General features: G+C 44.3%; 3 protein-coding genes and 1 long non-coding RNA gene across 6 annotated transcripts in view; 2 read left to right on the top strand and 2 right to left on the bottom strand.

Annotated features, from left to right (window-relative positions):
- Positions 1–33,648: 33,648 nt before the first annotated feature.
- Positions 33,649–81,986, bottom strand: PRDM2 (PR/SET domain 2). Of its 2 annotated transcripts, XM_083628402.1 has the most exons (9): positions 81,836–81,986; positions 75,768–75,841; positions 67,802–67,919; positions 66,633–66,736; positions 65,580–65,732; positions 59,131–59,257; positions 41,833–41,940; positions 35,974–40,375; positions 33,649–34,947 (listed from the first exon to the last, which is right to left on the bottom strand). In XM_083628402.1, the coding sequence occupies exons 2-9, from the start codon at positions 75,807–75,809 to the stop codon at positions 34,935–34,937; spliced, it is 5,067 nt and encodes a 1,688-aa protein (XP_083484528.1). In that variant the 5' UTR covers positions 75,810–75,841; positions 81,836–81,986; the 3' UTR covers positions 33,649–34,934. The 2 variants fall into 2 exon arrangements, with proteins under 2 accessions (XP_083484528.1, XP_083484529.1); XM_083628403.1 differs by lacking the exons at positions 59,131–59,257; positions 65,580–65,732; positions 66,633–66,736; ... (1 more) ...; positions 75,768–75,841; positions 81,836–81,986 and adding an exon at positions 48,283–48,344.
- Positions 81,987–82,009: 23 nt separating this feature from the next.
- Positions 82,010–93,109, top strand: LOC310769586. 2 transcript variants are annotated; one of them, XR_014551707.1, is made up of 2 exons: positions 82,010–82,126; positions 89,931–93,109. It is a non-coding gene; the product is annotated as an uncharacterized lncRNA (long non-coding RNA). The 2 variants fall into 2 exon arrangements; XR_014551708.1 differs by lacking the exon at positions 89,931–93,109 and adding an exon at positions 85,575–86,185.
- Positions 93,110–94,000: 891 nt separating this feature from the next.
- Positions 94,001–115,133, bottom strand: PDPN (podoplanin). The gene is made up of 5 exons (XM_083629043.1): positions 114,787–115,133; positions 102,213–102,286; positions 99,514–99,628; positions 95,742–95,850; positions 94,001–94,954 (listed from the first exon to the last, which is right to left on the bottom strand). The coding sequence occupies exons 1-5, from the start codon at positions 114,854–114,856 to the stop codon at positions 94,948–94,950; spliced, it is 375 nt and encodes a 124-aa protein (XP_083485169.1). The 5' UTR covers positions 114,857–115,133; the 3' UTR covers positions 94,001–94,947.
- Positions 115,134–134,215: 19,082 nt separating this feature from the next.
- LRRC38 (leucine rich repeat containing 38) overlaps positions 134,216–144,179 on the top strand; it is a 24,586-nt gene continuing 14,622 nt past the window's right edge. The window contains exon 1 of the mRNA XM_083628955.1: positions 134,216–135,639. Within this exon, the coding sequence (XP_083485081.1) occupies positions 135,012–135,639 (628 nt within the window). The 5' untranslated portion in view covers positions 134,216–135,011. The remainder of the gene's footprint in view (positions 135,640–144,179) is intronic.

Genomic DNA, 144,179 nt, shown 5'->3' with positions numbered 1-144,179 from the left:
TAGTTGTCCTGCATGTTGCATTTCTGTATTTTCTTTTCAGTGACAGGTGAAGTTGCCTTTTATTGGAAACGGCAAGCCACATTGCCGAAGTAGCTCCTTAAAAAAGCAGTGTGTATATTTTGAAATAAGCAAATAAATAAATAAATAAATAAATAAATAACCATTTTGCTACAGATTCTATAATATTAATGAAAGAACTCATGAATGTTAAAAAATGCATAGCAAAATTTTCTGTACATATTGGATGCCCTGTGAACATACATATATATATATATATATATATATATGAAATTAATATTGGACCACTTTGAGATCCAGCACTGATGCTTTAAAACCAGACATAGGCAAACTCTGGCCCTCCAGATGTTTGGGACTACAATTCCCATCATCCCTAGCTAACGGGACCAGTGGTCGGAGATGATGGGAATTGTAGTCCCAAACATCTGGAGGGCCGAAGTTTGCCTACGCCTGCCTTAAAACACACACACACACACACACCCCTCTACACCTGTCAGAGAGCTGTCAGATGTTTCAGAAACAGCAATCATAAAGTCAGGTACACTGCCCAATAAAATGAGGAAAAGCAAGCTGATTTTCAGTGCTCTCTCTCCTCTGCCCCCAGTGCTCCCCCCCCCATCGCTTTAAGTTATTTATATGGCTTTCCTCTGTACTTCCAGAGAGGAAAATGTCTCAGCTGGTGATAGATTGAAGCTGCTTCGGAGGTCACAGTCTGTCAGATTCTCCTTCTGCAAAAGTTGATCTGGCCTTTTGTGCAATGAACTTGGAGCAGCTTTTCCTATCTCCCTGCCACTTGGGCAGCAAAATTAATTTACTGGGAGGGAGGACGTGGAGAATCTGTCAGTGTTGCTGCGTCCTTCCTTCTCAGTGGGGTGTCTGGGGCTCTCTTCAACAGGTCTCCCAGACTTTTTTATGCAGCATTTGTCCTAATTTGCTTGCACAAAGCTTATGTGGCGATTGGAATATTATTGCCTTTTTAAAATGACAGTCAAGAGAATGGGGCAGCCCTCCCTCCCTCTGCCCTATTCTCTTGACTGGAGTTAAAAGCAATTAAAAGCAACAGAAATTATAGGAAGGCACCCATGGCAGGGAATGGGTGTTTATGGTGAATGTTCTGGTGTTTATGGTGAATGCTGTGCCTCTAAGTCTGAAGCAATAAATGTTCTGGATTCTCCATCCCCTTAGAAACATGTAGTTCATGTGCATTTTTTTCCTGCAATAGCCAGAGTCCATATGTTTTATAACACAAGGAGAAATGCAGAGTTTTCAAGGTTTTCCATTGCTGGGCTATTGGAATCCTAGCTGCAGCTGACATCAAAAGCTCATTAGAGCAACTAGCTTCCAAGTTGTCCATCCACTTACTCAGAAAAGACAGTTGTGGTTAAATCGGAACAGGTTATTTAATTATTTTAGACATTGATTCCCATATTTCCAATCTTAAGTTCACCATTCCTCATTACTACATCAGTTTGTGAATTATTTATTAAACAGTCCTTGTGAAAATTCAGCAGCATTTTAGTACAAACTCACATACACATTTTTAATGCAATCTTGCCCAATATAATGCATTTCTGCATATTGCTTTCACTTACATTTGCAATTTTTGCACATGCTTTAACCAGGCACGTACATTCTTGTACCTATTGCATGCCTGGAGAACTGCATGGCAAAATTCAGAGAAGGACGGCTGCATTTTGGGTTGCCTACTGATTCAGAAAGTGTGAATGGGGAAGGCTGAACCTCAAACGCACAAGTTAAATTGAATTTCTCTGGCCTTTCTACATGAGCCAGAAAAAAGTAACAGAATGAAACAAATGAAAATCCCTCCATCTCTGCTTTAGCTGCCCTTTCAATAAGTTTAAAAGGCAACGGATCTTAGATCAGCCTTGCATTTTCAGAGGATGGAGCTTGACTTATACCTCTAGAAATAGCTGTTATTCCTCTCGGTAATGCTCTACTTGGTTTCGGGCCCTGCTTCGCCACTGCTGCCGCCGCCACCGTGACCTAGCAGGATGCTGTCTTTATGTCTCTGACACTCTGCATTGCCCTTGGTTGTGCTTCAGCAAGCCTGTGCTGTATTGAACACAAAAGCCATTGAAGCAGGAACGAAAGACTTCTCAATATCAAGGAAATTTTGGGTGGTTGCACCACAAGCTGAGGCTTCTCTTCAATGGAATTTGCTTGCTGGATTTCTCTCTCTCTCTCTCTCTCTCTCTCTCTCTCTCTCTCTCTCTCTCTCTCTCTAAACACACACACACACACACACACACACACAGGGCTGCTACCTCTGTTCTCTCCATTCCTCAACCCCACCTCCCCCTTTGCCAACTGCCCTTCCATCATACCTGACCACCAATTCCCTTCCTTTCCCCCCTTAAATAGGGTTGAAATATTTCAAAAAGTAAAATCCAGGACAAAAGATTGCCGAAGATCCAGGACAAAGTGCCGCCTTTTGGAAATTCCTCCCCAGACTTCAATTCCGCCATTGAAATCTCAGTAACGTCTGGAAAAAGCCAGACGTATGACAGCCCTGTCTTAAAATAGTATTTTATTGAAGCAGCAAAATCAGACAAATCAATACAATAAGAATAATAGAAATAAGTAGGGTACTTAAAAGACAATTGGGAAAGTCATATTTCACACTGTACCACAGAGAAGGAGTCCTGTATGTCTGTATTTGTTGTATATAAAATCCCACCAAACACCATAGAATTTTTCAGGTTCCTCCAAGTCTTTGACAACATGTAACCCCACCCCCACCCCTGCTAAACTCCACATATTTTCATTCCAAAGCAAAAGTCACAAATCCTGTAAGGTGTTTCACTTTGGGGCAATTGATATTCTGGCAACCATATCTAGAGTCTCTGAGAGCTGGAACCCTTCAGCTGGTCATCCCACAGATTTAACAAACAAAGCTGTGGTGAAATTGGGGAGGAATATTTTGGTCATTTCTTGACAAACCATCATCCAGAATTTGAATACTTGTGGGAATTTGCTACCCATTTCCCTTACAGCTATTCAGAGTACAAGTTAGTGAGGCAGAACCCTCTGATTCAGCTATCCCTCTCCTTTTGTGAACTGCAGCATAACTCTCACACAGTGGCCCTTCCTTGGTGACTGGAGTCACTATTTCATTTCAGATCCCCACTGTTTGTGCATGATTGCCAGTTCAGGTGTTTAACAGTCTCTCACTGTGAATTCTCAGTGGCGATAAGAAGCTCTTGTTGTTTTGCCAGTTCTTCCTTTGGGAGACGAGTCCTCAAGTTTATATGGAAAGGCAAACATATAATTATGATCCTAATCAAATTTATGCAATATTATGAATAGGCAAACTTACACAGAGGCTCGATATTGTTTTTTTTTTTTTTAAAAAAAAGCTTCTATAATCAAATTCAGAGCTGAGGTAATATTTCTGCCCTTGTAATCTTCCTGTCATTGGAGCACCCCCCCACCTCGTTTTCCAAAAGAAGAGGAAAATGGTTTATGATCTGGGCATAATGGTATGTTGCTTTCATGATACATTTGCCCTCAGCTGTTTCAGGGGAAATCTGCCCTTGAATTCCAGGAGCCAAATTAGACAGTGCTTTAACTGCATAGCTAGAAACCTAGGAAGTTGCTTTATACTGAAGTGTATCATTTGTCCCTCTAGTGCATAATTGTCTATGCTGACTAATATTATCTCTCCAAGTTTCAGACAGGAGAAATGCCCAGCTATTCCCAGAAACAGAATAACAGAACCACAGAATTGTAGAGTTTGAAGGGAACCTAAGGGTCAGATAGATCAATCCCTTGAAATGCAGGAATCTCAACTGAAGTATACATGACAGATGACCATCCAATGTCTGCTTAAGAAACTTCCAGTCCACCATCTCTCATGGGAGTCCGGTCCACTGTTGAACAGCTCTTACTGTCAGAAAGTTCTTCCGGATGTTTAGTCAGAATCTCTTTTTCCGTCACTTGAATCCATTGGTTTGGATCCTAGCCCCCCGCCCCCCGAGAAAACAAGCTTGCTCCATTCACCTTGTGGCAGCCCTTTAGGTAGTTGAAGATGACTTATCATATCACCTCTCGGTCTTCTCTTCTCCAGGCTAAACATATCAAACTCCCTCTCCCGTTCCTTATGAGACTTGGTTTCCAGAACCTTTATCATCTAGGTTAAGGTTACCAGATTTTTTTCAAAGAATCTGGGAACACTTTTTTTCTTTTTTTGAAAAGAGGGGGGAAATATTTCAAAAAAATATTTTAATAAATAAATAAATAAGTAATATCTTCTCTTCTGTGGTCTCCTCTATCACACGGCCTTCCTCTGGGCCTCAGCCTGCTCTCTTGGAGCGCTATCTGCCATGGAGAAGGCTTGGGTCGGTCCTGGGCTCGGCCACGTGTCCTTGCCCTCCTGTGCTCACCTACCTCTCCTCCTCAGTGGCAGCGGCATGGCAAGGTCAGGGCTCCCCTCTTTTTTCTCCTTCCTCTTTCTCTCTCTTCCTTCTCCTTCTCCTCTCCTCCTCACTGGGTCAGCTCCGGGGTTTTTACTGGCCCTGGAGTGCCACTGGGCAGTTGGCCAGGTGGCCAGGCACTCTTGCTCCCAGCTTGATATGGGTTGTGGGGGGGGGGTCAGCGGTTCCCCCAGTTGATGTGCCGTGCGTCCCCAATTCCCCCTTGGCAGCAGCAGCGGCAGTCTCAGCAGTCCAGAGCCAGCCTGGTAGCGCAGTTGGCTCTGGCTGGTTTCAGGAGCTGCTCACTGCCGTGGCGCCCGCCATTTTGCCTCGCTGGAACTCCCCAAATGATGTGTCTTGTGCTGTTGAACCAATCACGCAACAATCATTCCCTACTAATAAATCTACAACACTTAAAATATAAATCTGAGGACATTAAATGAAATCCGGGGACATTCGGGGACGGATTTTGTCCGGGGACAGATTTGTAAATCCGGGGACTGTCCCCGGGAAATGGGGATGTCTGGTAATCATCATCTAGGTTACCCTCCTTTGCACACATCCCAGCATGTCAATAGCTTTAAATTGTGGTGCCAAAAACTGGTAGAACCAGAACACAGTAGGCCAAGTGTGGTCTGACCAAGGCTGGAGCAGCGACCATTACTTCCTTTGATCAGGGCACTATACATCTGTTGATGCAGCATAGAATAGCAATAGCATTTGTGGGGTTTTTTTGCATCACTCTGTTGACTCATGTTAATCTTGTGGTCTACTAAGACCTCTCAGTCATTTTCACATGTACTACAGGCAATCCCAGGTGCCCCCCCCATCTTATATTTGTGCAGCTGTTTCTTCCTTCTTAATTCTAGAACCTTACATTTGTCCCTTTTGAAATTCATTTCATTAGCTTTGACTCAGTTCTCCAAATCCCAGAGACTTGAAAACTGGGACCTTCTTCATGTCAGGCACATTCCAGATCACTGCACTACAGCCCTTCTCCGCCTCTTTTAGGTCTGGGTACAGGCCATTTTCATAAGGACTTCAGTGCATAAGGAAGGAAATGGTGCACAATTGGTGCAGAACAGTGAACAGAAAGCATAAAATAGATGTTCACCCCAGTCCTCTGGTTCAGAGAACCCAGGACTTAACTCCTATGGTTGAAGGTCTTTGTTAGCTGCCCTTTCCTATTTGTTTCCTCTTCCTGGTGCATCACTCAGTCTCCAAAGCTTGCTGTGGTCCACAACCTGGCTTTCCATCTTCTTCATATTCAAGACAAGTCTAATGTCCTTTAATATTTCCATTAAGTTCCCCAGCGCTGCTTAAGGACTTTGCTCCTCACAAGTGTTTTCTCACTGCTTGAGAGGAATTCAGACAAAGGCAGGATCAAGAAGTGGAAATTCCTAACTTTTGCTTATTTGTCCCATGTCTGGAACGTAGGGTCGGCACTCACTGCTGTTGTTACTTTCAATCTGTAAACGATACGCAATTTATTGCATTCCCATCCCTGCCCCTTTGCATTGCGTTTCTTTTGCACTGAAGTAAATGGGTTGGAATAATGCAATGGCACCTTTTGGAATTTTGCCTCAGTGGACAGTTGTTTTTGGCAGAAGGCGAATTGCAGAGGAAGGGAAACAGCGCGTCATGTGGCGAATTCAGGGTGGAACTGAAAATGATGCCTTCTTGCATTACTCCCATCCATCTTGTTAACCAAGGACAACCTATGAGTCAGGAGGGTGTAATAGCAATTGAGTGGAAGATGAGCTAAAGACAGAGGCATCTGAACTGTACCCATCCAAGTACAATCTCAGCCGGCCACATTCTTGAGAAGTCAGACACTATTTCATTAGGCCTTAAACATCCAGGGACAAGAGGGGCTTTGGGGAAGCAATTAGTTTGGACACGGATGATCTCCAACACGGGAGTAAAAATATATCTATTTCCAGCAGTGACTGGCATCCAGTTCTTTACAATATCAATGTGGGGGATGGAAGGATAGCGGAAAGAAACGAAGGAAAGCCAGCATATCTAGTTCCATGCACAAATTAATGAACATGACACAGCGCCATGTGTTAATTTAAAATGTGATTAATTTATGGCAAGGAAACAAGCCTAGCATTTAGATCGCAGGCTCATCAGCATCAACAGCTAGGGGTATATGTGAGTGTGAGTTACCATAGCAACCTGTTTGGTAGAAAACCTAAGAAGTAGTAGATCCACACATCCCTTTCTTCTTACTCAGAATTGCAGCATTAATGAGACATGGATCTGAGATATTTAAAATACTGGGGCAGGAGTGGAAGGCACAAGAGAATGGGAAGCAATTTTGGCTGCCATGTGAAGGAACTGGAGATGGTGGATAGTAACCACCATATCCAAGGCCCAGCCAGGTTCAAGCTACCAGGGCAGAGGAGAGGATGGAGAAGGAAGGACTTTTCATTTTGGTTCATCTTCAGTCCTCCTCCTTCTTTAACGCTTTTGCTACTGTTGGAAATATCAAGAGGCAAAGGAAAGGGATGGATTTAGGTACATGAGCAATAATGTGTTAGAAGGGCTAGCATTGCACCCTTAATGTTCCTTTCACACTGAGCTACCTGTTGCATTCTGGAACTGCGGCTTTATGGCCGATATACTGACATGTTGGCTAATTTTAATTTGTAGCAGTGTACGGGGCGCAACACAAGGAGGAACGTGTCAGCACATAACACTTGTGCTCGGAGATCTTCACTGCTTGCCGGACCAGACTCAAGGTGTTACTATTAGTAATCAAAGCTCTTAATAGCTTGGGGGGAGGACTTATCTCTGACTTACCCCATATATCCCCATATACTGACTGCTTCAATCCATGGAATTGGCACTGTTAAAGGTGCCACATGATACCTATTCCGCTTTTGTAAGAAATCAATCTTTCAGCGTGGCAGCACCTATACTTTGGAACCCCCTGCCTGCTGACTTCAGGCAAGTGCCCCCCCCCCCTGTATGCTTTCCAGTGCCCTCCCATCAGATGTCAAACAACTGTTTGACTGTTAGAAGACATCTGAAGGCAGCCTTGTTTGGGGAAGGTTTGAATGGCTGATGTCCTATTGTGTTTTTAATGTTTTGTTGGGAGCCGCCCAGAGTGGCTGGGGCAACCCATTTACATGGGTGACATATAAATATAACAACAACAACAACAACAACAACAACAACAACAACAACAACAACAACAACAGTATTTGCTTACAGAAGCCTTCTCAGACATGTAGAACATTGGTGTATGTTTTCATATATTTTTTAGTTTATTGCCGATTTTGACTTTCGAATGTTTTTACTGAAAATTCTATTGTTTTATTTTCTTTGTAATCCACTTTATATATTTTTTACAAACAAGTGGTGCATAAATTTTATAAATTGGGTGACATTGCTCCTCCCCCAACCTTTCTGCACACGTGTGCTTCTGTTTGGGAAGAAGAAGATGCAGGTGGTCACCATGGGGGTGATCTGTATACAAGAGGGTTCAGAAAAGGGGTGGGTAACAGGAGGAGGCATGAAGGTTAAGCTCTAGGCCAGTCATAGGCAAACGTGGCCCTCCAGATGTTTTGGGACTACAACTCCCATCATCCATAGCTAACAGGACCCGTGGTCAGGGATGATGGGAGTTGTAGTCCCAAAACATCTGGAGGGCCACGTTTGCCTATACCTGCTCTAGGGCATGGGAAAATGGCAAGGGGTTGTTGAGCTGAGAGAGGAGCACAGCCCTTAGTATGTCTATGCGGATGTAAGTTGAGCAATTTAAACATGCTGGTTTACCAAGCAAACTTTTAGAAAGGACTGTAGCTGCAAGCATAATCACTAGAGAAGCATGCTCCACCTTTGAAAGAAAGGGGTTAAGAGGAAGTCAGATTTATGACCTGGAATTGCAACTCTTTCTCTCCCCCCCCCCCCCGCATCCTTTTTCTTTTTTACAACATGATGATTCTCTTATTAAGATTTCTAGAGGGGATAATCTATAGGAGAATAATGTTTCTCCTTTGTGATTACATTACCATATGGAGCCATTTTTCTCGACACCAAGGTCATCCCGTTCTGATGAGCTTTTGAACAGAGCGGCAGGCTCTCTGCCTCTTCTGACAGCAAAGGGCAATATGAGTTATTAACAAGGCAAGGATTGTGATTTTTATTAGTCAATTCCTCATTTACTCCCTCGGAAGAGCAAGACATGAAAAGTCCCACGGGAGGAATTAGAGAGTGTTCGATTGAGTGGCTGTTATTCTGAGTGGGGGGAATCGTTGGCTGCATGGAAAGTTCCAGATCATCTTCTCCCCCACAATTATCTTTTATGAGGATTTGTTCGACCATAAAAATGGAATGGTGATGGGGAAAGGTCAGGGGGTCAAGGGTCCCTGCTGGGTCAGAGGAGAAGTCAGAAATTAAAGGAGGGGGGAATTGTAGGACTGGAAAAAGTGCAGAAAAGGACATCCAAAACAAAGCAGTCCCTTATAGGGAAAAGTGGCAACATTGGGACTTTTCCAGCTTAGGGCAAGCAAGGATAGAACGTGATCAAGGTGTATAACAGGGTAAAAGTAAAAAGGTAAGGACCCCTGGACGGTTAAGTCGAGTCACAGGTGACTATGGGGTTGTGGCACTCATCTTGCTTTCAGGCCAAGGGAGCCAGCATTTGTCCACAGACAGCTTTCCGGGTCATGTGGCCAGCATGACTAAACTGCTTCTGGCACAATGGGACACTGTGATGGAAGCCAGAGTGCACGGAAATGCCATTTACCTTCCCGCCTCAGTGGTACCTATTTATCTACTTGCAGGGGTGTGCTTTCGAACTGCTAGGTTGGCAGGAGCTGGGGCAGAGCAACGGGAGCTCACCCCATTGCAGGGATTTGAACCACCGACCTTCCAATCGGCAAGGCCAAGAGGCTCAGTGGTTTAGACCACAGCGGCATCGACAGCTCAGTGCACAAACACATGTTTTTAAGCCGGGAGGTCCAGAATAGGCAGAGGAAAGATTCTTGCCTGAAACCCCAGGGAGTTTGGCTGTTCTGTTTTCTAATGCTCCTTTTACATTGCAGGAACTATAGCTTTTTGACCAGCATGTCTTACTAAAGACCATCCACAGCAGTCGGCATGGTGTGACACAACACAACAACAGTTGTCAAGCAGGTGCCTTCAATGTACTCCTTTTGGCCCCTGCTAAAAACTTTCTTGTTTAGAGAAGTCTATCAAGACGTTTAAAGGGACGCGGGTGGCGCTGTGGGTTAAACCACAGAGCCTAGGACTTGCCGAGGTCAGTGGTTCAAATCAACGGGGTGAGCTCCCGTTGCTCGGTCCCTGCTCCTGCCCACCTAGCAGTTCGAAAGCACGTCAAAGTGCAAGTAGTTAAATAGGTACCGCTCCGGCGAGAACATAAACTGTGTTTCTGTGCACTGCTCTGGTTCGCCAGAAGCGTCTTAGTCATGCTGGCCACATGATCCGGAAGCTGTACGCCGGCTCCCTCGGCCAATAAAGCGAGATGAGCGCCGCAACCCCAGAGTCGGCCACGACTGGACCTAATGTTCAGGGGTCCCTTTACCTTTACCAAGGCGTTTAGAAGCCCTTAGGCCAGCCTTTCTCAACCTGTGTGTCCCCAGATGTTGTAGAACTACAACTCCCATCACCCCTAGCTAGCTCAGGGATGTTGGGAGTTGTAGTCCAACAACATCTGGGGACACATAGGTTGAGAACCACTGCCTTAGGCAATTGTAATCTGTTTTTGTATTTCAACTTTTGTATGTTTTAAAGTATGACCTTAATTTTTTTTTCTTGGTTTGGGTTTTTTTTTAATAGTCATGCAGTGTACAAATTTTATGAAATAAATAATTAGGACAACATTGCTATCTCCACCCCCACCTTTCTGTTCCCCCATGAAAAGGGCATGAGATTCCCTTGTCCTACTCTAAATTTTGTCACTTTACATCCATGCCATGAACTGGCAGGACAAGGGGAAAGAGGATCTTGGTGAGGGGTGTAGCCAGGGACTACGAAATACAGCAGGGGATGGAGAAGTAAGTACTCACAGGGTGATGGAGGATGGCAAGGGGATGGAGGTCAATGCACAGGAACCAGAGCAGCAGGACCCATCACCAGAGCCAGAGGGGCCCCTGTCTCCACAAACGCAGCAGAAGGGAAGCTCTAGGAGGCTAAGGCAGGAAAGGGCCCAGCTCCCTAGCTGGCCAAGTGGGGCTCACTAGCTCTGGGAGGAGGGGTGTGATTCCTCAGCTGGAGTAGGCTTGGAACAGGTGAGCGTCATCTGTCTCATCAAGCCCAGGTGCTGCAATCACAAGGGAAGCAGAGCTGAGGGGCTGTGTCTGCTCAACTGCCCCTGTTGATGGACCATGATTTGGATGCTCCTGGACCTCCATGGAATTGTGCTTTGGCGTTTCTCTTTGGACTTCAGACTTGGCTATTTGGATTGACCCTGGACCACATTTCCTGGACTTTGGACCGACTTGGCATTACTGACTTGCTGCCAGGTAAAGCCAAGGGTTCGGGACAGTCTGCGATTGTATATCTTGCGGCAGCTGCAAGCAGGTTCGCCACCCCCTCCTAGAATGAAATAACATGGAAACAGAGTGCTAAACTGGTAGTAGATTCCACCAGGTTTCCAGAAGGGGCTTTTACGTCACCTGAAAGCTCAGCTGTAATGTGGAAATTAACAGTAAGGGAAACATCAGGCAAATGTCAGGGAAACGGAATACACTTCCATACAAACGCAGCCTAGGTCTCCTTCTCTGTTCGGCCACTTGTGACATTAAATTCTATAGTTCAGGAACAGAGAGTATAATGAAAAATGAAAAATTCAATTTCAGTGGGGTTTCTTGGAAATGCATATGCATGAATTGGCTTTCAAAATGTTAAAGAATTCATCTGCTGCTTTTATCTATAGGAAATGTTCCCGAGCAGAAAGAAATGGAGGTGGGGGAAGAGTCAAAGCTCCTAACTCAGGACCGCAGTTTGACATTCAGGAATGGGGATATAACTGTTCCTCTATGTGGTGGTTAAAGATAAAGGCAGTTTAGAGGGAGGGGGATAATTCATCAGTGCCATAGCTTGGGGAACAGCCAGAGCGGCAGACTGCAGAGCATCCGTTTTGCATTAAGAAGTTCCCAGATTCAATCCCCAGCAACTTCAGGTAGGGCTTGGCATCTCCCTTGTCCCAAAATCTGGAGAGCAGCTGTCAGTCAATGTCAACAATATCATTGTAAGTTTGCGGGGTGGGGAAGCAAAGTCCTCAAAACTCCTGGGTGCCAGATCCTCCTCATAATTCTTAGATTTGGCAAATGTTATAATTTAACAAATACTTGGAGTATTAAGAGAAGGTGCCAGGTGTAGAATTTGGCAGGGTCAAAAATACAGGTCAAACCGGTTTCTCTGTGCCATCTTGGAGAACAGAAGAAAGGTAAGGGGTGACTGACAAAGCAGTTACTCTTTTTTTTTTGCTGAGGGCCAGACATGGTGTTTGGGGTCTCTTGCAAGGTGAGGAAGCAGCAATGAAAGGAACAGGAACTTCTTTTGGCCTTCATTCCAAGGAAAGTGAGCATGAGTAAGCAAGTTGGATTCTGTCACCGCTCAGATCATGGGTAGGCAAACTAAGGCCTGGGAGCCGGATCTGGCCCAATTACCTTCTAAATCTGGCCCATGGATGGTCCGGGAATCAGCGTGTTTTTACATGAGTAGAATGTGTGCTTTTATTTAAAATGCATCTCTGGGTTATTTGTGGGGCATAGGAATTCGTTCATTTTTCCCCCCAAAATATAGTGTGGCCCCCCACATGGTCTGAGGGACAGTGGACCGGCCCCCTGCTTCAAAAGTTTGCTGACCCCTGGCTCAGATATTGGGCTGCCACGTTAACACTGCTTTTCTAGACATGGGATTAGGTGGCCTTCCAAAATGCCTCACATCATTGAGGTTCAAAACCTTCCAAGGTCTCTTTTCTTCTCAGAAGAATGCAAGGAGGAGAATCTTCTCAAAAAGACAAGCTGTGGAGGTTTATTTTGGCTCCATGCTGCATTCGCCTGAGGTGCTGCTGTTCCGGTATGGAATATAGGAACGTTCAAGATGGTTCCTGAAGAAGGGGTCCTGTGCCCTTTGATAAATCTTATCAGCCAGAACTTCTGTGAATAGATTTGTCCCTTTTGTATATATTTTCTGGTTTCTGTGCCTTCCTCCTTGGTTACAGTGGTACCTCAGGTTACAGACGCTTCAGGTTACAGACTCCGCTAACATAGAAATAGTACCTCGGGTTAAGAACTTTGCTTCGGGATGAGAACAGAAATCATGTGGCTGTGGCGCAGTAGCAGTGGAAGGCCCCATTAGGTAAAGTGGTACCTCAGGTTAAGAACAGTTTCGGGTTAAGAACGGACCTCCAGAACGAATTAAGTTCTTAACCCGAGGTACCACTGTATTTTGTTTCCTTCTACATTTTTTTTTAATACATGAATCTGTTTCAGCCACTGGAGGTCACTATCACATTTGCTAAGCAGAAATGCTCGGTGTGAAAAAATTGTGCTTATCATCATCATTATTATCATTATCAAAAAGTGTAAGTACCTCATAAGTTTGCATGAGACAAAAATAATATAGAAAAAAATAAATTTACAACCAAGGAAAGGCTTTGTGTAGCTGTATGTTTTCCTGCTGACTTATAGGGAATCAGACCATTGGTCCACCTAGGTCAGTACTGCCTACACTGACTGGCAGCAGCTCTCTGGGGTTTCAGATGGGGGACATTCCCTGCCTTACTTGGAGATACAGTGGTACCTCAGGTTAAGTACTTAATTCGTTCCGGAGGTCCATTCTTAACCTGAAACTGTTCTTAACCTGAAGCACCTCTTTAGCTAATGGGACCTCCTGCTGCTGCTGCGCCGCCGGAGCATGATTTCTGTTCTCATCCTGAAGCAAAGTTCTTAACCTGAAGCACTATTTCTGGGTTAGCGGAGTCTGTAACCTGAAGCGTATGTAACCTGAGGTACCACTGTACTGGGTATTGAACCTAAGACCTTCTGCACTCAAAGCAGAAGCTGTGCTACTAAGCCATAACCCTTTCCCAAAACATGACAGTGCTCTGTGATGACATTTCCTGTCTCCCATAAGGACCCAAGACAAAAATAGATAGAAGTGAACAGAAGGACCTGAAAGAGTTGGTAAATCACTCACCTAAACAAAAATTCGTAAGCAGAACACCAGAGGACTCATAACTGCTTCTGTTTTGGAAATCAAAACTAGGTAATTCTGAACACCAAAATCCAGGGAGAAATTAATTCTGACGAGGAGGGCTTTATTTATTTTTCCAAATCTGTAGGCCACTCTTTTGAAAGTACCATAGATCTTTTTTAAAAAAATCATTTGGAAACACATAATCTAATGAATGTAGGACCAGGGCACTGACACTTAAGGGAATCTCTGCTAGGGAGAAATTCTGTCCAGTCACATTTTAATATCAACAACACACTTAATTTGCCTGCCTTGGACTAATACACAAACCAAATGACAGCTCTCTTCCTTAAATTCATACATTTGAATTTTGCAGTGTAGTTCTCCAACCAAAAGGAAAACTGCACAGAAAAGTGTTCATTAAGGGGAAATGTGCACAAAATGCTCTCAATAGTCAAAATAATGTACAAATAATAATGCATTATTAGGGGCCATTGCTTGCAAAAGTCCATATATATTGTGTACAAAATCTGCCCATGTTAGGAGACATGCATCCAACAATGTGTGTTTTCTCGCAACATTTTCTTTTTTTGCTGCAAGCTGATCCGGAAATGAAAAGAACTGAAATTAAAGCTGAAAAAGTGAGAAACATTGGCTGGTTTTGCTGCTTGTTTTTGAAGGGGAAAAAAAAGATTATTGTAATCACTTTCATTTTTATGCATTGTCCTCTGCCCTCCGATTTTAAGTAATCCTTGAAGCTTCTAAATTTTGTGCAGCGCTTAGAGACCTATGATGTGTCAAGCGACTAATTATTATTATTATTATTATTATTATTAATAATAATAATAATACAACCCCAGGATTAAGTAGTTGCTTTTTAAGTAGACTGAATAGGGATTCCACGGGGAATTTGTCCAGTCCTAAGACTGCACAGGGTGGAGGTAAGCACAACAAACCAACCCCCTGGTGAGAAACTGGCTGCTTCAATGAGTTCACAGTCATCCTCGTATGACAAGCGTCGCTTGCAAACAGCCATGAAAAATGCCATTCCTGACGCTGTTCTTGCGTATGACTTAATGCGATCTGTTGGTGTTGACTGGGGCAAAGAGGTTCTTGCTGGAGACGGGCTGTCACTTCTGCAAACAGAAGCGACTTGCTTGGGAATCGTCCCGGAGAGTCTTTGGGCATTATTTAAAGCATCGCTCTGAAGTCTCACAGTGGAAAGTGATTACCGCCCGACAACTGCTCGATAGGCACAAGTCAAATTTATTCAGCGCTACCCGTTTTTCTGCCCAAGGATGAGCTGGCTTCAGAAACCAGTTGGCAGACCATCTCTGTGCTTATAAAGATGTCGGTAGAGGTGACATGAATGCTGGAAGCCTGCTGTGCGGGAATCCCTTGCAGATGACTCCGGTGCCTGGAGACAGTCAAGTTGCGTATCCACAGCCCTGACCAGAGGGGAAATGACCACTGGGAGGAGTGCAAAGAGAAGAAACACCATCTACAACAGCGAAACCTGATGCCTTCATCTGCCCCAGTTGCAGCAGAATACGTCTCTCCCATATCAGTTTCTTTCTTCTTCTTTTTGAAATAATTTTTACAGTGGAACCTCGGGTTGCGAACGTGATCCGTGCGGGAGGCACGTTCGCAACCTGCAGTGTCGTGTCTACGCATGCACAGGTCACGATTTAGCGCTTCTGTGCATGCGCAAGCACTGAAACCCGGAAGTAACCTGTTCCGGTACTTCCGGGTTCGGCACGGCACACAACTTGAAATCGCGTAACCTGAAGCGTCTGTAACCCAAGGTACCACTGTATTTGATTTTAAAAGTATAAAATTATAACAATACAGTGGTACCTCTGGTTACGAATTTAATTCGTTCTGGAGGTCTGTTCTTAAGCTGAAACCGTTCTTATCCTGAGGCGCGCTTTTGCTAATGGGGCCTCCTGCTGCGCACACGCGCCTCTGGCGCGCAATTTCTGTTTGCATCCTGGGGCAAAGTTTGCAACCAGGAGCAGCTGCTTCCGGGTTAGTGGAGCTCATAACCTGAAGCGTTTGTAACCAGAAGCGTTTGTAAACAGAGGTACCACTGTACAACTATACACATCCACATTTGAAGATTCCTCTGAATCTCTGGACTTCCCACCTTCTCCTGTGTGGGTCCTATTATTAAACCGTTTCTTCTGCATCTTTTTCAACAATCCATATTTTATATAAATCCATTATCTACATTGTCTACATTATGAGTGATTGCAATCCTGCTGATGTTTTCATCTGTGTACAGTGATAAATTATAAAATTTCCCCCATTCTTTGTTAAAGTTTTGGTCTTCTTGGTTCCTGAGCTTTCTGGTCAGTTTTGCCATTTCGGCATAGTCCAACACTTTGATTTGCCATTCTTCCCTGGTAGGGAATTTTTCTTCTTTCCATCTCTGGGCTAGTAGCATCCATGCGGCTGTCATCGCATACAGAAGGCCTTCGGCGCTGGACCTCAGTGACCAGGCTGACGGTGGGAGTAGAGACGCTCCTTCAGTTATATAGGGCCGAGGCAGTTTAGGGCATTAAAGGTCAGCATCAACACTTGAATTGTGCTTCAAAATGTACTGGGAGCCAATGTAGGTCTTTAAGGACCGGTGTAATATGGTCGAGTGGCTGCTTCCAGCCACCACTCTTGTTGCCACATTCTGGATTAGTCATAGAGATGCTTATTCTTATAAGAGTCAACATCTTGGCTAAATGCTTATTAGGGCCAGTGGTCAACCAATGAAGCTGTTGGAAGATTCAGGATAGGCAACAGAAGGTACCATAACCACTCAGCCCATAGTTAAACTCTAGAATGTGCTACCATGGGCTGGGGTGATGACCCCCAATGTGGACTGCTTTTAAAGCATATTAGACAGATTCATGGAGGGGAAGATTGTCAATGGCTAGTAGCCCCAGTGGCTTTCAGATGAGCATCTGATTGGCTGCAAAGAATCAGGCCTTGAATCTGTTCCTCGGTTCCTAGAACTAATTAAGGTGTCGTTCATTAACAGGTGATCCCCACCTGAATTGGCAGTCTGCTCAGAGGACCCTGTACTCTGGGGTTGGCTTTTGTGCATTTACTGGAGGCAACAGGGCCTGGCTGCAATTCTTTCCACTGTATCTAAGCGTGGATATTGGATCCATGCTTGTCCTTGACTAATCTAATCAGCCTCACATGCTTGGCTTGTCTCTGCAGCATCATAAACATCAAATGCCTGCTTTCAATTTCCAGGAACGACGATGACCACTCAGGAACATTAATTGCCCAAATTAAATCCTTCCATCAGATAGGAAGATAAATGGCCCCCATTACTGTAGCTAGCGATGCATCCCATACACTTCGAAAGACGGCATTTGTATTGAGAACGTAAAGAGCCCTGCTGAATCAGACCAAAGGCTTATCTGGTCCATTAGTCTGTTTACTACGGTGGTCAAGCAGATGTTTCTTTGGTATCCTCAAGACTGGATTGCTACAACCTGTTGTTTGGGGAGCTACCCTTCAGCTTACTTTGGAAGTTGCAACTAGTACAAAATGCATCAGCTAAGTTCAGGCTTCCTCAACCTCGGCCCTCTAGATGTTTTTGGCCTACAACTCCCATGATCCCTAGCTAGCAGGACCAGTGGTCAGGGATGATGGGAATTGTAGTCTCAAAACATCTGGAGGGCCTAGGTTGAGGAAGCCTGGCTAAGTTGCTCTGTGGGGCAATGTCTCATGAACATGCATATCCTCCAGCATTTCTCTAATGAAAATAGGGATGTCCTAGTCCATCACCAGGGACGCGGGTGGCACTGTGGGTTAAACCACAGAGCCTAGGGCTTGCCGATCAGAAGGTCAGCAGTTCAAATCCCCGTGACGGAGTGAGCTCCCGTTGCCTGGTCCCTGCTCCTGCCAACCTAGCAGTTCGAAAGCACGTCAAAGTGTAAGTAGATAAATAGGTACCGCTCAGGCGGAAAGGTAAATGGCGTTTCCGTGTGCTGCTCTGGTTTGCCAGAAGCGGCTTTGTCATGCTGGCCACATGACCCGGAAGCTGTATGCCGGCTCCCTCAGCCAATAAAGTGAGATGAGCGCCGCAACCCCAGAGTCGTCCGCGACTGGACCTAATGGTCAGGGGTCCCTTTACCTTTAATCCATCATCATCATTTTATTATTTATATGTCGCTCATCTGACTGGGTTGCCCCAGCCACTCTGGGCAGCTTCTAACACATATAGAAAAATAATAAAACATCAAAAAAGTATTTTTTTAAAAAATCCCTATACAGGGCTGCCTTCAGATGTCTTCTAAAGGTTGTATAGTAACTTATCTCCTTGGCTCGGGGGTGGCATAACTCCATACCCTCCAAGAGTTCTCCGACTTGTTATCACGAAAGATTCACAACTGGAGCAAATGTGCTTGAGAAACTTTCATACACTCAGGAATAAGGAATGAGCTTCCAGGCATGGGCAACTAGGGTCACATTGAGACTGACACCGCCATTTATATGATTTTCAGTCACTGTGGGTATTTGGGAAGGGGAGCTGTCACTAAAGGTTTGTTTCGACAGATTCCTGCAAGCTCAGTTTTAATTCGTTTTTCTTTTTCTGCAGCAGAGGGAATGTGGAAACAAGAGCAAGTGGTCCACTTGCTCAGGTTTCCCAGTTATGGAACTTGCCTCTGGAAAATCGATGCCTAAATGTGACCCAGTTTTGCCTTTGGGGTAGGAGTGTTTTAAACAACAACAACAACAACAACAACAACAACAACAACAACAACAACAACAACAACAACTTATTCATAGCCAAATATGCAAGAGATCAACCTATTCCTGTTCCATGTTAGTTTTGTAAGCCCAGTTCCATTCTGATCCTTTTTTGCAGAGGTTTTTTTTCTAAGGACCCCAAAATATGCATTTAAATTGTATGTATGGGATGTGGGTGGCGCTGTGGGTTAAACCACAGAGCCTAGGGCTTGCCGATCAGAAGGTCGCGGTTCGAATCCCTGCGACGGGGTGAGCTCCCGTTGCTCGGTCCCTGCTCCTGCCAACCTAGCAGTTCGAAAGCACGCAGTGCAAGTAGATAAATAGGTACCACTCTGGTGGGAAGGTAAACGAAGTTTCTGTGCGCTGCTCTGGTTCGCCAGAAGTGGCTTAATCATGCTGGCCACATGACCCGGAAGCTGTACACTGGCTTCCTCAGCCAGTAAAGCAAGATGAGTGCCACAACCCCAGAGTCATCCGTGACTGGACCTAACGGTCGGGGGTCTCTTTAGCTTTACTTTGTATGCAGGTTATATACCAGAGGTCACCATCCTGGCACCTTCCTATGATGCTCACACAAGATCTCAGTATGTAAATGGAATCATAGAATGGTAGAGCTGGAAGGGAACCCAAGAGGGTCATCTATTCTAACTCCCCAAAATGCAGGAATCGCAGCTAAAGAATTCCTGACCGGTGGCCACCCAACCTCTGTTCAAAACATGTTCAATTTCTCTTCAAAAGACCTTTCTTATTTAGTTCACAAAGAACATAGATAACACCAGCTCACAGCCAGTCCTCTTATAATCAATGGTTTATCCCATGCAAGGAAATATAACAGTGTGGAAATATAACTGGGATGTGTAAACAAATATTGATTCATGGATTTTAAAAAGGAAAAGAAAGATGAGAGAAGAAACAAACCACAAGGAACCTTCTGTTCTGCCAAGGTTTTCTTCCCTTCTCCTTACGCACCCCTTAAATAATTTGTCCATGTTCTCTCCTGCATTGCAGGGAGTTTGACTAGATCAGGGGTCAGCAAACTTTTCCAGCAGGGGCCAGTCCACTGTCCCTCAGACCATGTGGGGGGCCAGACTATATTTTGGAAAAAAATAATAATGAATCAATTCCTATGCCCCACAAATAATCCAGAGAGGCATTTTAAATAAAAGCACACATTCTACTCATGTAAAAACACACTGATTCCCGGACCGTCTGCGGGCCAGATTGAGAAGGTGATTGGGCTGGATCCGGCCCCCAGGCCTTAGTTTGCCTATCCATGGACTAGATGATACCTTGGGGTATCTTCCAATCTACAGTTCTAGGGTTCTTTGCTCAGCCTTTTTCAGGGCCAAATGAAGGCTTCCATCCTGTCCCACTGGGTTTATTCATATTCAGAGGGCCTAGTGCCACCACTAGGCTTATTATCTTATTAAATGTTTCTGTTTGCTTTCATCAGACCTGTTTTGTAATATACATGGTAGATGATGTTATAAGAATTGCAGGGATGATCAATGTGATTTGGGCGCTTAGGAAAAGCAGTTTGAGATGTGGTGGGTTAATGTCTTTGACTTTAGGCAAGGGATGAGCCAGTCTTTTGGGGTGGGGTCTGAGCATGCAGCCAATGATGGATTCTACACCCACAGCACACCAACCAGGGCAGGGACCCACCCCCATTTGGCACCCTTGAAAGCACATGAAGGAAAATGCAATCCCATACATGAGAATTTCACCCAAATGTTCCCTCTCCTTAGATAATGCTCAAGGGCAGTTTCTTTTCCCATAAATTGGTGGAGAACATTGGAGGAAAACAGCAACACAGCACCAGAGATGAGGGAGGAATTTGCTTTTGTTTGCATTTTAATGGAATAGCACTTAATCTGCACTTCTTGAGCCAATCTGCAAACTGAAACACAGCTATCTTTCAACATTCACACCTTCAGATTTTGCAGTGCCTTTCTCCAACCAGCCAATGTGTACAGAAATATACATGTCTGGGGAAAGTCTGCATAAAAACGCAAATGTCAGTGAAAATAAGATACAAAAATGCATTATACTGGGGAAATTGCTTGGAAAAATGGGTATTAGTCAAAACTGCATACAAATGTGTTTATTGGGAGAAATTTGGACCAAAATGCTGATTAATTTTCATGAGGGTTAAAAAAAAATCTGAAATTGTTAGATAACTGAAGCTAAAAGTTTTAAAAATTGAGAAATAAAACTGAAATTGACAATTTTTTTTTTTTGAGTCAGAACTCTCCAGAACTCAGTTCCAGCACCTCTCAGGTGGACACCATTGCCATGATAAGAGAACAAGGTTCATGGTGAGTTTTGGCACCTCTTTTTCTAGAAAAATAGCACTGGTGAAACCTTATGGTTGCAAAGAGTTTTATGCTTCAAGATAAACACTAGTCAGACTCAGACTCAATAGTCTGAAGAACTTACCGCCCTTTCCACATCATAATCAACAATCTTGCTTGGAACCATGAAGGCAGCGGTTCCCAAACTTTGTTCTCCACAGACCACTTGAAAATTGCTGAGGGTCTTTGAAGTCCACTTAGTGAGGGTTTTTTCTGCCTGATTTAGCAATAGTAACACTCTGTGCTAGGCGTTGTATGATTTTAAATGATTCCCCACCCCCAATTCAAACTGTCATGCCGTAAAATACTAAGAAGCAATAAAAATACAATTAAATATGAACATTCAAGTGCCTCTTCCAGTCACTTCAGGTCCATCGCTCTCACCTTTGTTCCCATCTTTTCTCTCTCCCCTCCCCTTCTCCTTCCTCTTCCTCTCCCTTCCTCTCCTTCTGGCTGCTAATCCTCTCCACTCCATTCAAGTTGCCTCTTCTTTCTTCCTCTCTTCCAATGTCTTTCACATTGCTAATCCTCTCTGCAACTGCCTCCCCCAGTCACTTCCAGTACCAGGTTCTAAAAATGGCAAAGCAGCTTGCTGGCTCTGCCGTTCTTTACAGACACACCACACAGAATCAGAGAAGCATAGAGTTGGAAGAGGGACCCTAAGGGTTGAATAATCCAACCCCTGCGATGCAGGAACCACAGCTCTGACAGACGGCCACACAACCTCTGTTCAAATACCTGCAATGAAGGAGGGTTCACTGCCTCCCCCGGACAACCTGGATGAAGTTAATGGACCACTTATGTCCATGTACCATAGTTCAGGTCCTACTCTATATGAATGTATAATAATAGTACAGTGGTACCTCGGGTTAAGAACTTAATTCGTTCTGGAGGTCTGTTCTTAACCTGAGGTACCACTTTAGCTAATGGGACCTCCCACTGCCACCGTGCGATTTCTGTTCTCATCCTGAAGCAAAGTTCTTAACTTGAGGTACTATTTCTGGGTTAGCGGAGTCTGTAACCTGAAGCGTCTGTGACCCAAAGTACCACTGTATTGTTTTTAATATTTGGTTGGAAGCCTCCCAGAGTGGCTGGGAGTTAGACTCCACTAACCCAGAAATAGTGCTTCAGGTTAAGAACTTTGCTTCAGGATGAGAACAGAAATTGTGCTCCGGCAGCGCAGCAGCAGCAGCAGCAGGAGGCCCCATTAGCTAAAGTGGTGCTTCAGGTTAAGAACAGTTTCAGGTTAAGAATGGACCTCCGGAACGAATTAAGTACTTAACCTGAGGTACCACTGTACAGCAACAGACATTAAAAACTTCCCCTTCCGGTATACAGGACCGAGGCCATTTAGGGCTTTAAAGGTCAGCACCAACACTTTGAATTGTGCTTGGAAATGTACTGTATATGTTTAAACTAGTTTTGACGGTCTATTTTAATCTCTTTGGATGGTGGACTATGCTTACTGTTAATGAGAGCTGAGTCCCGCTTCCCCTCCCTTTTAATTTTCTTATAATTGCAATAACTTTAAAAGAGAGAGAGATCCCAGGGTAAGTTGGAACGAGAGGTTTCAGAAGTGTTAATACTGCCTACTGGAGAGCTCTCTTGTCTTTTCGGAGCCTCTGCATGTTAGCTACCTCTTTTCTGCTTACTGCTGACAGGAGACAAAGCACCCTTTGCCACAGGCAAGGGGATTTTTCTGTCTCTCTGAAAGCCCAAAATACTCTGCACTTCATTACGTCCATTCAGATCATGCTGTGCTGAGTGACTGGCTGGTCATTGCAAAGCAAATTTGTTTGGGTTGGTACTTTGAAGGCAGGCAGGGAATGGGGGAAGCAATGTATGGCTGCCAGACAGAGGCCATATTCACAACATAGATTTAACTTTAAGCAGTCATGGCTTCTCCCAAAGAATCCTGGGAGCTGTAGTTTGTTAAGGGTGCTGAGAGTTGTTAGGAGTCTCCTATTCTCCTCAAAAAAAAAAAAAAAAAAAAAGCAGAGACATCACCTTGCCAACAAAGGTCCGTATAGTTAAAGCTATGGTTTTCCCAGTAGTGATGTATGGAAGTGAGAGCTGGACCATAAAGAAGGCTGATCGCCGAAGAATTGATGCTTTTGAATTATGGTGCTGGAGGAGGCTCTTGAGAGTCCCATGGACTGCAAGAAGATCAAACCGATCCATTCTGAAGAAAATCAGCCCTGAGTGCTCACTGGAAGGGCAGATCCTGAAGCTGAGGCTCCATTACTTTGGCCACCTCATGAGAAGAGAAGTCTCCCTGGAAAAGACCCTGATGTTGGGAAAGATGGAGGGCACAAGGAGAAGGGGACGACAGAGGACGAGATGGTTGGACAGGGTTCTTGAAGCTACCAGCATGAGTTTGACCAAACTGCGGGAGGCAGTGGAAGACAGGAGTGCCTGGCGTGCTCTGGTCCATGGGGTCGAAAAGAGTCAGACACGACTACACGACTAAACAACAACAAATTCTCCTCAAAGAGCTATAATTCCAAGAGGGGTTTAACAATCAATCCCTCTTCACAGAGAGCTCTGGGTTTTATCTGAGATATTTTGTTTGTCCTGCATTTACATAGTTTTTTGGAAACTTGATTGAATGCTATTGTTTGTACTTTTATTTTTAATGTAAAACATTTAGAGATTTAAAATTATATAAGGTGATATAACAATGATATAAATGAACAAATAGCCATGAAGTCTACATGCTCTGTCCTAGGGATGGGCTGAACATATAATTTAGTCCCACTTGAGTCTTGCTGGTACTCAATCATAGGTCTGTACCCTTCTCCTTGTGTGTGGATTTCTTGGGTGGGGGGTGGGGATGCATAAAAAGCCAGCATTCAAACTATACGCACCAGATCCTATCAGTTTTCTAAATTCTGTAAAACCCATTTGCATTTCCTTTCCTCTTCAATCCTGATGACTAGAAACATACTGCTTTGAAAATTAAAGCCTCATGTTCTCAATATTCCATATTATGTCCTGAAGTGCGTTTAATTAGACCCCATTCTGGGTGTTAGTCTCATCCTTATAGACTTCCTGGTTCAGGCTTCTGCATAGCCTACAGCTGAATAGATGAATACAGACATTTGGAGGAGGGTAAAACTAATAATCTACCATTAGAGAAGTTGTTAAGATTCTCAACTGGCGTTTGGAGGCAGGAAAGGGTTGCATGAGAGCTAATAGATTTAATCCAGAATTGTTGGAGGGCAAGAGGGAGAACAGACTCTGGGATAGAAATTCAACCTCTTTTGGATGGCCCAGTAGCACCATTGAAGAATGAAGTTCATAGCTTGAGGATTCAACCTTATATCAGGGTGCACAGGTGGCAGTGGTAACCAGGAAAACCTTTCCCAGGAGAAGCCCGTATGCCAACTGCATCTGTTCCTGAGCTGGCCAGAGCTTCTAAATAGCCTCGGCCCAGTATACAGGAGCGTCCAGCTCCGAGGGCCATCTGGTGGCTCCCTCACTATGAGAAGTGAAGCTACAGGGAACCAGGCAGAGGGCCTTCTCGGTAGTGGCACCCCCCCTGTGGAATGCCCTCCCATCAGATGTCAAGGAAGATGTCAAGGAAACAACTATCGGATTTTTAGAAGACATCTGAAGGTAGCCCTGTTTAGGCGAATTTTTAATGTTTGATTACTTTATTATTATTATAATTAATATTCTGTTGGGAGCTGCCCAGAGTGGCTGAGGAAACACAGCCAGATGGGCGGGGGTATAAACAATAAATAATAATAATAATAATAATAATAATAATAATAATAATAATAATTACATGCCTTGGTTACTTCTAGGCTGGATCATCACAATGCATTATGCTTTTGAGCAATGTACAGAAATGCTGGCTGGGACAGAATGAGGCTTCAATGGTGCCGAGGGGAACGTGCCTTAGGAATCACATTGCAATGGGGTGGGGAAATGATTCAGCTTGAGGGCTGCATTGCCTCGTGGGAAACTAAACTTGGGGTGGGTGGGAGCAGAGGCAGAAGTGGGTAGAGAAATGTATGTGCCTCTTACCATAGCATTTCATGTATTGCAGGGATTCCACCCAAAGCAGAAATTTCACAGATCTCCCCAAGCAAGCCAGAGGACTTATTATTGCAGTTTAAGAGCACACTCCATCCAGGCATTCAAGGACGGCAAGGAGCATGGCTGGTAAGGGGTGTGACTTGTGGGAAAGGGGCCTGGTCTAGGAGGGTCTGTGTTTGGGAAGAGCCTGAGGTTACCTACTCCTGCATTACAGCATAAGGAACATATGAAGCAACCTTATGCAATCACACCATGGGGTCCATCTATCTCTGTACGGACTGTCAGCAGCTCTCTAGGGATCTCCCAGCCATATCTGGAGAGGTCAAAGAGTTGACTTCCTTTGGTGATGATCCTGGTGACAGCAACCCCACTGCCCAAGGGGAGTGTACCAGGCAGCAGCCAGGAGTTGGTTGGGTCAGGGAAACCAGCAACACAAGGCCCAGAAGTTCTGGGCTTAGGCACTGATAACACCCAGGGTGACCCTGTTGAGCATCCTCCAAGCCAGATCCTCACCTCCCCAAGGAATTATTCCACTTTATGCCAAGGGCCTCACACTCCCCCAGTCTCTGCATGAATAGTGTAGCACAAACAATGGGAGGGTAGGGGTGACCAATGAGAGTAGGAGCCAGGCTAGGGGACTGCCTCTTTAACCCTCACCACTCTTCAGGATGGGGCGGAGCCTGCCAAGGGCGGCCTGACACAAAAGGGAGAAAAGGCCTCTGTTGAGTAAGATACCATTGGAGCTATCCATGGTCCTGAAACGAAGGCTGCTGCAGCCACCATCACCCACACTATAAGCTGTCTTCTGGCATTTGTCCTTATCACAGCTAGGGCAGAGCAGCATCTATGAGCTTTTTCCCTCTTTGCTCCTGCAGCTTAAATTTATTTTGCTTTGCAAAAAGTGCTTCATCATCTGCCTCAGACCTACTAATATCCCTTAATGAGTTGGTAAGCAGCCACAGAGCCTAAATATTCCCTCCCCAAACTTCCCATCCTCACTAACATTTCTGAAGCCTTTGTCAGCAGACCTACCACCCCACATCCCACTCTCCTCTGAAACAAGTCCCTCAGTCCTTACATGTTAGCCTTTTCCTTGTTTTGGAGCACAACTCAGCCCAAACCAGACTGACATTCCCACCCAACCACCCTAATAGAGACCAGCATGCCTGTTTAATGTTGTCTCATATTAGAGCAATGAGATAACATCCGTGTAGTTTGTGGTGAGGCCTCCATACATTGTTGGAGGACAACTCTCATAGTCACTGATCATTGTCCATACTGGATGGCGCTCGTGGGAGTGAGATAGGCTCCTGGGATGGGTTTGCAACACAGGTAGTTGCCTTGCACTGATTCAAACCCTTGGTCCGTTTTTAGCTCAGTATTGGCTGCCCCAGCTGCCCCAGGCTTTCCAATGTTTTAGGCATGGGGCTACACAACCCTACCTGGAGAAAGCAGGGATTGGACCTGGGACCTCCTGCATGCAAAGCAGATGCAGAACTCCAGCAATATCTGGAGTGTTACAGGTGCCTTGATATAGTCGTGGCACCTTTTTGGTCTTTGCTATGAGCAAAAGAAGCATTTCCTATCATATCCCCGACAGGTGTCTACAACGTTCTACAACATGAAGAAGAAGAAGAAGTAGAAGAAGGGAAAATTAGGTTTCACATTCTTCACCAGGATTTCAAACCACTCCCTTCAATCCACCTCTCCAAGCGGCCACCTAACACAATGTGTCCCGCAAGGGATGCCATTTCTCAGTGACGTCACCAGTGCTCTGAAAACATTGCCACACCCCAAAACGACCATTTCAGATGCTTTGGCCCTCCTCTTACCTGCCTCCAGAAGTTGGCACTGATGCCCAAAGACTTGTGAAAAGGTGACTGGGCAAACCACAGGGCCAGAGGTCATAGCTGAAGTCTCCATAACTTTGACAGGGTCTCCTGGATTAGTCATATGCAGGAAGACACTTCAACCTTGGAAGTCTGTCTCCTCCTTTATCACACCCCGTTAAGTGAAGAACGCAGTGAGATGGGAGCAGGCTGAGCACTGAAGATCTGGCTCTGAGGCTGCTCCAAGGGAGCTAGGCTCCTTTTCAAAAGACACTTTCTGCAATTGGTAAAGCGCTCTCTTCTCTGGCGCAGCCCGTTCCAGAAAGTCTTCTTTTGAAGCCTGTCAAATCAAGTGCTTCCTTGCAGAGGATTCCAAACGTTTCGCGAAATGCACCATCGCACACACGCACACCCCTTCATACATGTGCTCAGGAAGATGTTAGCAAACATTGAGGCACCAAGCCTTCTAAGCTTGCAAATCTCAACTCTTTCCCCCGTTGTTTAAAGTCTCTGGTTTTTGGTTTCTGAAGAGGGCGACGCTCTTCCCAGCTCTCGCAAGGAACCAGGATCATCTATCACTCTGTCAGGCTCCCAATGCTCCGGGAATTGTTGACGAGGCAAAAATATTTCGGTAAGGTGTCCAGCGATTTGAGGCAGGCCTCGATCCAAAGCTGCTGGACACACACCTCTCTGACTGCCACTGCTACCACCACTGCTTGCCTCTTTGCTCCCACCAGCTCATCTTCTTTTCTGCCACCCCCCTCCTCGGCTGCAGTTGTGCCACTTGACAGCACGCAAGCGTCCACTGATGGCACAGTCCAGTCTGCTGCCTGGCATCGGTTTGTGGTTCGTGCCTCCACTCAAAATCTCCTCTCCCTCCCTCCCAATCTGAAACAGAGAAGCAGGAGGAGCTTCCGAGTGTTGCCTTTGCATCTGCTGCAGTCTTTTCTCCTCCTCCCCCCCCCCCACTTACATCCCACTCCAACTCGGCAATGAAAAAAAGAGAAAGCTCTTCTGGAAAAAGATAGAAACAGCAGGCTCAAGAGAAAGGGACCCATTTCAAGCGCCTGCCTCCCCCCACCTCTGTGTTCAGCAAGGATGAAATGATAATGAAGAGGAATGAAGAGGACCAGAGGATGTGTCTCCCCTAGAGTATAACCCTCAAGGAAATGATAGAGCCCTTCTTTTTAAAGAATTGGGGGATCATAGAATTGTAGAATTGGAAGGGACCTCTGATGGTCATCTAGTTCAACCCACTGCAATGCAGGAATCTCCAGCCTCTACAAGCCAGACAAAATTATGCACCTAATGGATGTTACTGCATATTCTAGACCCTGGCCATCTCCCTCCCTCTGTGCTGATTTTTAAAGTGTAAGCTCCATGCAGGCAGAGACCATTGTACAATAGAAGCAGCTCTTCATGCAATCCAAAATTAATGTGTAGAATGCTGTGTCACAAGTGAGTTTTCTACCCCTGAGCTATGGCCTTTTCCTACAGTATAATAACATTCCAGAGAGGCACTGTGCCTCAGCGTCGACAGTACTGCACTAGATGGGACTAATCATGGAATCGTACAATGGTAGAGTTGAAAGGGACCCCAAGGGTCATCTAGTCCAACCCCCAGAAATGTGTGAATCTCAACTAGATCATAGATGACAGATGGCCATCCAACCTTTGCTTAAATACCTCCATGCTCTGACTCCGTATAAGGCAAGTTTCCTATGCTCCTGCACACACTTCTGCTAATGATAAAACTTACTTCCCAAGTTTTCTTATGGTGAAACATCTTATACATTAAAATTCGATGCTGTATAGGTTTTCCTATTCTCCCACATCACATTGATCAGGAAGGCCTGATCCCCCTCTTCAGGCTTTTGTTTTATACACAAAAGTCAGGGGCCGGGACACACATAGGGTTGGCCTGCATCAGTACAGTGGTACCTCGGGTTACATACGCCTCAGGTTACAGACGCTTCAGGTTACAGACTCCGCTAACCCAGAAATAGTACCTCGGGTTAAGAACTTTGCTTCAGGATGAGAACAGAAATCGCGCAGCATCAGCGCGGCAGCAGTGGGAGGCCCCATTAGCTAAAGTGGTGCTTCAGGTTAAGAACGGACCTCCGGAACAAATTAAGTGCTTAACCCAAGGTACCACTGTATTACCCCGAACAGACGTTAGGCCCACAGGCCTGGGAGCCTAGGTATTTGAAGTTTCAAAAAACATTTGGGGGTGGCGCACTCTCTCCCCCTACGCACTTTGTGTCCACGCGCATGGATCAGCTTAGACCATGTGCATCTGTGTGTGTGCTTTTCAGCCAGAGGGGAGCATTCCCTTGAGGGATACTTTCCAGGGGCTACATGCAGGCAGCAAGCAATAGTGGGCAAAGCAATGGGCACAGCTCTTACCATTCCAACCACACACAAACCATCTCCCTCCCTCCAGGCAAACAAGAAGCATTTCCCCAGTTCAAGGATACATTCCAGCCAGGCAAAAGTACCCAACCAAGGTGCAGAGCGTAGAAGAAGAGAGTTTTGCCTTGAAAAGGGCTTGGTCTTAGGACAGCCCTGCTGGCCAGAGGTCTGCACTGAGTTTTCAGGTCTGAAATTTTCCATTTAGACAATGGCACCTGCAGATTATTATTCCCACCCCCTCTCAGCAAGGTCATTTCCATTACAGTACTACATACCTCTTGTCAGTCTAACTCTGGGGTGGAAAATAGGTGTGCCTTCCCCCATTTCAGTTCTAAAAATTCACCATGCACATATATGTTTTTCCAGCAACTTAGTTTTGTTTGCTACAAAAAAGGGAGTGTGATACATTTCCCACAAGGTGGTGCTGTTGCTTGGCTCCTCTCAGCTGAGAGGCAGTCATAGCCATCCCAGCTGCTCTGCTGGATCAGAGGAAGTAGCAAGGATCCATCTAGTTTACCAAGAAAACCACTTGCTTTCTTAAATCTCCATTGCAAATAATAAACATAAGCCTGCTGCATGCATGAAAACAGCCATCTTATAAATCTAGCATGGTGGAAAGTGAGATTGTAAAACTTTGGAGGGTTTTTATCCATTTGTCTTCCAAGCTGAAGCCAGATGCTCCCTTAATTATTGAACCACATGCAGAGATCTGAATTTTCTTTTGGGCAGAAAATGAGTTGTGGGTTTTTTTTATGGCTTAAGGAAATATTGTTGCAAAAGATGGTAAGAGAAAATGCTTTCTGCAGTTGCAAAGCTATGTCATTTGGAGAGTAGCTAACTTGGCATTCCCATGGCGTACTCCCCTTTCTGTCATCAGCCACAAGAGGGGAACGTGCTCACATTGCTCATAGTCCTCCCTCCTCCCCAGGCTACTGGAAAACTCTGGGGCTGGCTGCCCTTGGAAGTGGTAGGCTGGCTACAGGCTCGGCAGGAACTGCACCCTACTACTTTCTGCTTGCGAAGGAAGCGGTATTGGACGAAGGCCTGGAGCCCCATGATAGAAAATCTGCTTTGTAAGCAGATCTGATGGTCAATTCCTGGCATCTTGTGATAGGCATGGGAAGGAACGCTCCTTGAAGCCCTGGAGAGCTGCTGCCAGCCAATACTGAGCAAGATGAACCAATGATGACTTGGCAGAAGGGAGCTGCCTGCATCTTCGTTTCGTAACAGAGCAATGCCTTCCCATCATCTTCCTGCTCTCCCTCTAAGCTAGTCTTGCCTGCGGCTCATGGAGCATTGGGTGGCTGTCTAGCCTTGCACACAACCTCCTGCAGAATGCTAGAGGATTCAGGTATCGTCGAGGGATCCCTGGCATGTAATCAAATGCTTGCAAAAAGGATTCTGACAAAATGCACACACAGGAGTAGTCAAGACGGTGCCCTCCATAAGTGAGGGGCAGATGGGGCTCGCCAACCTGAGAAGGTAGCCCATCAAAGAGGACAACTCTGATCCGAAACATCTGCTGCCTTGCGGGGTGTCTTCCTGGAGAGGGCTAAGGAGCAAACCACAAAGTCAGAGTGGAGGCTGTTGGATGGCACCTTGTACGCCTCCTTCTGGCAACTTCTGCAGCTAAGCTGGTGCCAAATGTATTGCTCTGCTTTCCTTTGGACCACATTAGGCTGGCCGAGAAGGAAGTCTTGTCATCTGGGCAGCCCAGGATCTCCACACGCACTGCCCAGGCTTGCTGTTAGGAAAACATTCTTTAAGAAACAGATAAAAGTTCCTGGAAGCTTTAAAGAGGGTTCCAGAATTTTCTTTAGTGGCACTCTAGGCTTGATTGGTGTCAACTGGAGGTGCAAATAAAGGAAGTTGCAGATTGTAATTTCCACATGAGGAAAGCACACACACACACTGTCAGCACGCACGCTGACAAGGTTGGAAGTAAGACAACGTGTGCTGCTGATACTGTGAGTTTTGCTGTGTCAGGATTGATAACTACTGGACTGAGATTATACTGTGCCGGAGAGATAAAGCAGGAACGTAAACAGCTTGTATATAATAGTAACAGAAATGCTTGTGCAACCGATCAAGCAATAAAGAAGCTCTTGACTGTGAATTTGAGTATGACTCCTGTTCTTGTCCTCTGCTTCCGGGGAAAACTCTGCTACAAACATTAAGAAGCGGTTTTACCGAGGTGCCACCACACAAGCAGAAAAGCGCAGCTGAAGTGTGTGAGCGGTAACCTCAAATACTTGCACCCTAGGGAGGTCACTTTGGTGCTGCTAACACAGCAGTTTGACTTCAAACCCCCCCCCCCCCGAGTTGTATTCCATTCTTTTGAGACAGACGGATGCCAACAGTTCCCAAACGGCCATGGCTGGGACCTTTGGCTTGGAAGAGGACTTTTTCTGTGGCTGCTCCTTCCCTATGGAGCCCTCCCCACATTGACACACTGAGACCTTTTTGTTGTGTGTCTTCTGCTGTATGCTGAAACTACACCCCTTTATCCGGGCTTTCAATGCTGAAGATATTTTGCTTTGCGGGACCCACCTCTTTCGGCGACCTCCATTATTCATAATGGTCTCGCTTGTTTTTAGAATTGTCACCATTTCATTCATTTTTTTTTATTACTACACGGTTATTTCCATTTCTTTTATTTGTAAAAAAATATTTATATGCCGTTATTCATAAAAAAAAAATCAGAGCATTTTACAACAATAAAACCAAAAAGTATAAACCATGTGAAAAAGTTAAAATCAGCTAACCGATGTGGAAAGATGTGTATTCTTAATTGCCTGCATACAAGCCTAATAATAATAATAATAAATAATAAATTTTATTTATATCCCGCCCTCCCTAGCTGAAGCCGGGCTCAGGGCGGCTAACAACACTAAAATAGTGCAACATTTAGTCGGCCAGTTGGTGCCAAAGAAGGATAGAACTTTCTTCATGTATGCAACAACAGCAGCAAGAATACTCATTGCAAAGTATTGGAAGACACAAGAGTTACCCACCCTGGAAGAGTGGCAGATGAAGGTGATGGATTATATGGAATTGGCGGAAATGACTGGCAGAATCCGAGACCTGGGAGAAGAGTTGGTGGAAGAAGATTGGAAGAAATTTAAAGACTATCTTCAGAAACACTGTAAAATTAATGAATGTTAAAAATGATGTTGGATTGAAAATAAGAGGCACTAGCAACAAAGTTAATGAGAATATGCAAAAATGAGTTGATAATGGATGAAAATATAGAGCTATAATATATTAAGATATAGAGTTAAGATAAATGAAAGAGGGTAAGGATTTGCTGATTTGATTATTTAAATGGGAATACAAAAAGGGGAGGTGTGAGGAAGTCAAGGAAACAAGCTAATGAGTTTAAAGTTACAAAAAATGGGTTTGTTTTTAACTCTTTTGTATTTATTTGTTTTTTGTACTTTGTATTTTTATTTTTTGTATTTTGTATTTGTATTTTTGTATGTTTTTTCTTTTTTTTCTTTTTTGTGTATTTTGTAAATTTATGTTTTTGTAAAATTTCAATAAATATTTTATAAAAAAAATAAAATAGTGCAACATTCTAAAAACATTATAAAAATTAATTAAAATCAAATTGATGGCAAGCATAAGCTAAAGTTCTGTAAAGATTGCCAAAGGAGGAAGTCAGGCTGCGCCCTGACCAAAGGCCTGGTGGAACAGCTCTGTCTTGCAGGCCCTGCAGAAAGATGTCAAGTCCTGCAGGGCCCTAGTCTCTTGTGACAGAGCGTTCCACCAGATTGGAGCCACAGCCGAAAAAGCCCTGGCTCTAGTTCAGGCCAGCCTAACCTCTCTGTGGCCTGGGACCTTCAGAATGTTTTTATTTGAAGACCGTAAGTTCCTCTGTGGGACATACCAGGAGAGGCGGTCCCGTAGGTCCTAATGGAACAGATGAGTTTTCAGCAGACGTCTGAAAGTTGAAATAGAAAGCATTCGATGAATCTCTGCTGCCACAGCAGAATATTCCACAATACTGGGCCAATGATACTAAAAGCTTGGTTTCTTGTTGTCAAATGAGCCTCACCAACTCAGGGAACAGGCAGAAGCGCTTCTGCAGATGATCTCACTCATCAACTCGGGACAGAAGGGCTGAGGCAGTCCCTAAGGTACGCTGGAATTAAATTGTTCAGGAGTCTGCAAATTAATACAAATTATATCATTGCAAGCCATCCCAGGACCTTATGGTGAAGGGTTAGTAAGAAAGCATACTCCAACAACATATGGAATAGCTACAGCAAGAGATTTCAATTTCATTTGGAAAGTTCTCTCTCTCTCAAACACACACACTTTACCTATATTCTGTATTTTAAATATCTCCAAAGATGCCATGTTTAAAAGCAATGACAACCTCCCTTTTCTTGTATGGCAAATTGGAAATTTTAATGTTCTCATTAGAATAGCCTTTATATCTCTCTTCAAAAAAAAAAAAAAAAAAAAGTGAAAAAAGTGGAAAAAAAACCCCCTACAGAACAGCAAACTTTAATACAGGAACAGTCTCCAGATTAACAACACCCTTTCCTCCCTCTGCAACAAAATTAATGTAAAATATAAATCACATATAATACAGCTGAAGTGTCCAAAAAAGAATTTAAATAATTTTAAATATTTTATTTTTTTCCAAACTTGCTACAAATTCTTTATACAATAGTTTGATGCAGAAGTCCCCATAAAATGGAAAAAAAATGTAACAACAAAAAAGGGAATGATAGTGAAAGAGAAAGCGTTAAAGTGGCACAACTTCACCAAACAATATTAAAACTACAAATTTTAAGAGGTAGATTACTTTTGAAGTCAAGAACAAATAAGATTTTTTTTAAAAAACAAACGAACGGGGTGCACAAACAAAGCTAACTGCTCCCCTCCCCCCCAGTTGTGAAAAAACAAAACAAAAACAAAACAAAACTATATTTCCAGGAAATTAATAATAATAATCTTGATTTACAACTAGGAAAAATTTGTAGCTCTTGTTATTAGATACAGATAAGTCAGCCAATTGTGTATTTAGTTGTGCTATACAGTTTTGTATGGCGAACAAGTCATTCACGATAAAACTGGGTGACTTCCACGTTGGACGAGATTTCAGGTATGGATGCCAGTAGGGCTTGACAGGCAAAACCTCCCTTCCGCCCCTTCTAGAGATACCTCTCCTTTCCTCTTCCCATGTATAAAGAAGACTGGTGAAAGCAACATCAACGTCCAAACCTGTGCCCACCCGTTCAGAAACAAAAGAAAAGTCTTGGGAAGTGAGTGCAGGTGCCAAGAAGGAGGGGAAAGGCGTCTCCCTTCTCCCCGTAAAGTTTTTTCATCCTGGCTGATATAAAACAAAGGCTTTGAGATACTCGACGTGCAAGCAAAAAGGATTTTGAGTGCAGTTAACGTTTTGTCATCCCTGAATATATGGGGAGCTTCTGGTGAGGACCTGGCTTTGCATAAGTTTTGGCGGCACCACCTCTTATTATCGACCTTTATTTTTCCATGCTTTTCCATCGGATAAAAAGCGAAGTAGAAGCATGAGCTATGGACTCTGTGGCAGGACTGACTCCAGTTCAGTTCGATCCATGTCCTTTTTTGAAATGAAACCGAAGCTGGGGGGACAAGGACGAACCATGCACCCTACTGCTTTCCTTGCAGCTGATAACTCCTTGAGCCTGGTGGGTGCATACCGATTCTCAACCCCGGTGCGAGCACACTGGCAAGCCAATCGTCTACCCATTGGGGGTCAAAGTTGTCTCAGGTTGGACCTTTCAAGCTTGGAGAATTGGGGCCTCCACAGTTGTCCCTCTCTTAAGATGAGCATGCAACCGCTCAAGCTCTTCGGTAAGGAAATTTCATTTACAATTAAGAGATTCTTTGTGGTTGTCTGTTTCGTTGTGTCACAGGAGGTTCCTATGTGGCAAGAAACAGTGGGGAGAAAGGAAGATTAACAAAATGGAACAGGAGAGGAAGGATATACAGTGATACCTCGGGCTACATACGCTTCAGGTTACATACGCTTCAGGTTACAGGCTCCGCTAACTCAGAAATAGTACCTCGGGTTAAGAACTTTGCTTCAGGATGAGAACAGAAATCGTGCTCCAGTGGTGCGGCGGCAGCAGGAGGCCCCATTAGCTAAAGTGGTGCTTCAGGTTAAGAACAGTTTCAGGTTAAATACGGACCTCCGGAATGAATTAAGTACTTAACCCGAGGTACCACTGTATATATATATATATATATTAATTAGCTAGATCTGACATGTGACAGAGTTAAGAAAACCCACATAGGTGGTGGTGATGGAAGGAGAGAAATGGAATCAATGGAAACTACTTTAAGAAGTCATGTAGGAAAGCAAATTTGTGTGGTTAACTTGTTGACAGTGTATTCTTATTTCTCAGTCTGCTAGATAAAGATCTCGGGTAATCTCTTGAATGAATTCTGTGGCAGGGGCAGAGTTTGGGGTTAGTGTTATTTAGAACACCACGCTCTAACCAGCTGGTGGTGCTGATAACACCAAGGTTACAGGTTTGATCCTTGTTTGGGACAGCAGCATAGTTTGCAGGAGGTTAAACTAGATGATCCTCAGGGTCCCTTTCCAACTCTGCAATTCTGTGATTCTATGTCCCATAACAAGCCAGTTTCCCCAAAAGCATTTCAAAGCACCAGCTCCATGTGAAGCACGTTGCAGTACTACCAAGCTCATCTGTTGCTAGAGACTACAACTCCCATAATCCCTGGCCCCGCTGGCTGGAGCTGACGGGAACTGGAATCCAACAACAACCAGAGGGCTAGAGGTCTCCAACACTGTTTTAAAGCCCAAAGGGACTGCTTCATAGTGCAATCTAAAGCATTTCTTAAAGCATCCCTGGATTCAGCAGGGTTTACACCATCTCAAGTGTGCTTGACAACAGCAAGATCCGCCACAGCAGAGAAACTCACCTGAAATCTTTCAGCTCTTGCCGTGTGCTGGTTTCTTCCCTCTTGCTGCTCTCTGGGGCATCGGAGCTGCTTGCCTGCTGCACACTCCGGGTGACAGGGCCGCCAACCCTCTCTCTCGACTTCATGCTGAATCTGTCCGCCTTTTTCTTGTTTGTCACAGCTGACTTGCTGGCCAAGGCCACTTTGCTCCTCTGTATCCTGACATGCAACTTGCGGGACGCTTTGCTCGAGAGCCCAGGGGAGCTGCTCTTGGCCACCCCTTTCACTTTCTTGCCCTCTCCTGGAATCATCTTGGACATCCTTACGGGGCTGGCGTTCCTTGCTGCCGACAAGCTGCTCGGCTTTTTGGATTTCACGGGTGGCACAAATTTGATGTTTTGTTTCAGTTTGAAGGATGCAGATGGCAGCTGCAGTGGCAGGGGTCCAGAGCTCCGGGCTCGGGTCTTGCCTAGGTGAGCCTGAGTGCTTTGCATTTTGATCTCGGCGTCTGCTGTCCGCCGCCGATTGCTAGCTTTATCACCACTGGAAGAGGATGCCCCACTTTTCTTTTTAGAGTTCTTCTTAGAGGAAGGGGAAATAGGCTTTTTGGGACAGCTGTAGGAAGCATGCTTGTTCAGACTCCCAATGTAGGTGAATTCCCGGTTGCAATAAGGGCAGATGTGAGTGCTGGGCTCCGCTGTGCTGTTCCTCAACTCTGCCTTCTGCTGAGATTTCTTCTTTTGCAAAATGGCTTTCTGGACAAGCTGGTTTTTCTTCTTTAATGCACTGATTTTGAGCTTGTTAGAGGACATCCGGCCCACCTCGACGCTAAAGTTGAGCCTCTTAGGCTGGCCCACGCGCCTGAACGCGTTGCTCGTGGGGCTGGGGAGGATGACACCATTTTTAGGGCGAACGGTCTGTTTTAACGGCACGGGGTTCTTCTTCGGTGTATACCGCTTTTTGTCGCTGGCGGAAGCACAAGCCAAGATGTGCTTGTGCAATTCAGGCATGTTGTCTACACTCTTCCCACACTTTGTGCAGCGAATGGCAGTGGTGAAGGTCTGTGGGATATTGTGGGTTGTGAAATTTGTGGCAGTGGCTCCAATCCCGTTAGGATTGCGGTGGTGATACTGGAATGGAGGGGGCTTAAAACTTGGGTAGTGCTGATTGAGGCCCATGCGGACATCTGGATCTTTTGACTTGACTCCAGAAGCCATTATTTTGATAGTTGTATAAAGCTCTTCAGAGGAGTCATTCAGCTCTTCCTCTTCTTCCTCCTCCTTAGAAGGTTCGGAGGAGTCTTCAGGCAAGAGCTGCATGTGTTCAGTCTTAGCCTTATTGGGATCTGTGAAGTTCTGCGGCCGGAGAGTCCCGCTTTCAAACTCGTGGTGTGTGCACTCTTTGTCCGGGTGGAGGTCCCGCTGGTGCTGCTGCAAATTGCATAGAAAAGCAAATTCTTTCTTGCAGACGGAGCACACAAAGATGTTCTCAACGCCATGGAGCAAGAAGCGGTGTTCTGACAAATCCGTTTTCTCTCGGAAGAGTTGGACACAGAACTCACATTTGAAGGGCCATTCTTCAGCATGAACAGATGAATGTTTGGTGAGATCTTTAATGGAAAGAAAAGGGGACTCACAAACATTGCACACAAAGCTCTTATTAAACGTCTCCTGGATGGTATTAGCTTCGCTGGAACTGTGTGGGTCTTCCCTTGGCTTTTGACACTCACTCTCCACCTCTTCTTGCTTAAAAGAGATAATAGGGACTGAGTTTTCTAGGTTATCACCAGGGGAAAGGACAGAAGAGACCACTGAGAGTGGAGGTGGAGAAGGAGATGAGGATGACAGTGGCGAAGAAGAGGAGGAAGAAAAGGACGAGGAGGAGGAAGAGAGGTTGGGAGGTCCAGGGGAAGGACAACTAAGAGGTCCTACTGAAGGAACAGGAGACGTTGAGACCGTAGGGGAAAGGATTGGAAGAGGGGACTGAGCAGTGGTATTTGATAAGGGAGAAGGACATGAACTTGGAGTGATGCTTGTGGGCTCCTCTGGGAGCGGAGAGGGAACAGTAGGCAGGAGAGGTGGTGGTGGAGTGGGAACCTTTAACATAGGAGGGCAAGGTGGAGGGGAAGGAGAGTTTGTTGGAGTCAGGAGAGGCGGCACCTGACTTGAAGATGCAGTAGATGATGGCAGTAAAGGTGTCTCAGGAGAAGGGCACAGGGAACCTGACTCGACCACTGGAACAGGGAGGCTAGCCCTGGACTCTGGCTCTGGATGCTCTTCTGTTTTGCAGGCACCCAGGCTTGGGTTCGTTTCAGCTGCAGGGTTTTCAGACGACGAATCAGTCCCGTTATATTCATTCATAAGCACTTTCTGCAGCATGGATGTGGTTGGCTTCTTCTTGACACCACTACATGCTGGTGGCGCCGAGTTACTCTCCTTGGCTTCAGTGTCACTGCATGCCTTTTTATGGACACTGAGATCTAACACCGATTCCCAGGGAGCCTGAGTCCTGTTCTTGCAGTTGGACCTTTGCTTCATGCTACTGGATAAGTCCAAAGGCTGCTGGTTGCACACATTGCCAAATGGAGGACTTGGCGTCCAGTCCTTTGATACTTTATACTCTTCCAAGCAAAGAGGGCTCATTGTCTCTTTTTCTTCTCTCCCAGACAAACTCCATACAGGAGAATTGCTATGACTCTCTAGCTTGGCAATCTTTGAGCCCAGAGTCGCGTCATTCCAAACAGGTTTCGCCTCACCTGCTTTGCCAAAGTCTCGTAGAGCTGGGCTGTGTTGCGGTGAACTGGGAGGGGAACTGGTCCTTCGTTTGAACCTGCTGGAGGCGGCGGGCAGAAGAGGCGAAGATGTAGCTGCGAGTCCCAGTTTGGGGATTTCAGTTGAGGACGATGATGATGAGGGGGGAGACGGTGCTACCTTACTCCCATCCTGTGTCTGGAGAAGCTGTTTCAGCTTTGATGATAAATAAATATTTTTCTCTTTGGGGAAAGGCAAGTTATCGGCTGCTGATATAGTAAGAGGAATAGTCAAGGAACACAATGATGTGATTGGTTCTGGATCCATTTCGGTTTTTATCTTAGGCAGAAGAGGAGGACTTGCGGTCCTCCTCTTTTTGGGTTCGGTGCTTCCACTGACTGGTGACTCTTTCGGTACGTCAGTTAGGTGCACTGGTGTAGCCTTTACACTTGGGGATATTTCCACCGTCACTGGACTAAGTAAACAGTTTATTCCATACAGTTCTGTCGAGCTGGATTCCACCTCTATCACTTCACAATTGCTTGTGCTACTGTTGGACTGAATCTTCCCATCAATGTAATAATTGAGATTTTCAGATATATTGCTGGAAACATCCATAATGTACACATCATCTGCTTCTCCCTCCTCTTCGAGGTCTGTGCTTGCTACGTACACATTTGAGGACTGCTGGGTTTTCTCTGCTGGAAACTGGGGCTCCTCAGGTTTTCTCCTGACACCTTTAGGGATGAGATGGCGCTCATGGACCCTTCGCTGGTGCCTTCGCATATTGGTGTGGGTGCCAAAAACCTTCCTGCAATATTTGCACGGGTGCAGTTCTTTGGGTCCCTTGCTCTCTTCAAAGAGAACAGGATTTGGCATTTCGAGAGAAACTTTCTCAGTCTCCACAGCTACTAAGTCCTGCCTGCTGTTCGTTTCATCTTTAATACCATCTTCAGGAATTGTTTGGTTCTTGGCGCTGCCTTCCGACAGCTGGGCCGAAGCCAGCACTGGGAAGGGCTTCCTTTTCGGTCCGGCCTCATGGCGCCGCTCATGCCTCCGCCGGTTAATCTGGGTGCCAAAAGCTTTGCCGCAATAGCGGCATTTGAAAGCGTGACTGATTGCCGAGATGTGGATATGCATATGGCGTTCAAGACCCTGCTTTGTGGTAAATTTCCTTTCACAATGCTGACATGGAAACATGAACGTACCGTGGATATTCCCATTAGATTCATCTCTCGCTTTGGGGAATTTCGCCACAGCCTTTTTCTTGGGGGAGCTTTCTGGCGAGTCTTCAGATATGCTGCTCTGCTCTTCCACAGATTCCAGCTTGTCTTCACATCTGGGCATGGGTTCCATGTCAGGACTTCCTTTAGGGAAGCTGACATCTTCCTCTTCCTCCTCAGGTTCATCCTCTTCATCCTCCTCCTCCTCTTCTTCCTCCCCTGTATCCTCCTCAGGGTCCTCCCCATCCTCTTCTGGCTCCTCCTCTAAAACATTCGAGCCACACGTTACTGCTTCCGGTTTGTCTTCAGGCACCGGATGGGGACCACTGACCGGACTGGGGATAACCAAGTTTGGAAGCGTGTCTTGATTTACCATCTCCTGGATCACAGCTGTCTGCTCCAGGGACAGCACTGCTGAAACAGAGGGAGTTTCATCCTCCTGTTTATGGCCTATAAAAAAAAAAAAATGGGGAGGAGGAATTAAAATGTATAGAACCTTTCCAAATGCATTTTCAATTTATTTTCTCCTTTGACTTTCAAGTCTGGCTTTAAAATAGGTTCCATCTTATAAAACGGGCAGGGAATTTTTTTTTTCAGCCCAAGTGCCACACTCACTTCTATTATTATCTATTACTATTATTTATCACATTTCTATCATGTCCCCTTCTCCCAACGGAGCCGAGTGCGGCAAACATCAAACTTTAAAACACTAAATAATAAATAATAATAATAATAATAATTTAAAAAAGTATGAACCCAATGTGTTTTCAGATTTCCCCTGAAAGTCAGTAACAAGGGAGACAGACACACCTCAACAGGGAGGGCATTCCACCAATGGGGAACCCCAATGAGAAGGCCCTGCCATGGGCAGCAGCCAAAGGTAGAACAATCAAAAGGGCCTCCCCTGCTGATTGTAGGGCCAAAGACGGTTGATACTGGGGGAGTTGCTCCTTTAGGTTCTTTCTGTTTAATATGTCCTTGGGGGAGGGGCTTACCACCATCTCTTTCAAGGAAACAGGCATAACTCCCTCCTGTAACAAGGCACTAATGACTCCCTGGATCAATCCAGCCAATCCGCTACTGCTAGATTTTATCAGCCATGATGTGTTTACCGAGTAGGCTCAGTCCTTATTGAGCTGTTTTGTTCCTGCCCCTTTAGAATTTCAGAGATTTTTGTTTTCTGTGGCGCTTGGGCTTGCTGATCAGAAGGTTGGCAGTTCGAATCCGTGCGATGGGGTGAGCTCCTGCTGCTCTGTCCCAGCTCCTGCCAACCTAGCAGTTCAAAAGCACACCAGTGCAAGTAAATATAGTAAATAGGTACTGCTGTGGCGGGAAGGTACCGTATACGGCGTTTCCATGCGCTCTGGTTTCCATCACAGTGTTCCGTTGCACCAGAAGCGGTTTAGTCATGCTGACCACAAAAGCCAGAAAGCTGTCTGTGGACAAACGCTGGCTCCCTTGGCCTGAAAGCGAGATGAGCACCACAACCCCATAATCGCCTTTGACTGGACTTAACTGTCCAGGGGTCCTTTACCTTTACTGATTCTAAATGGCCCCACTTGGCTACAATCTTAGCGGCAATCACAAGAGGATTGCTGTTAGAAGGAGGGACTGAAATTAACTCTGGGCGCTTCCAGGCTTTTGGTATTTTTCAGTGTGATTCAATACCAGCAAATTCAGGCTGCATCATTAAAGTTGCTTTGGAACTCTTGTGCAACAAACCCCACTTCCCCTAAAGGTTGGACTTTTTGAGGAAAAATGACCTGGAAAGAGTGGAATAATACGTGGCTTTGATGCAACAGTTATCTAACCTCCCTACAAGCAAATTGGAATGAATGCTCAATAAACAGATAATCTGGAAGCACCTTCTCTCATTTTTATGTGCACACATACAGACGCACTCTTACCTTCCTTAGGCTCCTTCATGTCGGCAGAAGTTAAATCCAGAACAGTTTTCTGCTTTTTATCGGCTGCTTTCTTTCCTTTGTTTTTAGCCTCCTGGGATTTTTTCTTCCCTTTAACAAAAAAAAAAAAAAAGAGGGTGGAGAAGAAAAGAAAAAAGATGTGACAATTTGTTTTCATTGCTTTGACTTCTTTTAAAGGCAACATCTCCAAAAACAATTGAGAGGCAGTGTTTATCTCTATCTCTCTCTTTTCACTGCACATTTCATAAAGAAAAACAAAAGCACAGGAGAAGAAGGGGGGGGGGGGCAAACCAAAACCACCACAGCACAAAACCATCAGCTCAAATTCACAATACAATAAATACATACATCTTTCCATATTGGAAAAATGACAAACTTCCTTCCAGAGCTGAATGGTTACTCAAACTGTCAGAATACGTGGAATTAGCCTCTCTTCCAAAAAAATAAAATTAAATTTAAAAAAATCAGAGACAAGCCCAGATAAGAGTTCATTTTAGAATGGAATAATTTCAAAATTTATTTGAAAAGTAGTTGTAATCTAAGCACAGTAGTTGCCTTTGAATGATTTCTGTAAATAATGTATATGAAAGAAAATGAAATCGAAATAGAAAAGAGAATTTATACAAAATAATAACAATAAATTAAAGTAAGATGCTTATTATAAAAGAAATATGGAGAGGATGGGAAGTCATAGGTTTGTGTAGAAAACACATAATTGAACTTGTATGCATTTTTTGTGAACATAGACATTCTTATTGGACTGATTGAAATGAAGAAAAGTATGTGTTGTACATATATGGAAAATGAACAATACTGTAAAGCATTTAAAACTTAAAATACAATAAATACATCCATCTTGGTTATGTATGCCAGCCAAACAGGTATCCCAATGAAGTTGGTGTTTACAGAAAGTACATTCAAATGTAGCAAAAGCATTACAGTCTTCGGACCATTGCATGTTCCTCTCTTTTTAAACATTCTTTTAATTTCAATATTGGTTACTTTTAATTCTGAAACTAATATCAAGTACGTTAGAAATATTGTATCCATGCATACAGAAATGAACAAGAAAGTAATTTTACCAGAATCACAAGAGGGAGTCTTAAAGACTAACACATCTATTATGGCATAAGTATTCGTGTCATACATGTCAGCAGATGCTTGATCATGCACCTGATGAAGTGGCCTGCTGTCCACAAAATTTATTATGCTGCATTCAGTTTGGGGTTCTTCTTTTTTTTTGGTAAAAATGTGGTGCTGATAATCATCTCAATAAAAGCACTGACTGTGCCAGCACAAAATGGCTGCTAATGGGGATAAGAAAGAGGTGTTGTTACTCTGTACCATCACAAAAAGCTCTGTTTTTAATAGATTTGTTATTATTTAAAGTGCCAAAAGATTATTTGTTGTTTCTGCTGCAGCAAGAGAAATTGTTCCACTAGTACCACATTTACGAATATTATCTTATTCCAACAACACACTTCTTCTCAGCACAGAAACCTTCCCAAATCTCTCTAGATTAAATCTTTCCTTCACGAATATAAAAGAAAGCCAGTGAGTTTATATAATTTAAATAATTGTTATCTAGTCACCTTCTCTTAAACACATATACAGTGATACCTCAGGTTAAGTACTTAATTCGTTCCGGAGGTCCGTTCTTAACCTGAAACTGTACTTAACCTGAAGCACCACTTTAGCTAATGGGGCCTCCTGCTGCTGCCACGCTGCCGGAGCATGATTTCTGTTCTTATCCTGAAGCAAAGTTCTTAACCTGAGGTACTGTTTCTGGGTTAGTAGAGTCTGTAAGCTGAAGCGTATGTAATCCGAGGTACCACTGTACCTCCTTGACTTTTCTGCCAGTTTCCAAAATTTTGCCACCTCTTACAGTATTTTACTCGGAGCTCTGAAGACCCACACATTCTTCACACCCCCTTCCAACTACAGAACAGTTAATGAGCTGCACACTGCTTTGCTACCACTTGAGTTATCTTTCTCTATTATTATCACTTAACAAATTAACTAGGGCACAGCATGAGATCGAATTAAGGATCAATAGGTTAACTTAACAAATATCCCCCAAAATCTTTGGTCTGTGGGCACCCCCAATACTTGTTTAAAAAGTCAGCCGTGATGGTTGCACCTCCATCACCTAGCACTATTACTACTATAAATTTTGTTTAAGGAAATATGGTGCTAAGTACCCCATATAAATTATATGTTTAGGGTGACCAAATTGGTTTCCAAATTTCTGGAGATATTGCTTAACACACACACACACACACACACACACACACACACACACACACTCCAATAAAACACTGCGTAAAAGAAAAAAACACACTGTAAAAGCATAGTATAAGTGGAGCACAACAGCAGGCTACTCATGGATCCCAGCACGAACAGACATTTGTAGTGTCTAACATGGGAAAATAACCATCACCCACCTTACAGAACTAGTGTAAGGATTTACAATTTTGTGTGCAGATGAAATGCAAAATATTGGGGTTTTTCCCTTACAATTTTAGCTCCTTCCTATTATAGATCTTTTCATGTTCAACTGAAACAAGATCAGCAACAGACAAAAGCCCGTTTATAATTCTGACCTATCTTTTTTTTTTTTTTTAAAAAAAAAGACTGCATATTTTTCAACACTAATTTAGGATGCAACACAGCTAATGGCATGAACTTGATGTAAATTTCACCAACACACACACTTTCTGTTTGCAAGGGACAGTCACTTATTTTTGGTCCCTTTCCTTGGTAAATCATCTCCCCAGTTTTTGCTTTTATGGAATAAAGGTAGAGGGACCCCTGACCATTAGGTCCAGTCGTGGCTGATTCTGGGGTTGCGGCGCTCATCTCGCTTTATTGGCCGAGGGAGCCGGAGTACAGCTTCCGGGTTGTGTGGCCAGTATGACTAAGCCGCTTCTGGTGGAACCAGAGCAGTGCACGGAAACACCGTTTACCTTCCTGTCAGAGCAGTACCTATTTATCTACTTGCACTTTGGGGTGCTTTCGAACTGCTAGGTTGGCAGGAGCAGGGACTGAGCAACGGGAGCTCACCCCATCGCCACATCCCATTTATGGAATACTTTTGTGTGTGTGTGTGTGTGTGTGTGCATGCCCAGTGTCACATGCAGGTGAGCCTCTGCAGTTCTTCAGGGCCTGAAGAAAGGGGGCTGTGTCCTAGATACTGTGGTGAATTTTGGAGGCATGTGGAAGCACAAGCCCAGTGAAAAATGAGAAACTTAGCTCACCTTTTCCCCATGTCTGGAAAGAGCAGGGTTGGTGGTCCACTGCACAATTTTATTTAGCTACCCATGACCAACAAAAAACAAATTGGAGACTCGGCCACCAAAAGCAGGTTTGATAATCTCTATCCCTTCTGACTGTATACTTCTCATAGGTCAAATGTGGGCTAATACTGGGCATGCAACTAACTCCACGTAATTGCTACTCTGTTCCCTGTTTACTGATGGGAAGTCTCATTCTTCTCAGTGACTCTCACAAACCCATCCTGAACTTCCTCCGAGATGCTCTCTCATAGGCTTAGGTTGCTTTATAGTACTGATCACTGAGCTGCTTCCTTTCCTTCATCACCCTTCATTCTGCACTCCGTACTTTGCTGCTGGTCTGCGTTCCCAACTTTCTATATTTGATTTGCCTGTAATAGCCTCACGAACAAATCACTGCAGTGAAATCTAATGTGAAGACCAAGAGTGGAGCTGAGTTCATGTTCTTGGACCCATGAAGACTGCCCACTGGCCATGTTGGCTGAGGCTGATGGGAGCTGGATTCCAACAAGGTCTGGTTCTCCACATCCCCTGGGCTAGACCCGCCTCGCAGGACAGTTGTAAGGCTATAATAAGGGTGGGAAGGGAAATGGCACATGCAACTTGGGAGTTCCTTTGAGGAGCAGTTGGGTAAAAATTCTAGCAATAAATAGGCTTGGAAATGAAACAATACCAGAGATAAGTGGCTCACCTAAAAGTCTCCTAATGAGACTCCTAGCTGCAAACACTCGCTCTGGAATTAGACCTGAATGACCTTAACACGGAATTACCCTGGAAGAGGCGATTCAGCGTGCAGCTGCTCCCGCTTACTAAAAACAGCCAGGATGACAACTTGAGAGCAAATGTAATTTTAGATCCACTGGATCAGAGTCCTAGGAGCAAACGGAAACGTCCAAAGCTTTTCAGTGTCCACTGCTTCAGCAACTTCCATCACTTTTCAAACTGGTTTGCACAGGCTTTTTCTGTGTTTCGAAGAAGTAATATGAGACCTGCCAAATCTTTTTCTCCCAGCCAAAAATATCCCCTGATTTCTTTAGGATTATGCCCCTTTGGACCCTGATAGCCTGAAATACTCCACCCAAAAGGTTCTCCTAAGTCTCTGATCTGAAAGCAACAATACTGTAAAAATGTTGAAACTGCACAAGTCAGACTGATGGAATATGCCGAAATAGCAAGTTTAACTGGCAAAATTACGAGATCAAGACGAGGGAAATTTTTAAGGAGGATTGGAAATTGTTTGCAGATTGTTAAAAAAAAAAATGTAAACATGTGAAAAGGCAGGTAGCTTTAGAATAAGAACAGTAGTAAAATTTATATCTGAAAACAGTGTGGAGAAAATAAGGCATAGAATTACAACATGCAGCATTAATTGGAAAATTGAGGAAACCACCGGGGAGAGAGTCCAAAGTTATTTGGTTGTAATTTGGAAAGTGTTGCAATTTTTTTTGAAATATATAAATATTGTATTTTTTTAAGAAAAGAAATAAGCTGCACAAGTCAGAACATTCTGCACTCTGCTTTGGCAACTTACACTTAACAGAATTTGGATTATTTCTACTTCAACCTTTAGAGAGTCTGGAGGAAGGCGGCTGGAGTTTACAAACTACTGGAAAAGTGTGACAGGGCCAAGAACTGTGGAAAATGGACCGTGAGCTATGCTGAGAGTCTCCTGACTGCAGGCTTCCAGCAGCTGCATTTAGACCTCTCCTAGTAATTAATAAAATCACAGCATGCAGAAGAGCTGCTTCATCGGATGACCTCAGGTTCCTAGGATTATGAGGAAGAAACCCTTTCTCCAAACCCTGCAGTATTTTCTACATGTTTATCACCCTCCTCTTTGGCAAAAACTATGTTAACTTTATTCTCCCAGACCTTTTAGTTCATACTAGTTATATTATATTGGTTCTTTGTAAAATTCTTGCACTCCCCCAGCTCACTTGTTGGTTTGACACTGGTTTTGTATTGATTTTAATGCAGCTTGCATTTATGCTGGCCTAGTTTGTGTGTGCTGGTTTATGTAGTTGGGTTACTGAGTTCACACTACTTATTGTATTTTCTATTTGTAATGAGTCTGTAAACCACCCAGAGGAATTCATCGAAAGGTGGTATAAATACTGATGAATAAATCAGTAAAACTCTAAAGGACTATCTCATCCTGGGCAATATTACCTGGTTTCCCCCCAGATTTTCAATAGAGGCCCTACTTTATTTCCTACCCATTATAGCTACAGCTGAGTAAAACAACAAGAAGAAAAAGACAGTCTTCTCAACCAGGCGATCTCCCTTTATATTGGAAGTTTGTCTGCCCCCTCTCTGCTGGCATTCAGAACACCAGGTAAAAACTGCTATTCCAGCATGTTTTAGGAGCAGGTAGTATTCATATCTATGTGGCCGCCATTTTTACTTGCTGTGCAGCATTTATTTTAATTGCTTATTGGCATTCCATTTTAACTCTTGACTATCAGCAAACTTCCAAGTGCCGTTTTCATTTATTACTACTCGAGGTGGCAGGCATGGTTCCCCACCCCTTCCCAATTTTATCCTTGCAAAGTAGATTAGGCTGAAAGTGTGACTGGCCCAAGCTCGCCCAGTGAGCTTCAGGGCTGAGTGAGGGTTTATTTGTACCTTGGTCTATCAAGTTTCGTTCAGACATTCTAACAGCCGCACCAAATTGTCTCTCACATGTCACAGGAGAGGACAGAAAAGGTGGGGAATGAAGATTTAAATGACACAACAGGCAGAGAAATCAACATCCTTAGTTTGGCAATCTTGACAGCTGATAGAAAAGTTGGGGAGGAGAACCCCCTTTGCGTATTTACCAGAGGAGCTAGAAAGAGGCATTATTTTTTCAGCTTAACATGGAGAGTCACAAGCAAGTTATGACAAAACAAGTCACTCAAGTTTTTCAGTTTCCCTCCTTCTTTGAAGAGGGAACTCATGACTAATGAAACTTTGGGTCCTTGGCATTCTATACCAGTTACTACGACACGTCTGAAAACTTCTGTATTGTAGCTGCAGAAGGCAATGCTGTTGCCTCCTGTGCACGGAATAGCAATTCCCACGTGCCAGATGTTTTGTGGCTGCTACGCCCCAAAGCCTGTTAGGAGCCTGATAGAAGCACACGAGTGAGTGCACTTACCATCAGGTTTACCGAAGGGTCCTACATGCCTGCGCTACCGCCGGCTGGATCCTCCAGTTGGTCTAAACAAGAAAGATATAGGAATGAAACCACAGGGGAAGTGGAATGAGAACAGTGAAAGAAAGAAAAAAAAATGAAAACAGAAAAAAGTAGAACCAAACAGGTTTATGCTCTGTCGAAACAGAGAAGAACAAGACCACATGAAAGGAAGAGAAAATAGCCAAGAGGTTAAAAGGATGAGACAAGGAAAGGTGGAGGGTTTTCTCTAAAGCTGTGCAGATCCGTTTTGGGGCCCATGCTTCGGAGTAGCCCCTAAATAAAAATCCTAATTAAACAGCAAAGCGGGGGAAGATGGAGATGCAGACAGGCTCTTGTGCTCCCCAACCCACCTTGCTGCCAGACCACCCCCTCTTTTAACAGCCCCAGATCCCTCTGGGTGGACCTGAGCCAACCCACAGCTGCCTCAACCCAATCCGGTCGAATCCCAGGTCATCCCAAAGCTGTCTGTGATCTGTGATTTGGCTGGACCTGGTGCACAGCCCTCACTCTTACTTTCTTTTTAAATATAGCCTGTGGATACAAGGATGGGGATAGGATGTAGCTTTCCATGTAGAGCAGGCTTCCTCAACCTTGGCCCTCCAGATGTTTTGAGACTACAATTCCCATCATCTCTGACCACTGGTCCTGCAAGCTAGGGATCATGGGAGTTTTAGGCCAAAAACATCTGGAGGGCCAAGGTTGAGGAAGCCTGATGTAGAGCATACCAGGTTCAATCTCCAGGTAAGGCAGGGAGGGGGGGGAAACCCTGCCTGAAAGAGAGTTTGGAGAGTTGCCGCCATACAGTGTCAACAAGGCTAAGTTAGATGGACCAGTGTTGTGACCAAGTATAAGGCGACTTCCTATGTTGTCTGGAGTTGGTGCAGCCCACTAGACCTAGGATGCAATAGAAACTTAGCCAGGTCTCTCTGGGTGGAATCTGGAGCAAGGCATGCTCCCATGGTTTCAACTGCCTCCTCTGTAAAATGGGATTACTAGTGGTCTACTTCTGCTGAGGGGACGTGAGTGGCGCTGTGGGTTAAACCACAGAGCCTAGGATTTGCCGATCAGAAGGTCGGCGGTTCAAATCCCCACGACGGGGTGAGCTCCCGTTGCTCGGTCCCTGCTCCTGCCAACCTAGCAGTTCGAAAGCACGTCAAAGTGCAAGTAGATAAATAGGTACTGCTCCGGCGGGAAGGTAAACCGCGTTTCCGTGCACTGCTCTGGTTCGCCAGAAGCGGCTTAGTCATGCTGGCCACATGTACGCCGGCTCCCTCGGCCAGTAAAGTGAGATGAGAGTCGGTCACATGACTGGACCTAATGGTCAGGGGTCCCTTTACCTTACTTCTGCTGAAAGGCTTAATGATGTAGAAACAGCAGTTTGCACACAATGAGTGGTCTCTAATACTATCCCACCCCCAGTTATTCTCCAGGTGACCCTATGTCAAAATATTAGATAGGTGGCAAAAAGCAACTTCAATGGCATTTAACTTAACTCTACCCTCATTGATTTGTTTGTTTTACTGATTGCTGTTTATCCATTTGTTTTATCAACTGTGTGTGCTACTTGCTGCCATTTTTTTAAATAAAAAAGTAGTGTAAGTTTTATCTTGCTTTAGTTTGTGGGCTGTTTATGCGAGAAACTTTTGGAGTGCACCTTAGTATTTTTTTAAAAGTGGGAAAGCAGCAGACGGGTATTTAAAAGTAAGTGAAGAGGTGGAACATACTTCATTTGGTCCTACTTGCAGCATCCTACAACCATGATGACTGCATGTGACTGGGATGTAAGCAGCTGACACAACTCAGCCAGAGCTGGGATGTCAGAATGAGGTTACAGTCAATTTGGTTACTGTGGAATTTTGGAAGTTGCAGATTGGGTTTTGATGCACAGTCACAATAACAACCTAGGAGGTGGCAAAACCGCTCCTGGGCCCTTAGACAATAGACAGCAAGTGGGAACTGCATGAAATATTTTAAAAATTCTCTTACAAGAAGAGGGGAAACAAGATGTCAAGGAGAAGGGGCTCTTTCCTAGCCTTCCTCCAGAAGTTGTTTTCTACGGCTGCCTTCAGATGCAACAGGTTAAGTGAAGGAGCCAAAGCACTCAAGCTGAGCACTCCCTGCATTTCCCACAACCTCCCTGCAAGGACTTTCTGCACAGTTTAAGAGGCTTTGTTTCAAGTTACACTGCATTCAGAGGCCAGGCTGGCTTTCGAGAAGCAGGAAGCTGCTCAGAGAGCTGTGACACATCCTCCAACAGGCTGCCTGTTCAGTTCTGTCCCTGCTGGCATTTCTAGAAGCAGGATAGGACAGTTTTGTTTGGGCATGCTTCAGGTTCTTATGTTTCACTGCAAGGAGGGGGGCAGGGGGAGTTGGGTCGTTTTTAAAGGATAGCTTTGTTTTGTTCTTATTTGGCTGCAAGCTGCTTTGAACCCCACTCCATTTGTTTAAAGAGGTGAAAAGATGTATGCAAATTTAGCAAAGTAAACAAATTAAGTATTACAGCAGTGGGAAGCCAAGGCACAGGGGCATCTACAAGAGATCACTGCATTTGGGTTGGGGAGCGCTATAGCGTAAGCTATATAGTCCATCCCTGACTCAGGGACATAACTAATGCAAACCCACCTGGACCACCATATTAATTTGTGGACACTGCAAGTGGAAAAAAAGATGCTGATAAATGAAGGAGCCATCAGAAGATAAAAAAAAAGCACGACTGAAACTAATCCTTTTCGTTTTGTTTTTAAACAGACAATAAAATAAGAGAGATGTTATTGCTACTTTTCCCAAAAGGGGGGAAAGATGAAGTTGTTACACTATGACTCCTATTCTTGGAGCTGAATTGTTGCCACACATTTTGATGGCCAATCAGATTGGGGTATTTGGTGGGAAAGTATAAAGGCAAGATGAATGATTGGGGATGGGGTGGGGGAGAATAGGAAGAAAAACGAGGAATCACAGCTTGAAATGGTAAAAATGGATCGTGGGGGGAAACCTCTTATGAAACATTCAACCATACTGCTACAGTCAATTCACGCTTCGGCAAATCTTGTACAGCCAAAATGCAAAGGTGGTAATGAGAGCATTCCTAGTGTGTTTGACTGGATTATTCAATGATCAACACCATTGGGGCTGCAGAATACAGAATAACCTCAGGCATCTCGTGCAGTTTAGGGGCCTGTTGGGCACACTGCTCCCACAATATGCTGCTGAGGAAACATGAACAGCACAACCTTGGGCTCCTTTTGCTTCTCGCGTGCCTTAGAGTCCTTCTTCATCTGCATCAATTGAAATAGAGAATGTTTCAAAATGCACAAACACACATGTTCCTACATAAAGGAACCAAAGTGGCAGAAGCGGAGAAGCTGGTTTTAAGTCATGCAAGTCTAGTGGCCTTTGTAAAGTTCATGCGGTTCCTTGCTCTTTTTAAAGGTTTCTCAAAATTATTAATATGATATTTTATTCATTTTGCGTGATTGTTTTCAATTTGTGGTTTACTGCAACACAAGAGCAGCGTACACATCTAATATAGCAGCTCTCCCTTCTATTTCCCTGTGAAAACTTGGAAATTGGCAGCGGTCTTGGCAGTTCCTTTAGCACACACATTGACTCAAATCTTAATACAGTGGTACCTCTGGTTAAGAACTTAATTCATTCCGGAGGTCCATTCTTAACCTGAAACTGTTCTTAACCTGAGGTACCACTTTAGCTAATGGGGCCTCCCACTGCCACCGCATGATTTCTGTTCTCATCCTGAAGTAAAGTTCTTAACCCGAGGTACTACTTCTGGGTTAGCGGAGTCTGTAACCTGAAGCGTTTGTAACCCAAGGTATAACTGTAATAAACTTTCTTGACGAGCCACACTTTAATGATCTTGCATTATACTGAATATCTTGCACACCACCTCAATATTTTACATGACTTTTCAGTACATGCATACTTTTATAAATAAAAATTAAAGTAAACTCATTTCATAGTGCTAAAAATTTATTATGCGTCCAACTAAATGTATGACACTAGTAGATCGTATTAGGTTACAGAATCCTCTAAAACCAGTTAACTTTCAGGAACAAATTCAGTTCTGGAAGATATTGAATTCAATATAGGCTGCAGATCCATGGCAGAACAGCTGTTCTGCATGTAGGAGGACTCAGATTCAATCCTGCCAACATCTCCAGCTATGACTGGGAAAGAGCACTTGTCTGAAACCCTGGAGAGTCACTGTAGAATCTACTGAGTATAAAATATTGTGCTAGACCGACTCATACACTGCCTTGGAATAAGACCGTCTCATTTGTTCCTAGCTAGAGAGCAATTTTAGACAGACTGCATGCACTGCTGGGATTCCAGACCCTTCCCCACATCACAAACTACTTTTAAATCGCTTTTAGTTGGAGAGGGGAAAAAACACATTTTTTTATACAGATTTGAAACAAGTCCTCAACCCACTTTGGCACAGGAAACTAACCAGCTTTTCAGATCCTGGTCACACTTTGTAAAGTGAACTGTGGAAGCTGGTATGAATAGCCGTAGAAGTTTTCAAGGCCCCGGAGGGAAGTTTATGGAACTATTCCAGGAGGATTACATAAGCCCTTCAACATCTTTTGAGCCCAGCTACAGTATATTCAGAGCCTGACACATTTACCTCAGCACCTGTTAGTATGCCTATTAGCAAAAAAGCAGAATAATTGTCATTTTCCAGGCTCTCCTCGAAGTCATGCCCCCCTCCTCAAAACCCCCAGAATACAATGGAGCAGTTGTTCCAGCTGGGAAGAGTGGTATGCTTGGATAGCTTGTTATCAAACTACCCCCAGACTTGTAGATCACTTCGTTAAGAGTCTGTCTTGACCCATGAAAATACCCCATGCAGAACCATGCCAAACTGTTCTGGGAGAATCTAAGCAGAAACTGGAATATTTATATTAGGAGTCTGGTGGAAATGCCTCAAAAGAAATTGCATGTTCTTTATCATTCAAGTTATGGTCCCGATATTGATCTCCCCACACCACAACAGGCCAGAAGAGAGGTAAGCTCTCTTACCCAAGTTTCATTCTTGACTAGGAACGTAAGACAAACATAAGACTAAGAACATAAAAAGAATGCTGCTGGATCATGCCAAAGGTCTATCTGCCCCAGCTTCCTGTTCTCACAGTGGCCAGCCAGATAGATGCTCATGGGAAACCCACAAGCAGGAGCTCATGCAACAGCCTCTCCCCATCTGTGCTGCATGTGAACTGGTGCTCAGAGGCAGCATGCTGCCTTCTTGTCTTACTGTGTCTGGGCTACAGAAAAACCAAAGGCCCATCTAGTCCAGCATCCTGTTTGCAGCATTAGCCAACCAGATGCTTCCTGGATTCCCAGCAGCCAAGCCTGAAGGCAAAAGCCCTCCCACTAGTGATTCAGTGGTACACTGCCCAGGAATGTGGAGGATCTACAACAGCCATAATAAACCAACAGCTTGTTGATAGACCTCTTCACATCGCTGAACTAGTCTAATCCCATTTTAAAGCTAGCTGAACATATCTACTGCGTGTTGTGTGAAGTGGTGAAATGGTAGGAACCTAATTCATTTCTGAAAACTTTTCTTTTTAACCTCCAGCCAGGCATGCCTGCTCTATGTAAACCTGGGAAAGTGTGCATGGCCAAAAGGTTTCTAACATTAACACACAAGGCCACTGCATACAATTGCAGAGGGCCTTCTTGGTAGTGGCGCCCTCCCATCAGATGTCACGGAAATAAACAACTATCTGACTTTTAGAAGACATCTGAAGGCAGCCTTGTTTAGGGAAAATTTTAACGTTTGATGTTTTATTGTGTTTTTAATATTCTGTTGGGAGCAGCCCAGAGTGGCTAGGGCAGGGGTCAGCAACCTTTTTCAGCCATGGGCCAGTCCACTGTCCCTCAGACCATGTAGTGGGCCAGACTATATTTTTTTGGGGGAAATGAATGAATTCCTATGCCCCACAAATAACCCAGAGATGCATTTTAAATAAAAGGACACATTCTACTCATGTAAAAACATGCTGATTCCCGGACTGTCTGCGGGCCGGATTTAGAAGGCAATTGGGCCACATTTGGCCCACGGACCTTAGGTTGCCTACCCCTGAGCTAGGGTAACACAGCCGGATGGGCGGGGTATAAATAATACATCATCATCACCATCACCATTATATAATAAACAGAGATGCTCACTGTATGTAAAAACAAACATCTGCTGCTGTGTGTGCATTGGATGTCTGAGATAACACTTGCACCATGCTTCACACATGAGGCAACTACTTAGGATTTTTATGCACATGCATTATTATTATCTGTAGTAATGGGCAGAAGTTTATAGCTATGTATACATTCAAGGGCATGGAAATTTTCATCAGAAGGTGCCCCTGTACTCTGTATTACATTCAGTGTAAGAAAGTAAGACAGGCCTGCTGGATCAGGCCAATGGCCCATCCAAGCTGGCATCCTATTCTCACAGTGGCCAACCAAAGCCCTATGGGAAGCCTGCAAGCACAACTCAAGCACAAGAGCAACCCTCCCACTCCTGGTGTTTCAAAAACTCGTATTCAGAAGTGATACATCCTCCAACTGGGAAGGCAGAGCACAGCCATCATAGCTAGTAGCCACTGGTAACTCCTCGACAAATTCAATCTTCTTTTAAATCCATCCCAGTTGGTGGCTATCACTGCCTCTGTAGAAGTTGAATGACTACTAGGCAATATTTTATTTATTTAACAAAATCTGTAGTTGTAAATAGGACTTTTTATGTTTACAAAAGGTTATATCTATATATCACTATACCAGTTTTAAAAATTAATAAATGAACAAAACAAACAGTTACAAATATACATTATAAACTAAAATCACAGATTAAAATACATGTCAACTTTATCTGTCTCATTAGACTGACTATTTTCTCCCTCCTCTGTTGGAAGTGCTATGCCTCTAAATACCAGTCGCTGGGAATCACAAATGGAGGGACCGCTGCTGCATTTAGGACCTGCTTACAGGCTTCACATGGCCAACTGGTTAGAAAGTGTGAGAACAGGATACCTGATCCAGCAGGGCTCTTTTCATGGGGATTTTATTTTATTTCATATCCTACCCTTCCTCCCAAAGGAGCCCAGGTATGCTTAAGTGTCGACCTTGAATTTAAAAAGAGAAACAGCTTGCAAATTTGGGAAAGGACCATTCCTCTTGCTTTGCATGCTGAAGCTCCCAGGTTACATGCCCTGCTTGAAACCCTGGAGAGCTGCTGCCAGTCAGTGTAGGCAATACCAGTCTTGCTTTGCTTTTAGGAGAAGAACCATAGCTGTGTGGTAGAGCATCTAATTTCCAGTCAGGAGGTCCCAGGTCAAATCCCAGGCATCTCTAGATAGAGCTGGGAAAGAAATCTCAAAGAGCTGCTGTGTGAAATCCCAAAGAGCCGCTGCAGGTCGATGAAGATAATGCTGAACCAATGGTCTGACTCTGCACAAGGCAGCTTCCCAACTTCCTAATAGCTGCATCAGCAACAGAATTATACACAGGACAGAGAGACACAGAGCAGCTTCTGAGGGAGTTGCTTCTAATTTAGTTACTCTGGGAAAGAACGGGGAAACAAACTGCCAATGTATTTTCCAAGGTTAAGTGGATTCACTCAGATATGGTCATTCCTTTGCTCCCAACTGCAGCTGAATTCCAGTTGGAGACCCAGGCTTCAAAACAGCAACCAAATTGATTCTGCACATGCAGCCATTCCTAGTTTTCAAAAGCATTCTTTTTTAAAAAAAACCAGAACAACAACAAACGACAAAACATGGCAGTTTTGTAAAGACAAAATAAAAGTAGAGAGGGAAGTCACCCGACTTATTGTCCTATAAGCCCAATATTGGTTGATGTGTCTGCAAGGGTTGGGGGTGGCAAAAGGGACCCCCCCATAATGAATAATTATTCCCAGATTCTTCCCCCAACACACACTTCTAAGAAAGTTTGCAGTGTCTGGGACTTTTTAATTTAGAGAAAATGAGAGTAGGAGGTGACATAACAGATGATTATAAAATTATGCATCGCATAACAAAGTGCATAGCAAAACGTTTTGCTCCTGCTCTCATAACCCATGGACATCCATTGAAGCTGAACATTGGAAGATTTGGGGCAGAAAAGAAGCAATTCTTCATGCATAGCAAACTATGGAGCTTGTGATGGCTATCAACTTATGATGGCTTTGAAAGATTAGACTAATTCATGGAGAGGAAGGCTATAGATGGCTGCCAGTCATGACGGCTACGCTCTGCCTCCATAGTTGGAGGCAGTAAGTCACATCTAGTTATTTCAATGGGTCTACTCTAAGTAGGACTAGTACTGGAAGCATACGCTGTAGCACTGCAGTGGCAGGGGACCCAGTGGGGACTGTTTTGAACTTTTGATCCCAAGCATTGCAGCCCTCAAGTTTTTGACATTCAAGCTGACTGAATCAACTCAGCTGGGACTAACTGCCATTTGGTACCTCCTTCCCCACAAAATGACCCCTTCCACTGGGTTGCATGGGCAGAGGCAAAGTGCAAACAGCAAGGCCCTCCTTTATTAGTTGAGAGAACCTGACCATTTGTCACTTCCCATCTCCTGGAACAGTCTTATGTAAGCTTTGGAGGACGAGGCTATCAATGACTACTAGCCACGATGACTATATTCTACCTTCCCTGTTGGAGGCATTATGCCTCTCGATACCGGCTGTTGTGACTATCAAGTGTAGAACGGGCTGTTGCACTCAGGACCTGCTTGTGGGTTTCCCATTTAGGCACCTGACTGGCCACTGGGAAAACAGGATGCTGGACCCCTTGCCTGATCCAAGCAGGGCTTTTCTTATGTTTCCTTTGGATTAGCTCCAGCAACTTCACAACTAATAAGGCTGGTGCCATTCCCAGCATGGGATTTGCTCACCTGATCAACGCGATTGTTTCAAAGTTAGTGTACATAAGATGACATCCTCCGTTTTTGTTCTTAGACTGAAGATATTGTAGACTCCAACTCCTATCAGACCTGGACAACATGGCTAAAGACAAGGGACGATGGGAGCTGGGGTCCAGAACATCTGGAGGGCACCATATGGAATGTCTGTCCTTGATCCTTCTATGATTCAATGGCCAAGTGGGCTGGCTTCACCCTGCCATTCCCCCCAAACTAGTGTGAAGTAAATAAAGGCACCCACTCACTCTGTAACATTATCGCTCCTGGAATGTGGATCCACTACTAATACTAATTACTACTAATATTAAAAGCAGCAGCAGCTTTCTTGTTAGGACTGGATACATATATAAAGCCTAGAAGCACATTTTCTGGAGTAAAAAAATAATAATTAAACATTATGTTAGTCCTTCTCAGAGTCATACCCTCTTAAGCTAATGGACATGACTATCTTAAGTTCATTAATTTCAAAAGGTCTACTCTAAGTAAAACTTAATTTAATACAACCCCAATTACTCTGGACAGTATATTAAGAAATATTCTGTTTCTTCCATCATTGTCAGAAATGTGCAGAAGTTATAACTCAAAGGCACCTACATCTTATCACAGAAGTTCGGCGGTACAATAGGAAAACCTATATTTTAGCCACTATCTAAAACCACATTTAAATATTTTTTTAAAAAAACAATATATTTTTCATTCACAATGATGCTGAAATATTTTATTTGCTTACAATCCCAAAAACAAATGAGTTTATTCCTTCTCACCTGTCTTGTTATTGTTTCTATCATAATAACTTGTTTGATTCATTACAAATTGAAACATGTCCTTAATATGTACACATGGAGGCCTTGTTTTTTGTTTCCCTCTCTGAATATAGACTGATCTTTTCCTTCCCATTAATTTCAAAAGCAGCCCCACCCGCAATAAGAAATTTAAAATTAAAAAACACAAACCACAGGCCTAGTTTTCTTTAGTGCAGTGCTGCAAACAGTAAAGCCATAATGAAGGAATAAATGCAAATGCTGTGTCTTGATGAGTCATCGCCCAAATTTCAACACCACTCTGAAATAAAACCCTAAATGCAACCTGTCTGATTTCAATACCTGGCATTCTCCATGCACCAAAATGTCATTTGCTACCTAAACTCATGACAGTTAACACTATCGGGAGGCAATATGAAATGTTTGCAGACTTCAAAAAAATAAAAAAATATAAAAAAAAATGCAGTGCTTTTAAAATCTTTTGAAATCATTTTCGGAATCCATCTGCTGGCACAAAGTGCAATAAACAAGAAAGGCAACTAAAAATACTTCCACGGTGTTAAAAAAAGAGAACCACATCGTTCTCCCAACACGTCTGATAAAGCAAAAACATGAAAACCTTAAAAACTCAACTTGCCAGCAGGTTATTTTTCTCTTTCAAGTTTTAACTAACTTCTGGTTTGAAAAGGACTGACACAGCGGAGAAAGAACTGTCAAATACCCCCCCCCCAAGGAAACTGATGTGACCGTTCTACTCTTTGATCGAATGAAAGGGGGGTAGAGGGCAGAGAAAAAAAAATATATATATATATACAACTTTAACTGGAAGCTGTTTAAATTGAGGAGGCAAGCACCAGAGCTTGGGGGGGGGGGGAAGGTCACACAGACGTACTTGCTGGTATGACACTCCCTTCAGTGAGAAAGTATTAGGAGTGTTTCTTAATCCTACAAGCAGGAACTGGGGGAGGGGGGGTAAGGAAGGAAGAGAAGAAGAAAAAAAGTTTGCCTTTTTTCATGCTACTCCATGCCGCGCACCCCACCTTTGATTGTTCCTTCACAGAGAGAATGGGAGAGATGGGAGAGAGAGGGAGGTGAAACTTCTTACCTTTCTTGGTTTTCGGAGAGTTCCTCTTGCTGCGATTGCTGGCTCTCTCCTCTTCGATAGCAGCTGCTATCTCTGGGTTGTCTTCCCCATTGTACCACACCAGGAGCTCCTCGCCTGGCTCAATTGGCTGGAGGAATAAGAAGAGACAAGCAGGACACCAATCAAGAGGAAGGTTGTTAATAAAAAAAAAAGAGGGGGGGAGGGAGAGAGAGAGAGACAGAGAGAGAAGCAGGCTCAGGGCCAGAGGGCGTGGAGCTTGCTGTGCGGATCACAAACAGCTGTACTCTGCACTAAGAACAGATTTCCTAACTGCCTGCCTGGCCAAACAGGAAGGACTCTTTAACCCTTGGTGGCTTGTGCAAGCGCAGCGTCACAAGGGAAGAAACAGAAGAGAGGAGAGAGAGAGAGAGAAAGAAAGAGCGAGCCAGTTGCACCACACCCCTCTGCTGGAAGGAGGATTGCATTTATCCAGCACATTAGCATGACTTGCACATTGCACTGAAACTCCAGCTTGCTTTATGGCAGACTGGGAGAGAAGCAAGCAAAAAAAATGAGCATCGGCTCATTTCAACAGGTTCTTCTCAAAAAGGCGAGGAGGAAAAATGAACAATGCATTTGAAAGGAAACAGAATCTTTCACATTTTATTTTAAACATCTCTAGGATGTTCGCGTCTGACCTCCCATATTTTCTGCTGTTACAAGCAAGCAGCTCAAGCGTAATGATCTACACACATAGAAGGGATTTAAAACAAATATGATGACGATTCTAAAAAACGTCGGCAACAGAATGGTCTTCTCTTAAGAAACAGAATACCCCCCCCCCATCTATTGGGGAAAGGATGTTCCTCTAATGGGACACCACCACTAAAATGTCCCTCTCTCCCTCTGACTTTGATCTTAAATTTCAGGTGGATTCATAAACAAGAGTCCCAACAATTATCTATGACCTTGGCATCTCTTTACACATCAAGTCCACCCCTCACCAACCTCTTAAGACTTCATTCATGTATTAGAGATATTTATTTCCCTTCTACAACAGCACCCTCCCTGCCACAGCAATATAATAAGATCAAAATATACAGGGCAGGAAAAAGCCCAGCAGATAAAAGTACCCAATTAAACACAGGGTCAGTTCAGTAAAATTGATCAACCCAGCAGGCCAAACGCCAAAGAATGCAAAGGAATGAGGCTCTCTTTCTCATGCTACTGGCAGGGCAGAAAATAGACACACGCCCACTCACAGATCGCAAAGACCAGCTTTTACAGAGGGGTATAAAAACTATTTTGCAAGGCCTTTATTTGGCTTCTTCCCCCTGCTTGGATTAGCCTCACAACAATTATTTGCAGTAAATTAGGCTGAGACATAGTAACAGGTCCAAGGTCACCCAGCAAGTAGGCCTTGAAGCCCAAGATTTCCCGCCCCCACCCCACCCCACCTGCAATTGGAGGTAGCTGTCAGAACATTTGTATATCTAGCTTACCAGACCTAAATCAGCCTTTAACAACTTGGTGCCCTCCAGAAATTTGAGACTACAGTTCCCTGCACTAAAGCAAATGAAGACTGCCATATCAGTTTTACTGCCCACCTTGTCTGTCTTTGCTTTTGAGACCAGTTAACTGACTGTACTGATAATATCATTATACACTGATAATAACATGCATTTTATTCATATCCGCTAGCCTTTTAATAAACATTCAGGTGGGGATATAAAAGTAGATTGCAGAATCAAAGAATGCAAGGGACCACAAAAGATCACTCAGCCCAACCTCATGAAAGTGTAGAAAAGCTCTTACTAAAGTGCCTCTTAACATATAAGTGAACACATGTTGTAATTTCCCTCCTACAGATACAAGAACCTTTTCCAGCCACTAATGATGTGATGCAATACCCAAGTACATTTACCTCTGATTCCTTACCCTGTACAGTGGTACCTCTGGTTAAGAACTTAATTCGTTCTGGAGGTCCGTTCTTAACCTGAAACTGTTCTTAACCTGAGGTACCACTTTAGCTAATGGGGCCTCCCGCTGCTGCCACGCAATTTCTGTTCTCATCCTGAAGCAAAGTTCTTAACCCGAGGTACTATTTCTGGGTTAGCGGAATCTGTAACCTGAAGCATCTGTAACCCAAGGTACCACTGTATGGAAATTGTATATATTGGGTTGTATTGGATACTAGTACGACTCAGAATAGATTCACTGAAATGAATGGTGCTGGCCACTGATTTCAATGTATCTACTCTGAGGAAAACCTAGTTGGCACAACCCATCATATATAAAAGCTGAAAGCTCTGTGACTTTTAAAATATATATAAAAAACTTGAGCACTGAACTTTGATTTCTGCAGCCCCCACTCTGAAACCTGGTGCAGGAGACTATGCAACAAGGAATACATACTTTTACAAACATAGTAAGAGTTCTGCTGGTTCAGACTGAAGGGTGCCCATTTACTCCAGCTTCCTGTTCTCAGTGACCAACAAGATGCCCATCAGAAAACCACAAGCAGGACAAGAATGAAACAATACTCTCCCCACCAGTTTTAGCTTATGTAAGAGAACTGCAGAACAGAAAACACTCTGACCTGATAAGAGTATCAACTGTTTTACATTCACTATCATACAGTTCTTTATTGAAAGTTAACAACATTGCCCAAAGTCTCCTGAGTAACTTCATGACCAGGCACGTTCACAAACATTCTGGGTCATGCTGACATATTCTGATGCTCCCCATCCTCCATAGATACTGTAATAGAAGTCAAGGCTGCTTTTAACCGATAGCATGAACAGCTAGTCCAGAGGAGCTTCTCATATGAATTTGCACACAGTTGTTCTGATGCAATTATTTTTTCCATTATACTGTACCTTTGTCTGTATGTCGTTTTGCAACAATATAGCTGTAAAAAGGTAGCTAAAATACTTTAAACAGTGCAATGCTAAGCATGTTTACTAGGAGGTAAATCATATTGTCTTCAGCGGGTCTTAATCCTGGGAACGCACACATAGGATTTCAGCCTAAGTGCAAGATGAATCACTGGGCCCAAGGCAGCATCCACTAGAGTTTTTTTTTCAAAACACTCAAATGTAAAGTTGCTGAACTTCTGGAAAAATATTCAACTTGTCCCTTAGATCAATATCCATACCTGTGGACTGGAATGTAGCCAATCTAACACCAGTTTTGTAAAAGCGATCCAGGGGGAATTCAAGGATATGCAGGGAGAAAAAGAGGGAGAAGGATACCGGTTGCTGGAAATCACAGGAGGGGAGAAAACTCTTGTGCTTGTGTCCTGCATATGGGTTTCCCACAGGCATCTGGTGGGCCACCGTGAGAACAGGAGGCTGGACTACACGGATCTTTGGTCTAATCCAGCAGGACTCATCTTATATTGGATCAAAACTAATCCTTTTATTGAATCAAAACACAATTCTAAAAAAACCCACAATTATACCATATTTTCAGAACACTTTTCAACCGTTATGATTCTCAAAGAGGTTCACCAAAAAAATAATTTTAAAAAATCAGATTTTTAGCATAGTTAACAGAGCCATGCTACCAGGGGCTCTCAATGGTATTCAGCAGGTTGTTCCTGGCACTGCTTCCTTGGAAAGTTAGTGGTGGCTTTCCACCTATATAAAGGATCTCAAATCACATGTCTGTTGAAAAAACTGACAGCTGACACTCAAAAGGCTGAGTGCCATAAGTCTCCTCCCCTCCAAGAATAAACAGGTAGTGGAAATAATTTACTGTATTTTTCGCTCTATAAGACACACCAGACCATAAGATGCACCTAGTTTTTGGAGGAGGAAAACAAGAAAAAAAAAATATTCTGAATCCCATAAGCCAGAACAGCAAGAGGGATCTCTGCGCAGCAAAAGCAGCGATCCCTCTTGCTGTTCTGGCTTCTGGGATAGCTGCGCAGCCTGCATTCGCTCCATAAGAGGCACACACATTCCCCCTTACTTTTTAGGAGGGAAAAGTGTGTCTTATAGAGCGAAAAATACGGTAATTTTGTTACAGCTTCCTAATAATTCCTGGATCTAGGTGCTCTGAAATTGTGATGAGGTGACATATTCAAGGATTAATAAAAACCTCATTCTAATTACATAGGCAAGATAGCAAAACATAAAAGGCTGAAGATACATAACTCTACTGAGGAAAACATATTAGCATTAAAATGGGTTTGGCTAATTATCATTGATTAACAATTTGATTAGATCACAGAAGTCTACAATTTGACACACACAGGTAAGTTTTGTTCAGATTTTGACTATAGCAGAAGGTTAGTATAAATTTAGAACTGACCGAGAAAGGAAAACGCACTCTACAAGTAATGCTATTATCTACACAAGTGTGCAGTGACATAGAATTAAAAATATCCAAGGTACCTTATAATATTTTTTAAAGTCAACTATGATAAGCAGCAACATTAAACACCACCATCACAAAATATCAACAGCAAAATGAGCCAAATAAAACAACACAGAAGAAGAAACAGTATCAGGTAATGCTGTAGTCACCAATGCAACATTTGTAACCTTCTTCTCATAATATCTGGTGTTTTGGCTAATATTATTAACATTAAACTGTTTGTTTCTGAATGTGATTACAAAAATAACCAAGGATGTCACTGGTAGTTTTCTTGTAACAATGTTTTCTTGTTAATGCACCTTAAAAAGTTATGATCAATGTAACAGTTTTGCAACCTCAAGAATTTATTTGTAACTTGGATAAGTGTTTTCTCGAAAAGCATGCACCAATTCCACCCCTACCCCGCATCAACAGCAATATACATAAAGAGCAAATGTTTCATGGCCAAGTGTCAAACGTACAGTAATGTTTATTGGAAACAATGGAGAAAAGGTTTTCTGGCAAATGACCTGTGACCAACGGAACATAACCAAGGCACTTGTCAGGGTGTCCTGTTGAGCCAGAAGAGGTTTAGTCATGCTGGCTGCATGACCCAGAAAACTGTCTGTGGACAAATGCCAGATCCCTTGGCCTGAAGTGAGCGCCGCACCCCATAGTCAAGTTTGACTGGATTTAACCGTCCTAGTTTTACTTTTTACTAGGAACTATACCATATTTTTTTTAAGGGATGCGGGTGGCACTGTGGTCTAAACCACTGAGCCTAGGGCTTCTGATTGGAAGGTTGGTGGTTCCAATCCTGCGATGGAATGAGCTCCCGTTATTCGGCCCCAGCTCCTGCCAACCTAGCAGTTCAAAAGCATGTCAATGTGCAAGTAGATAAATAGGTACCACTCCGACGGGAAGGTAAACGGCGTTTCTGTGCGCTGCTCTGGTTTCGCCAGAAGCAGCTTAGTCATGCTGGCCACATGACCCGGAAAAACTGTCTGCGAACAAACATTAGCTCCCTCAGCCAATAAAGCGAGATGAGCGCCGAAACCCCAGAGTTGTTCGCCACTGGACTTAACTGTCGGGGTCCTTTTACCATTTATTTATTTTTTTAAAAAGAGACAATTCTTGGCTTACGACTTACAAACCAGAAGAAAAGATAGGGCACCTAAAGGAAAGAGGAGTGGAAGAGGAAACAAGAATACACAGCTATTTAACTGGAGCAACACTTCATTAAAGGGGGAATAGCATGCCTTCAAGATGGCTAGCATGTCAGAGCTGTGTCAGAAAAGGCCACAGGGTCTTTCCCCCCATTACATACAGAAGAGTTGAGATCCTGGCAGTAGAAAGGACTGTTTGACATCAATGTTAGGGTTCCCTCCAGAAGGGTCAAGGACTGCATGTCACGAAGCAAAACGATGGGTCAAGCAGCCAACTAGGGATTTATGGGCTGTATCCCACTAAGAACAGACCCACTGAAACCAATAGACCTAAGTTACTCGTGCCCATTAATTTTAATGGGTTTAATCTGAGTAGGACTAACCACTGGATACAACCCTATGTCATAAAACATCAGACGCAATGTACTGCAATTGCACATATCCCTCAAATGGAACATTTAACTGTGATCACCAAACTATTTCTAACGTGGCCCTTATTCAGTTTATTTGGAAAACCTATTCCCCACCCTTTCAAATGCATTTGAAACAATAAGGATGGACCACAACTTTAAAAAAACATATATGCAAAACAAGCAATCTTACCACTGAACGACAGTATCTTGCAAAGAGATGTATGGGAGACCCCCAAAGGCACTGAGAAAGAGCTGAACAGCTTTTTAAAAAGTCATACTTCTGGCCCATCTAGCCTAGCACAGCTCCCCACCCCCAAAGAGCTAAGGCCATGCTTTTTACCAGAGAACTTTTAAAGTGGAAGATGCCACGAACTGAACTTGAGAGCTTCTGGCTGCCAATCGGGTACTCCGCCACGAAGCTATGTTGCATCTCCTGTAGTAGCAGGTTGCACTTTTGCACAGCAGCAATGGGAAGACAGGGTATTGAAATTTGTACAAAGGCAAGTGATATACGCAGAGGCACTGCTACCTTTAAAGTTTTGTAGTAGATGGTTCTGTTGATCTCCAAAGGGAATAGGTTCTGCTCCTTTCCTGAGCGAGCCCAGTTCACATAGCGCAGCCAGTTCCCCTTCTCTGGATCTGTGGCATCAACACACATCCATCCCAAGTTTGGGTAATAGACCTTGTGAGGTTGAACGTATGTGTGCATGGAGACAGAGAGGAGGAAAGAAACAAAAGTACTCATTAATCACGAGAGCATGCACCCATCGTCTCAGTTTCAAAATGTGGGTGTTTTATATGACTGGGTCCATATGGAGCACCACTGGATGATCCCTGGGAGACTGAAGACCACCTACTCACATGGCTGCGCTGACAGGAAGTTGCTCTCTGGAGTGGGAAGTTTGGGCTTTAGGCCTATTTTTTGCTACTCACTGGTGGTGGTGGCGGCGGAGAAAGGGATGTGCAGCAACAAGATCATTCACTTTGGAATCTGTCTTAACTACTGCATCTGCATTAGATTAAGGCTGGATGCATAGTGAAGCAGGATAAGCAATAAGGACAACTTTTGCAGACACTGTCCTGCACAGTATTTACTGAGAATTTACAAGAGAATCCTTGCCTTCCTGGCACATTTCAGCACTTGAGGATGTGGAGCAGGACCAGCAAGGAATGGCCGAAGGAGTCTTCTGGGGGAAAACAGGGAAGCCCAAAGGGTCACACCTGGCCCCCAGGCAGGACTCGCTCTATACATCAGTCATGATTTTATAAGTATTTATCGTGTCCCTCTTAATAGTCTCTTACCCCTACTTCTCAGAAACTAAAAAGCAGACAAACCATGGCTTGGTCTAAAAATGACAGCTACCATAGCAAGAGAGTTAAGCTAAATTTAAAATCTAATCACATTTCTGTTTTGCTTTTGGTGATCCTTACAACCAGGAGAAAAACTATCTACAGTTTATTTTACATGCTTTATTGTTTGATAGTGATGTCGTTAGCCACCATGAGCTACTTTTTAAAAAGGATTATAGAACTTTCAAATCATTTTATATAAAAAAGGAATTGCTCATCAGCCACTGCTTACCTCCCACATGTACACATTGCTTTTAACCTGAGATCGTTTCTTCTTGTCACCAGCAAACGGACCAAACTTTCTGCCTCTGAAAATTGGCTTTGTTGCCCAGACACCTGAAGATCAAATGAAGAACCACAATCAGACTCTTTGGCAGTATTGCATACTTCAAAACCATGCAACACTGCTTAACGACAACAAAGCGATTCCATAAATACACTGTAACTTTGCCTGGCTAAATAAAGGGGGGCAGAGAATCCAAAAAGAGGGGAGGGGGAACAAGCATATCACAAACTAATGCAACTAATAGCAAAACACATGAAACAGAAAAAGCAGTAAAATGCCAGGATGCTGATGACTACATAATCTGGGACTGGGAACTGGGAGGCGGGCAGTAAAAATGGATACAATCTGCTGGGAGAGGGGACCTGGATCAAGGCTCTGAAGGGGTAATCTCCAGTGTTCAATTTTAAATGAAAGGTTGGTAGAACCTGAGATATAAGGCAAAATAGACAGGCACACTTTTTTGGGGTGGGAGGTGGGGGGGGGGGAGAAACCAGCGTGTCCCACCTTTCGGTGTTCTACTTTACATCTCCACCATCCCTGGGAAACAATCCTGAATACACCCACGTTTCCTGGATGACCTTAAGAGACAAAACCTGCTCTCATGGGACCCAGATGTATCTCTTTGTGGGCAGCTTGCTATTGTATCCATGGGGGCAATTTCAATGATAGCAATATGTGTAAAGTCTACTCATTCAGGGACGCCTCTTCTACACTTCAACTTGCCACCCCAAGGACTGCAAACTCTTTGGTTGCCAAGGATAAGTACCAGGGTTTTAGAGGTGTGAGTAATGTCCGTACACCAACTGGGCTTAATAACTTGGAAAGCCTTTGTCCAAACCTCAAAACAAAACATTCAGCTTTGGGCTGCCATTTGCCAGTAGTGCTGCTGATCTAAGTTCACCTCAAACCAGGTAGTGCTGTTGACTTTAGAGTGCAGGAGACAACATATGACACTAAATTGGATACCACATTTCAAAACCATGGGCTGAGGGTGCATCATGTAGTCACCCTGTCGTAGCAAATCCTGAGAAGGATCCCACCCCACACTTCCCAGGTTAAACAGTCTTCACTTCAAGCAGCCTCTCTGCCTGCAGCTTGTTTCTAGATTTACTTACCAAGCCGTGTCTTGTCAACAGCAGATGGGAGAAGTCTCACTTCCTCAGGAAGTCCTTTAAGCACGTGCTCAGGTACGTCGGCCAAAGTCTCAACTGATACTGAAGGCTCCGTTGAGTTCTATGAAGAAAACAAAACAAAACAAAAATAGGAAGGGGACAGCCCAACGGTAAACACATGGCAGAATCTGACAACCCACCTGCGTTACAACTGGCAGCACAACACAAGAATCCATAAACAAAGCTGTGTTGCAATTGCTGGCATTTCAACTTCACATAAACACTAGTTTACCAAGCACATTTGAAAACGATGATATTAAGAGAAACACTGCAAATCCTTCATGCAATGCATAATCTACTCAGTGATCCACCAGATGCTGTGACGGCCAGCAGGATACGAGACTTTTTAAACTTTGAGAGGGTAGGGCTATCACTAGCTACTAGACATACTAAACAGAAATGCAGCTTTCATTTTCAGACACACAATATGCAAGAACAAACAAGGAAGGTGGGATGTCTCCAATATGGTTCTGCTTGTTGTATGGTTCTTAATGCCATTTCTTATAAGGAGTCTGCAAAGCAGATTACGATGGTCTACATCTGGGCTTTATTCTAGGTGATGGATCACAACTTTCCCTAAAAACCATGTTCCTCACCTACTACAGACAGCTGGCCTAAGCATCTCTACCTGTATTTGAATATATTCTTCCCCTTTGCCCCCAAGTATTGTGGGATGGCTCTTGACTTTGGGAGCCAATTGTGTACTGATATGCCCCACCAAATTAAGCAGATATTATCTGTGCACCCAGCATGTATATCTAAAGATCAGCGTCACTGCCAATGAATAATTCTTTTTCTTATTCCTCTGAAGCACTGCTGTTCAAAAGGGAATACAAGGCTAGGCACAGGTATGTGAAGGAAATTACTTTCAGAGCACTTATTTTAATAGCAAATATAGCTACCTTCCTTTCAAAGATATATGCTTCACTCAGCTTCTACTCTAGTTATTACAGAAGCAACAAACCAAGGTATAGTAAAATAAAGCAAAGATATAGGCTGTGTGTGAACATCACAGTATGCACATCCATAAAATATCTCAGCAAATATCTATTTTGTGTTAAGACATGTCCCCATGGCAGCTACTTTGTGATTGGCCATGCCCCCTTGACGGTCACTTTGGGACTGGTGCTCACAACATTCTCAATATTCCTGATGAGCCCACTGGCCCCAAAAGCCTGGTGAACCCTGCACTAAACAATAGTTTGGTGTGATGAAAGCTAGCTTCAATAAGCCTGAGGATTATGTACTCTCCTCAAAGTCTTCCAATACGGTTGTGAGAAATGAGCATTCATTCCATTTAAACACAGAAGAGAGTAACATCTGAACCCTAAACTGCACTTAATACTAACTATGGTTTGATTAAATAAAACTGTTTGAAGCAAGCTTGTTTCAGACAAACCACAAATAAGATTAAGCAGTTTCTTGGGCTTGCACATAAGCAGCTGTGGTTCATCTAGTCCAGAAGTGAAATTATCTAACTCAGAGAAGTGATGGAGAAGTGGGGTGGAATGCATGAACCCGGGGCTTCATAGTTTAAGTAAAACAAGCTTCACTGTGGTTAATAAAACCACATTAATACTTATAAATAACAGATCAAACGTTACTGTGGAAGACCATATATGCAAAACCCATTTGCTTCCATGTTGCTTGGCCAGGATTAAGCTGTAAATATCAGTTTGTCTCTTAATACCACTTCCAAGCATGGTGTATATCAGAAATCCCACAAGGACTACACTTGAGGGTGGCGGGTGCATTTGCATCCTATGTAGAAGCAAGTGGTGAAATTCACTTCAGTAAGCAAGAAATAGCTATAAAATACAGAGATGAAAGAAAGAAAGAAAGAAAGAAAGAAAGAAAGAAAGAAAGAAAGAAAGACCAAGTATGCCATAAGTTTAACAACTAATACTTCAGATACTAAACAGCTTCCCCCTGTGGGCAACAGAATGTGGAAACCTGCCTTATACCCAGTGCAGTGTTTTCTATTGTGAGTGGCTGTATCTCTCCAGGGTCTCAGGTAGAAAGTCTTCCCCATCACCTGCTACCTGATCCTTTAGACTGAAGATGACAGACATTGAACCCGGACCCTTCTGCATGCAAAACACATGCTCTGCCATGAAGGTATTCTCCCTCTCCAAGGGGAGAATGACAGCTCTTGGAATTGTGGCAACACTACTGTTATGCCTACAAGAGGCCTTGATGACTCTTCTGTGGCAGTAGCTAATACAGTGGATGCTCAGGTTTCAAATGTGATCCGTGCAGGAGGCACATTCGCAACCTGCAGTGACACGTCTGCGCATGCACGGGTTGCGATTCGGCATTTCTGCGCATGCTCAAAGCACAATTTAGTGCTTCTGCGCATGTGCCAAAACCCAGAAGTAACCAATTCTGGTACTTCTGGGTTTCGGCGCATCCATAACCCAAAAACGCGCAACCTGAAGCGTCTGTAACCCGAAGTATAGAACAGAACGATGCAGATGTTACTGGAAGGGGTCATCGGGAGTCGTACCAGGGCTCCAGCAATTCTATCAGTGTCCCAACGCCTTCAACTCATCAACATGCTTCATTCTGGAACTTTTCTTATGAAGCAAAGTAAAGCAAAATAATTGTTCCTCACCCCACCCTCTACCCTGCAAAGAGTCCCATGTATTCTGAGCAGTGGGGGAGGCAGATCCAAGTTACCACTGGTGTTTAGTTTTCAAGGCAAGGACATCCATCTTTCTCTTGTCCTAGTAACCCATAGTACTGCTTGAAACGTGCTTGCACCTAGCTCAGTCTAACATGACTGGATTTCAATCCTTTGTACGTTCATCAAGGTATAAGCCCTTCTGGTACACAGAGGAACCCATCTGAGCAAATATGCAAGGATTGCACTATAAGTGTGCATTGACCCCTCCTGCTCTCCATCTTAAGACTGTTCTAAGCAGCAAAGTTTGGATCTTTTTCATCACACCTTGAAATGTTTCCTCCACAAAGCACAAAGACTAGTAATCCAGTGGCTAGTAATACTGGCTAGTAATCCAGTATTTGTGGCACCCTGCTCATTTGGAAAAGCATGAAGATTAAAAAATAAATAAAAATCTGCCAGAATCGTTCTCAGCAATAGCCTACATTCAGTTTACAAAATGTGGGTTCAGTGGAGCCAAAGAGTAGAGGTAGGCAACCTGGGGCTCTCCAGATGTGCCTGGACTAAAACTTTCATCATCCCTGGCCATCAGTTATGCTAGCTAAGGCTCATGAGCAGTGTTAGAAACTGGGGTAGAAAAGCTAGGAGCCAAATGGCTTCTGCGACCTGGGTTGTGGGCACCAAAACAGAATGTCTACTTGCCACTTGGGCTGGGGGGGTCGGCAACACTTTTTATTATTTTGATAAGCATGAATTAATATGCAATCCACATAAGTGACACATTGTTAATAGCACATTTTTAGCAGAAAATGTTGATGCATGTTTAATTTGGTGTTTACAATAAAAATATTGGTACCAAACTTCAGTTTTCAAAACACTCTACTCTTAATTGTTGAACTCCTTGATATATTGTCTATCCTTAACATATACTTCGAGGCTTCAAAGCACACACATTTCAGTAATCCTTGAGTGTCAGCCAGGTGCAAAAAATGGCACCCAGACTTGTTGAGGTGCTTGCAAATGGAGAATCTTTAGGTGCAAAATGCGCCTGGTGCCCTACTAATTTCGAACCCTGCTCATGGAGGTCAGAGTCTAAGAACATCTGGCTGGCAAACACATTCCGTATTCTTCACAGAGAGATGTACTCAAAAGCAGGTAATTTTAATGGAGTTCACAAGTCACAAATAAAAAATCTGCACAAAACGTAACTATTTTAAAATGTTGATTCCTTCTTAGAAGAGAACTAAAGGGTTTACTGATATAAAGAATAGCTAAGTGGAAATGCATGTTACATCTGTGGCTTTTGCTCAAGAGTTCAGAGAAGCTGAATTACGACTCCAAGTGATCACTCACCCAAGCAGTGCTCAAGACCTGACCTATTTAATTTCAACAGTTCTTTCTAATTATTTATCTCACCTGGAAAAGATCTATGTAATACTGGCATGTGGGAGAGAGGAGCATATGAAACACACAACTATCCTCTGAATACTAGGGGTATGAAACAAGATGCCCTTCACTACAAGTCGGTATATCTACATAAATCTGTGCATAAAGACCCGCTATTAAAGTTTGCAGCAAGCAGATATTTATTTACTTAGAGCACAGAACGGTAACCATTGGCTCTCCAGATATCAATGAACTGCAACCCCCATCACCCCTGACCATTAACTACACTGAGGCACAAAGTGGCTTCCTCCAGCTAAGAATGGCACACCAACAGTGACACCTCCTGGACAAAGATAGCCTGGCCGTGGTAAACCTCCAGATTGTGCAGCTGAAACATGTAGTAGGTGGGCCTGCCTTTGAAGACTGCTCAGGAAAACTAGTTATCAGCCTAGCAGCTGTGTTCTATACTAGCAGAGTTCAGCCATCTTGGCATTTCTTCAACAAGTATGTGGGCTGCTGGCCCTGAACCCAATTTTAAGTGCTAGTTCTAACCTTTGAAATCCTACTGCCGCCATATGAGCCTGCCCTATTGGTACATGTGTTATCCAAAGACCTTTGTTCAGTACACCCCAACTTCTGAATTCAAGAACAGTCTTCTCAGTTGTTGATGCAAGTAGAACACCCTCCCCAGGAAAGTTTGCCTGGCATAAAATCTGATGTCATTTTGACAGCCAGACAACAACCTTGGGGGACTTCGGCACAATCACTGAGCTCAGCAGTCTTCTTTTTCAGACTCAGCACCCACCTTTAACCCAAACAAACATTCCAGGACCCATTTATCAATTGTTAACATATGTTTCTATCATGTAGCATTGCTCTTGCGACCCACCTTAGGTAAGGCCATGACCTAGTTGGTTTTTATTTTGAGAAATTTGTGAGTGCTTTTATTGTTGGTATTTTGCAACTTTTAAAACCCTCCCATTGATTTTTGCTTGCTGACAGAAGGGTTGTTGTATGTATGTATTATACACAAATACAACAGTTGCATGGGTGAGGAGCTGCATGCTTATTTGAAATAACCAGACTAGGACCTTTCAGGTGAGATTTATGGCCAGTCATTCGAGAGGCATTGCACCCTTCCAACTGCTTTACAACATGTTAACTTCAAATTCAAACTCTTAGCTTTCAATATAGCAACTAGTGACCACGAAGGAGACTTTTTCAACTAAAAAGAACCACCCTACATGGGGAATAAACTTTAACATGGTGAGGTCATTAGATGTCATCTTAACATGCTTTCCCCAGTAATCAGCTGACATTTTACCTTCAAGCAGAGATGTCAACTTATGCATCATGTTGATAATTTTTAAAAAAGGTAAAGGACCCCTGACAGTTAAGTCCAGTCACAAACGACTCTGGGGTTGTGGCGCTCATCTTGCTGTACTGGCCAAGGGAGCTGACGTTTGTCCACAGACAGTTTTTCTGGGTCATGTGGCCAGCATGACTAAGCCGCTTCTGGCGAAACCAGAGCAGCACATAGAAACGCTGTTTACCTTCCCACCGGAGTGGTACCTATTTATCTACTTGCACTTTGACATGCTTTCAAACTGCTAGGTTGGCAGGAGCTGGGACCAAGCAATGGGAGCTCACACCGTCACGGGGATTCGAACCGCCGACCTTCCGATCGGCAAGCCCTAGGCTCAGTGGTTTAGACCACAGTGCCACCCGTGTCTCTTCACGTTGGTAATTATGGCCCCAAAATTCTATTAATCGTTCTCCTCTACAGCTTGTGCTCTTACTGGCGGATGTAACCTCCCTTTTTCTTAAAAAAAAGTTTCATTGGAAGTCTCACCACTGGTCAGTTTAGCTCATTATTGTCTTCAAAAACTCAGGGCACCCCAGATGATGGTGATGATTTCATTTATGAATCTCTTCCTATGAAGCATCTCAAAGCAATTTCAAAATACAGTAACAACTTACATTATAAAAACAGTTAAAACAATTGCACATATAAAAACAATTTCAAATCCAATAGAGCCTTTGCCATGACTACTGTTGGATATCATTGTTTTGGACCAGATCAGCAGCCATGCTTGCTGGAACGTATTGTAGTCCAAAACATCTGGAGGGCACCAGGTTGACAAAATCAGCAGTTCCCTTTATCACTACACTGACTGGCAGCAGTTCCCCATCTCAGGCAGAGGTTCTTTTCATGCCTACTTAGGAGATGCTGGGAATTGAACCAGGGACCTTTCACCTGCAAAGCTATGGCCTTCCCTGTAAATCAGTTCTGCCTTGTGGGAGCTGCCAGTACTGGCTCCAAAGCAGAGTTGCTATGAAGATAAAACATGCAGGGGATTGCTGTTTTCTCCTTGGAGGAAGGGCAGGAGAGATAGGTTATAAACATACACCAGTAATATCCACATAAATAAATAGATCCACATCATCTGTCCACTATCATAGTCAACCCCCCATTTCAATTCAAAGGGGGAGAAGGAAACATGTTTAATCAAGGTCACACAGGTATAAAAAGACTGCACCGACTGTAGGCCAATGTCAATATCCACATGTGAAGTCTGCCAATGTCCTTCTGCCAACTTTTGTTGCACCAGTACCACCACTAGTGGAGTACATAGCTGGCGTGGGGTGGGGGCAACTTATGAGAAGAAAGAGTCCAAATCACAGCAGAATGGCTACTAGGAGGATTCCTGTGTGGCAATCCTACCACACTGAGTATCCTGCGACAACATTTTAGCTGTGCCCTATCACCCAGGCTTGTTCCTTTTCAACAACAATACAGCAGCAGCACCTGTCTGCAACGGAATGGGAGAGGAAGTGGGAAAGTAATAGCTTTTCAGATCCCACGTCACCCTGGCTTTGCTTTTTAAGTAGATGCATGCTCTGGCACAGGAGGAAAAGGGTGCAACATATAGCTTCCAATGATTTTATTTAATAATGATGCTGATGCTAACGATGCTCTTATTAATTTAAGTTCACAAAATGCCATTGGCAGAGTGAGAAGGATAGGAACATCACAAAGATTCAACATGACAAATACAACGCAAATAGAAACAGCGACAAAAACTCTCTCTAAGGGAAAGTGCCACCAAATTCTCTATAGGTATTAAGATTGTAGTTTGGGTGCAGACACAACTGGAATTTTCCCTTTCTCCAAAGTGCAACCTGGAAGGGAGATGGGCCAGACTATGAAGGACCAATGACCTGGGGGCTGGGTAAAAGGGACTGGTTGTGATACGAGGACACCCTCTCTTTTTACTAATAAGCTCATCTCAAAAGAAAGTAGGCATTTTAGATATTTAGGTGTGGGTCTTCCTGTGAATCCAACAACACAAGAGAGCACCAGACTGAAGAAGGCTAGCATAAAAGACCACACTCTCAAACATGCAAAAATACGTAGCTAGAGGACCATTTAATCAGTTCCAGGGTTTCATGTTGATGGCATGCAAAGATCTTTGCTTAATATCTCTCTCTTTTGGGGGGTAAATTATATTAATTATGGAGCTAAGATTGAAGGGAGGAGGGACAAAGAGTGAACTCAAGTTTCTGATTTTTAAAAATGGCTTAAATATAAGTATTATTCATGCAAAATAACTAAAGCTTTCTTAGAGAAGAGTGCTCTTGAAGAAGGGGCCAGTGAAATTATTCTACAATCTAGTTAACTGAACACAAATCAATTTTCACATAATGGAACTTCACAACTTCACAACCAGAAAGAGGGAGAGAGAAGGAGAGAGCAGGATGTTTAGCATTGCAATAATGAAGATTTACATTTTGGATTTCGGTTGGGGTTACTATTTTTACCAGAAGAAAGTAAGTGTAGATATGTATGCTAACATCTGAGCAATTATATTTTTGAGAAAGTCTTGCATTTAAACTCACCTGATTCATTCTGAAATCCTGTTGCCTTCTGAAAAGATACATACAACAAAGTAACTCCTGTGATTACATGAACCCTAAAAAGAAAAACAGACAGTTGTCATATGTGCCTACCTTCAGGTTTATAAGTGATTTGAAGCTGATCCTCTTCAAGTTAGGAGGATAGCAGCAATCTAGAAAACTACAATTTTTCACCCAACATTTTTTTAAAAAAGATATAAATAACTGTAAAGGTACCTAAGCTGCATAACTTCCTAGCTATGTTTCAAAATGTTATAGTAATAATTAGCATTTATGTAGCACTTTCAAGTGCTCTAAGCACTTTACTTGCATCCTTGCATCACAACAACCTGATAAAGTTGGTCTGCAGACTGGGGAGGGGCATGGGAAACTGAAGCTGAGATTTGGTGGATTCACTACTTCACCTAAGGAGAACCTACAGTAGAGATGGAAGCCTGTGGCTCGTCAAATGTTTTTGGGCTCCACTTCCCATCATCCCGAGCCAGCAAGGTCAGGGGTGTGTTATCAACAGGGTGATGGGAATTATAGTCTAGGAACATCTGGAGGGCCAGAAATTCTTCAGCCCTGCTCTATAAGAAATAAGAAAATCAAGCTGATATTTTAAAGGAATTTTCATATTATTATTTTTAAATATTGATGTATGTAAAAGCTACATTGCAAGTCCCCTCAAGGAGTCTTGCCTTCTCATATTTGAAGGCAATGAATTCAAAGTAAGAACATTAGAGACAACTCACCATCTTTAACATGGGGTGTCCACCCTATTTAAATGACATTACAGTATTTGAAAATGATGTCAGCTACTCCTATTCAGCTTATGGGGAAGTGTGGATACCACCCTAGAACTTGCAGAACATGGTGCACCTCTACTCTAGAAAGCGTGTTTCATTATTGCTGCAAAGGGGTAAAAGGGTAAAGAGGACCCCTGACCGTTAGGTCCAGTCGTGACCAACTCTGGGGTTGTGGCGCTCATCTCGCTTTATTGGCCGAGGGAGCCGGCGTACAGCTTCCAGGTCATGTGGCCAGCATGACTAAGCCGCTTCTGGCGAACCAGAGCAGCACAAGGAAATGCCGTTTACCTTCCCACCGGAGCGGTACCTATTTATCTACTTGCACTTTGACGTGCTTTCGAACTGCTAGGTTGGCAGGAGCAGGGACCAAACAACGGGAGCTCACCCCGTCGCAGGGATTCGAACCGCCGACCTTCTGATCGGCAAGTCCTAGGCTCTGTGGTTTAACCCACAGCGCCACCTGCGTCACATTGCTATATTGCTGCAAAATAGTCACAGCAATTATTGCTCCTAGAGCACAGGTATTCTACTCAAACTCATGCATCCTGTGATTTGGTGGGGCGGCCAGGGGGCTGAGGCGGGGGACAGAACAGTTCATAGTTAAAAGCAGACTCACATTCTGAGAAATTAAGGCAGAATGAATACAGATAAGAATTTAACAAGTGGTGCCTTACCATACTGTGCATTTAACAAAAAAGAAAGAGAAGGTCAGGTTCAACCTCCAGCATCTCTATAGCTAAAAGAATCGGGGAGCAAGTGGCCTGAAAGCCTCTCCTCTATCTGAGACTAAAGAGCTGCTGCCAGTCAACCCTACTAAGTAGCCTAGATGGACAAATATTCTGACCTTGACACACAGTGTACATTACAGTTTGATACATTAAGACCCATTCACTCTTAATTTTGTAGCTCCATAAAATACTCCACAAATCAAGCCATTAAAAATTGAAATAAGATGCTAGTTTCTCCCAAATGCTGTCAAGAATTTGAAGGCGTGGCTTAACTTTTAATCACTCACATTTGAACAAGATGTTCTAACTCTTATAGATGTACAAAGAGTACAAGTGGTCTCGCTGACATTGAGGTAATAGTTTTTAAATGTGCACAGAAAGAAATAAGCTGCATTAAGCCAGCATTTCAGTGCTAACATCCCCAATCACCTCCCTGCTGTAATCAGATATAGCTGAATTTTGCATACGCCCTGTAGAGAAAGTAATACGTGGGAACAAACAGAAACTGACAGAACATACAAATCACCTCAACAATGTGATGAACTGTTGTAAAACGACCAAGGATGCTTCATTACACTTAAAATACACTTTCAAATGCAAGGCAGCAACTCATCCTTCCCCAACCTAGTGTCCTCCAGATATTTTGGACTACAATTCCCATCATTCCCAGCCAGTACAGCTATATGGTGGGTGTAATACGAAACAACTGAACAATGCAAAATTAGCATTGTCTGATTTACATTAATTGCAATACCACAAGATAAGAGATTGGGAAACTGCAGCTCTCTGGATGTTGTTGGACCACAATTACAATCATCCCTAATCACTGGCCTCACTGTCTGGGGCTGATAAAGTCCAACAATGTCTGGACAGCTGTAGGTTCCCCATCCCTACTCTAGATTGCTCTGTTTTGAATGTCAGCGTTGAGCATTTCACACATTTCCCTGTGTACTTTCGAGTGAAAGAAGCCCACATCTGAAAACATTCCAATCTGCTAGCTATACTGAGCAGGCAGGGAAGAAAAGACTGACATTCATAGGGAAAAGAAAAATGGAACACTACACAACCACTACCATGTATCTCAGTTTCCTGTCTTAACACACAAATCCCAATAATAAAGTATGCAGCCGCCCTACAACTTCTACCAGACGTATAACAAGACTTCTCTCTGTAGGTGCCAACCACCTGCATGGTATAGAATCATAGAATGGTACAGTTGGAAGGGACCCCAATGATTATCTAGTCCAACCCCCTACAGTGCAGGAATCTCAACTAAAGCACTAAAGCATCCTCTGTTAAAAAACCTCTAAGGAAGGAGAGTCCACAACCTCCCAAGAGAGTCTGTTCCGCTGCCAAACAGCTTTCACTGTCAGAAAGGTCTTCATGATGTTTAGTTGGAATCTTCTTTCTGGTCACCATGGGACAGCCCTTGAGATAACTGAAGATAGCTATCCTATCTCCTCTCAGTTTCCTCTTTTCCAGACTAAACACACACAACTCCCTCAACCATTCCTCCTAAGGCTTCGGTTCCAGACCCTTGATCATCTTGGTCGCCCTCCTCTGCACATGTTCCAGCTTGTCGATATCCTTCTTAAATTGTGGTGCCCAGAACTGGAAACAGTACTAAGGGTGTGGTCTGACCTAGGCAGAATAGAGCGGGACTATGACTTCCCTTGACCTGGATACTATAGTTCTGCTGATGCAGCTTAGAATAGCAATGGCTTTTCCCCACCGCTGCAGCATTCCACTGTTGCAAGCTTGTGGTCTACTAAGACCCCATGTTCCTTTTCATATGTACTACTGGCAATGCAAGTGTACTCCATCTTATATCTGTGCATCTGGTTCTTCCTGTCTAAGTGCAAAACCTGACATTTGTCCCTACTGAAATTCATTTTATTAGTTGTGACCCAGTTATCAAATCTGATAAGGCTACATTGAATCCTGATTCTGTCTTCTGCATGTTTAGTCCTTTATCCTGCAGGTACCATCTTTAGGGGTGACATCTCAAGAATGCCACATTCTTTCCCATCAACCACTATGGTTGTCCAGTACCACAATGTGCTATTGAAGGGAGGTGGTTTCCCCACAAGAGACTAATGCCCCACAGGAGGCTACTGCATAGTATGGCCTAGCATTTGCAGTATAATACTGATACAATAAAACAAGATCTTACTCCTATATTCTGTGTTAAGTAATAATTACCGCCCCTTGACTTCAGAAACTCAAGGAGTATCAGAGATGCACCAAACAGGTTGGATGATTTTTTATGCATCTTGATTCTGAATACCAGAGAGTGGCTGAAAGGACTATCTCACATTAGCTAACTTTGGGTGTGTACACAAAGCAGATAAGGTGATAACAGCAGGCCAACTTCTGCTTTGTTTCAGAGGATGGGAGCACTGAAATGAAAAGGCTATTACAACACACACATATCCCTGAATGCACTTCTCTTGTGTTAAGAAGTGGAGTTGTGTTATTAGGCACTGCTATTCATTCTTTTTTTTTAGCTTTTTTATCTTGTATTTTTATTCTCCTTGACTTTATGACTGTTTTTACTATCTATTTTAGTCTGTTGCTTTGTTTAGTGTATTTGCAAATCTCATTTGAAGGGGGGGAAATAATGTATCAGTTTCAACGCTCTCATTGGCTAAAATGCACATTTGATTCACTGATGCTCTAAAATTAAGTGAAAGAGCACTTTACAAGCACCATCAGCATCATGTGTAAAAAATGCAAATATTCTAGCTAAACATGCCCTGTACTCCAGCTACCCCATCACTCACCACAGACTCTCCTCTTCTAACATAAAACCACAACAACTTCCCCAGTTAGTCCTTTCCCTTAGTTCCAATTAAGGGGCACTGGCTTCAAATTTCGGAAGCCAACAGCATTCAGACACATTTCCCTTTAGATCTATGGAGGTAGCATGTTGTGTGAGTGGGAGCAGCAAGCTTTGGGGGTGGGGGGTGGAAGCAGGGTGGAGATAAGGAAGAATAAGGAAACTCTGCCTGAAGGCAAATATATGCCTCAAAGATATTCATTTTCATCCTTTTTCATTGTATGCTTTTCTTCATTACTGTTACAATTACATCTCCTGGCTCTTCTCCTTCTACGGACACTATACAAGTGACTCAAAATTCAGAGTACAACAGCAGGACCTCTAGATTCCTTGTGGCTTTATTTCCAGGCACTCACTCTGACTTTGGGATGCAATGGGAAGGATTGATACATCTTTTCATCCTAGCTTTCAGCACAACTCCCATTCATGCTAAAGTCGCACCCCCAATCCAGAACCTAACTTCTGTGAGGACGGGGGATCCCTCCTTCAGTCAAACTCCTGTCTAAGGGGCAATTAGACGCACACACTTTTACGCAACCTCCTACAACCAAGCTTTGGGTGTGTGTGTTGGGGGGTCCTTTTCAGAACCACTCAACTCCATACATCAAACTCAGTTGTGAGCATGGGACAGAGTCCCACTTCCAGAACCCTGCTCCTTCCCATTAGAACTTTACTATCCATTTTTGCACCTCCACTTTTAGCAGGGGGCAGGAATCCTTTCCGGAGGTGTCCTCCTACCCATCCTCTAACTAGGAGCAAAATATTCACCAACACACTCATTCATGTACGTATCTCATCATTCCACCACAATTCGGACATGGAGGCAGGGAGGGAGAAGACCCCTTTCCAGGCCCACGCCTATCTCCTATGTGAAACACAACACAACACATGCACATAAACATGGAACTCTACTTATACACTACAACACGTGTGGGGTGGGGTCTGGGGTCCCCCATACAGACCTACTTCCTCAACTGAGATAAAATACAACACACACACACAAACACTTTAGCCCTATTTCACCAACCCATCAAAGCACGCCTAACACTGTTCAAGAAAAACCCCATCCATTTGGGGGCTTGGGGGGGGAGTCCCCCCACAAACAAACCCTGCAATATGAAAAAAACAACACCCCTGAATCAACACCTCATCCTTACTCTACCCCCACCCCAAATCCCTTGCACCCCTCTATTTTTGCTAAAGCGGGGTGGGGGTGGGAGGTTTCCCCAGAAGCGGTGTGTTTGTGTGTCCCCCTCCCAGTTTTACTCCCAATGGGGCAACCCCTGCAACGAGACTCCCCCCCCCACTCCACCACACCCCTCCCCATCAATACACGCCTCACCTCCAGCCCCCCCCAATCCACGTCTCCCTCCCCCCAGTCCACTTTGGGTCATGCGCGGGAGTGCCTCCCCCAATTAGGATAACCTCACCCCAATTCACACCTCTCACCCCTACACCGCATCCCACCCCATGCCCATCCTATGTCCACTCCGCTTCCTTTGGGGGAAGAGGGTGCCGCTGGCGAGGAGGGTGTGTGTGTGCATCGTCCCCCCCCCCCAAAAAAAACCCCACAACCACCCTTGGGGCGAAATCCCCTTCCCCACCCCGCCGAGCCCCCTTCGCTGAGAGGGGAAGAAGCGGCGGGCAAGTGGCTGCCGCCTTGACCCTGCCCTCGCCCCCCTCGCCGGCCTTTACCTGCGCTGCCCGCCGCCGTGGCCGCGGCCTCCTCCTCCTTCCTCGAGAGCCGACCCCCGGCTCAGCCCGAAAGGCCCCACACGGCCCCTCGGCCCCCTCCGGACGCCATTTTGTCTCCGGCCTCGGAAGTGACGGCGGCGGCGGAGAGGCCGGGAGGGGAGGGGGAGAGGGAGGGGAGGGGAGGGGGCCTCGTGCGAGGGCGGGAGGAGGGCGCGCGAGGCGACCACTCAACGGCCGGCTGCGCCCGAGGGAATAAGAGCTCGCGCGGGGAACGGCCTTCCTGGCTCTCGGGTGAGAAGCTCGTCCTCACTGAGGTCTAGAGGGATGGTGATTGGAGGGGGATGGCTTCTAGGATGGGAGCGCAGCAGGCAGCCTGGCGGCTAGGGCGATGTGTGGGGCTCAGGCGCTCTCGCTCCGAGGGGGCTCCGGCAAGCAGCCCGTCCTCACTGAGGACTAGCGGCCCCGTAGGGTTGTAGCGCATGATGAACGGGCAAGAAGGCTGCCCTCGCTGAAGACTAGAGGGGTGTGTGGGAGGCAAGAAGGTTGCCGTCATGGAGGACTACGGGTCCTGTGGGGCTACAGGGACAAAACACAGCAGAATCCGCTCTATGCGGGGCTCTTAGTCTTCAGTGAGTCACGCAGTGCCGGATTTACGTATAAGCTAAACAAGCTATAGCTCTCTTGGGACCCCCTCCAAAATTTCACTAGTAATATACTTCTTAATTGTATTTCAGTTCAACAATTACTTTGATAAAATATATATTTCGTTATGTGCAAATGGCTTTAGATACCTGTTAGGTCCATAAATTACCAAATAGCATATATTCAACACAAAAAACAGTGACAATTTGTTGTTGACAAAGGACAGCTGGACCTATAAAGGGACCCCATTACCTTCAGTAGCTTAGGGCTCATCAAACCTAAATCCGGCCCTAAGTGAGTGGATAGGCAGATCTCCCCCTTATTGACAACTTGGCGGGGACGTGGGGAGCAAGCAGCCCATCCTCAATGAGGACTAGAGGCAACGTAGATAGAGCACCCGCTATGCGACTTGCAGTCCTCAGTGAGCAGACCTGAAGCTTGCCCTCACTGAGGATTAGAGGCATGTGGGAGACAGGCAGTTCGTCGTCATTGAGAAATAGGGGGCTGTAGGGTTATAGGGACAAAGCACAGCACTCGCCAGTGGCGTAGTGTGGGTTGTCAGCACCCGGGGCAAGGCAAGTAATTTGCACCCCCTAACCCGTGGATTTGCGCCCCCTAACCCGTGGATTTGCGCCCCCTAACCCTAACCCCCAGATGTTGCGCCCGGTGCGGCCGGCCCCCCCTGCACCCCCCACGCTACGCCACTGGCACTCGCTATGTGGGGCTTGTGGTCTTCAGTGAGTGGATAGGCATCTCCCCCTTATTGACAACTTGGCGGGGATGTGGGGAGCTATGCGACTTCCAGGGATGTGGGGAGCAAGCAGCCAGTCCTCAATGAAGACTAGAGGCTATGTGGGGTTCTGGTGACTGCGGAAGAAGCTCACCCTCACTGAGGATGAGTGAAGTCCTCAGGTTGTTGCTGTGGTGCTTACAATACTGGTTACACTGGGAGGCCAGGGTTCAAATCCTCCACTCATCCATGAAGCTTGCTGGGTGACCTTTGGCCAGCCACTGCCTCTCAACCTAACCTACCTCACAGGGTTGTTGTGAGGCTAAATGGGATGGGGAAAGAACCATGGACAGCACTTTAAGCTCTTCAGAAGAAAGGCAAGATAGCAATGTAACTTTGAAAAAGGAAAAGCTCCTGTTAGTGCCAGCCGGTGTGGCAGGTCATCAGGGATGATGGGATCTGGCGTCCAGGAACATATGCAGAGCCACTGGTTGACTGCTCCTGCCCTAGGCAATGCACCCTAAGCTGCAGCCATTCCTCCACTGGCAGTGGCACCAAACTGACCCTGCACCCAAGGGCTATGCAGTGCAGATCACATCACAAGGAGAAGAGAAGACTGAGAAGGTGGTATGAGAGCCAAAATCAAATTTCCAAAGGGCTGCCACATGGAAGATGGAGCAAGCTTGTTTTCTGCTGCTCCAGAGGGTAGGACCCAAACCAGTGGGTTCAAACTAGGAAAGGCGATAACAACTAAACCTTAGGAAGAAGTCATTCTTCAGGTCATTCGTTATTCAGATCTAGAAATCCCCCACATTACTTTCTCATACATGCACTCTTGGGTTGGGGCAACTGGCTAAAATGTTTTAAATGGTTCTAATTTTGGTTCCTCTGTTTTGTTTTTGTTAGGTAGAAACTGCAACCTGAGTTTGAGTTCTTTGTTGTGTGGGAGCCAGGATCCTGCTGCTTCATTAATATTATCATTATTTTACTGGTCTTCACTTAATGTTGCCACTAGCTGGTGCTAGAAAGCCATTTATAAAGCATCCTGCTCTATAAAGAAAATCTTATCATTAGTCATCAGTTAATACAGTGGATGGGGTGCAGGTAGAGATAGTGAGGCCCTGCCACGGAATTCCTGTTGCTCACTTGTTCTGTGATGTCTCATGGAGCAGGGAGTTTTCCAAATATGACAGCGGTAGGGGAACCTCAGGCACAGGAACTGAATGCAGCCCTCCAGGAGTCATAGAATCGTAGAGTTGGAGGGGATCCCAAGGCTTATCTGGTCCAACCCCCTGCAATGCAGGAATCTCAACAATCCTCTATCCAATTTGAAACCATACCAGACCCTGCTTATCTTTGCAAATGTGCTAGCTAGGAGTCTCTCTGGTCCCGAAGACTCAACAATTTTGCACCCTCCTTGAGTGCTTTTGCCTGGCTGGAATGTGTCCATGAACTTTGAACATGCCTTGCTTGTCTGTATGGAGGGCAGACAGGGAGCAGGATGAGCATGTGTGGAAACTAGCCTACTGAACAAAATTACCATATTTTTCCGTCTATAAGATGCCCCATGTATAAGACTCTCCCTATTTTGGGGTCTTAGATTTAAGAAAATGGGGGGAGATGTATCTGTGTATAAGACACCCCTTAATTTTTGACATTATCTTTTAGGGAAAAAACCTAGTCTTATACACGGGAAAATACTGTACATTGGTCCACCCATTTCTGCATCTGGCCCTGCCCACCACTGTCATGTGGCCCCCCAGACATTTGCCCAGATTTGAATGCAGCCCTCAGGTCCTCACTCCTGGAATATGTCATCCATTGTTATTAGCTGCCCTCTGTCCTGCCACCCTGAAAAACGTTAGTTAGAAACACCCCCATTCCCCACTTCTAGGGGTGCCTAGGATAATTGCCTAGGATTATATTGTTGATATTTCTTTTATTTATTTGTTCAAATTTGGGACTCCCCCTGTCCTTTTTTCATATTGATTAAGCAACATTGGGGTGAAGCTTCACACATATTGTATCAAGTTTTTCAGGGGGAGATATTTTTCAGCCAACACACAGGACCATATTTGTGGGCCAGTAACACACACACACAAATAATGTTGCGGTCATCATACAATCACAGCAAGATTTTTCAATAAAACAGTGTTTTATCAGTTCTCATGTGTTTACTGATGTGCACATGTACACAGAAAAATCAGGAAGGTTGCAATGGTGCTGTCTTAGCTCTCCCTGGAGGATAAGGAATTCAAACTCATTTTCTTCCAAAATCTTTAATGCTTAAATCAGTACTGTGCATGGCTAAGCAAGCTAAGACATTGATCCAGCAAGTGACATGCCCCCTTGTGTCCCATTATATAGGAGCGGACTGGGCAAGCAAACTAGAATTGGAGGGTTGGACCTGAGCACTTGCAACTCCCAACCAGCCCCTCCAGAATGTCTGCTCTGGACTCAAGACAGATGCAGATGAAAGGGAATGATGAAACTGCAGCAAAGGGGGCATGCTTGAATTTGAGAATCCATTTTAGAAACTGCTCTAGTCAAACTGGAATCCAGGAAGAGCGGGGCATCAGATGGGGAGCAAACAAAAGGAGTGATACAGGAACGGAACTGGAGAAATTCTCTCACCACAATCGCTGACAGCTCCATCCCATGGGTGGAACCTGATGCGACTGCAGCCTTCCCTCTTTCCGACATTGCCGAAGAATGCTTTGTTGGTTGGAATGTGAAGAACATGCCAAGCATTTCAAATGCCCCAATGCTGCTGGAGGAACGTGCTGGAAGATAACAGGAAACAGTCCTGTTTTCCTAATCTAAGTGAAGCATGAAGCCCTTCAGGGACAAGACAGAAGAGGCTGTTTTGTGTTCTCATATTTGCAATTGTTTCAGCTACTCCTGCTTTCTGACACCTGTTCAAAGTACTGAGTTGTATCCAACGTTGGTCTTACTCCAAGTAAACCTACTGAAATTAATGGGCATGACTCACTGGCCCATCTCTCTCAGTATTGTCTGCACTGCCCCTACTCTTAGAGTTTTAGACAAGGGTCTGTTCTAGTCGTAGGATATTCTGTGGATCGAAGCAGGTATCTTCTGGATGCAAAGCAGATGCTCTGCCACCAAGCTACAGCCTGCCCCTTAACTTATGTCTGTTAATTTCAATTTCATTTCAGTGGGTCTACTCTGAGTAGTTGGATGCTACCCATTGCCACTGTTTATTTGCCTTTCCTGGAGGTGCCTTTAGAAACATTCTGCTAGAGTGTGCACATGCACACTGTGAACCTTTTCAGCCTGAGATCTTCAAAAGTTTGGTCTGGTGCAAACTGAGCCTTATATACATGCTTGTAGGTGCATCCACAAGACACCAGCACCCTGCTCTCACCCTTCCATGGCCATTTCCCCAGATAGCAAATAATTGCTTCTACACTAAGCTCTGCCCCAGGCAGCTTACAGCAAACATTCAAACATCAAAACGCAGGGCATTGGAAATACAAATATACAAAATACAGAGCGTGCCAGTAAATTCAAAAATGACAAAAAACAGCAGTTTAGAAAACACAGAATCAATTCAATATCGCAAAACAAAAATCTATTCTAGACTGAAGTACATAAATTCAAAGCAAAACCAGAGTTAACCGACAATAAAGTTTCTGATACTGGTCTTGCTCGCTGCACTCCAAGGAGCCTGGCTTAAATACAGTGGTACCTCGGGTTAAGTACTTAATTCGTTCCAGAGGTCTGTTCTTAACCTGAAACTGTTCTTAACCTGAATCACCACTTTAGCTAATGGGGCTTCTTGCTGCTGCCGCGCCGCCGCCACATGATTTCTGTTCTCATCCTGAAGCAAAGTTCTTAACCCGAGGTACTATTTTTGGGTTAGCGGAGTCTGTAATCTGAAGCATATGTAACCCGAAGTACCACTGTACAGTTTGGAGAGGAGGGGCAGGTGTGATGCAGCTGGCTCCCACATCTTTTCTCCAGAGGAGGCTGACAGCACCAAAAGTTTAATGACAGGGCAATTGTGATAAGTCTCTTCCGCAGCCTCCTTTGTACAGGTCTGTATGTCAGGGCTGAGCTTTAAGTAAGTGGCAGTGACTGCACCGAAGGCAAAAAGACCTCTCCTCTTCAGGTTAAGTGAAACAGGAAGCCTCTTTCATGTCCTGGAAAGCCCAAATGTCATTCTGGAGGGAACGGCAGCCCAGAATCTGAGAAAGCTTTATTTGCCTGCTTGATGTCCTAAGTTGTAGTTCTACTAGCTCACCACATGAGGGTAGCTGCCCAGACAGCTAAAGGTTTTCCATTCTAGTGTTTCCTCAATCACAATGCAAAGTTCTGAGAAGCATGATGCTAATATTCATTGCCTCTGCTACTTGGAAAGCATGACTCTTCCCTGTTAGTGGTCGAGAAAGGGGATGATGTCACTATTCCAAAAGAGGCAAGGAGGCTTTTCAGTCCTTGGAGCCCTAATCCAGAACAGGATTGGTGTTGCTGAGCTCTGGTGCGGTCCTTGCTCCCCTCCTGTTGAAATGTTTCCATTGACAGCTGTCTAATCCATCTGTGCTTATTTTTGGGTTTTGCATGTTAGCGAGTGGCACATCTTATCCCTGGACCCCTATCCTGCCCTGCAGCCAAGCTGCGGAACCCAAGCCGCAGGTGTAAAAGAACAGGTGCATTGCAAAAGGGTTGCTTACGGAGCAGATTGCTTGAGCATGCCCCCTGCCCCCAAGCCCTTTCTCCACTGCCGAGGAACACAAACTGCAGACACACCAAGTTACAGATAAATCACATGTTGGAGGAAATGGCTTCCTGTAATCAAATATGGGGAATGTGGGGATGCTTTGGCATATGGTATTCTGCAGGGCTCTGGCGTTTAAATCAGGGAAGGTTCCTTTGCTTCTGACATCACCAGTTTGTTTCACCAGCATAGGTTTCAGTGACTTAACCTGGTTAGTTCCATGTACTTCAAGGACAACCTTGTGCAACCTGATGCTCTCCGGATATTGTTCAACCACAACTCCTTACCACACAAGGCAGAGATGGCCACCAATTTAGATGACTTAGGATTAGACAGATTCATGGAGGAGATGGCTTTGCACTGCCTTGACAGTTAGAGGCAGCAATGCTTCTGAATACAGTGGTACCTCTAGTTGCGGACCTAATCCGTTTTGGGGTGCCGTTTGCACCCTGAAAAGTCCGCAACTAAAGCGCCTCTTCTGCACATGTGCGTGGCGTGATTGAGCACTTCTGCGCAGGCGTGAAGCATGCAGATTGCTTCTGTGCATGCACAGGTGGCAAACCCGGAAGTAAACACTTCTGGGTTTTCCGCGTTCGTAAGCTGAAAGTCCGTAACGAGCAGAACACAACATGAGGTATGACTGTACCAATTACTGGAAACCACTAGAAGGGAGAGTGTTCCTTTGCTCAGGTTCTGCTTGGAGGTTTCCCACAGGCCTCTGGTTGGCCACTGTGAGAGCAGGATGATGGACTTAATGTGCCTTTACAATAATTTAATAATAACAATTATTATTATTTGTATGCCACTCATCTGACTGGGTAGCCCCAGACACTCTGGGTGACTCCCAACAGAATACTAAAAACACGATAAAACATCAAACATTAAAAGCTTCCCTAAACAGGGCTGCCTTCAGATGTCTTCTAAAAGTCAAATATTTATTTCATAGACATCTGATGGGAGGGCATTCCAGAGGATGGGTGCGACTACTGAGAAGGTCCTCTGCCTGGTTCCCCGTAACCTCACTTCTCATAGTGAGGAAACGTTCAGAAGGCTCTTGGTGCTCTTTAGCCTGATCCAATAGGCTCATATGTTTTTATGTTCTTAACACCTGTCACCACCCAGCCAGCATGGCCAGTGGTCTGGGATGGTAGGAGTTATACTCCAGGAACAGATGGGCCTTTGACCTGTTCCATTGGGCTCTTAGGTTCTTACCTTCAAGTGCAGCCCATTGTAGAGTGCATTGCAGTAGTCCAGTCTATCAGGCCATGGAATCCCATGTGCACACGCACAGTTCTCATGCTGCTTTTACTATATATGCTTACAAGTAGTTCTGTTGCGCTCAGGTCCTGCTCACTAGCTTCCCAAGGACATCTGACTGGCCACTGCGAGAACAGAGTGCGGGACTCGATGGGCTTTTGGCTTGATCCAGCAGGCACTTCTTATGCTCTTATGCTAACTTCTTGTCTCGCTGGAAGGGACGTTGCCTGGCTGAGCAACTGAGTGCTTGCTCCTTGCCCCTCCTTGGCCGCCTCTACTTGACCTTCTTGAATGTCAGCTGCTACTTTGGGAACTTACCTCCTGCTTGCCTTTGATTACACCCTGCCTTCCTCCATCACTTTGGATAATTGGCGGCTGCTTATGCAACTTGACCTTTCACTGCACTGCTGCTCTCTTCTGGCCCGCATCAGACAGCATCCAGCTGGCCTCTCTTGGCTGCTGTCACACTGGTGTGGGTTTCCTGCTGGCTTAGGGATCCTGTAGCTCTCCACACTTTGTGGAACTCCATCTCCCATCGTCATCCCTGACCATTTGGCCCTGGTGCTTGGGGCTGATGAGCTTTGGAGGCCAACATCTGGAGAACCACAAGTTCCCCATCACTGGTTTGCTGTAATGCTAGGGCAGCTAACTTTTTTCAGCCTAGTGGCTTCATCTCCCTCTGCTCCTCAAGAAGACCATTCCAACGTCCTGGTTTGGCATCTCCATAGATCTCCTGCTCTGCAGTAGTCCTGAGGCCCAGATTATTGTTGCCAATAATCAGGAATTCTGGAGGAATAGATACCTCCCCACTTCAGGGACAACTCCAACTGTGTTAGCGATGGCTATGTCCTCCCTCCACTGTGGGAGGCAGTATGCCTCTGAATATCAGTTGCTGGTAAGTCACAGGTGGGTAGAGAGCTGTTGCATTCAAGTTCTGCTTGCAATCCATATAGTTTCTCCCACAGACAGGTTTGCGAGGCTGGGTGGAGAGCTTTACTTTCTTATTCCCTTACACATGAAAAGAAGGGAGAACCAATATGGGCAGGTGGTTTAAAAAAACTTTTATTTTCTCAGGTTTTAATCAACACATTGTGGCTGGCTTTTTGAGCTGCTTTGGAACTACTGTTGTTATACTGTGTATTGCTTTGTGCTGTATTCTCTGTTTTATTGAATTTGTATGTAGCCATTTACAGCATTTTTTATTCAATGGGGGAAAAAGTCCAGCTTTCAGGCTTCCCACTGGGGCATCTGGTTGGCCACTGCAAGAGCAGGATGCTGGATTAGATGGGCCTGATCCAGAAGGACTCATCATGTTCTTATAATGTCCAAACAAGAAGTTGGAACATGTCACACCACTGTATCCTGATGAGTGATGAACCGTCAGGGCAAGCCATCCATATGATGTTAGACTACAATTCCCAACATCCCTGAACCTGCTACCTGGGGTTGATGGTGCCTTGCTTACCCAGCTTTAGGAAGGCAGCAAGAGCACGGTGGGGTGGGTGTGCCAAAAAAGGCATCGAAGGCTACACATTGGACACCCCTTCTCTGGGGCATCTGGTTGGCCACTGTAACAGCACCATGTTGGACTACATGGACTTTTGTCCTGATTCAGAACAGCTCTCCTTAAATGCCATCATTTCCCCCTTGTTTTCTTCAGGATTCTCCCTGGGCAAACAGATCCTAAATATTCAGACAGTTGTATTTACTCTTTTAAAACAAGCAAACACAGTTTAAGTTGTTGGCTGAACCAGTGCTATTTTGGTCTGTTTGGACCCAATCAAATATTTATTCTGGTTCACACCGCTGTGCCTGCAGGTCGAAGAGAAGCTTAGCTTTGTCCTAAAATTACCTCAGAAGCAGGGCTGTAGCTCCAAGGTAGCCTGCCACAGCATCAACACAGGGCATCAATTTCCACCGATGGAGTTGCCCTCATTTGATCTATGCTGCCTGCCAAAATATGTGAGCACAATCTGATCTTGTGCTTCTTCAGGGGTGTGTGTGTGCAGGACAACTTCCCAACACAATCGTGCATATGCAGGAATCCCCAAATTTCGGGTTTCCTTGACAGCACGCCATTATCTGTTATATTAATACAAACAAATTCACCACACGCCACTACTAGAACATATCCAAGGAAGCTGGATGTTGGACGATTCAGGATAGATGAAAGAAAGCACAGCTTCACACAGTGCAGATTTAAACTAGGGAACTCACTCCCACAGAAGGTGGTGATGGCCACCAACCTGGATGGTTTTAAAAGAAGATTTTGCTCGGTGGGCTGGTGGGCTGAATTTGGGCCCCAGGACTGGGGATTCCGCAACCCCGTTTAACCCTAACCAAAGAACAAACAGCCCTTCAGCTTGGGAATCAGAAGAGAGCAGACTATTATGGGAGTCAGTGAATATGATGTACAGCAGGAATAAAAAGAGCCTTCACCAAGGTGTAAGGTATGGGAAAGGGCAGTGATGCTCTGTATAAAAATAGGAGTGTCCCAAGCAAAATGTTGGAAAGGATGAGTTATCTTTGGCTTGCACGTTTGGAGAACAAACTTCGGAAACTTCCTTGAGCTTTTATCAGTGCCAGATTTACGTATGAGCTAAACAAACTATAGCTTAGGGCCCCACTCTCTTGCCCCCCCCAAAAAAAAACTAAAGGAAAAAAACAACTGGATGTACATTTCCAAAATATAAGATTAAAAAAACAAATAAAATAAAACCTACATACAGCAACAGTGTTTTGTGTTGTTTAGGCTCCTATGATGTAAGTAATGGGCCCCGCCTGCTAGCCTGCTCCCTAAAATATCATTGGTTTGCTCATTTCTATATATAGGGTGCCTACATTCTGCATGGACTGGGTGCATGGCATATATTCAACACAAAAAACAGTGACAACTTGTTGTTGACAAAGGACAGCTGGACATATAAAGGGCCCCATTACCTTCAGTAGCTTAGGGCCTCATCAAACCTAAATCCGGCCCTGGCTTTGCTGAACATGCTGGTCAAAGCCCATGTGAGTCAAATTGGTGCAGTTTGAAGTTGGCTCATAAACTCCAGCTGTGCATGACTGAAGAGGCGTGCGATGCCTCAGGGGACAATCTGAGATAAAGACAATCATTTTGAGGTCCAAATGAGACACCATCTGTGCCAGGGGCAGGAAAACTCTGGCTCAGGTAGAGGCACCAGGGGCCTGATGCACAGCTTGTGCATGTAACAACATGCACATGACGTGTGTGGCATGCAATGGTGGGAGGATGCAGAGTGCAGAGCCCAGCGCAGCCCAGCATGTCTGCAATGGCCAGCGGCTCCTCTTCTGGCCACTGAAGTTGCGCTGTGCTGGGCTCCATGCCTGTCTGCTTCTGTCCCCTCAACATTGAGGGGGCCCAGCCCATTCCCAATAAATATGCGGTGGGGGGGACAGCTTGGTCCCATAGAGCCAGTGCCCCTGGGCTTGGGGGGGCTCTAGGTCTCATTATGGGACTCTCAGGACTCTTCCAGGCCACACCCCTCTCTCCAAACCACACCTCTTATTGGTCCTGCTGTGAAGGTTTTTGCCTGGGTGGATTGTGCCCTTGAAATGTGATAATGTCAAAATGGAGTGTTTGTGCGTAGCTGGAATTGTGTGGCTGGAACTGTAGGCTACTGAGCAAAGGTAAGAGTTGCATCCATTGCATACAGCCCCTAGAAGGTTTTTCTGAAAGGAATGTCGCCCCCGGGCTGGGAAAAATCACCTTCCACTGATTCATGCACTTAAAAGTAAATAAGCAGGTGTGTGTGTGTAGGATCCCAATTGGGACCCTTGTGTGTGCTTATGTGTGTAGCAAGGATTTAACCTTTCCCCTCCCACTGTGAGTCGAGTCTCTGTGATTGCTCTTTGCATTGGAAAATAAAATATTCCATTGGTGCAACCTTGCCAACTCCTTGGCTAATTTTGGGCCATGTCTGGCTTAGCCCATGACAAACGGGATAGCAGGCACTTGCCCTCTGTTGTTGAAATTCCACAGAGGCTACCACCCCCACTTCCCCTTCCTCTCTTGAAGTTGCTCAGGAGAGGAAGAGGAAGCAAGCCATGCGCTTGACATATTGTAGGCTGTGGCAAATGTCAGAGCTGGATGGCACCCAGGAGATCAGCTCATCCCACCCGCTGCCATGATGCAAGGCAACGACTTTGCAAAGAGCCACTCATCCAGAAATGAAAGAGGCTTCCCCCATATCATTTCTTGATTGGCTTTGTGCTGCTCTCTCTTCCACTCCTGCTCAAAGCCTAAAATTAGTTCTGAAATTGGTGGCACTCACAGTCTGGGATGGGGAAATCTGTCAATTTTGATCTCTCATTTTTCTAGTCTTCAATTTTGTTCTCCACATTTCCACATCTCTCTCTGTGTGTGTGTTTTTAAAAAGTCTTTTGCTGTTAATTTTAAATGTTCTTAATTGTTTTTAACTGTTTTTAAATTTCTAATATTTCTTGAAACTGCATAGAGGTCTTACTACAATCAAGTGGTAAATAAGTTTGATTCAGTAAAAATAAAATAAATTCACCTGGGTCAGAAGGGGCAGGTGCAGACTTCAGCAGTATTTTGTAATATGGTGCGCCCTGTGCATGGCCAATATTTTGTGCCCCCAAATGGATCTTCTCAATTTGCGCCCCCTCAGCTTGGTGCCTTCTGCAGGGGGAAATGTCCACATGGCCCTAAATCCAGCACTGGAAGAAGGCAGTCATGGAAGCCAATCTAGACCCCTTCAATTTATTTGAAGGCAGATGGGGAGACTTTAAACTCGAAAGCAGGATAAAACAAGCATTTTCTGGCACAATTTATTCTGATTGTAAACATTCAGAATCTCCCAGTGCAGTTTGTAAAATCCGAGTTTCCAAAATTCAAAATTTCCCAGTGCAGAATCTATCACAACCCTATTTTACTCTCCCTCCCCAAAGAGAGCAGAATAATAATAAATTATTATTATTATTTAAAAATGACTTTGAAAGAGATCTGTCTCTTGAAAAACAAAACAAAAACAGCAAACAGTGCAGCCTGATAAATCACTGCTCAGAAGTATGACTCACTTAATTTAATGAGGTTTACTCTTCGGGTTTAGGGTTGCAGCCCAAAGTCATCCCTATAGCAGGATTGGCAAGCCTCTGGCCTGCCAGACATTGCTAGACTACAACTCCCAATGATCATTGGCCATGTTTGCTGGGACTGATGGGATTTGGAGTCCAAACACATCTGGAGGGCCTCAGGTCACCATTTTTAGGGCTGATGGTTTTTTCTAAAAATACAATTTTGGGGTTTTTATTTAAAAAGCTCTACAACTTTTGAGGTGTCTTGGTTTTTACTTTTTGAAATATGGCAACCCTACCATTTTGCCAGCCCTATAGGAAACAAAGTGCAGAAACCATCTTTTTTCAGGAATTCCTACTAGCAACATACTTTTTTATAGATTGCCTGTAAACAGCACTGTTAGGAGACAGCCTTGTGCATTGTTCTTTTCAAAATCTTCCCTACAAAATCTTCCCCACCTCACCCCTCTTGTATCTATTTTAGGTGAAGAAATGCTCAATTTTTAAGGCATATTTGTATTTTAAAAAGCTTGCTCCAGGAAATTGTGTGAGATCTCCTCCGTGGGCTTATAAGTCCTCAAATTGCTATTTGTCCGTGATCATCTTCCATGGTTAGCATGGGAGGAGACTCACTCAAAAAAGGAAGAAATCTTCTGATGTATTTCCTCTTTCTCTCTTCAGTGAGTTTCAGGGACTGTTAAAAAGAAGAAGAAAAGCAAGGATGGAGAGGGCAGTTATTTTGCCAGAATATAGTTTCTATGCTTGCCTTAGCAGCGTTAGGCAAAATGTCATTGTACAAAGTGTGCTCTGGGAAGTGTGAATTAGGTAGGTTTATATTAGAAGTCTAAGTGAACTGAGTCTCTCCTCATCTCTGCACCATTGTACAGAGCTTTCGAAACTGGGTCGTGACACATTAGTGTGTCGGCTGAAGTGTGTAGGTTTTTTCATCTGAACATTCCCTGCACTCCTCCAGGGGCCGGAAAGGGGTTAGTTTAACCCCCGGTTTGCTAGTAAAACTGAATTAGGTAAAGGTAAAGGGACCCTGGCCATTAGGTCTAGTCGTGGCCGACTGGGGTTGCGGCACTCATCTCGCTTTATTGGCTGAGGGAGACGGCATACAGCTTCCGGGTCATGTGGCCAGCATGACTAAACCGCTTCTGGCGAACCAGAGCAGCACACGGAAACACCGTTTACCTTCCCTCCCAAGCGGTACCTATTTATCTACTTGCACTTTGACATGCTTTCGAACTGCTAGGTTGGCAGGAGCAGGGACCGAGCAATGGGAGCTCACCCCGTCGCAGGGATTTGAACCGCCGACCTTCTGATCGGCAAGTCCTAGGCTCTGTGGTTTAACCCACAGCACCACCCACGTCCCAAAACTGAATTATTGTGTCACAAAATGATGCATGTCTAAAAAGTGTGTCACCAACGTGAAAAGTTTGGAAAGCCCTGCCACAGTGTCTGCTTTGTGCGATACTTACGAGTACCTCCCCATTTTCTTCACAATGAAAAGGATAATCCCTGTGGCGACTGCGATAGCAGCAATGATTCCAAAGATGATGCCAACCAGTGTAGCCGTTTCCAGGCCATCTGCAGAGAGGGGAATTCAAATGGCCAAGTTCAACATCAAATCAGCATCGACACCTTGAAAGTTACAGTCATGCCACGAACTCCAAAGAGGAAAATTGCTACATCCCTGGGGTCAGTTCCTGGTGGATTTTGCTTGGCAACCCTGAGAGTAGTAGATGCACGTTGATCTGAGAGGAGTAGAAAGGCATAAAATGTGTCTGATCATCCTGGCAGATTTGGTGAGAGGGGTTTAATGAAGATTCTGTTCAGATCTTGGTAACGGGAGCAAAACAGGAGGATATGGGTCACTAACTCAGCCTCTCCAGTGTTGCATTTTGTCAAGGATGGCAACCTATGGATTATTCTCCAGCTTGGGTTTTACTGTAAGGTTTTCTCATCTCACACTCACCCTGGAGACAGGTCTCAGAAGCTTGTTTGTATTTGGGGAGTAGCTTACATACAACTCAACCTTGATTTCAGCCTCAAGGTGCACATTGATCCCTTTTTATAGTCATTTCTCAGATTTTTATTTTTTTATTTTGTAGGAGAAGTGAGGGAACGATTCACAGTTACAAAAAGCAAAATGAAACCGCTAGGTTGGAAATGTCATTCTATAGGTATGTGCCCGGGATGTGATCAGTCCTTTCCTGGTTGATGCTTTGTTACCTTATCGAGGTCAGGTCATTCCTGAGGAATGTGGGAGGAATGTGGCTGGTGGAAGCATGTGCCACACGGAGAATTAAGAACATGCAGTTCTGTATCCAGCTGATAAACAAACCCAGACCTCCGAAAGAAAACGCAGGAGTCGCTCCAAATTTTGTACAAAACCCACAGGAGGACATCTCCACGCGTCATCACAGACGCAGCCGTCAGCTTTTCGGGGGCTGACTTTGAAATAAAGTGTCACCGTGAGCTGCGCAGCCTTCTGAAGTCAGACCTTGTGATGGAATGTGAAACCAGGGCACAGCATCTAATTTGGAAATTTGATGCGAACATTTCACACTACATTTGTTATTAGTGCTTGCCTGTGGCAGAGGTGGGGAAGGAGAGCCTTCTGAGCTAAACTAGGCTGGTGAGATCCATGGTCAGATTGCCTGATGTCTGTTTTTAGCTACCAGGGAGTGGGGGGTCTGGACCAGGGGCAGAGGGCAGTGTGAAGCTGTTTGCCCCCTACAGTATTTCCTTCTGAAATCTCTTTTCACATCTAAAGCTGGTAGGAGATGCAAAGGCACTTGGTTAGAGCCAGGTACAAAATACCGTATTTTGTGCTCTGTAAGACTCACTTTTCCCTCCTAAAAAGTAAGGGGAACTGTGTGTGCGTCTTATGGAGCGAATGCAGGCTGCACAGCTATCCCAAAAGCCTGAACAGCAAGAGGGATTGCTGCTTTCACTGCGCAGCGATTCCTCTTGCTGTTCTGGCTTCTGAGATTCAGATTTTTTTTTTCTTGTTTTCCTCCTCCAAAAACTAGGTGCGTCTAGTGGTCTGGTGCGTCTTATAGAGCGAAAAATACGGTATACTGTGAGCAGCATATACGGTAAATTAAAACAAGAGCAAAAAATAATTGGATGATTAATAGTGATTAAAGAAAAGTTCCTCTCCTAGGGTTGCAGGAATTTCCTGGACATATACAGAATACTTCATTCGGCAGCAGTGTCCGGGCGGAAATGGGTAGTGCCATTTTTGCAATTTTGCCAAAAGAACTCAACTTTGGGCAAAACTAAATAAAAGCTCAACATTTTTGGCCAAAAAGAAAAAAGCTGTCTGGATTTTTCGCTGTTTGAAATATGGCAACCCTACTCTCCCTCTCTCATAGCACATGGAATTCGTGGACACACAGCACATGGTTCAACTATGGAATCATAAAGCTGTGGAAACGGAAGGGATTACCAAGGGTCCTCTAGTCCAGCCCCCTGCAGTAGCATTCACTTAGAATCATAGAATCATCGGATTCCCTTTAGAAAAAAGGAACTGACATTTTTGCAGTGATGGGAAATGCATTGAAAAGTGCATGCTGGTTAGGGTGAATGCCGATTGTCATATAATCTCCCATCAAACAAATCAGAATGAATAACCAATATAATTGAACCTCTACGTAAGCTTTGTGCAAGCAGATTGGCAAATCTTTATGCTCCTGTTTTAATGTCCTCGAGGCTTCCTTCCTGTGCTGCAGTCCACAGTGCACAAGGGATTGAGGTGTCACAGTGGTGCTAAGTAGCCAGCAATGATTTCTCTGGAATAATCAGAATCTGGCTGCCTTCCAGTGAACATGAAAAGGGTTCCTACTTCATCAGGAAAGAGGGCCTGTTGCCGGATTCATTACATGAGAGGGCTGAGGCTCATTAGCATGCCTGTAGGTTCAAAGACGGATTAAGGTAATTTAAGAAAGGAACCTAATCACTCAGTGCTGTTCTTTGGATTAAGTTTGGCTTCAGTCGTCCGCCTGGACTGGAACCAGGCATGGGCCAAGGAGATGACAGTATACTTTTGGACCAGATAGCTAATTTGGGATGCTACCCAATACCATTGTTATGTAACTATTAATTCACCTTTGGCTTGAAACCGAAATCTCAGCCCGAGGAGCACTCTTCCAATGGCTGGCTAGACTAACTAGCTGGTTTCCTGGAAACTGGCAGGGATGTATTTATTTTTTAAAATTATTTTAAACCGCTTTGTGATTTGTTAAAAAAAAAAAAGAAGCCAAAATGATAGTGTCTGCATTGAGAATAGGGAGTCCTGGCCGTCACACCCACATACAACAACTCCCATCATCCCTGTCTATTTGCCATGCTGCAGGACATGCTCCGCCAATGTGCATGGGGGGGGAACCCCCATGCAAACTGAGTGTCACCCGCAGAATCTCTGTCTCTATGATGCATTGCAGGGCTGGATGAACCCTTTGGGCCATTCCAACTGTACAATTCTATGAATTTGGTGCTGATTTTTGCTGCCTATGGATGGTATGTTTTGCTAGAACAAGCAACACCCTTTCATTAAGACCCATTACATTGAGAAGAAAAAGACACTCAAGTGTTTAATGTATCCAGGAGCAGAAAACTACGTGGGTTGTTGAATATAGCTTCTCTGTAGTGAGTATAGTGACGTATTTCACTGCAGTGAGTATCTGGAAAACCTTTCCTGTTCACTTTTGTTGGAACCAGTAATGGTTGATGGCTCTAAGGAAAGGATACAGTTTGCAGTTGATAGCCTTGCCTGTCTTCCATCTAGCCAGATAAAAAACTATTCTGCAACAAGTTTTCCTTGCGTTTTGCTGGTGTTGAATAGCTATTGCTGTAGCACACTGTTCTTTTTCTGATTTTACATTATGCTTTATTGCTTTTAAAATTTGCAAGCAGCATGTGTCTTATTAATTGAATCATAATCTTTCACATATATGTGTGTGAGAGAAAGAGGTAGACATTTTTAAATGTTTCAGATTTTCCCTAGTACTTTGTTTACATGGAAAAAATTCCATTTCCTAAGTGCATTAGCAAACAAGCAAACAAAAAGAGAGGACTAGATACCATTTGCAAATGCAATCTTAGGCAGGTTTGAGAGTTTCAAAGTTTTTGGTTTTGTTTATTAAGCACTAAATTTAGGTAGCTCTCCAGGGCATTAGAAAATCTTCCATTGCAAATGACCCTACATTGCATAGGAAACATTTTAGAAACATGCACACCACATACCATCAGATTCTGGTAAGCTTGGGTCAGTTGAGTTTTCAGCATCATCACTGGTTGAGAGGGGACTGTCTGTGGTCACCAGATCATCCAAGGAAGAGCTTTCTGTTGTCACCGGGAACTATGTTTGTTAGTTTTAGGGATATATATGTTTTAAAGAGAGGAAAACAAAGGCAAGCATAATTCATTTCTATGTCTCTCTTCTTAAAACATGCATAATGCTGATCCACCTTGATACAACTCTGTTACAAATGCCAGTATTTCTTAGCTTATTTTGAAACAGTAACAAAATAATCCTATGGAAGTCTTTGCAGAAGGAAGTTCTGCGGATTTCAGTGGGACTTGCTCCCGGGTATGCATGTGTAGGATTACAGCCTAAGAGAGAATAGGACATTTGAGAGCCAGCATGGAGTAATGGCTAGAGTGTTGGACTAGGACCTGGGAGAGCAGGGTTTGAATCCCCACTCAGCCATGAAACTTACTGGGTGACCTTGGGCCACTCACCATCTCTTAGCCTAGCCTACCTCACAGGGTTGTTGTGAGGATGAAATTGGGGCGGGGGGGGAGAGAACCATGTGCATCACCTTGAGATCCTTGGAAAATAAAAGCAGTATATAAATGTAATAAATAAATAAAGCAAGCTGGGATCCGGGAAAATGAAGCTTAGTAGCTGACTGGGTTGTGAAGAGGAAGCCCTAAACTGACCTGGATCCTGCAGCCATCATATGAAACCCTTCTTTGTGTGCCTCCTCCGCGAGAGGTCTGGAGGGTGGCAACACAAGAATGGGCCTTTTCAGTGGTGGCTCCCTATTTGTGGAATGCGCTCCCCAGGGAGGCTTGCCTGGCATCTTCATAACGTATCTTCGGGCACTCTTTTGCCAAGCCTTTGGCTAATTAAACAACCTATGGCTTTTTAAACTCTGTGTGTGTATGTGTTGGGGAGGGATATTGTTTTTGTCTGCTACCATGTTGTGTATTTTTATATTCTAAATTGCCCCGTGATCCTCGGGTGAAGAGCAGTCTAGAAATTTAATCAATAACAATAACAATAATGTGGGAGGAATGGCAGTTGGTTTAATGGAATAAAAGAACCATAGAGAATATGCAGGAATATGCAGCTGTCCCTTATGGGGCTAAAACCTGCAACCGTGGTATTATCAGCACCACCGTTCCAAAAAGCTGAGCCACATTGGTGAGCAGAGTCCTTGAGAAGGCACAGCTCCCTTTCGGAATATTTGAAGAGTGTATGTGATGAGCAAACAACGCTAGTGGGCTTTAAAGAAGCTTTGTGAAAAAATAAGGAATATTGCAAGAATGTAAATGATATAAAGGTATTTTTTTTTTTAAAAAAGGCGATACTAAATTTGAGGAATGCGTAGACAAAAATTTAAATACGGATGATTGTCAGAGAAGCTGAGGGAAGTTCAAAAGGTGAAAATATGTTATTTGGGAAATTGTATGATTGGAGATATTTGTGTAAAATTTAATAAAAATTTATTCCAAAAAAAAAGAAGAGAAGGCACAGCTCCCAGTCCAATCACATTTTAGCATCACATATTTTAGTGCATTTTGTATGTACTTTGCTGCTGTTTTACCTTCTGAGTAAGCAAATGGCCAAAATGTCTGGCACACTGGATGGGGCACCTTTGCACAGTCAGTTACATTCTGGCAATTGCAAAAGCCGGAGATTTCTGCATACTCACACTTGGTCCTTCATCCAGCAGGCAAACGGGTGGCATTATCACAATTCAAAAGGATACATTTCAGACAGGCTAAAGCACTCAAGCAGGGTGTGGGAAGAAATGTGGCCTGGGGAATAATTAAGGCCTATTCAGCCCCCATCCCTGAAGTCTTCCCTCCTCATCCCCAGCAAAAAAAATCCTTAGCCAAACCCAGCTTTGTCTGGGACTCTAACACAAAGTTGTTAGAATCATAGAATTGTAGAGTTGGAAGGGACCTAATGGGGCAATTTGTCCAACCCCACTGTAATGCAGGAATCACAGGTAGAGAATCCATGAGAAATGGCCATCCAACCTCTGCTTAATAGCCTCCAATGAAGGAGAGTCCAGCATCTTCCAAAGGAGTCTGTTCCACTGTTGAACAGCTCTTACCACCAGAAAGTTCTTCCTGATGTTTAGGTGGAGTCTCTCTTCACTTGAAACTGTTGGTTCAGCTCTTACCCTCCGGAGCAGCAGCAGAAAACAAACTTGCTCATCTTCCATGTGACAGCCCTTCAGATATTTGAAGATGCATGTCACCTCTCAGTCTTCTATTCTTCAAGCTAAACACACCCAACAACCTCAACCGTTCCTCATAAGGCTTCCCAGACCCTTGGTCACCTTGGTTTCCCACCTCTGCACATGTTTCAGCTTGTCAATATGAGGCCACTGGACTCCTCACTGAAATGAACCTAGATACTTTTTGGTCTGGTCTTCATGGTCTGCCATAATAAATGAAGGCCTTTAGAGCTGGGTGGACAGCCTGATATCATAATAAATATATTTTGGGGGGGGGTTATTCATTTGTTTTTGTTTTATTACGTATTTTGTGTTCTCATTTTGTATTTTTATGTTGTGAACTGTTCTGTGATCTTTGCATGAAGGGCAGTTTGCAATTTTCATACATACATACATACATACATACATACATACATACAATAACCTTCAGGAATAAAACAGACTTATCCCCCTATAAATGATACTCACCGTTGGAAATTCAGAAACGTCACTGTCTCTGCTGTCAGTAGTTGGTGCTTCATCTTCCAGTGAGACTGTACTTGCTAAATGAAACAGATGAGAAGCGGCTAAGATTTGAGATTACTGGCTACATATTGCCACTGAGCTACTATCAAGATTCTGTTGGCCAACTTAGTTGGGTTGTATCCAACCGGGAGCTGACCCAGTGAAATTCAAGGACCTAAATTACAAACAGAGCAAAATGATCAAACCTTCTAAGAAGACAAGAGGATTGCCTTCTCCGCTCCAACTCATTGTGGTCCACCATGCATACCTCAGGAACATAGCATCCGCATGTAATAAATTAGTGAGGTTTTGTCAACCCATTAAAAAACAAGGTTTAGCTTGGGCAGATTTGCTGTTTAATATTAAAACCACCCTCCTCTTAAGTCGTTTCTTCCCTTTAAATAATGCAATGCAATGGGCTGTTGGGATGTGCTTGCTCTGTCGTAAATGGTGAGCGATGAACGGTTGGGTTTCCTGGCTTAAAGAGTGTACCATGCAGCACTATTCATGCATCACTCATCACCCTGTGCATCCCATCAGGACAGGAAAGGTGTGCAATGGGACACTTCTGTCTGTTAACCTTTGGTTCAAAAATACAAGAGAAAAGCCGAGTAGGAAATGAGGCTCAGCTTCTATTATATGTCAACAGATAACTGGCTGCAAATAGAATTCCCAGACTATTAGAAGTTCTCCCACTTAAAAGAGGGTGCGATGAGAGAGGAGAGTCATACCTCAGATTTAAGGCCCATGTGGTGTGGAGCTAGGCGTGTAAGTATGCATTGCACTCATCACAGAGCTGCAGTCAAAAATAGCACTCTTCTAAGAACGTAGGAAGAGCCCTGATGGATGAGGTCAATGACTCATCTGGTCCAGCATCCTGTTCTCAGTGGCCAACCAGATGCCCTGATGGGAAGCCTCCAAGCAGGACTTGAGTGCAACTGCATCCTCCCCAGTTGTGGTACCCCGCAACCCAAAGGGGCCTGTTATCGGCATCAATCAACTGATCGGTACTTGTGTGAAGCCCCTTTCATTGTCCACTTGCAGTGGTGGTTTGGACTCAAACGGAATCTGCAAAGAGCCCTCATAAAAACTCATCCATCCACATTTTTGTGTGAATTTCTCCTAACACATACAGGTTCCTCACACCATTTCGCCTGATAATCCACATTTTTGTGTGAATTTCTCCTAACACATACAGGTTCTTCACACCATTTCGCCTGATAATATTCTTGCAAGCGATTCTCCTTACCATTCACGTAACCACTTTCACAAATACTTGCATTTTTTGCGCAGTGTAATATATGCACATTTAGCACCAGTGAGTGCATTTTGTGTGTGTGTGTTACTTGGCTGGAGAACAGCATTGTGAAATTTAGAGAAGTGCAAATTCTGCAGGATTTGATTCACACGTGGTTTTGGAAAGTGAGAGTTAACCTGGTTCTTCTTTAAGCACAAACTGAATTGACTTTCTTGCCCATTGCTTCTAGGACACTCAAAAGACCATCTCACCCCTTATATGCTCACCCCACCACTGTGCTCTGCAGGAAAGGAGGCCTGGTTCTTTCAGGGTAGGAATCAGGTCACTGTATGGTGTTACCTTCCCTTTGGAACGCTCTCTCATTATGTATCAGAAAGGTGCTCCTTTTGGGCACCTGCTAAGGATCTTCCTTTTGCAACAAGCCTTCTGATGCTGTTGTTTTTATCACAATCTTTTCCTGTATTGGACTTGAAATGGTTACCGTCTATATATTTCACATTTCTTCTTGTTTCACTTGTTACATGGCTTTGGGACAATTCATGGGAAGTGATTCATAAGCAGACATTTTGTATTTGAATATATGAGCTATAGGAACATTGGGCTCTGTCATACTGTATACAGTGGTACCTCAGGTTGCATACGCTTCAGGTTACATACGCTTCAGGTTCCGCACTCTGCTAACCCAGAAATAGTGCTTTAGGTTAAGAACTTTGCTTCAGGATAAGAACAGAAATCGTGCTCCGGTGGCGCGGCAGCAGCAGGAGGCCCCATTAACTAAAATGGTGCTTCAGGTTAAGAACAGTTTCAGGTTAAGAACGGACCTCTGGAACGAATTAAGTACTTAACCTGTGGTACCAGTGTACTGAGTCAGACCATTGGCCCATCTACCTCAATATTGCCTACACACTGTCATCATCCCTCTTATATCATCTGGGTTACGACACTGCCCTTGAATCCCTGAGACAAAGGCTTTGGGACATCTCACATAGCGACCTGCGATCCCAATCTTATGTAATTTGTAACCCTGTCGCAGCTGGAATCCAATATGGGTACGACTTTCAGATATCCTCATACCTTAGGAATTTATCTGTACCTACCTATCGGCGTTTATTTACCAAAGCCAGACTAAGTGTATTTCCTTTGGAAGTTCTAAATGGGAGACTGAGAGGCATCCCCTATCAGAATAGGCTTTGTTTATGTTCTCAGGACGTCGGATTATATGAAGCATATCCTACTGCATTGTGGGCAATATGAGCAAGCAACGGATCAATTGATCAAACCCTTACTGGCAAATTTGCCGGCAAAATCCGAAGCCTCTCATATTAAATATCTTTTGGAAGACAGGTCAAAGGATGTTACACTGGCCGTGGCAAAGTTTCTTTTGGAGGTTATAAGAAACAAAGATCATTATGCCCTAGATAAAACAAAATGACTGCCTTGGTTTCTTCCATCTGTCTGTCTGGTCTAGTTTTGAAATTGTTTTGTGGGTCTTTGGACTGCAATAAAGTTTTGAATATTGCCTACAATGGCTGGCAGCAGCTCTCCAGAGTTCTGGATAAGGGACATTCCTAGGCCTACATAGTGCCGAAGACTGAACGTGAGACCTTCTACATGCAAAGCAGAGGCTCTACCACTGAGCTGCCACTCTTCCCCACATATTTTGTTGTTGTTTAGTCGTTTAGTCATGTCCAACTCTTCGTGACCCCATGGACCAGAGCACACCAGGCACTCCTGACTTCTACTGCCTCCCGCAGTTTGGTCAAACTCATGCTGGCAGCTTCGAGAACACTGTCCAACCATCTCATCCTCTGTCGTCCCCTTCTCCTTGTGCCCTCCATCTTTCCCAACATCAGGGTCTTTTCCAGGGAGTGTTCTCTTCTCATGAGGTGGCCAAAGTATTGGAGCCTCAGCTTCAGGATCTGTCCTTCCAGTGAACACTCAGGGCTGATTTCCTTCAGAATGGCTAGGTTTGATCTTCTTACAGTCAATGGGACTCTCAAGAGTCTCCTCCAGCACCATAATTCAAAAGCATCAATTCTTCAGTGATCAGCCTTCTTTATGGTCCAGCTCTCACTTCCTCCCCACATATTTAAATACCTGTTTAAACAAGCATCTAAATGCGCTTTTGAATATGCACTTAAATATTAAAAATACAAATTTCTACGTGTGTTTTTAAAAATCAAAATATAAGTGCCAAAGCTTAGTGCTTAGAGCATTTGTCTTGCATGCAGAAGGGCTCAGGTTCAATCCCTGGCATCTCCAGGTAGGGGGGAAAGACTCCCTTTCTGCAACTCTGGAGAGCCGCTGCCAGTCAGTGCAGGCAGTACTGAACTAGATGGAACAACGATCTGACGCAGTATAAGACAGTTTCCTACACACTATGCAAAATACACAATTTTAAACACATTTTGCTCTCTTTCCGAGCAGAGAAATGGGCTGGAATATTTAGGAAGTGCTAAATCACCAGCTAACTAGCTGCCATTCTGTGCGTGTTTACTCAGAAGTAAACCCTAATGGGACTTGGCAAATACTGTTGCCTTTGTTCCAACCTGGACATTACTTGGGGAGCTATCAGTCTGCTCAGTTCAAGGCAGAATGCAATCAAATTCCACCAGCGTCCCTAGCACAAAAATATAAATTAAGATCCAGACTGCTTGCATCTTTTATACTGGGCTTCTCTTTGCAGTAAAGCAAAAGCACACTAACATGTGTTTCTACATCCAAAGATCCAAAAGGCTTTTATGAGGTTTGAATATTATGTTCTCTCTCTCTCTCTCTCTCTCTTTTAAATCCATTAGAAAAAGTTTTTTTGGCAAAAGTTTTAAGGAGGGAGAAAAAACATCTAATGATGTACAGTCCAGCTTCTCCCTGCAGTGGTACTTCAACATCAAATATTTAATAAAAGTCTTGCCTTGAGCATTGAGCATCAAATATTTAAAGGCGGGGGGGAAATCCACTCACTGAACAGGAAATCTAGATACTGAAGCAGGGAAATGCATTAAAACTCTTGTCTCCGTGGCCAACAGCTTTTATTGCTGGTTCCTTGTTTTTTTGACGAGAGGATGTGGGAACATAGAAACCTAGGAAGTTGCTACCTATCAGATCAGACCGTTGGCCTACCTAGCCCAGTATTTTCTGTGTGGAATTATCAATGGCCTTTGAAGGTGTCAGGCAGGGGACATTCCTTTTTTATAATTTTTTTATAATTAGTTTTACATATAATCACATTATGTAACATCATATCTTCTTATTTAACCTTTTTGGCTCAGCTGAGCCTAATAACTTCCCTCCCGCCCACCTAATGGTTTACAAACTTAGGTTTTGCTTCTTTAAATTTCACTTCCTTTCCTATTTTTATTATGTCATTGCCTAAAAAGTTACATAACTCAACCTGAATAGGTAGCAATTTCATCTTACAAATCTTCAGATAACCCTGCTAGTGATGTTAGTTGCTTATAGCTGTCTTTCAAATATAGTATAAATTTATTCCAGTCTTTTTGGAATGCTTGGTCTCGCTGGTTCTGGATTCTTCCTGTCAGTTTTGCCAGTTCTGCAAAGTCCATCACTTTCATTTGCCATTGTTCTTTTGTCGGTATTTCATGCTGTTTCCATTTTTGGTCTAGCAAAATCCTTGCCACAGTTGTTGCGTACCAGAACAATTTTTTGTCTTGTCTTAGTATCTCTTTACCCACTATGCCCAATAAGAAAGCTTCTGGTTTTTTAACAAAAGCATTTTAAACATTTTCTTTAACTCATTATATATCATTTCCCAGAAAGCTTTTAACTCTTTACATGTCCACCACATATGATAAAAAGTACTCTTCTTTTCCTTACATTTCCAACATTCATTTTTTGTTCTATACATTTTAGCCAATTTCACTGGTGTTGAATAGCACCTATACATAATTTTCATTACATTTTCTTTAAGCGAACTGCAAGCAGTGAAATTAATAGCTTCATAACCTCTCCCATTCGTCTAACTGTATATTATAGCCAATATCTTTAGCCCAATGTATCATTACCGATTTTAAGGCAGGGGACATTCCTAGCCCTAGCTAGAGATGTCAGGGATTGATGATTTCTTCACGCAGCACATAATTAAACCATAGAACTTCTCTCCTACAGGAGGCAGTGATGGCTGCCAACTTGGATGGCTTTAAAAGATTACATAATGCCCCACGGAGGACCTTAAGGTCCATAAATAGCAACACCCTAGAGGTCCCGGGCCCTAAGGAAGTCAGATTAGCCTCAACCAGAGCCAGGGCCTTTTCAACACTGACTCCGGCCTGGTGGAATGCTCTGTCTCATGAGACCAGGGCCCTGCAGGATCTGATTTCTTTCCTCAGGGCCTGTAAGACAGAGTTGTTCCACCTGGCCTTTGGCTTGGAATCAACTTGATCCCCTCCCCTTCATTCCTTTTTCCTTTCTCCTTCTGTGATGGAACTCCTATTTGGGGACTTCCCTGGCTTTTTTCTGGCCCACCTAGGACCAGTCTGGATAGTTGGCCTTGGTGAAGATTTGACGTTTTCATCCCCAAAAAGTTTTTGATTTGAGTTTCTACTGAAATGAGGCTGCATTTCAATGTTGTACTTTAATCTTGTTTTTATGTTGTATTTTAATCAATTGTTTTTATACTTGGTGTTAGCCGCCCTGAGCCCGGTCTTGGCTGGAGAGGGCGGGGTATAAATAAAATTATTATTATTATTATTATTATTATTATTATTATTAATTCATGGAGGAGAAAGCTATCAATGGCTACTAGTCACAATGGCCATGTTCTGCCTCCATCATCTGAGGCAGCAATGCCTCTGAGTACCAGTTGTTGGGAACTGCAGGTGGACAAAGTGCTGCTGTTCTCATGTCTGACTTGCAGGCTTCCCACATCAGCTCAACCACAGTGAGAGCCGGATGGTGGACTAGATGGGCCATTGACCTGATCTAACAAGCCCATATTCTGTTCTCATGAACGTAGGATCTTCTGCCTGGAAATTGTTGGCCGTACTCAGAGTAGACCCATTGCAATAAATGGTCACTGCTAATTTAGACTACACTGACTTAAACTTAGATTCTGTTTCTGTATGCAACCACGGCTGCGCAGATGTTATTGGCCCAGAGATGGAAAGAAGATAAAGTCCCTACCAGAGAAGAATGGCAGATCAAGTTGATGGATTATGCCGAAATGGCAAAAATGACGGGAAGAATGAGAAATCAGGAAGACCAAAATTTTAATACGGAATGGGGAAAATTTGTAATTTATCTTAAAAACCATTGTAAACAGTTAAAATCGTTAGTAGGATTGGAATAACACTCGTAGTTTAATGGTGAATTTGGACACAATGGAGGGGTAAAAGATTTGGATTATCATAAAAGATGCAGGAGGGAATGATTAACAATAAGACCCACAAAGGGGAGGAGGGAAGTTTTGGAATCTATTTTTTATGTTGTATGTTGGATATGCGATTGCAGAATTGTAATCTGAAAAACCAAATAATAATTAAAAAAAAATCTACCCTTTTTTAATTTATAGAGGCTGGTACTTCTATACTGTCCAAATAGGCTTGAGGTAACATTGGGTTGCATCTGGTTAAATCCTAATCAGAGCAGAACCACTGAAATGAATGGGCCTAATCAGTCGTATCCATTGATTTAGATGGGTCAACTCGATAAGTAGGATTAGCAGCGGATACAGTGTTCTTCTCTTGAGGGCTTTGTGATGACCTCACTTCCCAAATTTCTCTTGTTTTTCCAGATGCAGGCTTGTGCAGATGTGAATTACTCACTGCACTTCGCCTTGCCAAAAATCTGATATAGCACATTCCAGTTCTGCGTCTCTGATGTTTCTGACGTCTCATAGAGGAAGGGATCATTCTATTTCTGTTATGTGTCAGACCCCCCACTTGCTCAATCATAGATCCATTCCTCCACCACCTTTTTCTTTGAGTTTGAATTTTCTTTGAATTTGAAGATTAAGAAACACATATCCCCCCAAAAGCATGTAAGTGGCATTTTCTGCACTCTGTTCACTTCCTAAAATACATATTGTTTTTCAATGTCTTTTCTTGTAGAATAGTACCTCTGGTGTGGGACACGTCATGCTCCTTCTGGGGCAGTTTGTCCACCTTTGGTCCCCACCCTGCACTCAGCTCTCACCTGTGGCTCTTAGAAGCTGTCACCATGCGACAGCAGCCACAATCCTGGGAATGGCTTAGATTGGCTGGCTAAGCCAGGTGAGGGTAGCTGATGGGTCTCGAACCCTCAGTGAGTTAGGGACTTCCCCTGCATGCGAAGACAGACTCCAGACCATTAGTGAGTCCAACGGTCAAGAAATCTATTTCTGCATGTGCTGTAGAGGGAAGTTAGGGGACGATGGGGCTCATCAACCTGGGAAGGTAGCTCATCTAGGAGAAGGAAAACTCTGGTCCTAAATCTCTGCTGCCTTGTGGGAACTCTTTGGGAGAAGAAAAAGCTAAGGAGTAAACCCTACACAAATCTGGAGTGGAGTCCCTAAGGCAGTTGGATGGTGCCTTGTACGCCTCCTGGCAATTCCTGCAGCCAAGCTGATGCCAAACGTATTGCTCTGTTTTCCTTTGGACCACATCAGTGAAACCGAGAGGTGGGTCTTGTCATCTGGGCAGCCCAGGGCCTCCATACTTGCCCAGGCTTGCCCAGGTCATTTCAGTGCTGGTGTTTAACTTCACCCACAGAGGTGTACTCCACTGTCTCTCAAAAAAGGCGAATGCCAACAACAACCCCACAAAATGTTCACTTCTATACACTTTAAAACAACAACAACAACTGGAACTACATCACAATATTTGGAGACGAGCAATCTGACTGATTGCGGGAAGTGGGTGGCGCTGTGGGTTAAACCACAGAGCCTAGGACTTGCTGATCAGAATGTCAGCGGTTCGAATCCCCGCGACAGGCTGAGCTCCTGTTGCTCGGTCTCTGCTCCTGCCAACCAAGCAGTTTGAAAGCACGTCAAAGTGCAAGTAGATAAATAGGTACCACTCCAGCGGGAAGGTAAACGGCATTTCCGTGCGCTGCTCTGGTTCGCCAGAAGCGGCTTAGTCATGCTGGCCACATGACCTGGAAGCTGTATACCGGCTCCCTCGGCCAATAAAGCGAGATGAGCACCACAACCCCAGAGTCGGCCACGACTGGACCTAATGGTCAGGGGTCCCTTTACTTTTTAATCTGACTGATATCTGTGATCCAATCAACATATAATTGACGAACATAAGATGAGCCTACTGGATTAGGTCAATGGCTCATCTAGTCCAGCATCCTGTTGGTCCGACAGTGAGAGTGCTCTTGTGCTTGAATCCTGCTTGCTGGTTTCTCACAAGCGTCCGGTCAGCTACTTTGAGCACAGGATGTTGGACTCTGCCTGATCCAGCAGCCTCTTCTTATACTCTAGAGCAGCCTTTCTCAACCTGTGGGTCCCCAGATATTGTTGGACTACAACTCCCATCATCCCTGAGCTCTGGCCTTGCTAGCTAGGGGTGATGCGAGGTGTGGTTCAACAACATCTGGGGACCCACAGGTTGAGAAAGGCTGCTCTAGAGACAATGTCTTACTAGGGGTAAGACCAGAAAATGGGAGCTGCTATCAGTAATTAGGGGCAGTTGGAGTGCATGTTGCTTCACTTTTCAGGAAATGTTTCTGCATCTTGGCTCCCTTCTGATATTTTGGTTCACATCTCTCATCTGCCCCAGTCGGCATGGCCAGCGGTAAAGAATGATGGTCCCAAATAGTTGGAGAGCACCGGGTTGCGGGAGGCTGCCTCAGACCCAAGTATGTGAGATTGTTCCGGGAAGATGAAATTGCAAGCCCCAAGAATGCACCAAGGAATTCCAGTCTCTCTGGAATGCAACTCTGAATTTTGATCTTGGATGTTTTCTTTCAGGTGGGTTGTAGGTTACACCCACAAATACCTCTGAAGAGAAGAATTCATCTTTAGCAAGATACATTCCTTTTGATACAGTGTGCGGAAAAGAAAACCTAGGAAGTGGATTTATACGAAGTCATAGACCTCAGCATTGCCTACACAGAATGGCAGCCACTTTCCAGGCAGTCATCTTTACAAGCCCAACCTGGGAGTGCCAGGGATTGAATCTGTACCTTCTGCATGCAAAGCAGATGCTCTGCCACTGAACTACAGTCAATTCTGACTGTGGACGCATCTGGTTGGTCACTGTGAGAACAGGATGCTGGACTAGATGGGCCATTGGCCCGGTCTACCAGGCTTTCCTTACATTCTTAGAGCCACAAAGTATTTCTGCAGGTCCGTCATAAGACGGACATCTTTGGCTAGACATCCCAGGACTCATCCTGGAAATAAACAACAATCCTCAGTATTGATCTGCATCCTTCCATGTTGGCTTCCTTGTCTCTGCCTCCTCCTCCTTTCCCTTTGCCAAGAAATGGAAACAGGAGGAATCTGTGAGGCAGCCAGCTGAGAACGCCTTGATTCTGGGCAACACTGATTCAGCCTGCTGATGGAGGCAGCCCAACTCAACGCCAACAGACCCAGCAACATGTTGCCTATCTTCTCTGTGGGTGTTGGGCCTCTTGACATCTGGGCCTGGCACCCTCTGGGGCCTGTGCTATGCCAACATGCAGCTGGCACGAAGCCTACAGGATGACAAGCGAAAAACAACCACCAGTCTATGGCTTGCTTTTGCACCCCCCAGTTACTTTACGTTTGCAAGAATGAGTTTAGTTCACCAACCACTTGAAATGAATAATATGCCTTCCTGTTATGGATTTCTCATTTGCCTCCTCTGCTGTCTTTACATTGCCTGTGCGCTATGGCCAATGTGCTTTCTGATTCCAAGAGTCACTGGGTTGCATCCAACTAAGGCCTCCACAGAGTAGACCAATTAAAATAATGGATCTCTCCCCTTGTGATTTCCAGCATCTGGTATTCAGAAGCCTACTGCCTCCAACATTGGAGGAAAGAACACAGCCATCAGCATGAGTAGCCACCAACAGCTTGATCCTCCATGAATGGACATGTCCATTTATTTCAATGGGTCTGCTCTTGGGTACAGCCTACTGTCCAGAGCAGGGGTGGCTAACATGTGGCCCTTGGGGTGTTGCTGGACTCCAGTGCCTATTGGGATGGTGGCCATTGAAGTCTACCAACAATTGGGGTGTCGCAGGTTCCCCACTCTTGGCTTAGAGACCCTGCAAAGAGAGCTGATCCCTGAACATCAGAATATAAAATGAGTTTTGCCCATGTAGTCCACCATCTTGTTTTCACAGTTGCCACCCAGATGGCCCGATCGGAAGCCTATAAGCAGGACAGGAATGGAACAGCACTTTCAGCACACATAATTGTCAGTGCCTAGGATACGGAGGTATATTGCTTCCGATGAGGAAATACATAGCCATCATGACTTGTGGCTATTGATAGCTTTATCCTGATAAGCAACAATATTTTAAAAATGGAACCATCAAAAGGCAAAACTAGAAACTATGTCCTACCAGGGACAAGACCAAAAACCTGGAACTATTCTTAGCAAATTGGGACAATTGTAGCATGTGCTATTTCATGTTTTAGACCAGACCAAACAGAAAGGGGTGGGAGCCCATACAGAAGGAAGAATTGCTGATTATCTGTTATTAGCCACTAGACTTGTTATATAACCCGGTTTTGGAAAGACTTGCAAGGGACATCCTTATTGAATTGGCTTAACAGAGTTTGGCCATTGGCCCAAATTGACTAAAAGTATATATATGACTAGCTAAAGGACAGAGACACAAAGACTCATTTACAACTGACCGGTACTGAATTATTCTTTTAATGAAGAAGAAGAACCCTGAACTTTTGCAGACATCCAGACTTTTTTGATTACTCTGATTTAAATAATATTCTATGCTTTAGATTGCAGTGTGTTCCAACACTGACTTTCACTGTATGCTTTGGGGTTTTTGTTGTTGTTAAGGGTTTGTGTGTGTTTGTTTTAAAAAGAATAAATTAAAAGGAGGAGGAGGAAGTATCAGCATGGCTTCTTTACCAGGTAGACCAATACTATCTGCTCTGGCTGAAGAAATCTCTCCTGGCTCTTGAGAAGAGAGCAGTCTTTCCTATGCTTGATATCTGACATCCTTTGGCAAGAGATGGAACCTTTGGCATCTAAGCATGTTGTCCACAACTGAGCTATGGGTGGTGGTATTCCTCATATACATGAAATCTGTCTTCTACTGAGACCAACTCCACTGCCAACCGCTCTTCTGGATCTCCGCTGCTTCTGATACCTGAAATCACTTGAACTAGCTATTCTGGGAATTGAATCTGCAACCTAGGAAAACCAGGGGTCAATAAAAAACCCCCGTCATTTGCAGTCTGATTGGAAAGTTTCCCATATGAAGTATTGCCCAATAGTAAAATGTTATTACTAAATAGAGGAGATTTTGGCTGCAGTCCTCTGCGACCTTACTTTCACATTCCCAATGAAATTGTGAGCTTTACTTTGGAGTAGACATGTATTATCTTTAGTTACGACCTGCACTTTAATAAAACATCAAGGAGGCTTACAACATAAAATACAGCAAAATCAATCAGTATCTGCAAATAATAATAATAATAATAATAATAATAATAATAATAATAATAATAATATAATTTATTGTATCCCGCCCTCCCTGGCTGAAACCAGGCTCAGGGCAGCTAACATCAAATATATAACACTGGTATAAAATCAAACAATAATTAAATTACCTCCTTAAAAAAGCATAATCCGAAGCATCAACAAAACATCAGTAGATACCATTTGGTTAAAAAATAAAATTCATATGGTCTAAAAAGCATAGTTTTTTTAAAGAAATGCCTGAAAAAAGGCAGGGATGGTTGCACTGCTGTATTTTTGTTTCCTGAAAGAAGCCACGGTCCATAATGTATATATTCACTGCAAACTAATTCATTATTTCCCTTTTGCTCTCTGCTACATTGTATAGGTAGGTGGAATTTCTTTGGTGCACTTTTGAAAACCCGCCGAAAGCCAACAACTTTTAATTTACCAGCCTCGGTCATATTGAATTCTGCAGCAATAGAATCTCAAGATAGGATGGGAACTAAGTGCAATCCTAAAAATGGTTACTAAGCAGTAAAACCTATGGACTTCAATGAGGCTTACTCCCAATGAAGTGGGGTTAAGATCACAGCCTAAGCAAAACTTTGCACACAACACAGCCAGCCACCAAAAAGAGAAAAAGAAAAGTATGGATATATCCCTTTCTGGACATCTGCATATCTAAGAAAACTTTCCTTACCTTCCTCAGCAAGAACATGGAATGATAAGCTCCCTATCAGGAAAAGAAGGAGCTGCATCTTGATAAACATCTTCGATAAACTCTTTAAAACAAAAGTCTGGTCTTGAGCAATCCAGTTATATCAAGCGCCTTCTTGTTTTGCAAAAAAAGTTTGCTTGGGTTTTCAAGTTCTCCTCCGCCTGCCAAAGAAGTTGAAAGTTTTGCTTTCTCCAAAGCATTGACAAGAGCGACGGGAAAGTAACTGAGAAAAGAATCAGTGTTTTTTACTTTAACGGAAGGCTGAGCAGGCATTCAAAGTGGTCCTGAAAGGAAGGCCCTCCCTCCGCAATCTGTTTGGTCACTCATAAAAAAAAAAAAGATCTCAGGTTTAAAGTTACAGAGACAGTTATATATAGTGATGTGCACAAGAAAGATTAAAGAGAGAGAGGTGAAGACAGAACACCCTCCTTTACGTTTGAGGAGCATACAAGGGCATGCTGTATTTTCCATTATCGCTAACACATTTTTTAAAAAGAATATTTTGCCGTTGTTTAATTGGACAGGAGGGTAGAGGGGTGAGGTGGCGAGAGTGGTGATGACAGGAGAAAATTGGCTAAATGTAAAAAACCCCCAAAACCTGATTTTTTTCTTGGTAATGCATTGGCCTTGTACAAAACTACTGTACAATTTTCTAGGGTTAATGGGTGGGTTAGGAATTGAATCAAAAAGGGGATGGGAGAATTCCCAAAGCATGATTCGCACCAGAGAGTTTGGGAAACTGAAATCATCAGGGAGAAAGTGGATGAGGAGAAACTTGGAAGAATCTTAGCTGCACTAAAAGTAACAGTTGGTCTATCATATTATTTTCAATGCACTGGGATGGGGGTGGAGACAACCTGTCTCTAACCACACGTCAATATAGATACCAAATCCCAACTAATGTGCTGATGGATGAAGCTGCCCATTTCAGATATTTCATCTCCCCCCCCACCCCAAACTTCAGTTCAGTTCACACTATTTATCCACATCAGATTGAGATCGTGTGTGCAAATTTGTGTGCATTTCCATGTACTCTACACCCAAGGTATGCACTTTTGCCTTTGATTTTGGATAACATATTCATTTGTGTGTGCAATTCTGTGATTCTATGAGTTTTCTGTGGCACAATTCATTTTTGTACCAGCCTGCTCCTTTTTAAAGTACTTTTGTGCAAATTGTCCCCCTAATATATGTATTTATTGTACACATTGTTTTAATTAGAAGGCTTACATTGCAAAATTCTGAAAAGTGCAAATTTCAAAAGATACCTGCATTTTGGTGTATGTATTGGTTTGGGAAGTGCAACTCTGCCAACCAGATGAATTTCTTCCCCTTCCCTAGAAACTATGGCTTTTTATGTATTTGTATTTTTGTTCTTTACTGTTTTTCTGCTTTTATGTAGTTTGTATATCTGTATTTTTCTGTTGTGGGATCTTTGGATCTATGAATTATTATTATTATCATTGTTGCTGTTGTTCTTGTTGTTGTTATTATTATTTCAGTTCTTGTTTGGCTTGTACTTGTGAAGTTCTTCTTGGATTTCAATTCCAAGGCTTTTTTGCATGCAGGATCCTCTCGAGAGATCTTTAAAGAAGCAAACAAATTATTAGAACTGTTTGTGTGATAGTTAAAAAACTTGGGTATCTTTCATTACATTCACGGAGGTCTGAATGTTGATGCTCAGTCATACTATAAACCAGTGCCTTCCAATAATAACATTCAAACTCACCACACCCTAAAATGTCTGGTCTGTGAGATGTGCTTGGCTACATGTTTTGTAAGTATCAGAGCTCTCTCTCTCTCTCTCTCTCTCTCTCTCTCTCTCTCTCACACACACACACACACACACACACACACACACACACACAAACAAACAACTTGCTCTCACAATACACAGTTTGCCCAGCCTCTTAGGAGGCTGAAAGACTTGGCAATTCATTTCAGAGGAGAAAACAGATTATGAAAGCAAAACAAACGAGTGGCTTGTACTCAATGACCTTTTCCACCTCCTCCCTTAAAATAATTACACACAGACCTCGTGAAGAAGAGCCATGCCAGGGAAACAGACTTTTGCCTTCGCACTTGGCAATTGCTAGTGTTGTCAAGGGATGGGAGGACTCCCTCCTTTCCGCTCCTTTATTGCTCTGTTGCTTCACCCTGCTGCGTCCTTCTGGATTTGCCCTTCTCTCCCTTGACTTAAGATTCAAGGGCAGACTGGGTTGCAGCAATCACACTTACCGGAAGGGCAGGGTCCCATCGAGATGTGCAGAGTCATCTCTATCCAGGCCACATCCCCTCTGTTCAGGGGATGAGGTCAGCATCTTTGAATCAAAAAGGAGACTGCATGCAGGACCCGCCCCAGAAGCAAGCCCACAAGGTTGTTGTGCCAGAGCCCCTTCAGCCAGAAAATGTCACTCTGCCACCCTCCAACTCAGGAGTCTCCATTGCAGGAGACCCAGTCCAACTAGTTTCCTTCACCTCATGGGAGTGGAGGTGTTCTGGAGTGGGTTTAACTTAAGAAACACATTACAGGGAAGGTGAAGCTTACAACTAAGACATGACTGCCGCTCCTGCACATATTTATATCTTCATTGCATATCTTTAGGTGCAAGGCCAAAACATTTCTCTATAACCACTCTCAACCAACCACGATTGGCTGGTTAACTTTCTATGGCCTTTTAAATGTGTTTGTGAGAGAGGGCGGTTATTGGTTTGTTTTTGTTTTATTGCGTATTTTGCGGTCTCATTTTGTATTTTTGTGTTGTGAACTGCCCCCTGTGGATGAATGGCAGTATACAGATTTAAAATAATCAATCAATCAATTAATCAATCAATCAATCAGTGTCACTCATGCACACCGCATTTCCCCTCTGATTGAGTGGCCCTGGGCTGTGTGACATCAGCACATGGAAATTGCTGATTTTTTTGGGAGGGGGGCAGCCCCTCCCCTCCCCCACTTGGTGCCCCTGATGTCCCTGAAACGACATCAACGCTCTACTCTTCTTTCAGTGGTCAGCCTGAGCCTCGCTGGAGGTCCGTTCCCAAGAAAGGCAAAGTAAAACCCAGTAGGACAGGATGACAATCAGGCAAGGCAAAGCATCGTCAGCACCCTGGACAGATCCCTGTGACAGGTGCTGGCTGGTTGTCTCAGAAGGAGGGTCAGGCCTTCTGAAGGTTGGTTGACCTGGACCCTCTCTGTCAACCTTGCCCTCTCTGAGGAGCCATCTTTCTTAAAAGGCCATTGCCTGATCCAGCAGACTAAGTCTCCTACATTTCAGGAGTGGTGGTGACTGCATTGGCATAGTGAGGATTTACGTGAACCCATGTAAGAATTTAGGTGAACCCTGGAAGATCCTGAAAAGGGAGGGTGATGTCTTCCCAGGTATTGTCTCCTCCCAATCTTCCTATCAGCCCCATGGGGTTGGGGATTGAGGCTATAGACCAAAAACAGAACTCTGGTTTTCACTAGCAGAATTTATAAAATTGATTTATAAAATTCCTGCGTTGCAGGCGGTTGGACTAGATGACGCTTGGGGTCCCTTCTAGTTTTACATTTCTACGATTATGGAATCTCTCTGTGTGTGCAGTTTGCAGGATTTTCTTTTCTTTTCTTCATTTCCTTTGCAGCTCCTCCTGCCCCTTAATACGTTAATGATGCTCTTGCATGTATTCAGCAAACATTGCCTAAAAACAACAACAACCTGCACTTCAATCAATTCCATGTGCAAATTCATCAAGATTTCTTATAAAGCGAGGAATAGTGGTTTTTCTGATGCGCTACAGGATGCAAACCCCACCCTAATATAACTGATCATACTCTCACGCCATGATGACTTTTCTTGCGGTTTTTTTGCCTATGTGCAGAATGACATATGTGCACCACTAAAAACAGAGCAAAGAGTATTTATTTAATTTATAGCCCACATTTCCTCTGCTGGAGCTCCAAGGGGCGTACGTGGTTCTCCCCTTCCCCATTTTATGCTCACAACAAGCCTGTGAGGTAGGTAAAGCTGGCAGATGGGGACTGTCCCAAGATCACCCAGTGAGCTTCATGGCTGAATGGAGACTTGAACCCTCATCTCCCAGGTCCTAGCATGACACTCTATCCACTAGGCTGCACTGCACAATCCCCGCAAAAGTGCCTCTTGGAAGCTGCAGTTTCATGGCAAGGAAAGACTCAACTGGCACTTATAGGAAGTCAGCTGAAATGCCAACTCCCTAAGCAGTTTTTTAAAAATTATCTTACTGTGTTTTGTGCAAAGAGAAAGAAGAATGTATATGCAACGTTTAAATGAAAAAATCAAAGGAATAAACCTGTAAAATCAGAGAAGCCATTCCATTAAATAGAAATGAATAATAAAACTCAACAGTACGATGAACTTTTGAACCTGGGAATGACTGAAGAGATGGGTCTTTAGGAGGTATTTAAAGGCACTTTTTTGACATATGCTTATTTTGATGCTTACCTTTGCCTTGTGATGTGTGCATTTGTATGTGTATGCATTAGGCCTGGTTGGCGAAAGGGCGATAAACCATTCATTTCTTCATTCAGTTTTCCTTATTTCTAGTTGCTGGCCTTCCACAGAGCCCTTCATGAGGCCAATTTGAAAGACAGCACGGTACCAACTCAGGGTCAGCTGTAGACACAAATGTTTCCTTTCAGCCTCTGACAGCTGTGGATTTGGGTTTGGCTGAATTGCCATGGGCTCAATGGGTGATGTGCATGTCTGCCGCCACGTACAGCAGACAGCGGCAATTGCCTTTTGAGCCTCCGTTTCCAGCTGCAGCTGATCCACGGAGAGCATCCTCTGCTAAACAACTGACCGGACAACTGTGATGACAATATTAATCAGGGCTGAAGATTTCAATCGGTGGAGGTGCAGTTGAGCAATTGGTAAGAGACCCTTATAGCCAATAGGAAAAATTTTATGTAATGGAACTAGGGATAGAGGGAGTAACTGGATTTGGTTCCCATTTAAAGGTGGACCTTCCTAATTTGCACTTGGGGGGGGGGGACACAAACTGAAACCCGGCCTCCTTCAAAATCCAAGCTTCTCCGAATTTTTCAGTGTGGTTCTTCAGCCAAGAAGTGTGTGCAGGATTACACAAACTAGGGTAATGTAGACATAAAACTGCACAACTGAATAGCATGTGAAAATGAATCATATTAGGGGGAATATCAAATGAGTCATATTAGGGGAATAAAATTAGGGGAAATATATGTGGGGAAACAGTACTCTGTGTTCTAGTATCTTCCAGAATGGATTCTTGCAATGAACTCTACATGGGGCTACGCTTGAAGACAACTCAGAAACTGCTCCAAAATGCACCCACCAGATTGCTGGCAGGGGTTGCCTTTAGAACTCAAATGAACAGCAGTTTTAAAACAGCTGCATTGGTTGCCAGTTTGCTTCCAGGCCAAATTCAAGGTTATCGTTCAAAGCCCTAAATGTCGTAGGCCCCAAATATCTGAAAGACTGCCTACTTCCCTATAGACCCTCTCTAGTGCTGCTGTTCACAAAGGTAGTTCTACCACCCTCAGACGTCTGGGATGGTGGTAGCTTGGGAGAGAACATTTTCATGGTAGCTCTTAGGATGTGGAATCCCTTCTCCACAGAGGTTCATCTCACGGCTTTGCTATGTGAATCTCTTTGCCCTAGTCTTTGACACGTGAGATGCGTGTTTTTGACTACCCTGTGGCTATGATTTGTTCTAACTGTTTTCAGTGCTGAATTTTAGATTGCTGTAACCTGTCTGGGGACCGGCTAACGCAGGGTAGGAATTTCAAAGGGCAGTGCAGGATTTATGTATAGGCTACGTAGGCTGAAGCCTAGGGCCTCTAAATGTAGGGGGCCTCGCCAGCCCTCCCGCTCCCCAGGGGGCAGTCTCCCTTCTCCCCAAATTGCAAACCCAAGACTTCATGCAAGGGCAGGGCAACTCGGGCCTCTAAGTCTAGGGGGTCTCACCAGCCTGCCCTCTCCTCAGTGCCGCAGTCCCCCTCTCCCCAAATTGCAAACCTAATACTTCATGTGAGGGCACAACAACTTGGGCCTCTAAATCTAGGGGGCTTTGCCAGCCTGCCCGCTCCCCAGTGCCACAGTCTCCCCTCTCCCAAAATTGCCCTGCCCAAAAGGGCAGGGCAACTCAGGCCCAGCAACTATTCGACTCAGGGCTAGCCAGTGCAGCCCAATTTTAAGAAGTGGGGCGCAACTTGAATTGGGTATATAATTGTGCAGATGGTAAGAAACGAACAGTTCTCTATATTTTGTAATTCATTTGGACCCTTCAAAGAGACTTTAGAAACAGATCTTTTCCTTAAGAATTTTAGTAATTTCCTTGGAGACCTTCTTCTAGGAAAAACAGATGCAATATCTCTTGTGCACTCCTCATATATTAAATCCTTGACATCAGTGCAATGCAGATTCAAAGCAAAGGTCCTTTGAAAAGCAACTATTTTCCATTGCCAAATGCAGTAATTATAAACACATCTAGTTTTCTAGGCACCTGAAAAGGTTGACCTGAGCTTGAAAGTAAGCTTCCAAAATTGACACTAGAGGGAGCCACAATTTTGCAAATCACACAGCTTAACTCAAAATCCACACAGTTAACAAACAAAGAACAACAATAAAAAATATAGACTCTCCAGGTGTCCCTATTTTCCAGGGACAGTCCCAGATTTACAGAAGCTGTCCCAGTTTCTGATTTGATCCCGGAATGTCCCACTTTTCCTTAGGAGGTCCCTATTTTCATTTGATAAATGTTGGATGGTATGGAATTATCTGACCACTGCACCATCTGAAGGCAGCTCCGTATAGGGAAGGTTCTAAAAAATGTTTAATGTGTGTTTATTTTTTCATATATGTTGGAAACTGTCCAGAATGGTTGGGGCAACCCAGTCAGATGGGCGGGGTATAAATAGTGAAATAACAATAACGGAACAATAACAATTGAACAAGATGTCCCTATTTTCATCAGAGAAATGTTGGAGAGTATGGAATGACTTACATATACTGCTACTTGATTTCCCCCAAATTGATTCCAGATTAACATAAGGTTACCAGATTTTTTTCAATGAATCCGCGGACACTTTTCAACTTCAATGGATTTTGTATGGGAACTGATTTGTAAATCTGGGGACTGTCCCAAGGAAACGTGTGGCAACCTTAGATTAACAGAAACAGATTAAGTCCTTTTTCTTCGGCACGGCTGAGGCTATATTCTTTTAATAAAGTTCCTGATCAGTTGAACATATGTCTGTCAAGATCTTCTTTGATGGGGAATAAATGTGGGAAAGAATCTGCTAGGCTACCTGATCGCTCATAAGCAGGGGTGGAGGAAGGGGGTGCGCTGGGGTGGTCCTCCCCGGGTGTCACCACTGAGGGGGGTGACAAAATGCTGGGCGGCACTCACTGCGGGACCACAGGCTCTGCATTGCACCAAATGGTCCGCCTGCCGCCTCCCCTTCAGCTGTAGGACGGCTGAGTGGGAGGAGGCAGGCAGACACCTTGGAGGCCCTGTGGAGCATCCTGCCCTGGCTTGCCTCACCCCACAGGTGGCTGGCCCCACTCCCATGGGCAGCTGGCTCCGCCCCTGGGCGCAGGGCACGCGTGCCACCCTAGGCACCCAATCAGCTTGCTCCACCGCTGCTCATGAGTCGCCTGAGTAGTGATTAGCTCAGGTGGGTATGAATGGGATTGAAGGTTGACTTCAGGCCTCCAGACTAAGGTTACCAGATTTTTTCAATGAATCCGGGAACACTTTTCCTACTAATACAGTGGTACCTCGGGTTAAGAACTTAGTTCATTCTGGAGGTCCGTTCTTAACCTGAAACTGTTCTTAACCTGAAGACCACTTTAGCTAATGGGGCCTCCCACTGCCGCCGCACAATTTCTGTTCTCATCCTGAAGCAAAGTTCTTAACCCGAGGTACTATTTCTGGGTTAGCGGAGTCTGTAACCTGAAGCATCTGTAACCTGAAGCGTCTGTAACCCAAGGTATCACTGTAGATGGATTTTGTCAGGGGACTGATTTGTAAATCCGGTCACTGTCCCCGGGTAACGGGGACGTCAGGTAACCTTACTCTAGACACCTCCTCAAGGCTTATAATAAGCTTTGAAGGGAATCCCAGGGAAGAGAGAGGAGGAGAAACCTAAGGATGCCTCTTGAACGAAGTCAAAAACAAGGATAAGGAACCTGGTGCCCATCCCCCTTCTGCTGGATTCCTATTCCCATCAGACCCAGCCAACATGGCCAGAGGTCAAAGATGTTGGCAGATGGCATCTAGCAAAACTTGGAGCACCACAAGATGGGTTAAAGGACACGGTGGGGTGGGGTTTATCTTCTTCCCGCTGTGCTGAGGTCTAGTCTGTCAAGAAGACAAACTGCAGTCTGAGGCTAAGGAAACAAGGAGCAGCTGCCCCAGACTCTGAGGGGTTTGGTACTGCAAAAAATGGTGGTGATGAGTCAATGCCTTTTTATCTCTCCTCTGCTCCTGGGATTTTGACCAAGTCAGTGCTGGAAAATGTGGAACAGTGACTGGAAGCTTTGTCCATTTATGGTGGCCCCGTAACAAAGCAAAATGGTTTTGGTTGCAAATAAGGAATGTTTTTAGGCTTTTAGCCTTGTTTCACAGGTGTTTGTTGTTTTTGTGGTTTTAACTGTTTCAATGATCTTATGTGTAAATTGCCTTGAGATGGTGGTTTAGAAGGTGATTATTAAATGTAATAATAAGAAGTAGACTTAGATCTAGCTTGCGACATTTCCATTATTAACCAATTCCTAAACAAGAAGGACCTGCAAAAGTAGAGTTAACAAACCGCTGTTACAGCAAGTTTATGTAACGCAAGGTCACACTTCCACTGCCCGGTGGCATCAAAATGTTGTTGGATTACAATTTCCATCAGCACAATGAGGCTAGATATTGGGGGAAGGCATAATAATAATAATAATAATAATAATAATAATAATAACAACAACTCACTCATTACAGAATAGGTAAAGGTAAAGGGGACCCCTGACCATGAGGTCCAGTCGTGATGACTCCGGGGTTGCGGCGCTCATCTCGCTTTATTGGCCGAGGGAGCCGGCGTACAGCTTCTGGGTCATGTGGCCAGCATGACTAAGCTGCTTCTGGCGAACCAGAGCAGCGCACGGAAACGCCATTTACCTTTCTGCCGGAGCGGTACCTATTTATCTATTTGCACTGCGTGCTTTCGAACTGCTAGGTTGGCAGGAACAGGGACTGAGCAACGGGAGCTCACCCTGTCGCGGGGATTCAAACCACCAACCTTCTGATCGGCAAGCCCTAGGCTCTGTGGTTTAACCCACAGCGCCACCCGTGTCCCTGCCATTACAGAATAGGAAGTGAAAATGTAAGAAAATGCAGTCTTGGCAACAGTGTAAAAGTTACTTAAGAGTGAAAGAAGGAGCTCATATACTTAGTACATGTAGGCAGAGTTGGACAATGATGACAGAATATTGGCCTAATGTTCAAGGACACATTGCAGCCAACACAACTCAAGGTGGTGCGAAGCAGAGGCAGCGTGTATGTGGCCCAAGGGCCAGACATAGAAACATGAGGGCCACATTCAGATCCCATGCCTGAGATTCCCCACCTGTCATCTGCACAGGTTGGCAGTAGCTCTCAGGGGTTTCCACACAGGAGACTTTCCCCTCCCTACCTGGAGATGGTGGGGATCGAACCTGTGGACCTTTGGCATAAAGAGCAGGTCCTCTGCCACTGAGCTACAGCCTTTGGATCACGTCAGGAGCTCAAGAAGGCTGAGGACTGGCCACTCCCTCTCTTTCCTCTGGCACCTGAGTGACTTTTCTTTCTCCGAAGCAAAGATCCAAATGGATTTCTCCTGAGACACGGGGTTTTTGTTTTGTACAAAAGCAGAGCCTCTTTCCAGACTGCATGATTTCTCCAAGCTTTTCAAAACGCTGTGATTGCAAGCTGTTAGATTTGGGTAGTGAATTCTGTTTTATTTTAAAACACACACACACACACACACACACACACACACACGAGAGAGAGAGAGATAAACCACATTCAATTCTCCCAGTATTGGCCTTGGGGGATTTGCTGTGCACACTGATTTAATCCGTCCTGACATCTCACCCATCTTATTAGCAAGGCAAGTGAAATGTCAAAAAACATCAAGTCATAAATAGGCTGCATTCTTGTCCTGGGGGGTATTTGGGGTGGGGATAGGATGCTACACATTGACACGCCAGAGAAACCCATTCTGAGCAGTAACAGTTGCCTCATGTTGAACTTGCTTGATCGATTAGCACAGCATGCTAAGTCCAGGGCAGTGTATCAATTTCAGGCTAACCCAGAGAGCTGTAACTGAATTAATGAATCGATTTGTATGGGCCTCTCTGTCAAAAACAAGCAAACTAACCCACAAATAATTCCTTCAGGGACAGCAGAAGGGAGAAGGGAGGGCGGAAGGAAGTGGTACATTTCCACAAAGAAACATCAATTTGACATCTAGTGTTGATTGGATAAGGACTTGTGCAGTGCTGAAATCTGTCCTCCCATTTCCCATAGGTTTTCTTTTCCTGCAAAAGAAATGTCCAAATTTATTTTTTTTAAAAACCTCCTTTTCAGGGTGCTTTAGAATTTCTCTAGAATGATGCTAGGCTTGGCACGCTGTCCTTTTCTCTTTTTTTTGTTAAATACTCCTCCGACTCTGTGCAGCCTCTTCAGTTGCCTGCACTTCCTGAACTTTGAAGGGTGGGAAGAAGCCATAATTTAATTTACTGAAATTGGGGTTGCTTGAATGTATTGCAGTGTGTTCGATTCTGGAATGTTCCCCAGGAACTCTTGTGTAATAGGTTAACTCTGATCACATGGGAGGCATTTTATTGCACCCTCCATTTTGTTTTGTGTGTGAGGGACTTGTAATGGCTGCATCTCCATGAACACTGAAGAAGAGACAGTGTTAGATAACTCTCTCTCTCTCTCAATGCAATAGAGGAGAGTAGTTCTAATGTTTCTGTGTGAGTGTATGTGACAGAAAGAGGCACAGAAGTTGATGTTCTCTCAAAGAAGCAATAAGCAGTAGTCTGTTTGAAGGAACAAGTGGAAACCTTCAAGAAGGAACTTCATGGCCTGGCTGCATGTGGAGAAGGCTGGATGCAAGTACCGGAAAGAGAGAAAGATGCAGTTTGTTGAATGTTTAAGGAAGAAGCTGTAATCTTCAACTAAGAAAAACCAAGGCCATGCTTGGAGAAGCATGCAAATGCAAATACTCTGCATATATTTTTCATTAGCTATATGTTCTGCAAGCTTTGGAATATTTTAACAAGTGTTTGGACATTGTTTTAATTTCAAGGAAAGGGGCAGTATTGCACATGATAGGGCTTCTTAGTTGCAATTCTGCTACTCTGCCAACAGAAGCTCCTTCGGAGGAGTTACCTCATCACATCTTCCCCTGGGTTTTAGCTGAAGTATAATCACCTGGGCAGAATGTGTGTGCTCACCCACACCCAACAGCAACTTGCAACCCCAACAATTAGTGCACCATTCACCTAATTAGGCAACACGACTCTCAGCTTCAAGCGTTCTCTCCCTTTGCATCTATCTCTGTTTACGACAGAGCTCTGTTTTACAATGGAGCTGGGAGAGTAAATGGGTCATCACACCAGTTCAGACAGACTATTCAGAGATTCCAGTGCTGATAATTTAATCCAATCCAGAGTGCCCGGCTACCCTTTTTTGGTGGTTTGATGCAGTGTTATGTCACAAATTTGCTTATTTTTACATAAGGATTTATAAACCGCTCTAATACTTATCCTCAGAACAGTATTAAAACATTAAAAATCCATCAGGAATTGAAATCTGCAAAAATAAAACGGACTAAAGCTGCAATACAACCCATACTCTCGGAAGTAAGTCGCTTTGAATTCAATAGGCCTTAATCTCAGGTAGAGATGGACACATCTGTCAATTTTTGTTTTTCTCAGTTTGACAGCCTAAAATTCCGTTCTCTACATTTCTGCAGCTATTTTCCATTTATTTGTTTTTTAATCCTCATGAAAGCTCATCAACATTTAGTGCAAATTTCTCCCAATAAAACCATTTGTGCATGAATTATTGACTAATACATACATTTTTGCAAATATTTCCCCTTAATATAGTGCATCTTCTAATGTTTTTTCACTGATTAATTCATCATTATGCACACTTTCTCTTAATATATGTATTTTTTGTGCACATTGTTTTGGTCGGAGAACTGCACTGCAAAGTCTGGAGGAGTGTGAATGTTGTAGGATGGCTATATTTCAGCCCATGTATTTGCTTTGAGAAGTGCAAATTAGGTAGCTTCTCCTTAAAATGCAAACAATTTCTTCTCCCACCCTTACTCCCAGGTTAGTGAGGTTTGGATTGCAGCCCAGTTTAGGAAGGCTTGGAAGAAAAGGAAAGGCTTCGACGAATGTGGAAAATGGAACAAAGCTGGGGCTCACCTCACCTCTTAACAAAAGAGAATTCAAGAGAGCTGATGGAGTACTACTAAAGGAATGTGCTCAAGTCACAACATACTTTTAATGCAGGGGCCTGGGGCACCATCAGTGCTGGATTTATGTATAAGCTAAACAAGCTATAGCTTAGGGCCCCCCAAAAAATTAAAGGAAAAAAAACCTGGATGTACATTTCCAAAATATAAGTTCAACAATTACTTTGATAAAATACATATTTTGTCATGTACAAATGGCCTTAGGTACCTATTAAAAGGTAAAGGACCCCTGACAGTTAAGTCCAGTCGTGAACGACTCTGGGGTTGGGGCGCTCATCTCACTTTACTGGCCGAGGGAGCCAACGTTTGTCCGCAGACAGTTTTTCCAGGTCATGTGGTCAGCATGACTAAGCCGCTTCTGGTGAAACCAGAGCAGCGCATGGAAACGCCATTTACCTTCCCACCAGAGCGGTACCTATTTATCTACTTGCACTTTGAGATGCTTTCGAACTGCTGGGTTGGCAGGAGCTGGGACCGAGCAACGGGAGCTCACCCTGTCGCGGGGATTCAAACCGCCGACCTTCCGATCGGCAAGCCCTAGGCTCAGTGGTTTAGACCACAGTGCCACCCGCATCCTGTAGATATCTATTAGGTTTACCATATAGCATATATTCAACACAAAAAACAGTGACAATTTGTTGTTGACAAAGGACATTTGGGCCCCATTACCTTCAGTAGCTTAGGGCCTCATCAAACCTAAATCTGGCCCTGGGCACCATCCACAAATTTCCACCCACGGAGCCAAGCAGAAGCGACTCACTGGGTGGAAGGGAGTCTCTCCGCAAGCTTCCCAGCAAGATGAATCACTGTCGCTTATTGGGAGGGGCACATTAGCAGCGAGGGCAGTGTGGTGCAAGTGTGGTGGCAGAACCCGCCCAATGTTCCTCCTGGTGCACTTGCCTCTCTGTCACCGTCCCTCCTGGGAAGTATCAGCGACCCACCAGGTAAGATAGCAACATGTCAATCTGCGTCTGGATCTAAGTGATGGTGGTGAGTTGGAATGTAGTCTTGGCGGTTATAAGGACACCAGAAGAGCCTTCTGCTGGATGAGGCCAATGGCCCATCTAGCGTAGCATCCTGTTCTCATAGTAGCAAACCAGAGATCTGTGGGAAACTTACAAGCAGGACCCGAGTGCAAGAGCTGTAGTTTCTAGCAGCTGGCATTCAGGAGCATCACTGCCTCTGACTGTGGAGGCAGAGCCCAGTCATCATGTCTAGCAGCCGTTGGCAGTCCTCTCCTGCTTGAATTTGTCCAATCCTCTTTTAAAGGCATCTAAGTTGGTGGCTGTCACTGCTTCCTGTGGGAGTGAGTTCCATAGTTTAACTACGTGCTACATGAAGAGGTCCGTTCTTTTTTCTCCCTTCTGAAACTTCCAATATTCAGCTTCCTTGGATGCCCACAAATTGAGTGATGGAGGAAAACCTTTCTCTATCCACTCTCTCCCTGCCTAGCATAATTTTATAAGCTTCTCTCATGTCATCTCTTACCTGTCATTTCCCTAAGCTGAAAAGCCCAGAACGCTCATAGGAGCATCATAGCGCTATGGGCTGGCAATCTGGAAAAGACAATATATCCGTCAGAGCAATATCTGCCAGAGAAGCGGATACTGTGCCCGCCCTGATCTACCTGTTAGACCCACTTCCTGGACTTGAAGCCTCTGGTGCCCTTTTGAGATGCTGTGTGCAGATTCATATGAACTGACAGTCGTCTTTCTTGCAAAGTTAGCAGCTTGTCGGAGAGCATCAAAAACGCCCTTTGAGCTTCTGCAATATCAGTCCTTCCAGCAGTTTCCTCTTTAGCCGGCATCCTATGGACAAATGAATGTCACGGTTTACATTTAAGAAAAGCACTTCTGATAGGAATTGGCTTCACGAGGGCTAGGACCAGGGGCTCTGGAGCTTTGTTGAAGAAGACAGGCCAAGGCTGCAGAAATAAGGTTGAAGCAGGCTGCAGAAATAAGGTTCCAGCAAATAGCTCCTGCCCCCACCAGGCAGGCAGGCATTCTTCTGCTTCTGGCCTAGCTAGGACTTACATATTTTCAAGACAACTGGCATCTTTATTTCTGCATTGCAGGAGGTTAGACTAGATGATCCATTTTGTCCCTTCCAACCCTAAAATCCTATGATTCAATGGTTCACTTGGTGAACAGCTGGGGTTTTATCCCATGCCAGTCCTATTTGCAGTAGATCCATTGATGTTAATGGGCATAACTATCTTAGGTCCCTTAATTCAAATGGGTCTACTTTGAGTAGGTCTAAGTTGGCTACAATTCTAGATTCTAGTTATGTTAATGCACTCTTCACCTTTATTGCATGTTCTGGCTGATTCCCTTCCAAGCCCTATACAGAATCCCTTCTAGCTGTGCCCAGCATATCCCCCAGCCAAGCTCTGGTCACTCCTGGACCTTGCATTCCAGGATTTCCATGTTCCTGGATTCAAGAGGGCATTCCTGAGATGATTTGACCTTCTCTTTCCATCAGGGGCCTTAAAAACCCCTCCTAGGGGCTGCATGTGGACACCTTTGATTTATATATGGTTGTGTCGCATGCTAGTCCTACTCAGAATAGACCCATTGAATGTGCTTAACATAGGTCCATTAAATTCAGTGGGTCTACTCTGAGTTGGACTTAGTTGGCTACAAGCCTAAGAAGGTAAGGTGAACCTACTGGATCAGGCCTATGGCCCATCAGGTCCACAATCCTGTTCTCACTGTGGCTAACCAGATGCCTCTAGGAAGCCAACAAGTTGGACTGAATCACAACAGCACATTGCCCAACTTCAGTTTCCAGCAACTGGTATTCAGAGGCATAATGACTCTGGCAGTGGAGGTAGAACAAAGCTGCAGTGGCTAGTGGCTGTTGATAGCCTGGTCCTCTGTGAATCTTCCTATGTCTTCATCTGACTGGCCACTGTGAAAACAGGATGTTAGACCAGATGGGCCTTCTGCAAGGCTGGCCCACGCATGAAGCAAGGTGAGGTGACTGCCTCAGGTGGCAAGTTCCATGGGGCCAAGAGATCCCCCTTGCTCCTTGCTTTATTTCCCCCTTGCTCCTGATATAGATCTTCACTCACACCTTCTTTCCTGGTGGGGAGAAAGAGACACCATTTTATGGTTTGCCTCAGGTGACAAAATGTATTGGGCTGGCCCTGGCCTTTGGCTCTTCTTATGTTGTTAGGACTGCATGCTCTCAAAGCAAAAACATGCTACTCGTTTCTGACGTGGCTAACATAACATGAATTTTTTAAAGTTATATGGGAATGGAGGTGGTGGGGGCGAGAGAATCCAGAATATTACAGGCCAGTGAGCTTCACATCCACTCTGGGTAATTGGTGGAAAGCTTCATTAAAGATAATCAAGCATATAGAATAACAAGTCTTGCCATCCATTAACAAGGAATCCTGAAGGAGAGCCGAGAGAACTTGTAAATTCAAGTGTCTGTTCGTCTCCTTCCTGTTAAAACTAAAACCCGGTGCTCTAAGTTATTGACATCTGGGGAGCTTGAATTGTCCAGATACCATTCTTTAAAATGTGAGGTTTGAAAGTGAGCTTTGGTACCCAGCAGCTTCCTTTGAGCACAGTGGGATCCTTTTATATACTCTACCTTTTCTTCCTCCTGACCTTGATTCTCAAACTAACAGGACCTCAAGTGAAGTGTGCAGCAGAATATCAAAAAACCAAACTAGTTCAGTTCTCCACATTTCCACAACCCTTTGCCTTAAAAAAAAAAAAAAGTCCTCTCGAATATTCACCATCATTTTATGGCCCATTTCCTGCAATGTGCACATTTTTGGAAGAAACTTCCCCAATAAAATGTATTTTTTTTTGTACATCATTTTCATTAGTTTATGTATTTCTATGCATGTTTACCCCTGATATACATTATTTCTTTATACTTTTCTGGGCTGGAGAGCTGAGAATTTCAAAGGATAGCTATGTTTCTGTTGGTACATCATTTCAGGAAGTAATGAATTATGTAATTTTGCACCGAAATGTGAACCAAATCAAAGTTGTCCCCCATCTTTACATTCAGAGCAGTGGGTGGGAAAAATAAGGATGACTGCTGCCCTGAATCTTAGCATTCCAAAAACGTGTGAGTAAAATGCATCTTTCAAGGAATCTGTTCTCATGAGCAGCTGTCCACATTTTGAAGTTCATCTCAGCTGTTTTTCGTAACCAAGGCAAGTGTAGACCTCAAAAGCATACTTGAAGCAATTTATGAATGGCCAGAACATTTTGAGTCTGAAACTCAACGACAATTGAAATAATGGACCAAAGTAATATTGCAGACTACCTGAAAAAAGGTAATTGCTCTGGAGGGAAACGGCACTCTGAAACGATTACCGGTATTTCTGAAAGAGTAGCTGGAACTACAGGTGGAGTAGTCAGTCAATTCATTGTCACATTTGTAATTCTTCACTAGGGGTGGAGGCAAAATTGATTGTGCCTGCTTTTTACAGCAGGGCGTCCTAATTTGCTGGTCTAGGACTTGAATCTCAGTGCTAACTTAGTGGCAGAGCATCTGTAAAGGTGAAATTTACATTCAGTCCTTGCTCCACCCATCTTTCCCTCTGGTCTCTCTCACCAGTGGCATATGGTCCCTAGAAAATTGTTCAGGAGAGAATGATGAAGAGCTACCTACTGTCCTGGCAAAAGTATTGCAATCAGTGGATCTTGGGTTTTACTTTTCCGTGGAGCAACCAGGCTGCACCCCCTCCATGACTATCCATTACCTTAATTCCCTTTGAAACTTTAGCTCCGCACTTAGCCAGCATCTGAAGTTACCTGCTACCATATGTCAACAGCCAACAGGAAACTAATTACATCTCGTCTTTTTGTATCTAACACCTTTGCGAGGTGGGAAAGTAGAATGGGCACCTTAGGTCCATGTACAACGGAAAACAAGCTTCCTTTTCTCTTTTACATTCTGCAAGGTTGTTGCATCAAGAATGGGGAATCTGGAGTGTTCGTCTATTTGCTTTCAAGCCATCTCCAAGCTTCTTTCATCCCCCTTAGCTCTGGTGCACACCAAGGAGCCAGCCAGTCCCTATCAATTGGGAGAGGGCGCTCAGGGGCCATTGTATCAACAGCCCAGTCCATCCAAGTATTCTACTATTAGAACAGAGCTTCAACAGGAGCATGAGCCGTTTTAGCTGGAAAATCCCACCAAACCACCTGGACCCATTAGCCTTCATAGGTGGACCATCCTAATAGGTTTCCCAAACTCTGCAGAAGGGAAAAACCACTGGAAGTCTAAATCTCATCAAGAGGTGATCTGACCATGAAAAAAAGCAGCTGATGTTAATATCCCCCCACTCTCAGATCACCCTCTTCTGGCCTGGTTGAGATAACCAGACCCAGAGAATGGCACGCCACATGTGTTATGTTGATGATATGTTGGGGGAGCTCCATGGTCATCAACAGGGCAGCCATGAAGTCCTGAGCTGACCCAGAGTGAGTGACCTTTGTCTCCCATGGGGAACAGTGGGAGAGCAACTGTTAGCACAGAAATGTAGGAAGCCGTCTTTTGCTGAGCGAGACCATGGATCCATCCAGGTCAGCATTGTCCACACTTCTATTCAGTGGCTCGCCAGGGTTCCAGGTGGGGTTCTGTCCCGGCCCTACCTGGGGATGTCAGGGATTGAAACTGGGAACCTTTTGCATGCAAAGCAGATTCTCTGCCACTGGCCTATGACCCTTCCCCAGGTGATTTAGAACTCCAAAATCTATGGCAAAATTCAGATGAGGAGCAATTTGGAAACGTAGATAACAATACTGTATGTAAATAGCGAGAGAGGAATTGAGAGTCAACTCATGCCTTGCAAATGTCCTCTGGGTTTGTCTGCAGTATTTATATCCTGCCCTTCACCCAAAGTTTGCAGGGTGAGTTTCAGCACAATATACTCTACAACAGCGAATACCAAGTACACAACCTAGTGGATAAAAAATCCAGTACAAAATGACTTCTCGCATCTAAGATTAAAATAGGAAGGATATTCTCCCATCACCCCCGTAGGCCTATTGAAACATGCATGTTTCAATTTGCTGCTGAAACTGAATGGGTCTTCAAGGTAAGAGTAGAGAACCTCAAACCCAGGGCTAAATTTGGCCTTCTAGGCCTCTCTATCTGGCCAAGGGCCGGCTCACCCATGAGGCAGGGTGAAGCAGTTTCCTCAAACAGCAAAAGGTCCTGAGGCCATGCCCCTATGGGCACCCCACCCAGCTCACTGGCTCCGCCACTGGCATTGGCACTGATTTCTGGCAAGATCTTGCAAGATGAGGCATGGAGGTGGCGTGGTGGCAGGAGGCATGGTGGCAGGGAGGTTTGTGGGGCAGAGCGAGGCAGCACTTCCCACTTTGCTTCGAGCAGTGAAACAGGACACACCACCCCCGATCAGGCCCCTGGGACTCATCCCAGGCAATGCCCCTCAGTACCCTTCCTTCATACCCTCCTTGGGGATTTTAGGCTGGGTGGAATGTGTCCTTGAACTCTGATAATGCCTCTTTCTTCACTAGATGGTGGGCGAAGAGGGGTGTGTCAGTGTGGGTAGAAACCAGCTGACTGCACATTATTTTATCAACTGCTCCATTCACTTTGATAGCCTTCCACCTCCCCTGGGGCCAGTAAAACAAACATTCCCCCCCCCCATCTGCTGCCGAAACTGAATGGAAGTGGGAGCTTGGCTGACCTCAAGAGGGAAAGAATGAATGAGCACAGGAAGAGTGTTGGGGCTGGATCAGGCCGAAGTGGGCTCATCTAGTCTAGCACCCTCTTCCTCCATTAGGTCAGTTGGATGTCTCAAGGCAGAGTCTGGGAGTGATAGTAGCTCTCCTCACTTGTGCTTGCCAGCAACTCATAGGCAGACACTGTGGTTCCCAGTGACCTTCTCTCACTGGGTGCATCGCCACAACTTCCTGCACTGGTTTCTGAAGGGTCTCCAAGGACAGCCCCATAAAAGCGGCCTTGCTGTGAACTGGCGTTTATGGAGGCACAAGTTGAGCCCTACATCATCTCCTCCTTGATGGGGGGGGGGGAGAGAGATCAGCTTTTGTGGGGAGGGGCACTTTCCCTTTCCCAAGGCGAGCCCTTAACAAAACTCCCCTGCTAGAGCCCACATTCAATGTGGAACACACAGAGATGGAGAAAGAGGCACTGAGGAGCAATAACGCCACGTCCAGCCCTGCCCTCTGCCTCCTTATGCCTTTGCAGCATCAGCCAATGTGTTCAAAAATACATTCAATGACAGACACAGCCAGCCTCATTTTTATTATCCGCTCCCTTATTGGAAACCCTGTTGCTGCTGACAAGGCCTTTTTTTGGCAGCAAAACCCTCATTTCCTTTAGCGCTGAACCCTTAAGAGGCTCATCCGTTTGCTCGGCCGCCTTTCATTCCCCCCTCCATTCGGTGGTACTCTCATTCCCCTGCCTGCACAAATCCTCTCGTTCATCTCCTCCCCCCCCTCTCCACTAGTCTCCCTCTCTCTCTCTCTTCCCCGCCTCCTCTTTAGCCTGCTGCTATCTGATCTACGATATGTGATCTCTCGGATAAAACAACACACTTCCAAGCCACGCACGCACGCTCCATCTCTTCAACACACGGGTACTGCTACTGAACAGCGGCGGCGACGAAAAATGCCGTTCTCCTAGCAGCAGGAGCTTCCCCCCACTTGGCTTGTGCCTGACGATGTGGCCATGTCCTTCGCTCTGCTGCCTACCTCCTTTGCTTTTTCTCTGCCTGCTCTTCTTACCCTCGGGGCACCTCTGCCCCTCCGTCTGTAGCTGCATGGACTACCACACCATCGACTGCCGGGACCAAGGGCTTCCCCGAGTCCCCAGCCCGTTCCCGCTGGACGTGCGGAAACTTCTCATCGCCGACAACAACATCCAGGAGATCCCGGGAGACTTCTTCATCTTCTACAGCGACCTGGTCTACCTGGACTTCAGGAATAACTCCATCGCCACCCTGCAGGACGGCACCTTCAGCAGCTCCAGCAAGCTGGTCTACTTGGATTTGAGCTACAACAACTTGACGCAGCTGGATGCAGGCATCTTCAAGTCGGCGGAGAAGTTGATCAAGCTGAGCCTGGGGAACAATAACCTGGCTGAGGTGGACGAGGCCGCTTTTGAGAGCCTGAAGCAGCTCCAGGTCCTGGAGCTGAACGACAACAACTTGCAGACGTTGAATGTGGCCACCTTTGACGCGTTGCCCAACCTCCGGACCATCCGCTTGGAGGGCAACCCTTGGCTTTGCGATTGTGACTTTGCCAGCCTCTTCAGCTGGCTGGAGGCTAATGCGCCCAAGCTCCAGAAAGGTAAATCTTTTCCAAAGCTTCCCAGGGCATGCTGCCTGCCACCCAGCTTTGTCTTGTTTTGTCTGTCTTCCTGTCTGTGTACAGGCTGTTCTTTGCCAACAGATGGTCTCTTTCTTGGGTCTGTTGATTCCGTGAGAGCAAAATCTATGCCGTCTAAGGCAGGTTGATGGTGAGTTTCTCCACTGGCAGGAGGGAGGGGGGGATTCCTCCTGCATGCAATTAAGAACTCCTAATAATGAGAGCTTCTTACACTCTTTAACTACATAGGGAGACAGGGGGCCTTGTCAAATAGGATAACGCAGAATAGAGACTCTTGGAGGCTGTATACATAAATAAGGAGCGCCGCCGCCGCCACATGCAATAAGCCCTCTGAATACTGAATGGTTTGTGACAATGTGCTGGGAATATCCACTTTATTTGTGCTACTTCAGTTCACGCATGGAACAGCAGGGGAGATTCTTTTAGGTTATTTAATTAAAAAGCGACATATTCGTTGTGACCCCCCCCCTTCCCCATACTCCAGCTTTTGTAGATAACATGGATTTTGCAAATCGTGTGAAGTTGTCTAGAGGCACTTCAATAGTTTCTGCGTATTTATCCATTTTGAATCATCACCATCATATGCAGTTGTGCATCCCATTTGTCAGGGAAGGGCACATTAATTCTCCAAATCAAGTGTAAGTGGGGGGATGGGTTCCATGAGCTGATAGAAACAGGGGGTGCATCACTGAATTGCTAGGCTGGGTCAAGTACCACAATTTCCTGACAACTAGAAGTTCCAAGTGGATTGGAGTGGTGTGGATAGTTTGAAAAACCATAACTTGATTTGTCACTGCATTTTTGCCTGAAGTGATATCAGAGGCAGGTTTGCTGCTCCAGTGAAAGAACTGTAAGAATTGGTGTGTGTGTGTGTGTAGTTCAGCAGTTTCCACATCTCTAGAACTACACCAGATCTTTCTGCCACTTTGGATCAGCTGATGGAGGACAAAGCCTTATGACACAACAAGCCGGCCTCTCCCCGAGGCCATCAGAGAGCTTTTAACAAAGCACTGCCAGAGCATCTAGCATTGCATCTCTCTCTCCCCCCTTTTCTGAAGCACCTGCTCCTATATAGACACTCGCCTGGCTTCAGTATGTTAAGAGCTACAATTAGGCCGTGGACTCCAATCCCCCCTGTAATGTTCCATGGATGCTGGGTTCCCTTAGAGATGTAAGGAGGCAACATTTTCCATTCTTCCCTGCATTCATCCATGCAGCACTGTTTCCATTCTGCTGCAGTTCGTTTACCGCAAAAAGCACCATTCATTTCAACATCGGCTGTGATGTAATTTACATAATTACTTATGTAAATTATACCATCATGTTATTCCATCCCATACATTTCAGTGCAAAGGAAATGCAATGCAAATACAATGGTATTGGGGGAACATAATAGTACCTGCACACTTGAAGCAACAAAAGTGACTAGGTGTTGGGTTCATTATTGGTTTCCAAGGGACAATTAAATGAAAACTGGCAATTTCTGCTTCTGTTTCCATTTTAGGTCGAATTCCCCAAAGTGATAAGCTCCAATTGTTTCTATAGTATACTATAGTATTTCTATAGTATTCTACGGGATATTCTTTTTTCTAGCAGGGATAGTTTCTGATTCCTGCTACTTCTCCCTAGGAGAATCCCATGTCCCCATTTTTCCTTTTGGGAAGATTTCATGGATGTCTTTTAAAATTCAGCCCTGAAGAAACAATGACCCCCTTTGCATATATTTTTGCACACATTGAAGATGTTAAGTCTGTCATCACAGCCCCATTGGAGGATTTGTAGTGCCTTGTCACAATGCTGGATTTATAAACTCAAGAGCCAAGGAAAGCTTAGTAATTGCAGGGGGTGTGGAGGGGAAGCTCCTGAGAGTAAAGGGTGGGGGATGGCAAGGGGTTGGTGAGTGGAACAAGCAGGGGTGCAGCTCCTATTGTACACACACACACACACACACACACACACACACACACACACTGTCTCTCTCACACAATGGCTAATTGTAGACCAGCCTTCCTGAACCCTGTGCCTTCCAGACATGTTGGGGTATGACTCCAATCAACATAATTCAGAAGAGTTATCTGGAGGGCACCAGGTTGGGGAAGATGATGCAGGTTGTGACTTCCATGTTCATTTTCTTCTTCTTCTTCTTCTATTATTATTATTATTATTATTATTATTATTATTATTATTATTATTACTATACTGCCCTATACCCGAAGGTCTCAGGGTAAAATAGTAAAATATAAAATATAAAATGCATAAAAACAAAACAAAACCGCAACCCAGTTAAAAAAAAAAAACCAACCCCAAAGAGCCAGCATTTTTAAACAGAGTATAGGACATGGATCAAGTCAGGCAAAGGCCTAGTTGAAAAGGAACATTTTTGCCTGGTGCCTAAAGGTGTATAGTGAAGGCGCCAGGTGAACTTCCCTGGGGAGAGCATTCCACAGATTTTCTAACAGTATAATAATCAGGGACCTGTCTCCTGTTAAATTCGTGCTAATCACCAAAGCTCGCACCAAAGCTCGCAGACCTGTCTCCTGTTAAATTCGTGCTAATCACCAAAGCTCGCAGATCACACTTCTCCTGTTTAGCAGTAGAATCGTATGCTGGTCTACTGAGAAGTAAATCCTAATAATAATAATAATAATAATAATAATAATAATAATAATAATAATTTATTATTATTTCTACCCTGGCTATCTGGCTGGGTTTCCCCAGCCACTCTGGGCAGCTCCCAACAGAAGTTTAAAAATACATTAAAGCACCAGTCATTAAAAACTTCCCTAAACAGGGCACATTAATTATGTGAATGCAAGAAATGGGCTTCATTTTTAAAATTTAAATTGCATCCATTGTTGGGTGATCATCAGGATCAGGACCACAAGGCACAAGGAAGGGGTTCACTTCCAAGTCAGTGAGTATAAGATTGCAGCCTAAATGTCACCAGATCGGGGTCACCGACATGGTGCCCACTGTGGCCATCTGCACCTCCTATGGTGCCTGCAAAAGGTCTCCTCAAAAGTTCTCAAAAATCTACAACGCACAAGTGATTGTTTGCTCTTCTTGCCCCGTTCCTGTTCTGATTGACTTGGCCTCTCCTACATTGGACATGCATGGGTTCCATGTCCACTTTTTGTTGGATACCAGGATATGACACCAACCCTATGAAAGCTCCAAAGAGCTTCTCTCCAGGAGTGTGCCTGGGTGCAGCTGATGTAGATGCCTTTTCCTCACCGACTGATGGCCATGCCCACACTATTTTGTGTCTCTGTCTCCTTTTCTGCCTGTTTAGAAGTGGCAATCAATTTGTTCTATGTCACATACCACCCCCAAACGGTAGCGATTTTGGGTAATGTTACCACTACTGGCACCTGCAACACTTTCTCAAAAATCTAATTTTGGCCACTGGTCCAAAATATTTGGTACTTCCTGCAGTAAAGGTAAAGGGACCCCTGACCATTAGGTCCAGTCATGGGAGAAATTTGCACAGAAATGCTGGTGAATTTTCACGAGAACTTCTTTTTAAAAAATAATAATAATTACAAACTGATGTGGAAATGTGGAGAAATGAAATTGAAATTGGAAAAGTGAGAAACTGATGCAGCAGATGCAATCTCTCATCATTATATTTTTGGTGACACCCTTCCTCCTCCTCATCTCCAGACTTCAGTGAAACTGGGAGAGTGATGGAAATGCCTTTCCGCATTCACTAGTGTCTCATTGCTTCTTGCAAATTAGAAAATTACTGGATCTCCTGGGACTGACATCTGTATGGGGCCTTTTAAAGGAAGGAAAATATGCTGGTGAAATTTATATTCCAGGTCACTTCTCTCATCCACACCCTTCCCAAGTGCTTCTGCCTGCCTGAATTCTCTCCCAGAACTGGAATAATGTCTCTTTATCAATGGAGGATAAAGAGAGGTATATGAGTGTGGAATCCCCCAACTTTCGTATGGTTGAAATGTATAGCCTACCCTAAAAAATCTAAATTATGGCCACTGCTCTGTCCACTTTTCCCCTCTGATCACACCCACCAGTTTGGCTACATAAGCACCATCACTCATGTCTACATTTCAAAAATGATTTTTATAAAGACACATGGACACTTCTGAATGAAGCAGTTAACTTGCTAAACTTGGAAGGCTCAGGGCAGATAAAATCGCAGAGGGCTATCAATGGCTACTAGCCAGGATGGCTATGCTCTGCCTCCGTTGTCAAGAGGCATTATGCACCTAAAAACCAGCCACTGAGAATCTGCATGTTTGGTCCACAGAGCAAACCAGATGGGATCTGGTGCTGTTGGACTCCGTCTCTTTCCCCTTTATCCAGGCCTGCGACACCTAAACCATCTATCTAACCTTACGATGTTTATCTGACCAAGCTTAAATGATTCCAGCAACACAGTCTCAACTGGTAATGATGCAGTCTCAATTGGTAATGAGACCTGCTGCCCAACGAATATTATATTTTGAAGCACTGTATTTGATCCCTGAGTTCTAGATTTTTCCTCCTTAGATATCAGTCTGTCTCCTCTCATTCTTACCCTTGACAGACAGAACAACCACCACCGTAACAACTCCCAGAACCATTCACATCCCAGTTACGTTTTGTTCCTTCTCGTATTTGAAAAAGGCAGACACAAACCAAAACACAAATGTGTTGTTCCGTTTTCTACATATTCACAGCTCCTCTTTATCAAAGAAATAGCTCTTAGAAAGTTTGTGTGGTGACCTGTGGGCTTCCCAATGGTGCATCTAGTTTGGCCACTGTGAGAACAGGATGTTGGACTAGACAGGCCCCTGGCCTGATCCTGCAGCAGGTCTTTTCTTATGCCACCAGAAACAGGAACCCCAATGCCCTTTCTCCTCTCAGAAAGAACATTAGATTCAGTAATCTCTCTGGAATTAGTATTCCCTTGATACTCTGCCGTGAGGATCTCCCAATTTGAATTTTAACAGTAGGTGAGAATACAAAAGGACGAGTTTGAGGGTATTTAAAGGACACAGCAAATGTAGTTACATATACCTAAGCTTAATTCCACTTGGGGATAAGATTATTATGGTTCCTTGGCTGGACGCTAACACCTTTTTATTTATTTATTTAAAAAAGGACTTCTTGGAATATGTTTTGAAGGGGGATGCAGATCCATTCCAGTGTGAAACCATTTGCTCCTCTGTGTGCTCAGTTCCCCAAAGAAGAACAGCCGCCGAGAGCAGGATGTCTGGCAGAACTAAAAATGCCAGCAATCTGGTCTAGTTCGATTGTGTTTTAATACGGGATTTCCTGCCCCCCCAAGCCCCGGAGCTGGGGTGCCTTCCAATAGCCTTCATACGGAACCAGGGAGTTGTAACTGTGTGTTTGCTGGGAAGCAATGCTCTGTAGAGGAAAATGCTGTGATTCTTGCACAGAAGTTCACACTAGGTGGCTCCCCGTCCCCTGCAGGGATGCATTGACTCCCCAGCCCAACACAGAACCAGGGAATCATTTTTTGTCTAGTCCGAACTCCCAACTAGGATTCAGCTGTGAGTGGGATTTATCCAGCCAGATTCAGAACCATAAATATGTGTTTACTGTTTCAGAGGATAATGATAATGAATAAGATTTCAACCCAAATGCTTTTCCAGACCATTGGCAGTGTTATAAAAATAATGGATTGTTTAGGGAAGTTTTTAATATTTAATGCTGTATTGTTTTCAGTACCCAATTGGGAGCCACCCAGAGTGGCTGGGAAAACTCAGCCAGATGGGCGGGGTATAAATAATTTATTATTATTATTATTATTATTATTATTATTATTATTATTATTAGCCCCCACTCAAAATAATCTTTGATGTTTCCTTTTGGTGATGGTGCCCTAGGCTCTTTTAAATGTAAAAAGAACGTTTAAAGTTTGAATGTAGATACACCCATTATCCTCTACGAGCTGCATTTATTTACTAGGGTAAATGTGCCCTCCAAAATGCAGATACAGTTGTACCTTGGAAGACTTCTAAAATGTTAGGAAACCAAAGTGCGGCTTCTGATTGGCTGAAGGAAGCTCCTGCAGCCAGTCGGAAGCCCTGTTGGACGTTCGGCTTCCTAAAATAGTTCACAAACCGAAACAGTCACTTCTGGGTTTGCGGTGTTCGGGAGCCAGAACGTTCGAGAACTAAGCTGTTCGAAAACCAAGGTAAGACTGTACTCAGGAAAACAACATACACAATTGCATTATGTTACAGGCAATTGCTTTGCACAACTGTGTATATTAGACAAATATGCACCATATACAAGAATGTATATCGGGAGAAATTCGCACCAAAATGCTGATGAATTTTCACAAGGATAATAATAATTCGCAAACTAACTGATGTGTGAACACGGGGAACTGAACAAGATTATGGGGGAAATGAGGAACTGTGTGAAATCAGACTGTACAGATTTGCCCATCCTTAGTCCACTGTGTGTGTTTCGTGTGTTGTGGAGCAAGGACTTTGGCTCAGAGGAACCATTAGCATGGTATCCAAACAAGGCCTTCACTGGTGAAGTGTCTGAGGAGAGCCTTCATTTGATGGACTCAGCTGTGGTGCTGTGAGAGAGGCTCTCTCTCTCTCTCTGCCTTACCTGGAAAGAAAATGTCTCCCAAGGTACTGTAAGGCAGCAGGGATGGTGTGATGGTGGTGGCGGTGGGGAGAGATAAGCGAAAGAAGGTCAAGGATGAGGGAAAGGAGACACCGCTGTCACACTTCGAGGACTACTTAAACTCTAATTAAAAGTAATGTTAAAAATGCATCAGCCATTAGTAAACAAGGTCACTCTTGCGACGACTCAAGACATTCCCATAAAAGGCTTTAAATGGTCACCTCTACAAACCACTTAAATAAATATGGCTAGGCTGAAGTGCTGGGCTTGCCCTCGGTAATTTATCTGCATCTCGCCAAAGCAATTTCTTGGGTACAAGAACAGACCTGACATGCCTGTGTGTCTGTGGCTGAAGATGGGAGGCTGGGGCACCTGTCTCGCTGAGTATCCATTTTGACTTTAATTGCAATATCGTAACTTCAAATTGCAATACAAATTGTATTAAAATCCGAATTCTGTGAAATTGCAATTGCATGTGAAGACCCCCCCCAAACCACCCCCAAAATGCAGTGGTACCTCAGGTTAAGAACTTAATTTGTTCTGGAGGTCCGTTCTTAACCTGAAGCTGTTCTTAACCTGAAGCACCACTTTAGCTAATGGGGCCTCCCCCCCACCGCCACACAATTTCTGTTCTCACCCTGAAGCAAAGTTCTTAACCCAAGGTTCTATTTCTGGGTTAGTGGAGTTTGTAACCTGAAGCATCTGTAACCTGAAGCGTCTGTAACCCGAGGTACCACTGTAAAGACACAATAGACACAGATTTTAGTTTAAGGTTTTTGGCATTAATTTTGGCCACAACTTTATTGATGACAGCATGTGCGTGGTTGCTTAGGCATTGGTTCCAGACTACCTGAACCTGCACAGTGATAGGAACAGGACTGACACTGGGCACCACCATATGTCAGTAAGGGAAAGCATCTTGGGGGAGCAAGAAGCTGACTTTAATCTCACAGCTCACCCCAGATGCTCCCAGGGGCTCTGGCGTGGCCCTAGCCCCTTGACAGGGTTCAGACAAAAGCAAGGCAAGCCCCTGGATTCTTTAACAGAATTCCCTAGCAGCAGCGATGGAGGGGCAGGCACAGCCAACCACGTCCCCTCCTCAAAACACTGAACCAAATGCCTAACCACCAACCTTACAAAGTTGTGACAATTTGCTACACGGTAGGCCTGGGTTAAACCACAGAGCCTAGAACTTGCCAATCAGAAGGTCGGCGGTTCGAAACCCTGCGACGGGGTGAGCTCCTGTTCCTGGATCCCTGCTCCTGCCAACCTAGCAGTTCGAAAACACGTTAAAGTGCAAGAAGATAAATAGGTACCACTCTGGTGGGAAGGTAAACAGTGTTTCCGTGTGCTGCTCTGGTTCGCCAGAAGTGGGTTAGTCATGCTAGCCACATGACCCGGAAGCTGTACGCTGGCTCCCTCGGCCAATAAAGCGAGATGAGCGCCGCAACCCCAGAGTCAGCCATGACAGGACCTAATGGTCAGGGGTCCCTTTACTCTACCTTTAGGCAAAAACCAAGTGGCACCAGCCAATCAGCCAAATGGCAAAATTCCTACCGGACTCTTGTTCCAAAACAGATGACCCCTAGACAGGCTTAGCAAGGCCAAAAGAACAAGCCTAAATAAAGGGAGAAGAGGACGGGTGATCCGCTGCACATCGCAAGAAAGAGAAACTCTCCAGAGACGTGCAGCAGCTTAAATAGCCCCTCAGCAGCCAATAGCCATCCCAACCAGCCAAATTTCTGCCCCAGCAACAGAGGGGCAACCAATGGGGACTCGTGGCCATCCAAGCAGTCCCGCCCCACAACAGGGAGGCAGTTTATGGTGATCTCACCGCAACATGATGGAGGACATGACTTGCAGAAAACAGGCGGGAAAATGGT

Source organism: Podarcis filfolensis (genome assembly GCF_964270895.1).
Source record: "Podarcis filfolensis genome assembly, chromosome: 8".
Taxonomy (NCBI): Eukaryota; Metazoa; Chordata; class Lepidosauria; order Squamata; family Lacertidae; genus Podarcis; species Podarcis filfolensis.
Note: the sequence above shows the minus strand (reverse complement) of the source record. Positions and strands in the feature narration are given on the sequence as shown.

Coding starts and splice junctions, on each gene's coding strand:
- PDPN (XM_083629043.1), bottom strand. CDS start 114,856: ATGTTTATCAAGATGCAGCTCCTTCTTTTCCTGATAGGGAGCTTATCA. Junction 102,287..114,786: donor CCATGTTCTTGCTGAGGAAG/GTAAGGAAAGTT, acceptor TGTTTCATTTAG/CAAGTACAGTCTCACTGGAA. Junction 99,629..102,212: donor ACGTTTCTGAATTTCCAACG/GTGAGTATCATT, acceptor TAACAAACATAG/TTCCCGGTGACAACAGAAAG.
- PRDM2 (XM_083628402.1), bottom strand. CDS start 75,809: ATGTATCTTTTCAGAAGGCAACAGGATTTCAGAATGAATCAG. Junction 66,737..67,801: donor TGTTGACAAGACACGGCTTG/GTAAGTAAATCT, acceptor TTTGATCTTCAG/GTGTCTGGGCAACAAAGCCA. Junction 65,733..66,632: donor GCAATGTGTACATGTGGGAG/GTAAGCAGTGGC, acceptor CAACCTCACAAG/GTCTATTACCCAAACTTGGG.